The following is a 144,179-nucleotide window of genomic DNA, read 5'->3' as shown; positions in this document are numbered from 1 at the left end:
TTAATAGGATTTGCTTTTAACCGAGCATACTCTAGAAGAGTATATTTCTTAGTGGGTCCGAAATCCCACAGTGGTTTTTCCCTATTTGGGTTTCCACGTTAAATCTGGTGTTATATATTTTGTGATCTTATCTGTTTATGAGTTTGCATGCTTTACTGTTTTTCTGATAAGGTTACTGAGGTTGAATCTATTGTTTTTATGCAAGATTAAGTTTGGATGATTCACCCCCCCCCTCTCATCTTGTTAGCTTGGAATCTGTACTAAACATTTAGTATCATAACTATCAATTGGTATCAGAGCTTTGGACTCTGGAAAGAAAAGTTTAAAGGCACTTGAGGCAAAGATCCAAAGATGTATAAGAGGGATGTACCGAAGCTGAACAAGTCAAGTTTCTCTACATGGCAGAAAAGGATGAAGCTGCACTTATCAGGAGTTCGAGAATATGTTGTATATTATCTGGAGAATGACTTCATTACACCGAGCACCTATCCATTGACAATGGAAGAGATAAAGGCAAAGCAAGAACATATTCAAGCAATGATTGAAATAACATCTGCATTGACCGACTCAGAGTTTAATGATCTAGAAGGCTGCAATGATGCCAAGGCAATGTGGGACAAGCTCATAGCTATGTATGGTGGTGATGAACATGTTCAAAGAGCAAAAGTGGATAGTCTAAGAGGACAACTTGAATCTATGAGGATGAATGAAGGTGAGAACATAACCCAGTACAGTACAAGACTAAAGATTGTCAATCAAATCAAAGGAGCAGGTGGAACTATTGAAGAAAAGGATATAACAAGTAAGTTGTTAAGAACCCTTCTACTATCTTATGCAATCCGAGTCTCTGCAATCAATGAATTAAGATCTGTACCCAATATGCCAGTTTCTTTAGATGCTACTATTGGTAAGCTACATGCATTTGAGTTAAGTAATTTTGATAACAGTGGGTCTTCGGTAAATAAAGTTGAATTTGCATTCAGTTCTTTTCATATTGATGAATCTGATGATTACAATATAGAATGAGTAAATACACTGAAGGGGATCACAATGGAGCAAGTGAAAGATTTCGTAAGAACATGGAAAAAGTGCACAAACTATATGAGGAAATCATAAAGCAAGAAGAGTTTGAAGCATTATTAGCCAGAAGGCTACCGAGAGGAAAAGGTAAGTATAAAGGAAAACTACCTTTGAAATAATTGTGATAGAATTGGACATATGGCTTCTAACTGTCCTGACAAAGAATCTAGTGAAAAGAGAGATTACCGAGATGACAGACAGAAAGATAATCATTACAGAGGACACCGAGGCTTCAGGAGAAGAGATAAAAAGACAAGCCTAATAGATGATGAGGAATCTAATGGTGATAAATCAGATGAAACTGATACAAAAGAAGTTGTTTATGTGGCTATCAAAGATGGATCAGATGAAGAAAGGTATGAAGAAAAAGCCCTACTATCTCATATAAGTAAAAATGATTCTTGGATCATAGATAGTGGATGCTCACATCACATGACAGGTGATAAACACAAGTTTGTTATATTAGAAGATTATGATGGAGGTTATGTAAGATTTGGTAATGATGCACCATGTCCAGTAAGAGGTAAAGGATCCATAACACTTCTTGACAATGCAAAATGCAATGATGTTTATTGGGTTGAAGGTTTGAAATATAATTTGTTGAGTGTAGCACAGCTAAACAACACAGGTTACCGAATAGAGTTTCAAAATGGAATTGTCAAAGTTCATGACAAGCATGGAAAGTTAGCTGCTACCGGGACACAAACAAAAGGTAACACATTTCATCTTGACTCAACTCAGAATAATTGTCTTTATGCAAAGATAGATGATACCTGGTTATGTCATAAAAGGTTTTGTCATGTAAATTTTGATAATCTGATCAAAATAAGTAAGAAGCACCAAGTAAGAGGTCTACCGAGTCTTGAGAAACCTGAGAATGCTATATGTCGAGGATGCCAGATGGGTAAGATGACAAGATCAAGCTTTACAAGTAAGTCCTACACTTCTAAGGGAATTTTAGATCTTGTGCATACTGATTTTTGTGGTCCTCTGAAAGTTCAAAGTTATTATGGTGACAAGTATATCATATTATTTGTGGATGATTATTCAAGTTTGATGTCAGTTATGTTTTTAAAAGAAAAATCAGAAGCCTTTCAAATGTTTAAATGGTACAAGGCAAGAGTTGAAAATGAAATAGGAAGACAACTGAAATGTCTTAGATCAAATAGAGGAGGTGAGTTCACATCTAATGAGTTTAATTTATACTGCAATGATCATGGTATTAAGAGACAAGTCTCTGCACCGAGAACTCCACAACAAAATGGAATAGTTGAGAGAAGAAACAGATCTATTGTGGATTGTGCCAGAACCCTGATGATTGAAAAGAAAGTGCCACAAACATTTTGGAGAGAAGCAATAAGCACAGCAGTTTACACCCTGAACCGAGTACAACTGAAGAAAGGAACTTTGAAGACACCTTATGAAATCTGGTATTGTAAGAAACCTAATGTAAGTTATTTTAAAATCTTTGGAAGTAGATGCTATGTACACAAAGATGACAGAAATGGTAAGTTTGATCAGAAAAGTGAAGAAGGAACATTTCTAGGTTATTCTTCTAGAAGCAAAGCATTTAAATGTCTGATCAAATCATCTAACAAAATAGTAGAAAGTGCAAATGTGAAAATTGATGAATTTGCAGAAAGAAATGATGAAGGAAATTCCAAGGAACCAGAAGATTATGAAGGATTTGTATATATTCAACCGAGAAGTTCTACCGAGAAGACTACTGAAGGAAATGAAGAGAATATCCAGTTACCGAGTGATGAAGAAGATCATACAGAGCCTATCAAGCCTGTTTTAGCCAAGTATGTAAGAAGGAATCATGCATCAAGTCAAATTATAGGAGATAAGGATGATCCAGTGATGACAAGGAACAAACCGAGACTGAACACATGTCTGATATCTGAATTTGAACTGAGAATAGTGAAAGAAGCATTTAACAGTGAAGATTGGATAAATGCTATGACAGAAGAAATTGATCAAATCAAGAAGAATGACACATGGATACTGGTCCCGATACCGAAGGACAAAAATGTAATCGATACAAAGTGGATTTTTAGAAACAAGCTGAATGAAAAAGGTGAGGTCATTCCAAATAAAGCAAGACTAGTTTGCAAAGGTTATGCCCAAGAAGAAGGAATTGATTATGGTGAGACTTTTACACCTGTGGCAAGACTTGAAGGAGTAAGAACATTGTTGGCATATGCTGCTTACAAGAAATTCAAGGTATATCAAATGGATGTCAAATCCACATTTCTGAATGGTATATTAGAAGAAGACGTTTTTATTGAACAACTGAAGGATTTGTTGAAGACAAGAATAAAGATCAGGTATGTAAATTGAACAAAGCATTATATGGTTTGAAATAAGCACCTAGAGCATGGTATGAAAGATTGCATTCTTATTTGATCAAGATTGGTTTTATAAGAACAAGTGAAAACAGTGATATGTACATGAAGAATGATGACAATGGAATACTGATCTCAACCATATTTGTTGATGACATTATATTTTGTGGAAATGATTCTCTATGCAAGAACTTTGGAAATGAAATGAGCAAAGAATTTGAGATGTCACTAATCAGTGAGATAAAGTATTTTATAGGTCTACAGATACTGCAAATGAAAGATGAGATTTTTATTACCCAATCCAAGTACATAAAGGAAATCTTGAAGAAATTTGGAATGGAGGACTCAAAACCTGTAAGCACTCTTATGACTACCAACTGTAAATTATCAAAGAATGATGAAACTGCATTTGTTGATGAAACACTTTACCGATCTATGACTGGAAAGTTGCAATATGTTGTTCACAGTAGGCCGGATATAACACATGCAGTAGGTATAGTTGCAAGATTTTCTGCAGATCCCAAGGAAACACACATGACAGCAATCAAAAGAATTTTCAGATACCTGAGAGGCACTGAAGATTATGGCTTAGTATATCACAAGAGAAATGATTTTGATTTAAAAGTTTATACTGATGCTGATTGGGCAAGCAACATTGATGACAGGAAACGCACAAGTGGAGGAGCTTTCTTTTTAGGAGAAAGACTAGTGAGTTGGCTTAGCAAGAAACAAGGATGTGTTTCACAGTCAACAGTAGAAGCTGAATATGTTGCTACAACATTGAATTGTACTAATATAGCATGGATCAAACAACTGTTGGAAGGTATAAATGAGAAAGTTACCGAGCCAGTAACTATATTCTGTGACAATAATAGTGCCATTAACATTTCAAAGAATCATGTTATGCACTCTAAGACAAAGCACATCTCTATCAAATATCACTATCTTAGAGAAGAAGTTCAAGAGAAGAAAGTGGTGTTGGAGTATGTTAGCACAAAGGAACAAATAGCAGACATCTTCACCAAGCCACTACTAAGGGACACTTTTTAGTATCTCAGAAGCAAGTTAGGGGTCCTACCCCTATCTTCCACTCACTGACCGAGTTCGGTGAAAGCATCAATTCGATGACTCTACAGAATATCTTTTGGGAGTTGATGCTGATTTACACACTTTAGGAGGTTTTTCTAAAGGTGTGCAGGAAAAAATAACAGGGAACATGAATTGAAGACAAAATGCTTTGACCGAGACTGAATAGAAACATAACAGCAAGAAATTCACTTCTCAATGGAAGAAATCATGTTTTAGTTCTTTGCTTTTTGGCATTGTTGTCAAAGGGGGAGAAGACTGATGAAAGGAGGAGAAGATTAATGTATGGGGGAGAGCATTTCAGCATTTCACAACAATCTAAATCCGAATCATGTAAGTCAAATCAATTGGTTTTGCCATCAATGCCAAAGGGGGAGATTGTTGGCATTTTAACAGACAAAGGAAGATTGTTGGCATTCCAATTACAATAAGAGATTGTTGGCATTTCAATAAGGATATTGAGAAGGTAGTTGATGATTATGGATATAACTGATTAAGGATATTTGTTGTCTTAATATTATTATTTTGTCATTGATGTCAAGAAATTGATTTTCTAATTTAGTATGATGTTGCCATATCTTAAGAAGTATGTTTTTAAGAGAATTAAGATGTCGGTAAAAGACACAGAAAGAATATGATGAATAAGGGGAGGAATAAGTTATTCAATGGGCAACTATTACCGAGTCAGACAATGGTGAGATCATGATATTTAGATTGTTTTGATATTCTACATATGTTGTTAATTGTAAGGTTAATACTATTCTATGTTACCGAGCAAAGAACCTAGTCGGTAAACCCTAAGGAACCTAGTCGGTAAACCCTAAGGTTATCGCTATCGATTAATGAAGGTAGAATGTCTATTGAGTGAAGTTTAGTATTCACCGAGTTGCAACCGAGTAATAACAGAATGCATTGAATGGATACATGCGTTATTTAATGATGGAAGTTGATGAGCTGGTTATGATTAAATGATTGATACAACGTGTATGAAGTTTGTTAAAGAATCTATGGCAATGAAAGATCGACAGGAAGATCTACAACTCAGATTGAACCGTAATACCTTAGCACAAGTTCCAAGAAATATATGCAAGTTCCAAGGCGAGGTAAAATGTTTTCAGATCAAAGGATACATTGAACCTAGTCAAGTTTGAAGATCTGATGGCTATGATTGATCATGGGAAATGTGATCAAGGAGATTAAGCGGTTAGCAAATTGTTTATAAATAATGAACCATTGATAAACAATGTATGTGGGCAAATGTAAGCACATGGATGCTACATAGTGATTACCGAGCACAGAAGCTTGAAGACCTGTTTGATTAACAGAGTATAGAGCCTAGCAGAAGGACAAGATAAGTCCTATGACTAGATTGTATTGAGAAAATAAGAATCTGCTTTAGCATTTTTAGATGTGAAGTTGTAGATATATTTTTATTACTGTTATTTTGTGAAGTAACAGAAAATCTCTTAACCGAGTGGACTTAACAGACTTATTTGTAAAACCCTCTAGCAAGGTGACATTCTGATTGAGTGTTTGAAATCCTTTAACAAGGTCACTTCTAACAAAGTGAAGATCCTAACAGATCTGAGGGAAATCCCTTAACCGGGTCACATCTAGCAATGTGTTTGTAATCTTTAACAGGATTTGCTTTTAACCGAGCATACTCTAGAAGAGTATATTTCTTAGTGGGTCCAAAATCCCACAGTGGTTTTTCCCTATTTGGGTTTCCACGTTAAATCTGGTGTTATATGTTTTGTGATCTTATCTGTTTATGAGTTTGCATGCTTTACTATTTTTCTGATAAGGTTACCGAGGTTGAATCTGTTGTTTTTATGCAAGATTAAGTTTGGATGATTCACCCCCCCCTCTCATCTTGTTAGCTTGGCATCTGTACTAAACATTTAGTATCAGAACTATCAGAGATGTTAGATCACGATCTTATAATATGTTCATATTTCAATAGTTGAAACTTTGACAACTTTCTTATTTTTTCTCTTTGATTTTGAATATTAGTCATTGTCTTGGAGCTTCATGATTTTTCAAGGTTGCATTTTAAGGTGGTGGATGATCATGGATACTATGAAGGCTTGGGTGAGGCTAAGAGATGTTTTTTTTTTTTCAGCGGGGGGTGGGGGGGATCGTGTGTTAAGATGATTATTCTTTGATGATATTTCAACAAAAATACCAAGGAGCCTACACTTGATTATGGACCCAAAGAGAACATTTTTATTTATTATAAAATGTTATTGCTTGGTGTTTTGTGCACATGAAAATCTTGTATTCCCCTCTTGGTCTACTTTATAATGAATGAAGTGAGAGGTATTTCCTACCTCAATAAGATGCATTCTTTATTTTGTATTTTGTCTTCTCATATGAGTTAGTCTTGAATATAATAGTTACAGGGACTTGTTAAGAATAAGATGCATGGTTATATGGATTTTTGTTTTTCTTCTTGCTTTCGATCTTGAGCTATGCATCTAGTTTTGAGGACTTATTTGGATAAGTACAAGAAAAGGTATCTAGATTTGGGAATATTCTTTTTATCGTGGGAATGATTGTTTTGTTTGATCTACCTTCAATATGAGAGGTTTACATCTATTTTTGTCATGTTTTATTCATTTTTTTAATATTAGATGTCGCTATGCTTCCAAAATGGTAATGGTGAAAGATATCTTACTTTACACATCTTGGTACATGTTAGTGTGGAACAATATGATTTGATTTGCAAGATCTCTCTTTTGTCATATTTTTTTCTTGGTTGTTTGTATTTATATGACATTGAATTTAAGGTTTATGTGGAGCTATGATGATCACTTTATTTTTCATCATGTGTCTTTGGTGACAACATGGAGGTTTTGTAATCTCTTTATTTTGTTGAGTGTGAAGAACTTGGGAGAGCTATGGAGACTAGTGGTGAGAGAGGAGCATATTTGCTTACAAAATTTGCATATCCTTGTATCTTTTTTTAACACTATGTAATAGAGGAGTTATCGACATCCTCTATTTAAAGTACTATAGGTATGCTTGGTATACCTCAAACTATTTGTGAATTTTACATTACTTGTGTAGTTATAGTATCTTGATATATGTCATTCTCTTTTATATCTTGATTTGCTAATTACTGATGTGATGATGAGTTTATACATTTCATTAGATTTGGATCTATGATTAATGCAAGTTGTGTAATAGCTACCAATTTTCCTACAATGGGATGAATTGGATGTAGACTATCTATATCTATGAGATTGTTTTGTTGTTAAAACAAACTTTTTTAGTTGACCTTGTTTGTGGTTATTTGTACATTGGTATGTTGCATTTGAGATAGGAGGATGGATATACAAAAAAGTGATTATAGATTTTGAGTTAGTATGTTGATGGTGTGAAGTTCTATATATGATTCTAAGTATACCCTAGTTTGAGGTACATTATGGTTAGCTTGGATGAGTTGCAATTTGTTGTGGTTTCTCTTATAGCTGGTTTGAGTAAGATAGCTACTCAGAGCCCTTTTTATCATTTTAATTTGATGCTTGCATTCATGGAAAGATTGGTGCAAGTTTTAGTAAGAGTTTATATGTTACAACTTGGCGTGTTCCTTGACTAATCATGGGTGACATGATGAGAGGAGTCTCTTGCTTGATGGTGATTGTCATGGTTGTTTTTGTAAGTACCTTTTTGGAGCATGAGATCTTCATGGAGATTTAGGTGGCACATGATTGGCTAAGGGATGTTTTCCCTTTGTTTTTTATTCTTATGGATATATTTACAATGTATTATGTCAAAGGGGGAATGTTAGAATTAAGCTTCCATCAACCTTGATATTGCATGACTCCAAAATCCTTGGAAATTGTTCTGAGGCACTTAGGGGGTATTGGGAAAATAATTAATAATATTTACTCTCTATTATTTGTAATACATTCATAAGAAGTGATGGGTTCAACTAGCAATGGTAAAGGTGACTTACAAACATGTTAAATATTTAATTAATGTTTCCCCACATGTGGATGCCTAGAATGGGAGGTAAAAGACAAGTTCAAAGAGAGGAAAAATGAGTGATTGTTGGGATTCTCCAAGAGGGATATTGGAAGGATCCAACAAGTTTCTCTTGGTATATTATCATTTATTGCGTTTAATGAAATATTCCATTTCCAAGTTTAGGTGCCCAAGTTGGAGGGAAAGTATTAGAGTCAAAACTAGCATCGTTTTACATTATGAGGAGGCAATCCAAGGGTTGAGATTTTTTGAATAAATATTCATCTTTGGGTGCCATGTTTGATTCTTATAACCTCCTTGTAACTATATAAAATTAGCTTGTTGGATGTAAAAATCAATAAAAAATAGTTGAATGTGGACTTAATCTATTAGAGAAAGGAAAAGTTGAGGCATAATGAGGTTGTTCATGAGTACACATGTGCACTACGTTGTTGGAGGAAAAGAGGAGAATGAAAGTGAATATATTGTAATTTCATTTCTTTGAAGATAAGGCATACTTGGCCTCTCATTTTTGTAGGGTTTGTTCCTATGAGGATTATTCTCCACTTAAATCTTGTATTATGTGATGTCTTTTATGTTGTTGATTTGAGCCTCATTGTTGTTATTTTTGGTGGCGTTATACTTTATTTATTGATGTTTAGTTCTCATGAGGTTATATTATTAAGCATGTATGTTGGCTTATTTTTAACATCATAAATAAAATGGATCTAATCATGGTAATTACATATTAAGGTCACTTGATTTTAGATTTACATATAAGCATATAAGTTTCATATTTTCATAGTATACTAGTCCAAGCCTTATATCTCATCCATTGATTTCATAACTTGATTATTTGGATACAAATTGAAATTTTTCAACATTTTAAAAAGTGTTTGGCAAGTTCAAGTGAATTTATATAAATTAAGGAAAACTACACGAACTATTTCATATGTATTATTTTGTTTGAAAGAGATCCTTAAATATATTTCTTGCTTCCTTAAACATTGAGAGTTGAATTTGAGGACATAAGCACATATACTCAATATACAAAGGTGGAGTCGATTTTATCAAGTTTTTTATAAGAGACCAAAAATGACTCCTTGTGAAATTATTATAAAGGTCCATCAATGCAAAAAATAAAGCATTTATATAACCTCCTTCCCTAACCTTTGATCTTAACTTGTTTATTTTATCATTGAGGTCATTGAGGGAATTGTGTGTGTGTGTGTGTGTGTGTGTGAGAGAGAGAGAGAGAGAGAGAGAGAGAGAGAGAGAGAGAGAGAGAGAGAGAGAGAGAGAGAGAGAGAGAGAGAGAGAGAGAGAGAGAGAGAGAGAGAGAGAGAGAGAGAGAGAGAGCAATATCATTAGTCATGTCTAAATGAATATAAGAATTCATATAATCATGACATGCAATTATAGAAACTTATTATAAAAATACCACATCTAATGTCGTATGGTTATTGCCTTATGTTTATAAGTAAATTATTAGTAGGCAAAACAATAAATATAATCTTATTTCGTGTGGTATATGTATAACTTATAGTGAGAAAATAATTGTTACATGATTAAATCAGCCACAATTTTGAAATTCATTTTAGATAGCCAAATTTCAACCTTCTCCAATTTTACTGGTATATTAAGAAGAACATGTAATCAGTTTATTATCTCTTTTCATCTATATTTTCTTTTGTGGTTCTTAATAGTGTGAGGTAATGTACTTTTAGTGCAAAGGAAAAACCCTTTTTCTCTTTTTTCATTTTTATTTGTGATTGTTGTCTTAAGTCCCTTACATTTTTAAACTAATCGTTACTAGCATGCTCTCTTGCTACATTTTTCTAGAAAATCTATTGGAGACTACTTGAACTAGAAAATAAGTAAAGGTTTCCCTTTTAAGTCACAACCAATCTAGATATCAACATGGTTTGTAAATCTTCTTGGTCAAATTCTAAAAGAGGATTTATTTTTTATTTAATGCATGTAGTGTTTAATTTTTTAAAATTTCATTGATCAATCTTATCAATCTAATCTAATATTAAAATATTTAATGATGAAATAACTTACATTAGATTTTTTAATTTATACAAATAATTTAAATAAATACTTTTTTTAAAATTAGAAAAATAATTTTTCAATCAATTAATGAAGAAGATGGATCAAATCATATAATAAAAAAAGATTGATCTACAAGTATCACATAATCTTTGACTCTACTATAATATATTTTTATGTGATTATCAAATATCATTGAACCAAAAAATTAGATCTTAATATTTTGTGTTTTCTTTTTCTTGGGTTTTCATTTTCAGCATAATTTGAAGTTAAAAGGTAATGCAAGTCAACATAGCATTAAATAATGATTTATAGTTAATGATATGCAAATAAAATAGACTTTTTTTAATATTTATTCATAGTTCAAAGATAATTTCAAAACTAATTGACCAAATTTAAATCTATTTAATTTTTAATTTAAAAAAATAAAAATTAATCATATAAAATATACTAATATTATAGTAAGTTTTAAAAAAAATGCATTTAAAAAGAATTGTTGCAAATCAAAGTTAATGTACCTTCAAATAACAAGACTCTAGCATGTTGAGTTACTACATGGAGGAAGAGCATCATTTAAGTGTTTGACCTCCAATAGTAGACCAACACTATCACACACACCTTCCTACTAGAACTAGTCCTACCCTTCACGAGGGGTAGCAGATAAGAAGATGCACAATCATACCATTTCATCTAAGAATTGAATGTGAAGAAATGAATATATTTTTTGTACCCTATCACACAACCTTAGATAACTTCTAGCTAAGTATGGAAATTGGTAAATTATAACCTATCAAATATCATGGATTGACAATACGCACAACTTATGCATCACTTTGGCCAAAGCATTTTATAGCATAATCACATCCTAAAAAGGAAGTATAGGTCATTTGTTTGCTACTCCTATCCCAACTTAACTCGATATAATTAAGAAAATACCAAACAAATATAGCTCAAATAATTTAATCCTTATTCAACATGTTTATTGAAAATAGACACATATTAATTACAAATTTGTACTTCCTTGAGTCTAAACAAAATAAATAGATATAGATAAATATAAATCTATATGGGTATATACTTGAAGATTATTTGATACATACTTATATATACTTATTTTTATATATCAAACTATATTTGAGTTGTCTTCAAAGAATGATAATAAAATAGTAATGTTTTTTCATAAAGACTTACTAAAATATCCTTAACAACATATGATGCTTTTGCCCTGTATTTGCTTCTGAAGTTCAAACATAAGATTTTTCATGAAGCGGTGTAAGTTAGTCTTGGTCATTCTTTTAGTTTCCCATTTTTGGCTTACAACATAGAGTTAGTTGGATTCACATCGTGCCTACAAGAGAGACACACATCCCTAATTGAAGCCAATCATGAATTAATCTTGTAGTGTGATGCAAGAGCATCCCCAATCTATGAGAAATCTTGCTTCAACCAAAAATATTTCCTTTCAGTTTTGTTCTTGTTCAGTTCAGTATTGCAATTTTTGTGTTCTTTCAGTGTGTTCTGGTAGCTGGTTCTTTTTCATTGCGGATCAAATTTTTGGTTTCCAGGCTTTCTTTTGTTCATCATTCCAGTTTTTCAGTTCATTTGGATTATTTTCCGGTGAGTTATTGCTTCTGGATTGGTTGTTCCTGGTTCCCAGAGCAGTTTTTGAGCTTAATGGCTAGTTGGTGATTTCTTCTCGTGCGGAGTGATTTCTTGGCTTGCGAATCTATTTGGTGTCTTGCTCAATGTTCTTGAGTCCTTGGTTGACCTTCCGTTCGATCCGCGCTTCTTGGTTGTTCTTTTCCAGAGGATTTTCCTTTCATTCTTGGGGCCGACCTATTTGCACATTTTATTTTCCTTTCTTGGTAAATGTTATCTATTATGGCCGACCTGGATGTGTTCCAGAGGGTATATATATTGTTATATGTGATCCTTAGGAGGTAGTTCAGAGGTTATGAGTATCTAGCTTCTAGAGTTGTAATTGAATGCATCTTGGAGGTCTAGATGGATTGTAATCTAGCATATAGTTTAAAACAAGGCAAGTTAACCTGCCTATAACCAGATGATTACCGGATGTTCTATGATGATAATATGATGATGTAGATATCTGATTTTACATTTTATCTATGCTTTATTATTGCTTCCATTGTGTTACTCTTGCTGCATGATCTAGTCGGTTTTCTTTGAGGACCCACCAGATTATGGCTGCACTAAGTGGTATCAAAGTTGGTTGTGAACCTTGAGGCATTCCTTTGGGTGAACAAATCGCTGAGTTGAGGCAGGCTGCGAGTGTGTTTGATAGATCGCCAAGTGTGTTCGATAGATCCTCGAGTGTGAGGCAATCAAAATCAGTAGTCAGATCACTGGGTCGAGGCAGTTGCATCAGAGCAAAGGAGGAGATGCCGCCAAGAAGGATGAACCCCCAGAGGGTAGAGCAGATGATGGATGATTTCAAGAATGAGATGAGGAATGAGATACAAAATGCATTAGCTAGTTTACGAAGGAATCTAAAATCTGAGGATGAGTATGAAGAGGCTAGAGAAGAGCTTGAGGTCGAGGAAGTTGAAGGACTAGAAGGTGAAAGAGAGGAAATATTTCTGAGAGCAGTGGTACAAGTGAGTAAAGTTCATAAAGTGGAGGTTTCAAACTTTTTCGGGATATTGAATCTGGAAGATCTAATTGATTGGATCAGAGAGGTGGAGGACTACTTCAAGTTTGAGGATATTAAGGACCCACAAAGAGTTTGGTTGGCACAGACTAAGTTGAAAGGGAATGTTGCTTTATGGTGGAAGGAGTTGCAGAGAGATAGAGTTGAGAATGGTGAGATGAAGATCACCTGGTGGAGATAGATGGTAGCGAGATTGAAGGCTAAGTTCATTTCGAGAGACTGTGAGTTGGAGTTGTTCAAGAAGATGTAGAACTTGAAGTAGAGAAACATGAGTGTGAAATAATACATCGAGGAATTCTACAAGGTAATGATCAGATATGGATAAAGAAAAGGTGGATAGGTGCATAAATGGACTTGCATTTAACATTTAGGATGAGATGAGTATGTTGAACATTTCCATAGTTGAAGATGCTTACCAATATGCATTGAATATTGAGGAAAAAGTGAAAAGAAGACAACTAAATAACCCTAGAGGAAAGGAGATATATAAAGGACAAATGAGTGGAAGTATAGATAAGAAGAATGTTGAAGAAGAATCAAAACCTAAGTGGAGTAAAGAACCAGATCAAAAGACACAAAGAAAAGGAAGTAGTAGTAACAACAAAGAATTTTTAGGCAGATGTTTTAAGTGTGGAGAAACTAGACATAGATATTTTGAGTGCAAGCAAGGGATGGAAAGAAATTGTGTGGCAAATGAGGATCAAGAAGTTAGAGTTACCGATGAGAATGTGTTGGAACCGAAGCAGGGAGAATCCTTTATGTTCAGAAGAGTCTTTATGGAGTAGAGTAGTGAAGATACTCGACCTACTCAAAGGAAGAATCTTTTCTAGACTGTGTGTAAATTGGGTGGTAAGTGTTGTAAAGTTATTGTGGATAGTGGAAGTATTGATAATTTGGTATCTGAGGAGATGGTAGAGAAGATTGGATTGAAGAGGCTTAAGCACCCTTGTCCTGACAAGGTAAGTTGGTTACAAAATGATCAAAAGTTAGAAGTAAAGGAGAAGTGTTTAGTGAATTTTAATATTAGATCTTTTAGGGATGACGTCTTATGTTATGTTTTATCTATGAGTGCTTGTCATGTTTTGTTAGGGAGACCTTGGTAGTTTGATAGACGAGCTATCTATGATTGTAGAAGAAACCTAATCACTATTGAGAAGGATGGGTAGAAGTTCACATTAGCTTCTTTGAGGGAGAAAGAGAAGGAAGTGAGGAATTTGAGTCTTGAAAAGAGTTGCAGTGTTGAGAAGCAAGTTATAGAGGTTGCACTGGATGGTGGCACAGATTTGCAGAAGGGTCTGATAGATAAGCCTAATAGTAAGAAGGAACTGTATGGCAGTAAGGTTATGGTGGTGAACTGGATGAAATCTTGTGGCAGAAATAAATTAGAGTTGCAGTAGAAAGAAAGCATTGGTTAGAGACAGTGTGCAGGTCTGAAGCAAGGAAAGAGAAATAAAGAGAATCAGGAGCTAGAGAATCCGGTTGAGGTTCTGGAGGAGGTAATGAAGAGGTTTGCAGACAAGGAAGATGGTTGGATCAGAAATGAGCATGTGATCTATATCCCAAATCCTTTTCGATGTTCATGAGTTGCCTCTCATGGAACATCTCTTTCTACCCAGGGTGTCTGATGTAGGAGCATCTCGGGTCTATGAGCAATCTTGCATCAACCAAAAACATTTCCTTTCAGTTTTTTTCTTGTTCAGTTCAATATTCTAGTTTATGTGTTCTTTCATTGTGTTCCGATAGTTGGTTATTTTTTTTTATCGCAGATCAGATTTTCGGTTTCTAGGCTTGCTTTTGTTCATCATTCTAGATTTTCAGTTCTTTTGGATTCTTTTCCGGTTAGTTATTTCTTCTGGATTGGTTGTTCCTGGTTTCCGAAGTAGTTTTTGAGCTTAACGGCTAGTTGGTGATTTATTCTCGTGCAAAGCGATTTCTTGGCTTGCAGATCTATTTGGTGCCTTGCTCAATATTCTTGAGTCCTTGGCTGACCTTTTGTTTGATCCGTGCTTCTTGGTTGTTCTTTTCTGGAGGATTTTCCTTTCATTCTTGGGGCTGACCTATTTGCACGTTTCATTTTCCTTTCTTGGTAAATGTGATCTATTGTGGCCGACCCAACTGTGTTTCAGAGGGTATATATATTGTTATATGTGATCCTTAGGAGGTAGTTCAGATGTTATGAGTATCATGTTTCTGGAGTTGTAATTCAGATGCCTTCTAGAGGTCCGGATGGATTGTAATCTATCATATAGTTTAAAACAGGGCATGTTAGCCTACATGTAATTGGATGATTATTGGATGTTGTATGATGATAATATGATGATGCGGATATCTGATTTTGCATTTTATCTATGTTTTGTTGTTGCTTCCGTTGTGTTACTCTTGTTGCATGATCTAGTCAGTTCTCTTTGAGGACCCACTGGATTATGGCTGCACTATAGTGTCAAAATATTTATTGGATCCCTATTTGTTTTCCACCTAGGTTACTTTCTCCCTTAGTTTATAATAGATCTAAGAATTCTATGTAAGGATGTTTATTCCTATGTATTTCCTAAGTGTTGTCTCTTGTATGCATTTTTTGTGTCAAAATTCTAAATATGGGAAAATTTTGTGTGTCTTCCCCATGTTTTATTAGAGTTTTAGCTTATTGGCTTTTCCCTTACCTCCATTCCAATTGCTCTAGTGTCTCCATTCTAACCAAGTTTCTTAGAATTTTTTTATCATTAGAGTATCAAACTTATTTCTACCCTAATACGCTTTTCATTAACATCCTCAAACTCCAATCCCAAATTTTTCACTAAAAACAATTAATTCTTCCCATTCATTAAGATGACGAGCTTCATTTTCCAAGGGTACATATTCCATCTTTTCCCCACCATCTTGACCTGTTTTACCCAAAGTCTGACAACACTTTTTGAGTTGGATTTGTCTTTCCTTAGCCTAGGTACCCACTTCATTCCATCCTCAATAGTGCAAAATTTTATTGATTCCTTCATACAACCTATTAGAGTCAAACATATGGCCATTCCCTCATCTTAGTACAAATAATAAGGTGTGTTTGACCCCTTGATGTTAGCATCTCAAAGCCCTTTAGCTTGTTAGGTTTCCCTTTTAGGATTTTCCCTTTTCATGTCCTTTTTCGCATAAGTTCCCCACCACCCTTGATCCTTGATACCTCAATAAATGATGTGAAGTATGAATTATTTTTATTGGAGTTGATTTTTCCTCAACTCCAATATGGTATCAGAGCTCCAGATCTACATGCCCTTGTTCTCTTCATGAGAGTTTTTGGGCCTTCTTCTTCAGATCTGTGTATTCGGGGGTGTGCAGTTGTTTTTTTCCATTTCTGGGGGTAGTTAAATTTTTGGTACATTTTGGTGCCAAAAGGACCTCACAGTTGGATTCAAGAAGTCGATTCCATGAATTTTTATATATAATTCGACCTATTTCGTTGATAAGGGCATCTGGGCCATGATTTTTTATTGGCATGCTTTATGAGACACAAAAATCCATACGGTTGTACTTGCAAATGCGTCAGAAAAATTTTCGTCAAAAAAAAAAATTAACCCTCTTTATGCCCTACAAGAGGGGTTTTTTTATTTTGGTCATAACTTGGTCATACGGAGGTGCTTTTTCAAAAACTTTATATCATCGGAAAGCTCTTTTCAAGCTCTCTTTAGATCTGTAGGTTTAAAATTTTGATTTTTCTTTTTTGATGGCGGTTTTTTCTATAAAAGCTAGAGGTTCCTTTTTGCACTCCGGGAGACATAACTTGAGCATCCGAACTCCGTTTTTCAAAAACTTTATATCGTTGGAAAGCTTGTTCTGTCTCTTTTGATCATTGTAGCATTTTATTTATGTAAACACACTGAGATAAAGTGCCATCATACATTATATACTTGGGATCTTGCACATCTTGTGCCTTACTGTACATGTACTGCTTATAAAGTGCCATGGGGGGTTGATGTTTGCCTTTTGTTTGCCATCTACCTTTGTCAAGTGAGTGTTCCTTCCACGAAATTAGCCTCATGATGTGCGTCAAGTGAGTGTTCCTTCCATGACACTATGTACTTTCTCTGCACCTTAGATGTTCATGGTTCTTCATCATGCAACTCTTGTTGGCTGTTCTTTTCAGTGTACCTGTCCCTCTCCCTTTTCAGCATTATGGGGAGGTTTATCCTGTTGGTTCTAATTCTTCCTTGGTTTGATTGATCAACTCTTCAGGCTTTGGTGTTTCATTCCATCTATATCTTCGAGTTTAGTTGTTTGCCTTTATTTTCCATCTGATTCGAGTAATGTCATTTGAGGGCACTCATGTAGATTACATTCTTCTCTATCTGGTCATGTTCTATTTCAGTGGAGGTTCTTCATATCAACAATTACTTTTCAACAGTGTTTGCAGCTATTTCATGATTTAGTGGTGTTCTTCATTCTCTTCTTTTTGTTCCTATTTTCTGGAACACTCTTGTTTGGAGGCTTCTTAGTCTTTCACTTGAGCTTTCATCTCTTCTTGGAGAGGAGTTTTGTTCCCATAGGGTTTTCTCCTTTTTCTCCACTTTACAAAGATTTTATTGTACTTGGGTACCTCATTAGGCCTAGTTGTCGGGACCCATTGTTATTTTCATGCTTTTTTAGTCCTTAGTTGTTTTTTAGCTACTCCCTAAGTTCATCTTAAGGGGGGGTGTTGAAGTTATCTTTTATTAGCTAATTAAAGATAACTCCAACAATTTTCAACCCTTAATAGTTCAAAATTCTCTCACCCACTCCTTTGCATGACCCAAAAGGTGATTTTATGACTACTTTCATTACCCTAATTACTAGAATAGTAGTTTTACTACCTTGAATGCATTAGTGAACTAATGAAGGTATATTTGCACATTGTTTCAACTAGTAATTCTAAAAATGTCTCAAATATTATGTTTAATGCACATTAGCGACATCTATAACCATCGAATGCAACTCGATCAAGCTCAGGATAAATTTTTATTTACAAGTGCAAATTCAAGCAAGAATCAAAAGTGGCATGCCTAAGTTAATGTAGTTGCTAGAGTTTTCAAAACCCAAAGCATTCATGTCATGTACATTTCACTTCTCAACAAATTTAATTGACTTATTGTAGTTTTGCACTACTCAAAAGGATGGTGCACACAATGATGAATTTTTTAATTATGTATTTGCATGTTTCTATGGATCTAAATGGAGTTGTCAATATGTGTAGGACTGAATGAAAATAATGATAATGGTTTGAGAGACCTTGAAATGTAATGTCACCATGTTTCCCTTGTTAAACATGATTTCTCATGTTGGAAATCTCTATGTATGAGTTTTTTGTTGTTTGTAGTGGTTGAGTTTTTTGGGGTTTTTTTTTATGAAGGTGTAGAGCTATCTAGGGTTTCAATTTTTGATAATGTATTTATCATTAAAACTACTTCTAAGACTTATTTTGAGGTATCTATTAAAGAATTTTTAACTATGTATCTCCTTGGTCAATTGTAAGGAATTTGGAGGGGTTTAAATTGTGGGGTATGAAAATTTTCCTATTATTTTTTTCCTTCACCATATTTATTGGTCTGATTGTAATAAATATAAGATGAATGTTGTAACACTATTAAATCAATACAAGTTTTTATTTATATTTTTATCTTTATTTTTTCATGTGAATGCTTATGAGTTTGGAGATTGATTATGAAGTAGATGTGGCTAACATTTATCGTACATCTACTATAACTTCTTATTTGTTATTTTAATGGTTGGATATAACTCTATGACCCAAAAAGAAACTAGTTTTGAAAACTTAAACCTTTCACACACACTTTGAAACAAAATTGTTCATAAGTAGTTGTAAGAAGTAGACTAGAATCGATATATGCTACTTGTAGTTCATTGGCATGAACTAGGGGAGATCTTAAGAAAAAATATTAATTGTTATACTCTTAGAGGTCCATGTTTACGATATCCATATGTTGTCAATGTATATGAAACTATCTTGTGATATTGCGACAAATTCATTATTTATGGACACATGCAAAGTATTGAATCAAATTTAAGAGAGGTCTTTGTAGCTAGTAGACCTTGACCTAATGATATAAATGTGGGTCAAGTATGTAATTTTATTATAGCTAGTATTCGTTGTTTTGGTTGTCCATTTTATTTAATATTAATGCCTACTAAAGCATAACTCTAGGAACATGCTCTTGGGTTTAAGTTGAGCATGAAAAGTAGGAGAGTTTACCCACTCTCATATTTAACTTGAACAACTTTCAAAATTTGTACATGAGCCATATTTACTTTCATGATGACAAATTTATGGCCTTGTAGGTGAAGAAAAGTTGTATTTTGGGTTGATTGTTTTAGCGCCTAACATGTAGGATCGAGTCCTTAGAGAAAAGTGATAAGTCTTGTATTGATAAGTTGAATACAAAATTTGGTGGTAATGATGATTGATCTCTTAGTACTAGTCTTTTAGAATTATTTTCTATTAATGAAACACTTCTTTTGATCCTTTGTATAAGTTGCTATTAGACTTTTCTAATGAACCCTAGTAGGTTGTTTTTATGGTGATTTTTTTTTTTGGTTTTTTTGTATTAGCTGAAGTAAATATTTGAGGTGAAGTCATCATTGACCATGACGATCTCAATAATACTACTGCTAAAAGTGATGAAATCATTATATTGATAACAAACATAAAATATTAATAGGTTTATTGTTCCAACTTGCTTTTTTGAGTTGGGAGGTTATATTGGAAAGATATAAGTTCATTATAAACATGGTTAGAGGGTAGAGACCTCACTCTATCCTTCATTTTAATGCTCATTTTCAAAGTGAAAGCAACAAAATAAGGGTTTCTAAGTTTTAGGGAAATGTTGTATATGTAAGGAGGGTTTTAGATAGTGTTAAGGCTACACACTTTCCTAGGAGTATTATAATAAATTTTAATTAGAATATGATAGTAAAATGAAGAGCTAAAATCTCACTCTTGTTGGATTTTCTCCTTTCCAAGGTTTCTCTAGTGTAAATGTATTGTTTTAGTTATTATATGTGCTCTCTTTACATGATATTCCTCAAATTGGATTGGGAGGTTGCTCCCTCAAAGTGGCATATTATTATCAAATATTAGCAACATATTCAATATCATATTTTTCTAAATTTGGAATTTATTTCATTACAAATGATATTAGAGCATGATCTTGGCACTTTAAAGACATAGTTACATTTTATATTTATTTTGGAGATAGTTTTTGGAAAAGAACATATCTATTATTTTGGGAAAAAAAAATTGTTGATTCCAAAGGTTCTTTCAAGGCCACTTTGAAGCATATATAGTGTAAATTTTAAGGATATTGAAGTAGACTTCAAGGATTTATTGCTAAATTGAGGTTACATTAGGGTTTCACTTAATTGCTTCCACAACTAAAATAAAAGATATATTTTACATCTAAAGGGTCCATTAAGAACATAATTAGTCTACTATAAAATATAGATTTGAGGTCATTTGGAGCTCATAATCTATGAGATTTTGAAATTATTTTTTCCATCAAATTTACTCTCAAGGCTACGAATCAAGAGATATTTTTAGGAAGTGTTGTTTGAGACTTTTTAAGCTATAGTAAATACATTATTGAATGGATTGATTTTGTATGATTTATTATAAACTTAGGGTTTCCACCAAATTCACCCCGAGACTACAAATCAATGAAATTCCTAGATATTTAAAAAAAAGTGATATCTTAACAATAAGTAGATCATAAGAACAAAGTTAGAGGAACAAGAGTGAAAACAAGAAGTAGAAGGATGAGGAAAAAATATGAGTAAGAAAAGGAACAAGAATAAGAAGTAGAAGAACAAGAAAAAAAAACAAGAACAAGAGTAAAAACAAAAGCAAGAGCAAGAACAAGACTAAGAGTAGGAGCAAGCACAAAAATAAAAACAAGGAAAAGTGTGACAAAAAAAAGAAGAACAAGAACAAGAGAAAGAGAAAAAACAAGAACATCAATTGGGAAAAGAAGAAGACGAAAAAATAACAAAAATGAGATAAAGAAGAAGCAAAATAAAAATAAAAAGAATATGAATATGAAGATTTGTTTTTGAGTTTCATATTGATTACAAATATCTTTCTCATTCATACATCAACTTGAGACCAATACAAACTCAATTTGAGAAGACACACTAGAAACTACCTATGGAAGATTGATGAGCTGAGATACTAGCTCCTTTTATTCCTAGAACTCATAAGTTTTTGTCATGTTTTAATTTGTATAATGGGATGACAATGATGCATGAAAGTTTGACTATATGCATTTCAAATGTTAAGTAAACCCATTAAATCATGTTTTGTCTTTGCCAGTTATTCCTGTAGCCATGTGATTTGTTCTTGTTGCCATACGGATTGTCATAGGCGATATTATGTGTGAAATGAATAAGTGCTATGATTAATTAAAATAGATATGTATATGCTTGTATGTTCTCTCTTTTCAATTGTAGGAATAAATGAGATGTTGCAGAGAAGGTTGTCCTGTCATGTTGAGAAGGCAGTTTGAGATATTCAAGGGGTGACTAAAAGTTCAAATCAGCGAATAGGATAATGGGTGTGAGGAACGACAAAGGAGTAGCAAGGCGTGCAAGATTCATTTATGTCTGACTTTAGTGAGCATCAATCTTGTAATACCGCCACACTATATTCTTGGTTGTGGTTTGGTTTAGATCCACATTTTTAGTGGCTTAACTCTGACTGTTCTCCGTCATGAATGTTATCCGCCTCTTCTCATCGACGTGATCTTAATTGTAAGAAGTTGTTGTAATTTTCTTTTAAATAAGTGTCTTTGCCTCTTCTCTGAGGTTAGAAAGAGAGGGAGGGAAAAAGAGCAGAAGATTTAGAAATAAAGTTGCAGAGTGTTTTAGTCTTCTTTCATTCTGAATGATGTATCAACTTTTGAAAAACAATGAATAAAGTTATGTTATTCTGGGCACTTAGAGTTATTTTGGAAGCCTGGATACACTCATCCAAGGGGGCCCACTTGGTGAGTGTTCCTGTGTCGTTGTTAAATTTAGTTTTCCTTTTTCTGCCACAGTAGGTGTCCTGACATTGATTATTCCTACAACCATTGGAAACAGATCCATTGACTGTTCCTGTAGCCAAAGCGAACAAAGTAATTCTTGTTTGACAGCTTTGGGCTTAGTTAACATTTCTTTGAGTAAGTTTTATGTAATGCAGAGTTTTCTTGTAGCCATTCAATTATTTTAATTCTTTCTTTCTTATCCCAAATAGATTTTAGTTGCTGCAGTAATGCAAGATAGCTATCACAGGAACTTAGTGCATATATAATCCAGACCCATTTCAAGTAATGTGTCCCTGGGTTGATAATCAAATGAACTTCAATTATGGAGATAGTAACTTCATAGAGTGAATATCCAAACTTCGGGTTGAGACTTTAACTATAGTTATTATTCCTATTGGTGAAGCAAACAAAGACCATAAGTCACTACTTAGAAATCCATTTTTATTTAGAGACCACTTCCATATTAGAAGCCAACTATGGAAGACCAAGAGTCGCAACTTAGAATTCTACTTTAGATGACCCTTTAGGGAATTGAACTTGGGACTCCATAATGAAAACCCAATGTTTTAACCAATTAAGCTAAATCCATTGGACAATATGAAAATTTTATGAGAAACATCCATTATTAATTAGCATTAAGGATTAAAGAAGAGGAAAATGCTACGCCCTTAACCCCACAATGTGTGTTGGGTTATGAGTAGGTAACTTGTGACAACCTTAACTCTTTTTTTTTTGGAAAAGGGGTAAAAAAATTATTGAAATTCAGAAAGAAACATTACATATGAACAACAGAAACAAGCACAAAAAATAAGAAAAATAAGCAAAAATCATCCAGTACCACAACCATCCCTATCACCAGAAAGAACACCCTCCAACTCATTTCGAAGTTCCAAAGGAACCAACTCCCGATCCTCCAAATGTCCACCGTCTAAATGTTTAAAAGCCCATTTTGCGAAGCAATCAATAGTCCTATTCCACTCCCTCAGAATATGATAAAAGGTCACCATATCCATCATAGAGCTTATCTACAAAATCTGTTACAACACCAAATCCAGCTGCCAACTGACCTCCTCCACCTTCTGACTAATAAGTAAATCAATCAGAACCTAGGAATCTGACTAAAAAATAATCCTACTCCATTCCATCACATGTGCCTTCTCAAAAGCACGAAGAATAGTCAATCCTTCCATGAGGTTAATAGTCTGCACCCCTTCATGGAAGGAAAAAAAGAACATCACTGACCTTGAAGATTCCCTACCAATCCCTCCTGTACCAGCAGGGCCAGGATTACCCTGAGAGGAGCCATTTGTATTAATCTTTAGCACACCTTCAGGAGGAGACTGTCACCTCCCACCCCTTTGAATTTTCTGCTTCACCCACCGCCCTCTCCTGACGCACACATAAGCCATAGACAACCCCTGAATCCCTAATCTCTCAACCACCCCCGTATCCCTTCTCTCCAAAGGAAAAAAACACCTCACACTTAGCTTCCACCATCTCTTGGACCATGCCCAAAACTCTCTGCCAAACTTGTTGTAAAAGCATCTTCTCTCCTCAGAAAAATCTTTGATTACGCTCCAACCAAATCTGCCGCAATAAGAAAGTAGGCCCCACATACCACACATCCTGCATAAAAGAAGTCAAAGAGGGAGGCTTACCCAAACGACTCCAAAATTCAATCAAGGAGGAAGCATGAACACAGGGACTCTGCCAAACATTCCACCAAAAATGACAAACCTGGAAAGTGAAAGCACAACTAAATAAAAAATGAGTAGAGTTCTCCTCATCCATCCCACATAAAACACAAACAGAAGGGCCCAAAAAGCCACTCTTCTGAATATTATCCCAGGTCAAGTACTTATTCCTGGCCAACAACCAAGCAAAGAAGTTACATTTTGGCCAAGAGAACTTGTTCCAAACCTTCTTCCACCATTGAACTTCCTCCCTGACCAACCTTTGGGACAATAACACCTAGTAGCCAGCAACAACTATATAGACACCCTTTGAATTAGGGAACCAAGCAAGCACATCATCATCTCGAAGAGATATACACCGCCTACTAGAGAGGATATTTTGCAATGTAGCCCAATCCTCTTGCAACCCAACATCCAGCCAAGCATCCAAAGCCTTCCACCTTGCAATCTCTAACTGCCCACAAGAAGTGAAGGTTTTGAAATCACTAACCTGAGACCAACCCGTCTCTATAAGCCTCTAGAAATGATTCCACATGTTAGGTAACTGAGAGATGATGGGGGGGAACCCATCCCAAAAAGCCAGCCAAAAGTGAGCCTCATTCCCCCTTTTATAAATCCAAAATAAACCTTCCTTAATAAGTACAACCCCTTTTTTTAGAGTGCACCAAATTGTCGAGCCTTTCCCCTCTAGGGAATAATAGGGAGTATCATGCAAGAAGGTTCTTGAGAGATACTTTTGAGATAGCAACCTGACCCAAACCCTCTCCTACTCAACAGACCATAGCCAATACAACTTTGCAGCCAAAGCCACTCCAACCAAAGTCATTTGTCAAAGCCCAAGACCACCGAGTTGCTTCAGACTACAAACCACCTCCCATCTAACAAAGCTCCATTTGGAGGACTCCAAGGATCCAACCCATAAGAACTATCTAGTAACAACATCTAAATCCTTAACAAAACCTAGCGGGACAACTTGGACCATACACCTGTGGATGGGCAGCGCCTGCACCATAGACTTAATTAACTGAACTCTCCTTGCAAAGGATAACCACCTATGAGTCCAGTGATTAACTTTTGCTCATAATTTGTCCAAAATATTATGTCACGCCTCCCTAGGCATCCTGCTAACCGCAATAGGAACACCAAGATAAGTCAAAGGGAGAGCACCTATCTAAAACCTCAATATCTGAGCCAACCTCTACTGAATGACAATTGAGGTGTTGAAGAAGTAAATGGAAGACTTATCCTCATTAATCAATTGACTTGAGGCAACCAAATGAATATCCATCACCCTTCGAATATTTGAAGCTTCTCTGATAGCAATCATACCCATCAAGACGATATCATCTACAAATTGCAGATGCGTCTGCAAAGGCAAGTCACCCCCCCACTACCATCCTTGGATGAAAATTGACTCAACATTCCTTCGAGTCAGCCTCCCTAACCCTTCAACAAGGAGAATGAACAAGTAAGGAGAGAGGGGGTCCCCTTGTTGGAGTCCCCGAGATGCACCAAAAAGCTTAGAATGTTCCCCATTTATTATCATCGAAAAGGAAACTGAAGTAACACAACTCATAACCCACTGAATCCATTCTTCCCCAAAACTATACACACTAACCACCTTCTTCAGGAAGGACCATCATACTTTGTCATAAGCCTTAGCCATATCCAAATTAATAAACATTGCCTTCTCCCTGGAATAGGCCATAGAATGAATAGTCTCCGTTGCGATAACAATCCCATCTAGAATTTGCCTTCCAACCACAAAACCACTCTATTCCTTAAAAATCAGCTCTTTAAGCCCCTTCTTCAATCTATCTGCTATAAGCTTAGAGATTATTTTATAGATCACATTACACAGAGATATGGGGTGAAATTGACTTAATCTATCAGCCCCCTCACACTTAGGAATAATAAGAGCAATAAAAGTAGAATTTAAGGCCCTTAGCATCTGTTTATTCTTCTGAGACTCCGGCGCAACTGCCAAAAGATCCAAATTGATAATATCCCAGAATTATTGAAAAAATTCAATCAGGAAGCCATCAGGACCAGGGGCTTTCCCTTTCTTCATCTAAAAAATAGTCACTTTAAGATCTTCAAGTGCGATGTCCCTCATAATATTATCATTCATTTATCTAGAAACCAGAGAGGGAATACAAGAGAGAACTTGTACTTCCTTGGGCGACCCCCTTGTGAGTCCTCCCTAAAGAGAGAGGTAAAGTACTATACTACCTCACCTGAGATTTCAGGAAGAGAGGAAAGCTACTCACCCCTATCGTTCACCAGAGCTAGGATGGAATTTCCATGTCGTTTAGCTTTCACTGAATTGAAAAAGAACACTATATTTTTATCCCCTTCCTGAAGCCACTCTATCTGCGCCTTCTTCTTCCAATACACTTCCTTCCCCATCTCACACTCTTCCAAGGCTTTCACCACTCGTGCCTCCTCCTGAAGCAACTCCCTTAGTCACCCCATTCTCCCTTATCAATCTTGTAATACTATCCAACTCCGCATGAGTCGCTGCTTTCACATGAAAAAAAAATTCCAAAACATTGTTTATTCCATCGATTGAGTTGAGATTTCACAAATTGAAGAAGCTTAGGAAAGATGTACATAGCTGTACCAAAAGATGGTCTACCCCTCCTCCACTAGTCAGCCACACAGTCATATAGAGAGGAATCATGTAGCCACATAAGTTGGAACCTAATGAGGGTCTGTGAGGCACTCAAGTAGAATGAATAACAAGTTTGATAGGTCAATGATTTGATCCTCTCCAATCCAATATTTTCAAACAAGAAGACCAATTACCACCCACCGGGTAACATGAAACCAAAAACTAGTCCAATCTCTTAGCAATACAATACTCCCCAATCCTGTTGATATTCCAAGTGAAATGACCATTACTGGGCTTGATATCTACTAAATTTAAAGTATCAATATTATCCTAAAGAAGCATCGCCGAGGGCTCCAACCTCGCATTACCCACCCACCCCAGCCCGCCCCCTCGCCTCCCTTCCCCACTTCTCAGTTAGCTCAGATATAGCAAAAATCCATAGGTGAAAGGGTGTCATGCTCCAAATAAACCTGATATGGGACCATAACAACAACTTACCCTGAAAGTCAATAGGTGCATAGATATTAGAAAAGAGGATAACCTCCCACGTCTCAAAACTAGAGGCAATCATAGACATAGAAGATTTAGATGCCATCCAAACCATAGGACGTGTCCTCCTTGGGTTCCATAGGCAAGCAACACCCCCAGAAGATCAAAGTGCATCGATGCACTGACCCTCCCCATTCCTCCACAACTTAGGTGTTAAACCAAACATAGACTCCACTAGAAGCTTTGTCTCATGAAGAAAAAGAACATTAGGACCTTGGCCTCTGATCAAATCATGAACAACTTTCTATCTAGGGTCGTTGTTCATGCCCATTACATTCCATGATAAAACTATCATTTCAGGGGATTTAAAAAATGCAAATCCAAAGTCTTTACTGACCCTGACTCCACTAAAGTTTCACCCATTAACTTTATTTTCTCCAAATCCTTCTTCCTACTAGTTTTAGCTACTTTCTCTACACCGCCTTTCTTGAGGTCCTTTTGCATAAGGCCCAGTTGAGAAGAAGGTTTGCTGATTTTTGTCGCTTCCAAACCTACGGTACGCCCAGGATGTGAAGAATCCCCACCTCCTTTTGGAGCCTCAGCAAAAGGAGCTGGCACATCCAGAGCCCCCACCTGTTGATCAGTATCCATGTGCAAAGTTCCATCTCCCTTTGGATCTAAAGAATTACTAGAAATGAAGCCCTCCTGAATTAAGCCCACCATCACCCCTTGGTCCAGGATCATCAAGCCTGGGTTCACTTCTTGCTAGCTGAGATAATCCAAAATTTCAAACCTGTTGTGGGTATCCTCCTCCCACCTTTCCCTAAGTGTCCTCTTTTGACCCCAATTATTGGTGCGAGCTTTTGCAGGAACAAAATCGTCCACATCCGTAGCCTAACCTTGTGCAATATCCTTCCTCTTGTCAATCCCAGGAGGGTTTCAAGGAGGCTATGACAGCTGAGACTTCGTAGGCTTAGCTCTTGGACATCTATGTTGCAGGTGACCATATTCATGACAAAGCCGACAACAGAAAGGAATAGTTTCATAGTCTAATTGCTGCACCCAAGAGTAAGAACCCGCACACATATCTACAACATATGGCAAGGGCTTGTTTAAATCAATTTCAACACAGATACGAGCAAAAGTCTTTCCCTTTCTCCCTAGGGTTTGCGTTGAAGATCCAATAGGTTTCCCCAACAATGAAGCTAACATGCGTAGAGCCTCCTCTCGACAACATTCCACTGGAAGTCAAGGCAACTAAACCCACACTGGGACCCGATTCAGAAGCTCCTTCAAAGGGTTAAATCCCACATGCCAAGGTTTTACGAACAACCCCACCTGGTTGTAAAAATACGGGCCTCCCTCAAAGACCTTATTGCGATCAACCAAGCAGTTAAAAGTGACCATGAAGTAATTGTTCTCCTGCAACATAATCTCCATTTCTCCCTCCGGTGCCGAAGTCCTCTGATCCCAAGTCTCCAAAAATTGTAGCAAAATCCTCATCCCCCAAAATTTGCAATACAATGAATGCTTTGAAAAGTATTCAACATCCTCGATAATCATCTTCGACGGGCAATAACCAATTTGGGCCTCTCTTTGCATCACTCAAGGCAACCGTTAATCTTTACAATCCGTGACCCATTGGGCATATTTGCACTAGAAATCCCTGAATCCAGAGCAAATAGATCATTATCAAAAGGCTTAATACCTTGGTTCGAAGATTTTGATCCCAATGCTACACAAAAATCCATGACAAGAGATACCCCCACGGTCTCTCCTCGAGCAGTTGACATCTCGCCCTACTACGAAAATCACACCCCAAATAGTGGTGGGCACGAAGACCCCCTCCCCAAATACCCACCGGCCACACACTCCTCCTAAACACCGCCAAAGAGAAAACACGGGCCCAAACCACCTCACACTGCTAGCTCCTCCCATCGTTGCCACTAACCCTTGACTCCCTGCACGCCCCGCTCAAACACAACCACCAATCGCCGGTCGCTCAAGCAAAATCCGCCCCTCCCTGCAAAACTCCTCACTATCCACCCTCTGCGCACCGTCTGTCACAGACCACCCACGAGCTAGGGCGCGAATGCCCTAGCTCGACCCTGCATCTCTCGCATGCGTTCCATTCCCCTGATTGTCTATTCTTCATCGACTCAGCAACCTTAACTCTTAAATAAGCTAAATAATCATATTTATTTATTTATGTTTTCCTAGGGGTTATATTTAAGTATCCAAGTCATCTTGGGGCAAAATTAAGTATGTGGATTATTAAGTTCTTATTAAAGATTATTGGAGGTATACCACTTGAAGTGAATTGGGAGGTTACCCCTCAAATTGACATATTATTATCAAGTATTCTCATCATATTTCTATTAGATTATTTTATTGTGCAATTTATTTCATTACATTGCATCCTTGTTTTATGTTTTCTTTTATGCTTGAATACACATATGAACATGTTTGCCAATATTGACCATTTTTACTGTGTTAGTAGAGCTAACAAAGATAATATTTGTAGTTTATGAATTTTAGGAGAGTAGCTCTACAATTTTATGACTCTTTCTTGGAGGAGTTTTCAAAGGAAGAACTTCCTTGCTAGTACTCAAGTCCCATAAAGCTTTCAAGAATGATAGAGGTCAGATACCTTAGGAGATGTCTAGAGGGTTGAAGCTAGATATGTGTGCAACTAAGTACAATACTGGAGTCTCTATATAGTGAAATATATTATGTTTCTTAGTTGCTTCTAAGTGTTGGGATTTTTCTCATTGACATTATGTGTTATTGTTGTGAGAAAATTCTTTTAATTTGTTAAATTTATTAAACAATATTTATGACCATTACTGATTCTTTAGGCACATGTTGATTGAAATGAAGTGAACAAGTAAGAGTTAAAACGAAAAAAAACTTTAAGTTATTGTGTATGCTACCTCACATAAACATGTCTGGAGGTACTATTATGAGGCAATGAGTCCAATGTAGTGAAAGATATTAATCGTCACACAAGGTGTAGGTTTATGGACAATTAGTGCACCAAATATTATCATGCTTATTAAACAAAGATGCTATAAATGAATGTCAAGTGATAAAGAACATGCAAAGTAGACATTTTTTATCTCTACAATTAAATATCAACTTTTGATACAATACAAAGATAAAAACCAATAAAAAAATACTAATATTTTATCTTTTATGTGATGATAATTTTAATAATATTACAATACTATATTGTAAATATATTAGATTTAATTATCTATTGAATATAAGATGAGTAAGTAATCTTTCAAATAACTTTTTTTGTAATATATAATAAATTACAATGATAGCATTAAAATTCATGTTCATGAGAAAAAAGTTGAAATTGATAATGAAAAGTAGAAATAAAAACAAGTACCACACAATGACTAGTACTTGCATTTTTTTTGTAGTCTAATTTAATTATTTAATAGATTCTACCATAATTATTACCTAATCTTAATTATAATCTTAGTCTTATTAAAATATTTTTTAATTATAATAATTAATAATAGTTAGAAATTATAATTTAATTATTATACAAAATTAGGATTATAATTAATTATTTTGATTATAATAACATTAGTTTAAATATTAAAATAATTATAAATTAAAAAAAAAGTTATTAATTTAAAAATAAGATTATAATATAACTGATTAAAATATTTATAGTTATATTATTATTTAAATTATAAAATAGTAGTCAATAAATTAAAGTTATATTTTATATATGTTCTAACTCAAAAATTAAATAATTATAAACCTTAATCATAATTATAATATTTTTAGATTTATAATGATTAATAATTGGGATTATAATTTTTTTTGATAATTAATTGACAACATAGGGTTGACACTCGTTTGTATTAATAAAAAGGTTTTTTACAACTACAAATATCAATTGACTTTCCCTCTTTGGGATCAATATGAAAACACCATCCAAACTAAAACCCACCCACACTTTGATCTATTCTTGTTTGCATCCACTACATCTAATCGAGTCATACCATATTGTAATTACACACAAAATTTCTCCACCAACAACATGCAGCAGATAGGAGAGTTGGTTTGGGAAGTGGGTTTGCTCCCCATTCATCTTGAGTTTGACTCTTTGAACCTAGTGTTTATATGATGTGTGTAATGTACGAGCCCTTACCCACACCCCAAGGGATTAGTCTCGCTTCAAAATGGGCACCGAGTTGGGTCACAGGGATACCATAGGATATAAAAAATTAAAAAAAATCTCTCAACCAACAAAATGGAGGACATGAGATTATTATATTTCATCTAAATATAAGCTAACAATAAAAACCTTTGAGAAAATAGCCAGAGACTATGACCCATATCAAATACCTAACCAACAAGCCTTCTACGCCTCCATCTAAGCCTTCACCAAGCATATTGAGTTGCATTGTGAATGGTCCTCCACATTCCTATTGATCTTCAATGGCTCCTTCCTAGTCTCTGCCACTTCTTCTTTAATCTCTACCCCAAATTCCTCTTCTTCTTCCTCACTCTCGTAACCCATCAAGCCTTCTTCTTTCAAATACTTTTGGAGCCACCCAACTTCACCTTCTAGCCCAAGCTCTAGCATTTGTTTTAGAAAAAGAATACTCCTCTCCATAGTGACCTTCCTTCGAGGAAGAAGGGAAGGCTCTGAGGAGCGATTAAGCAAATACTTACCAACTTCCTTTCCAAAATGATGAGCCACATAATAATCCTTTGGCAAGGAGCTCCATTCTTAGAACCCACATTCTTAAGGACATCTTATAATTCCCATAGAAAACAACACCAAATGAGCCTTGTATTCATCGCCCTAGCTATATCCTTTGTTTCACTAGCATCTATTAATGTGGCAAAAAAATTAGTTGCCACATAGTATTTACTTTGTATCATTGGTCCAACATCAAAAACTCTTCTCCTAGCACCACTTTAACAATGTGTATGATCAGACCATGGTCCACTCTAAAGACACATTTCAATATTTTATCACTCACTTCATCTAGAAACACTATTTATCTCTTCTTGCTCACCAAACTTTAAGGTGTGTCCATTGCACTTACTTAGAGCTCACCAAGTTTTAGACTTTAAAAAATGACATGTCTTCTCATTGCAACCATCATCTATTTTTTATGCCACAATTGATTTGTCAGACACCTCACATGAATGCTTCTTGAGGCTCCATGAGAAAGCATTAAAAAATTTAATCATTGCATCACATCCAATCTACTGCCACCTTTGAGAAAAATAACAATCTTGGATTCAACATTACGAGCAATTATTCAATTGTCCTTCACACCTCATCATCATGGACGACTTAACAAAGTGTTGAGTTGGCCAAAGAATCGACCAACTCATTCCCCTCTCGATAAACATGGGTAAATTTAAATTCACTAGACTAACCAATCACCTCTCAAATCGAGTCCAACCATTTATGTAGCTTCCATTTAGGCACTATATTTTGTCTTATTGCATTGATTATGATGATAAAATTTCTTTTGAGGCATAGTATGTTTTCTTTCAATTCTAACCCATGATTCAAACCTACCCAAAATTGAGCATCATTCCTAGTCACGCCTAGATATCCTAACTTCTCACACAACACCTTTCCATTACGATCTCACGCTACACATCAAACCCCACTCTTCCTAGGGTTGCCCTTCAAGGCTCCATCGAAGTTCACTTTCACGCCTCCTATTTTCAAAGCTTCCTAGTTTACTCAAATTCTTGGGTTGCTAGGAGAATCAACCCTCCCAACCCCATTAATGAGGGAATAATTAGAATTAGAATTATATTTTAATTATTATATAAAATCAAGATTAAAATTAATTATTTTGATTATAATATCCTTACATGATAATTATTTGCTTAAAATATAAAATAATTATAGATTAGAAAAAAATTAATTAAGACTAGAGTTATAATACAATTGATTACTTGTAACATTAACTTTCACCCTAACCCTAATTCTATCCCAAATACTTGTAGTTGTTTTATTATTAATTTAGCTTTTAAAATAATAATTAATAAGTTAGAATGAATTTTATGTATGTTGTAACCTTAAAATAAGATAATTATAAAATTAACATAATCTATATAATTCTAGGTCTAATTCCAATTTAGAATGTGTAAAAATATTTTACTTAAATGAATTAAATATAAAGTTATTAACATTATTAGTAATATAATAATTAAATATAATGATGTAATTTGTAATCAAATATTATAATATATTTTAATAATTAAAAAATAAATAAAAATTACAAGATCCTAAACAATTGTCTACATAATTGTTTTATAATAGATAGTGAAATTAATTTTAAAACAAAGTTTATATATCTTAAAAAATTGAAATTGTGAAATGATTGCAATAGTACCAACAAGTACTAATAAAAAATTTAAGCATCTCAAAAATATATGAGTACAATTCAATCAACCAAAGTACCCATACCTATAGTGCTGGACCAAAGTACTATTAAAAAGTTTATTTATTGGGAAAAATATAAGTACAATTCAGCCAACCTAACTACCAATACTTATATTTGGATAAAAGATATGATTGCATATGATTATAACGATAAATATTAATAAAAAATTAAATATTTAGAAAAAAATATAAATACAATTCAGCCAAGTAGATTAACATTAGAAAAATTTATATAAAAGACATGACAAATACCTATCCTGATAGCTTGCGTGCTAGAAAAAAATACTTAATTTTCCTGATAAATAGGTAATCATGTAATAGATGTTTTCTCTGTTTGGCTGGCCAGATTAGCAGCAATACATCCAAACAATGGGAGGTGAGCTTATCATTTTTATCTTCTATATCTTCAATTCTGTCTTTCTCTGCATATGCATGCCACTGTTTGCATCTCTTGGTGCCCTTATTTTCGCGGGGATTCGAAACTGGATCACATTGTTATATCACATACAATAAAAATCCCTTGGCTGCAAAATATTTTATTTAGGATCACTCGGAACTTATTCTATTCTTATGCTATTCTCTGTTTGGACTTTATTGAAAATCATTGTAGTCGTAGTTCAAACCTTTTGTTTCTCCGTCGTGGTCGATTTTGACAGATTAGTGCTCTGAATCATATGAAATAGATAACTTTTGACTAATCAACTTCTATCAGACGCCAGTTACATAACAGCAAGCTTTCTGTTGACTTTACTTTGTCACACAGTTTTGATTTGGTTAAGAACATCCTATAATATATTTAATTACCTCTTATAAAAGATTTTGCTTTTGCATTTCAAAAAATATATGTAATTATGGCAAAGATCAGGGTAGAGTTTCCATTCGCATATATCATATGTTTTTTTAAACGATCAGATATGGTATTTTTAAGAGTAGTTTGAACAATAAGCTATTCAACCAGGCATACGGTTGAACTTTTGTATCTTTGTTTATTTGCAAGTTGGTCCGCTTTTTACAGAGTGGTTGGAGCAAGAAACGATTCAATACCTGTGTATCCCAGTTTGTTTGCTATGTCAAACTGTTACTTGAACACTTTACTCAGGATTACTAAGAAAGAGGATTCAAGATAAATAAAATATCTTGTTTAAAAATTGGCAACACATTAGTTCTATGGTCAATTATCTGTTGCTACTGCCATTAATCTTAAGATGATAATAACACAGTGCTTGGAAAAGCACATGAAGTTAATCCTCCTGTTTTAGTTTCCATTATCACCTGCATTATGCTCCTTCATTTGTCTTTTTCTTCTCAGTTAGTGAATCTATAAGAGATAAGACCCCTCAAATTAATACCCATAGTGGAACAAGGAGTTACGAATAATGTACTTTTTAGTGCATTTGCTTCAGTATCACATTACTTTAATGTTATCTAGTATAAAATGCAGTATTTGGTTTTGTTCTGTTGTTACAATTGGCATGAAGTGGCCCTATATGGCTAGCAGGCTTGTATCTGGCCCAACCTTTGATTGGCCTTGCTATATACCAAATACACGTTTTGCTGTATTGAAAATAATTTGCATTTACAAGCTTACGTAATTTCCTCTAAACTCTAAACAGGACACCAAACTCATTGCGCTTTCCTGTTGCAAGTTGTAACTGTGATCAAATTCTCCATCGAAAGTATATACAAAACAAAATGTTGAATTTTGGTCAACATCAGAAGTCTTCTCTTCACTACAGTTGTTAACCTTCCCGGCACATCAACAACTTTAACAAACTTTAGGTTTACCTTCTAGTTTTTTGTGGGGCTATACTTGTTCCCCTGAATCAGTAGGTTTCACGGGCTTTTTAGTGATATCCATATTTTTTTGATGATCTTTACAAATTCTTCACTTGATTTCTTTTTTAATGGCTTATAAACTTACCAGGATCAGTTTTTGATTTGATACCAAAAATTAGTTTCTCATGTATGTTCTTAAAACTTTGGACCTTTGAAGTACACATTTTTTCTCCTGACAGGTACTTCTTGTAGATTGAATTAGCATTCTCTGTTTTGAGTTCAACCTACATATATTTGGTTTTTTAGCAAAAGGAATTTTTTTTATTAATGGAGCTGAATCAGATTACAACAATAATGTCTGCCAGTCTTAAGCAGACTCATAGCACAACAGATTCAAAAGGTCTGGGATAATTGAGTAGGATGTGAAAATGACATCCTTACCATTCCATACAAACCAGGAGAAAGGCAAGGAAGCAAGGTCCCAAACAGTCCCAGAGAAAAAAACCACGGACACACATGAAATTCCTTGCTGATTTTTCAGGGACAGAAGCTGCTCCATGTTTCCATGGTCATGCTGAAAAGGTAGCGAGGATAGACCAACATATTACTATGGTTAGAAACAATCTCCATTAGAGAACAACTGATGTCACCAGGCACAACCGACCAAACAAGCACATCAAGACCTATGCCACCCACTGCCCGTGCCTAAGATGAGGGGCATAGCAATGCAATAGGTCTGAGAGCTTTGATGTCTTTATGAAGAAGGAGATGGAAATTGTGATTCAAATCCAAGCAAGGAAGCACCTGTTCATCCTGTTTTTCGATCTTGATTTCGTCCTGATTTGAAGCAGATTCATCTAGGAAATCAGCCACTTGATTTCCTTCCTTCCTTATATGGCTCCAGTTCACCACACTAAAGCCATTAAGGAGGAGATTGATGTCTTATAAACATTTCCCAGTTGTCACTTCTGAAGACAGGAAGAGGATTGTCTTTTAAACTGATCAACTAAAATTTCTGGAATCAGAAGCCAGAACAGTACAAGTGAGTTGCCATTTTTTCACTTTCAAAATTGCTTGTTGAATTACCGTTGCTTCAGCAAAATTATTCATAACTTTCCTTAAACTGCCACTAAACTAGAAGATGACCTGGCCATTATGATCTTGGCATACACCTGCTGTATCAGCATTACCAGGGTTCCCCTGAGAGGCACCATCCACATATAACTTAACTGACTCCACAGGAGGTCCTTCCCATTGAACTATGTGGTCATTTTGATAACCAGCACTCACAATGGAATGCTTATTTATATTCCTGTAAGAGGGATGTCATGCCCATGATCTGACATATCCTTTTACCAGCAATGAAATTGTCTCACAAAATTAGACTTCACAATTTCATCGGACCCTTGCCTTAATCGCATATCCTTGGTGGACGGGTTTAATAATTAGGAACAACATCAAATGATAAGGATTGGTTCCTCCTCCCCAAGAGGTGCCACAATTTTATTTGTAAACTATTAATTAGTTAAAGATTAAGAGAAGTGATTGGTCAAAATGGAACATGAAGGGGCAGCTGTCAGTTAGAGGGAGGCATCTCTCCACAACCAACACAGCCAGCCGATGAAAGAACATGACTCCTCCAAAAGGAAGGAGATATAAAGGGGATCGTCCCAGCAGTCAAAGGATCATCGAAGGAATCAGACTTGACATTTTATGAGATATTGGATACACAGGCAATCCGACTGATTAATATAGTTTGGTACGAGTTCCCTGTACATAACATAGTAAAGGCTGTATAAATATATACATATATCTCTGCATACTAATGATCAACAATGCACTGCTGTTTATAACTGCCTATATATCATAGTGAATACTAATTGTATCTGACTAATGATTTGCTGCAGTTTATTTATTTTATGTAGAATGTATGCATAATACTGAAATCCTTCGTATGTTCTGAATGTTTATTAAAGTCAGCCATGGTAGAGGAAACGAGGGATTGCAAGAGAGGTACGGTGATGGGGTACTCTTCTAGGTAAGCCACCTCATGGTGGTGACCAGATGGTCCCATGAGGCCAAGGGGATACTGCCTTTGGACTTAGAAGAGATGAGCTTCCAGGGCACCCTGTTGTAGCCTTATCCCTCTATCATGGTGAATCAACACAAGAAGTCCAATCATAGGGAGTGGGAAATGATGGCAAGATGAGGGGGAACGGGATGTGGACACCTCAATGGGTAAACCACCTCATATGGATGGCATGGGCCACGTGAGGCCAAGAGGGATGGTATATCCGCTCTTTGTTAGCCGCATTATTGTATACAGGAATAAGAATAGTTAATTAAGTCGTAATTGGGTTTGTTAGTTGGCAACCGAGGGGTGGCAGTTGCGGTGCGACGGTTGGCGCTCGCACCCCCTCGGTATCTTTATATACTTCCGAATGTAACTTGTGAAGGACACGAATTATGAATGTAATAGAACATCTATTATACTTTGTCTGATATTTACGGCATTATTCTGCATTATGTTCTTTATGTTTTAAGTTATTCACCCGAGAGGGCAAAACATTTGGTGCTGTTGCCTAGACGTAGTCGGGAACGGAAGACATGGATGGTGCATGGACACAATGGGCCTACCCGTTGGTGAAATAAACCCAGAGGCCGACGACGCGTGAACAGAACTTTACACAGGAGAAGACACGACAACGAGAGAATTTTCAATTCTGCTCCAGGTAGCCATCCAGACCTACGTCCGACGAGAGGCGGCAGAGGTGGAAATCCCACCAAGTGCCGTGTGGACAGCTCTGGAGGTTAGCCCGGTAGTAAACTGATTGATGAACCACCTCCCCCGGTTGCTTGCACAGGCATCGCTAGCACAACAGGCTCACCTGGAGGAGATTGCCCAGGAAGAGCAACGCCAGCAGATCCTTCGACACTACAAAGAAAACAATCGACGGGAAACGGAACAGGATGGCGCCAGGCCAGGAGGGAATTGAACCTTGAACTTTTTATATTCAAATAAAAGTGTCATTGACACGAGTTGTATTTGAGCAGATGAATTAATAAAGACGTGTTTTGATTTATGTATTGTGAGTTATGGAAATGTGCGACAATTAATGCCAAACCTATTGAATAAAGATAGAAATAAAAAAGCAGAAATGGACGAGTGGGAGGCCGCGCAGAGGGCCTTGATTCTGGAACAGCAAGTAGAACATAGACGGAGGCTGAGGCAACTTGCCGAAGGACGACCTGCCGAAGGGTGGCCCGAGGGGAACCAAGGAGGTGTCACGGAGGGTGCAGAAGCCGACGGAAATTTCTACACGTCGCCAGATCATCGTGGGACGCAGAGCCACGAAGAGTTTCTGGAAGAAACAAGGTTACGGCAAAATCTAGTTGAGGAGACTCGGGATCAGTTTAGAAACTTATCCCTTACACCACGGAGTGAAGATCACCAACGGGAACCAGGAGTGGGCACGTGTGAAAGCGAAGGGGAGGGCAATTGTACGGGTGTAGGTGCCACACACGACAGGCAAAACACCATACCTCCAGTCGCCCACGCAGAACACACCACCGACACCACTGGAGGAAGCAGCGCAGGGTCACAGACACAGACACAAGCGCCCCCAGGAAGATGACCCGGGATGGCGAGTAAACAAAAATTGCCAAAGTTCACAGGGGACGACAAGGAAGACCCCTTACAACACTACTGTACATGTGAAACCATTTGGTCTGCCAACGGAGTGACAGACTAGGATGACTGGGTACAACAGTTCCCAGCCACGTTACGTGGAGTTGCCATAGATTGGTACTCCGATGTAGATAAGCAAAAAGTGGCCACGTGGGCCAACCTACAGAAGTAATTCACGGAGGAGTTTCGGTTGCTCCGTGATGACAACGAAATTGTAACGGAGATATACAGTACCAAACAAGGTACCAAGGAGACAGTACGGGCATACAGCAGGAGACTGAAGGAATTGTTGGGTAAAATGGAAAGCCAATCGGCAGAGGGCTTGAAAAAATGATGGTTCGTTGAAGGATTGAAATCCTCCCTACGAAAAAAGATGAAAATTGTACCCCCGACGTCATATGATGATGCCTATAATAGGGCGATGGACCTAGAGAGCGAATACAAACATCAAGGAAGAAGAAAAGTAATAAATATTCATCTGACGATGATGAAGACTCTGACGGGGAAAGTAGCAGCGGTGGCGAATCGAGTAAAAAGGTGCATGCTCTCCAAAAGGACATGGAACGAATGCTGAAAGAATTCAAAGCCATGAAAGGGAGTACAAGTAAGATTGAAGAAAATGACGTGTGGTGTACCGACTGTAGGAGCAATGGACACACCAAGGGGTCCTACCCCAAGAAGGCTTTCTGTGACATTTGTTAGATTGCAGGACATTTGACAAAGGAATGTCCCTACAATATGAAAACTAGGAACCAACAAGTTCTCTTCACGCAGGAGCAGCCGGCCATCGGAACTTCGCAAACCGCCAACAATAATGCATCATCTGGTGGATATCGGAACAACCGGCGAGGGGGGAGGACCAATAATAATAATAGGAGCCGAATCCAATATGATGCAAAGGGATGGCCAATGATCTAATGCCGAGCCTACAATCAATGGGGCCACTTTGCCAGGGAATGCACCTCAGAAGAAACTCCACAAAAACTATGCAAATGGTGTGGGCCTGGAGACCACGATGATGGAACTTGCCCAAAGTCGGGAGTGAACCTGCTCAACATCGACAGGACGGAGGAACGGGTATTGGCAATCACATGGTCATAGGCAAAGAAGGCCACATACCCAGACCCTCGCACGAAGAAGCAGCGGGTGCTGGAGGCCAAGGCTGAAGTGGCGAAGGAAATGTTGGCACAAGGGAGCACCCAAGAAGTAGTAAGTACTTCCCGCTCTGAGGCAGAGGAAAATATCCTGAAGCAAATGCTGCAGATTGAAGTGCCAATGAAGATGAAGGACCTCCTGGAAACGATGCCGCAATTACGTACGACACTCCTACGTACGGTCCAAGTAACCCCGCACAGTCAGGCGACCCGGAATACGGATGGTTCCGATAGAACACCTACAGACCCATTGGTCCTGACACTATATAGTGGCTGGCACCCGGCGGTGGTAGAAATGGGAATACTGGGCACCATTCTGACTGACACTATTGTCGACAGTGGGTCCGGAGTGAATGTGCTTCTGGAAGAAACCTGGAAGCAGCTTGGCAAGTCGACACTATGGCCGTCAACCTTCAACTTACTGGGAGCAGATCAACATGGTATCAAACCCCTTGGAACACTCATGGCACAACAAGTGACCATCGGGACACAACCATTTGTCCTCGACTTCGTGGTGATTCCGCTCACCAAGAAAGGATATGACGCCATTCTGGACAGAGGGTGGTTGGTGGCAGCCAGAGTGAATCACAACTAGAAGCGTAACACGTTGTCAATGGAGAAAGTCGGGAGAAAATTTATTATCGACCTGAAAACACAACTTGTGAGTGAAGAACTCGCGTCAGAGTCAGAATCAGACGGCGAAGGCGGAGTTGACGGAGGAAAGTACAGAAGGGAACCGAACGAGGAAGGCGTCCTCGGAATCCAAGGATGTTCTGAGGAAGAGACCAATTCCCTTAATGGGCTCTTCCACTGGCAAATGGAGGACTACGAGCTGCTGTATGGGTGTAACATGTTGCAGGTTGACGAGGATCGGGATGAGAAGGAATTTCCGCCAGCGTACGGGGAATACACCGAAGGGGATGCCCCGGTCAACGAAGTATTGGCACACAGGTTTGACATGACAAAACCAATCCGGTACGAAGAGTCCGTAAAACCTACAAACCTCGGCACGGAAGCAGAGCCAAGGAACATCCTAGTTGGCGACGACCGGAATCCAGTCCTGAAAGCCGCCGTGTTTAAAATATTCATGGAATACAAGGATGTATTCGCTTGGACGTATAAGGACCTCAAAGGGGTGCCGCCAAAACTATGCGTACACCAAATTTCACTCGCACCTGGGGTCGTACCTGTACGGAAGAGGCCGTACAGAATGAATAAAAACTATGCGGCAAGAGTGAATGATGAAATTGAACGTATGCTCGAAGCCGGGATTATTTTTAAAGTTCAGACTAGCGAGTGGGTGTCGCCCATAGTGATATCCCTTAAAAAGGAGGCAAACCAGATCCAAATCTACGTAGATTTCAGATGCCTTAACGCGGTCACCATAAAAGACCCGTTTCCAATACCATTTACGGATAGCATCTTGGAAGAAGTGGCCGGTCATGAAATTTATTCATTCATGGATGGATTTTTTGGGTATAACCAGATATCCATCGCCGAAGAAGACAAATTAAAAACCACCTTCATAGTGGAGGATGGCATGTACGCGTATAATCGAATGCCATTCGGATTATGCAACGCACCAGCGACCTTTCAACGGATAATCCTTCACATATTTGAAAAGATGTCAGTAGGGAACTTCAGGGCGTTCCTTGACGACTGGTCCATCTACAGTAACCAAGATACACATTTGGCCACACTTGGCGAATGCATGGAGAGATGCAAGCGAGCTCGCCTAGCACTCAATCCCAAAAAATGCAGGTTCATGGTGCCTCAAGGGAAGCTGTTAGGACACATAGTGTGTAAGGCTGGACTCAAGACTGAACCAGACAAGATTCGGGTGATAGTGGAAATGGAGGCACCGACAGATGTCACGGGAGTCAAATCCTTCCTAGGACACATAGGGTATTACAGGAGATTTATCAAAAATTTTGCTCGAGTATCCTGCCCTCTGGACAAGCTGACAAGGAAAGGTGAACGATACACATGGGGGACGGCTCAGGAAGAGGCCTTCCAAGAACTGAAGTCACGGTTGGTGGGTGCGCCAATCCTAACATATCTTGACTGGGACAAAGAGTTCCACGTACACGTTGACGCATCCAATTTTGCCATAGGGGCCACACTGGTGCAGGTTGGTGATCACGGGCTCAATCACCCAGTCTACTTTGCAAGCAGACGCCTGTCGAAGGCAGAGAAAAATTATAGCACCACAGAGAGGGAAGCCCTCGAGATGGTGTACTCCATCCAGAAATTTCGACATTACTTACTGGCCACCCCGTTCACATTTTATGTGGACCACCAAGCGTTGATGTACGTGGTAAACAAGCCAATTATCCAAGGACGAATCAACCGATGGCTGCTATTGCTTCAGGAGTTTACATTTAAAATTATTGTAAGACCCGGGAAGAGCCATGTGATAGCCGACCAGCTATCGAGAATCCAGTCGGGAGAACCGGCCGAAGGAGTGAATGAAGATTTTCCAGACGCTCACTTATTTCGCATCGCGGTTCTCCCCGCCTGGTACGCAAGCGTGGGGGAATACTTGTCGACATCACAGTTTCCGAAGGAGATGCCACCAGGAGAAAGAAGAAAACTGGTACTAAGGAGCAGAACATTCCAACTCATTAATGGCCTCTTGTACAAAATGGGACCTGACCAGATCCTACGGTGATGTGTCTTAGAAGAGGAAATTCAAGGCGTCCTAAGGGAAGCACATGAAGGGCCCGCAGGTGGGCACATGGGGCCCGACACCACGGCCAGGAAAGTTCTGTTGGCAGGACTGTGGTGGCCGACACTACATAATGACTCTAGTGAGTGGGTGACGAGCTGTGATACATGCCAACGGGCCGGACGGCCATTAAAGAGGGATTTTATGCCCCTCAACCCATCGAATGCCCAGGAATTGTTTGAGAGATGGGGATTGGATTTCATTGGACCATTAAAACCAAGTAGAGCCCAACGATGCAGATACATTGTAGTGGCAACAGAATACTTGACCAAGTGGGTGGAGGCACGGGCCTTACCGGACAACTCGGCGGTCAATACAGCAAAATCCATCTATGAATACATCATTACGCGGTATGGGATCCCAATCCAACTGACGAGTGACAGAGGACATTTTGTAAATCACATAATCCGATTGCTAACAACTGAGTTCAAAATCTTCCACTCCTTATCAAGACCCTACTATCCGCGGGCGAACAGGCAGGCCGAGGCGACCAATAAAATAATCGTGTCGGTGATTTATAAGTCTTGTGGAGTGGAGAAGGAAGACTGGGAGGAGTGCCTACCATCGGTACTTTGGGCATACCGAACAACTTACAAGGTAACTACTGGACAGACTCCCTTCCAGCTAATGTATGGACAAGAAGCTGTGGTGCCAGTTGAATTCATGGTGCCGAGTCTTCAAATCGCCATTGATAATCGGCTTGGCAACATGGAAAGCCTGAGAGAGAGACTGTATACTTTGAACAAATTGGATGAACGAAGGATGATGGCTCAGTGGGCGACAGAGACAGTCCAGCAAAGACGAAAGGTTTGGCACGACAAGCGTCTCCGGCGAATGAAGTTTACTCCTGGGCAGTTAGTGTTGAAATTCAACGGAAGGAATGAAATCAAACCTGGGAAATTCAAAGTGCGATGGCTAGGGCCTTTCAAGGTACGTGAGGTCAATGCCAACGGGGCAATCAAGTTGTGGACGCTCGACGGGAGGGAGGTACCAGATGCCATCAATGGGTCAAAATTAAAGGTTTACCATGAACGGAGGGAGCCTGGACCCTCCAGTCAAGATGTTTGATAGAAAACGATTAAAAAAAAAAAAAAGTACAGCCACAAGCCGACCGTACGAAGAAAAAACCGTACGGAGAGAGAAAAACCGTACGGCCACACGCCGACTGTATGAGAGGAAAAACAAAAAAAGGGGGGGTGGGGCCACCGTACGGTGGGACCATCGGCGGTGGGACCATCGGGCGGTGGACCACCGATGGTGGCACCACCGTGCGGTGGACCATCGGCGGTGGACACCGCCATGGGTTAAAAGCCCACACAGCCGAGGGAGAAATAAAAAAACGACAGCCATGGGGGGAAGAAAGAGAAACGATGCGCAGCCGCACAGCCCGCACGACACAGCCCGCACACGCGCAGCCGCACAACCCACACATGCGTAGCCGCACAGCCCGCAGCCGCATAGCCCGCACACCCACAGCCCGCACACGCGCAGCCGGCACAAGCCTGCACAGATACACGCACCAAGCTGCACAAGTCTGTGCCGCTACGGCAGACGGGTTTTAGTTTTGAAAAAAAGAAAAGGTTATAAAAGCATAATTGAAGAAGTAATTTGGTACTAATGGACATAAACAGGAACAAGGCAGATTGGCGGAAACGGTTGCAGCCATTAGAAGACAAGTTGCAGGGAGGGCAAAAAGAAACCAGTACAGACACAGGGAAACGGATTCTGCCATCTGGGGTGCGTATTGCAGGTAGTCTCGGTATGAGCACCAGTCAAAAAAGCAAGAAGCATCGTCCCAAACCCTTGGCGACAAAGGACAAAGATGAAATAACGACAAAGAATATTATGTTCGAAGGTCTGAATGGAATCGACTGTCGGAACTGGTGGGCAAAGACACCTCAAGATGATCCGATAAAGAAAAGCCTTCGCCAGGCATAGGTACACTGGGCCGTCCAGATGCCGCTTTTTTCTATCAAGGACTTCGAGGTGGTTTTGCGTGCCATGATTGGCAGCTATGACAGACATCATCACCAGTCGGTATTTGATTATCAACACCAGATGATAACAGTGTTATTCACAGCAGGCGAGTTCACTAGGGTATTTGGCATACCCGGGGTGAAAGGGAAGAAAATAGACACTTCACAGAAAATATCTCCCGAAAATCGTGCCACATTGTTGCACTTGATGTTGTGCGATAACCTTACCCAGGTAGAAAAAGATAGCCTCAAGAGTGCAGGCAAGAGTCGGGGGGTGAAGAAACAGTTTTTCACCAAGGGGGTATGGCGATGCCTCTTGTCAGTGGTGAAGAGTCACCTCACAGGTGCCAGCCGCGTGTCGGACATCGCCATTGCACAGATAGTGTTGATGAACAGGCTGCACAACGGAGTGGTATACAACTGGGCGTCACTATTGGCGGATAGGATGGACGAGTTCATGACGCTGCAATACAAAAAGTTCTACATGCCGCATCACGCCATTGGATTATTCCTCGACACAGTCTGCACATAGATCACCCCAAGCTCACATCCATTGGAGCCGCAAGGGCGTGTTGCACCAGACCAGCCGCCCATATTCTATTGGTCCCACTTGGACATCTTGGCACATGGCACGGAGGCACGTTTGGGCACAAAAAGAAAGAAGGCCGCCATGTTCGATACGGAGTCTGACACGGAAGAGTCCGAGGCTAAGGATGCAGAAAGTGGTAGGGAGGAATCCGCAGACACCTCCCAGGTAAGCGGAGGGAGTTTCCGACTGGCAGGGAGAAGAGGCGACCAGTGGCCGGAAGAAGGGGTGGTGGAGTCGGCAGGTACAACAGGGTCTACTTTAGCATTGTAGGTGCACGTCCACTTTACACCAGCCCGCTTATAGGAAACTCGTCAGTTGGTGGTGCTGCGATCTTTCGGCACAGTGAGTGTAGTCACCATGGTACCTGTTCCTAGCTTTGGGCAACCTCGGGTGACGATAGCCATGACACCACCACGGGTGGAGACCTTGGCGAGTGCATAAACGTCCATGGCCCACGATGTGCCAGAGGCTTCCATGGTGCACGATGTGCTGGATGTGACAGGGCAGGATGTGCCAGGGTTGCCCGGATATATGCAGGAGGCAATAGTGGAAGCAGGCACTCTACATGATGACCTTACTGCCCGGTTGAGCCGTTACTAGATGGCACCCGTGGCACCTGCGAGAGAGGCCACTCTATCTCCAGGGCGGACCATGTATTCCTTGGATGTCATTGATCTCAAGGAAGGGAGTTCCCTGAGCAGCAGGGCAGTTTAGAGGGTTGCCTCACCCCCTGCGGTGGTCGCCGCAGAGGGGGTTCCTGTGGGGGTGACTGTAGGAAGTCAGCAGGGTGCAGAGTTGGAGCAGTTTATTACTGAGATGACTCTGGGAGCACAGCGGCTTGTGTCTTCTGCCACGCTCCAAGCCAATGCGACCATGGTTGAGCGGATGGAAGGGTTGTTGACCTTTGCCCGCACCGGATGCCGAGCTGAGTTTGAGAGGTGTTTTGAGTGTGCCGGGTGGCCGGACATGGAGAGCCTGGCGACGCTGGAGGCTTGGCGCCTCACTGAGGGGATCAGCGAGACCTGGATGCAGTCGTTGGCGAGAGAGGTAGAGCAGGCCTTCCGTAAAGGTTATCTGGAGCTTCAGAGGTCACAACAAATGGCAACTATAGTTGAGGCTTTGAGGGTGGCAGTAGTGACAGCTCGGGAGGAGCTGGCTACCAGGGTTCGCGAGCTAGAGGCTACCATGGCACAGAACTAGGCAGCGGTGGACACTTTAGTAGCAGAGAAGTCTGCCTTGCTGATACAGTTGGAAGAGGAGAGGGCCTCGAGGGAGCTGTTGGAGACTCGGTTGATCAGTGCCCTGGAAAGTGTGGACAAGAAGGATAAGGAGGTGCTCGAGGCAGCCTATATGGTAAAGACTGCTATGGAGCGGCAGATGGTTGCGGAACAGGATCTCAAGAGGAGGACGGAGCAGGTGTATGAGCTCCATGGGCGCTTGGCGTCCACTGCTACACCACCACCGGCACCTTCTTCATCAGGGACGCCTTTTGCACTTCCTTAGTTTTTTTTCTTCTTCTGGATTTTTGCGAGCTCCATGTATTCTCCATTTTGTTGTAAGTCGCCTGGAGACGACTTTTCTTTTGGGGGGGATGATGTTAGCCGCATTATTGTATACGGGAATAAGAATAGTTAACTAACTAGTAATTGGGTTTGTTTGTTGGCAACCGAGGGGTGGCAGTTGTGGTGCGACGGTTGGCGCTCGCACCCCCTCGGTATCTTTATATACTTCCGAATGTAACTTGTGAAGGACACGAATTATGAATGGAATAGAACATCTCTTATATTTTGTCTGATATTTATGGCATTATTCTGCATTATGTTCTTTATGTTTTAAGTTATTCACCCGAGAGGGCAAAACACTCTTGGGCCTAGGGTAGAGGATCCAAGACACCCTATCGATGCCACCTTATCCTATGCTGTCCTATGGTTGAGCTTTCCAAACATATTTAAAATACCTTATTTATTCAATATTCCTGCTATGAACTTAATGATGCTTTATTAAGATAGTCTTCTTATTGAATTATTGTTGTAAATGGTTTCTAACCTGTTTTACGGGACTTCAATCAGGTGAAAGGTATTTCTAACCGAGCTTGTTTATTTTGAAATTGAGATTTAGGCTAAATCAGGGCATTCCTAATTAGGGGACATTACAAGGGAAGGTGAATCAGCAAGGATACCAAGTCTTTTAATGACTCTAAGTTCCTGCCAAGACCTAGCCCGAATCTAATGGAGCCAAACTTGATAGGTTTCTTTCATATTGGTGACAGTTCTACCCAACTCTTCACTTATATCAATATGCCTGCCAGTTCCATTGAAGATGTACGATTTACTCTGAGTAGACATTCCACCAGATCATGCTTGGGCTAATCTCTTTCAATGGTTTAAGGCCCTTCATCTTTGAAGATGGTTACTTCTAATTGTTAAAGAAATATTTAACACATAAATGGGCTTGCCAGGGGATGTCCATGATATCATACCATAACCTATAAAGGCAAGTAGTAAAGAGGAAGGTCATAAGGAGGTGTTTTCCATCTTCCTCTTCAGCAAACCAAAGTTCACAACTGCTAGGACCTTCAGAACTGTGCTTACTTAAGTTAACTCAATGGAGAAATTTATCTAGAGTGGCTAGCCACATGAAAGCATTAGCCTTTGGCCAGCACTTAGGGTGCCATACCCTGCCCCAGAGTTTTTTATTTTCTCTAAAGGTTTCCCCCCATAAGAGTCTTGTATCCTGCCTGCATAGATTATATTCCAAATCCTTTTAAATCATGCTCAAATAAATTAGGATGTCTGTATAAAGAAATTTTTTGAGAGGACAAAATTGATCCATCTAATCAATTTGAGATGTAAGTTGGCACCCAAGCCACTACTTGTTAGATCCAAATCCAAATCTGAAAATCTTCACAGCATAAATTGCATTGATAATCAGAAATATGAACCCAACCAGCCTCAATACATTTATTCTTTAAATCATAAAGATCAGGAAACTTCACACTTGAGGGCTATTTGGTCCTAGGCGTCATCCCAAGATAAAGCATTGTTGCCCATCCTAGCAATTCAAACAGGCAAACTTTAGTAAGATTACTATTTAACTCAATGCTTTCTCAAAGTTGAGGACCTTTGTCGTCTAAATCTATCCTAGGAATGAGATAATGTTCTTCAAGATTCAGATATTTTAGTTTAAAAATTTTACCCATATAGAGTTGTCCTCTATCCAGCACCATCCCCAAAACATTTTAGCAACTAAAGCCACATTAAGGAGAGAAGTTCTCACACCTAAGCCACCTCCATCCTTGGGCTAAATTTTTTTTCCTTAGTTAACCGGATGCCATCCTCATTTTGTGGTCCATTTCTTGAAGGACTACCTTAGGAGCCACCGGAGCCATACATCTATATGCTAGGAGATTTTGTAAAGCAGCATTAGTAAGAACCATTTTCCTAGAAAGAAATGGGTACCTATCTGTCCAGCAGTTAATATGGCATATGAGAATTCATAAAATCAAGCAATTCTTCATTTTTTTCCTAAGAAATTTAGGAGAGAGGGATGCCCAAATATTTGAAAGGAGGTCCAGAAATAGGAAATCAAAGAATCTCAGCAATCCTCTTTTGAATGTGCTGATTTGTATGGAAGAAAAAAACTTGTGGTTTTGTTCATTAAAGATTTTCTTGAAAGCACTAACATACATATCTAGGGCACTCCTAAAAGATTGGACCTTAGCTATAGTGGCCTTCCCCAAAAGACACACGTCTCCACAAATTGAAGATGTGGTAGAGAGTCCAAACCCCTATGGAAAGAATCCTTGAGGTGATTCAAAAAATGAACCAAACATTCAACCACAATGAGAAAGAGGTAAGGAGAGAGGGGATACCCCCATCACAAACCCCTCTCAACATGGAATAGAGTAGAAGGAGAACCATTTATAAGAACAAAAAAGGAGGTAAAACAAGCCGTAATGCATTGTATCCAACTATCATCAAAACCAAAGGTGTGAAAGATATCTTTCAAAAAGTTCCAACAAATCTTGTCAGAAACTTAAGATAGATCAAGTTTCATAAACTTAGATTTTTATTTTTAAGCATGCATTGAATGGATGGCTGCTTGCATAATTTTGATGCTATCAAGGATTTGATGTCCTTGAACAAATCCACTTTGCTTGTAGGAGATAGTGGAGGGCAAATATCTTTTGAGTTTTCTCAACTATAATTTTTCAAAAGATCTTGTGAATATTATTACAAAGAGCAATGTGCTTGACATCATAAAGTGCTCTACCCAAACTTTGTAGAACACAGGTTTACTACTGAGAGGGTTGGGTGGGGGGCAGGGGTGAATTAGTAGTAAATAAAACTTCAATCCTTATCAAATAAACTCTTAAACAACTTAAACTTTTAAAGAGCTTCAATCTGAAAACTGAAGGTAAGCAAAGAGATGCACAATAAAGACAATGCACAAGATTTACGTGGAAACCCAGGATGGGAAAACCACGGTGAGAATGCTGCTAGGATCTACTGTCCTAATCCAGCCTCACGATCGAAACTTCAATTACAAAGTTTAAGGGCACCAACCCTAAGGAGTCACCAAACCCCTATCTATATGAGCACCGACTCAATTAAAATTCTTATGAGAGCACCATCTCTTCTAAATCAACAACCTGAGCACCAACTCAGCTAAGAATGTTTCTGACAAATGAATTTCAGACTTCAGATACAATGCTGAAAGCATACATTGAGATTGTTACAGAATGAGCAATATAAGATTTCTTACATATGAAGCCGTTCTATATTCAATCTGAAAGTAAATATGAATATTCTGTCTACAGTCTTCTTGAAAGGCCCTGTTCACACCCACTTCATACACAACTTCAACAAAAATGTCATACACACATATATATAGATATCTCTACATTGCTAGACTTTGTCTATCATCTAAATAACTATATACCCACAACACAATATTTGTCTGTGAAATCGAAGAAAATGAACAAAACATTGTATACCTCAACCCTGTTAGTTTTAGTGATCAGATTTAAGTAAACTCAGAAATTAACTTAAATGTAAACACACAAGAGACACAAAACACAATATACCTTGGGAAAACCTCCCTCTTGGAGGAAAAACCCAGCATCAAAAATCCAAATCAAAACCCTTTAGTATGAGCAAATTACAATTACAATAAGGATCAGATCACTTATCTGATAAGACTCCCAATCTAGGGCAGTGCTTTGTCAATATGAATTCCTTTATGTGCAAACCCTAATCTGAAGATGCACAGGCAGGGTTTCGGCTGTAAGGTAGATGATTGTCACAGCTTGATATCACCCAACAAATCTGCCAATAAGTTTGCTACCTAAAGATGCACAAATCCGAACTGGAATGGAGCTTGGCATGCACAATATTTAGCACATATGTGAAGGAGATCTACAGCCTGGTCTGGCATAAAAATTCGCCCAGCTGTTATGAAGCAATTCGTTGATTTTGTGAAGACCGATTTGCTGAAGAAGAGCAGAGAGGATATTCGCTAGGGCAGAATATTATATTGCTAGGAATGATTGATTGAATGTATATATCTGATTGCCATGTACAAGACTCAATCCTCTTACATAGGTCGGCCTAGCCTCATTAGGCCAACTTCTTCATATTATTTTCCTTTTGACAAGTTTGGCGCCCAAATCAAGTTACATTTTCCAATTGGGCCCAACCCAATAATTTGATTACAAGTTATATAAATAATTGCATATCACACGTTTCATTTGGGGCTGGACTCAATTACAAGTTACATTATGAGTCTCCCTTACATTTAACTTAATCACAAGTTACATGGTGTGATTTTGGGCCCAGCCCAATAGTAATTTAATCGCACAAGTTATACACCAAATTTGAATTGCATTTACACAACATTTAAATTTGAAACGTAATCCGAGCTAGCTATAATTTCAACAAACCCTGATATATCATCATCACACTTTACAGCAGTAATTCCCAAGACAGTTCACCTTCGTCTTAATCCTTATCAAGAGTGTGCATTCACATAAGGCTTATCTGATATCTCTATAATTCTTTTCTCAGCGATAACATCACACACATGTTGCATATAAAACAAAATATATAATGTTCGATAGGTAATAGGAAGTGCAAATAACTTCTTTCAACCGTTCTTATTGCCAGAACCACTCTTATTGCCAGATCATCGATCACTTAAAAAGAACGATTATCATAAACAATCGATAGCAATGTAAATAAGATCAATCAGTTTCTACAGGTGGCAATGATTCAAGAGTTTGAACATGTTATAAGGAACATATGCACCACGTGTATTCTATTCTTTGTATTATGTAACATACGGCAATCACATTACTGAAATAAATCTTCAATAAACACAAGCACATCAATAATCTCCCCTGACGTGTACTTATACATTTCTGAACCAATACTTTTGCATTATAATTTCTACCATTTCAAAGCAACATTCTTACATTGTCCGCCTCCTGTGAAATGCACAAAACTCTTTGATAGATGTATATCTCCGTTCAAGCAATGCACGGCTTCATGTCTGAATTCTGTTTCTAAACTTCATTGTTGATCACTATCAGGAATATCTACTCCGCTTCACACATTTGTGCCGATAATTAGAAATATCTCTTCCGCTTCACACATTGGTGCTGAGAATTAAAAATTCCAAGACTAATGTCGAAGCCGACTTTAGACTCCCGTGCTGAGACAATGCTTCTCAAAACGCAACAACATTCTTCCAATCACAAACAAGGCAGATATGTTATTTCAAAGCTTAATGCTCCACAATATACAATCATTTATTATTATGTCTTCTTCAATATACGAAAGCATTCAAACAACATTCTTTGATATCGTATCTTAGTTCAACATTAATATTTTACACCACTGCCGATGAGATATGTATATCGAAACTTATCATTAACCCAATATATTGCAGTTATATGTATTCACAGAAACTTAAGATTCAAAATCGGGAAGCAATGAGACCTGTCATTCAATTGGCTGTACTTGATATACTGAATCTGGTTGCACAAAACTGAAGCAATGAGACCTGTCATCCAATTGGCTGCTCTTGATATACTGAATCTGGTTGCACAATACTTCTGCAACTTCTTTTGACATCAATGACAACTATGGCTAACAATCTAACAAACTTTCCTAGGGATCAAATCCAAAAAAGAATTGTTCAGAGCCTTCAACATCTACTTGGAGGTACACAAGTCTTAAAAACCTCTAAGATATCCGTTTTTCCAATATTCCAAAAGACTGAAAAAACTCAATAGGAAAGTCATCAAGACTAGGAATTTTATCGTTTTTCATATGATTGACAACCTATTCTTGCTCCTCCATTGAAATAAGCTTATGAAAGAAAATCATGCATACTAACTAATATTATAACCATAATGCAAAATCAAAGACATACCACAAGATTATATAAGATATACCTAAGGGAAACTCTCTAGAGAGAAAACTCCAGCCACCAAAAGTATCCACACTTAAATGTATTATTTAGCAATTGAACATTACAATACACTTATATAGTCTCCATGAAAACTTTTGAAACATCAAATTCTTCCAATGCATCCTCCATGTGTTTAAGCATGTAACCACACATATCATTCCATGGTCCACATATGCACTCAACAAGAGAGCTCAATACAAATGACCACCAAACCAAACAAACAATTAGCCAACCCCAACCACTAAACATGTGCTTTCTTTTATAGCATTAGGTAATGTCCCCTTCTCACACCTAGTCAGTTTTGCTTTCCATTAGCCTATTCCCGGGTTCTCATAAGCAATTTGGAGTTGGTTAGGGGACTTAGTGTTCTGGTGAGAGCTCAGGCTTTTGGTTTCAGTGGCTTTCAATAGCAATTCTATTTTTAGTAAATGTTATTTTTAGTAAGTGCTATTTTGGGCACTTGGCATCTACTTCAGTTTTGATTTGGCTAGCCAAGGACTTTGAGGAGTTTAATGTTAGTTGTGGATGGCTTCGCCATTCCTTGCACCAAGAGGATTTAGTGGTTTGATGTCTCATTGGGGAAGCACAAGGTGAGATGATTTCTTTATGATTGGATTAGGAGAGATTCATATGGTTTGAGGCATACAATGGTTGCATTATCTTGAAGAGTTCACTCAAAACTATCAAATTGTATAGCTAAAACTTAAGGTTGATGGTAAGGAGGTATCATGACAAGGCATTTTAGATGGAGGTCCTAGAGTTGTTTCTGCCAAGAGGATGGAGATATTCTTTTGTAGAGGCCAAGTGACTTGGGCAACACATTGCTTTATCGCTAAATTCTCCAAGAGTGCCACTAGATAGGGGATTTCAGCATGTTAGTGAGCTTGAGGATAGATCCAAGCTGGTTATTACTACTCCTTATCACCATTCTAGGAAGCAAAGGGAAGAGATTGAGAAGGCAATTAAGGAGTTATTGAACATAGGACACATAAGGTCGAGTTCTTGCCCATTTGCATCTTCCATGGTGTTGGTCAAGAAGGATGGCACTTGTTAATGTGTTTTTATGCACTTTATACACACAATAAAATAACAAGGTATCCTACCCTCTCTTGAACAAAATCTCCTCAAATGTTGAACTAAGTGATCACTTGAGGTGACTTTAAGGTTCTAAATGTCATGTCTTGACATGTGGATAAGCTCAATGGTTGATGTGATATTGTTGGAATCACAAGGGGACTTACGCTTATACTTGAAGTCCTGCTTGAATGCAGTTGGAACGTGGAAATTCACTTGATTTGAAAAAGATAAAATGGATTGAGGGTTTAGAGAAATCTAATCTACTTCTAAGATCAATGATAGCACTGGATCATGCTAGGATGGACACATTCCTTAAACTGAGCTTTGAGAAGTGACTTCTCTTTGCTTAGGGATGTGACAATATTTAGGAGATGGATTAGGCTAAATTAGAATTGATTAGAAGAATCTAGAAGGGGGTTAAGGAGGCAAGTGGGAGATGTAGGAGAATGCAAGTGGAGGGAAAAGTAATTTAATTAAAATAAAATTACTTTATTTCAATCAAATAGATGCAACTTGCATAAATACAAGTGGGGGATTTAAATAAATAAATTAGATTTATTTATTTGCAAAGATCAATTTAATTAAATGTCAATTTAATTAAAATGGAAGGGGAATTAATTAAATAAAGTGATTTATTTAATTAAAGGTTAGAAAAGGTTTAGATGAACTTAATTAAATAAATTGAGTAATTCATTTAATTAAATAGATGAATGTGAAGGATTTAATTAAAAAGAATTTAATTAAATAGAGGAAAGGGATTAAAATGAATATTAAATATTCATTTAGGAAAGTGGTCAGATTTATACGTCTACATTTTGCCCCTCTTTGAAGTGATGTGTGTGCACATATTGATTCAAAGAAAAATTTGTCGATATGATGTTGTGTGTCGAAATGTTGATATGATGCCCCAGATTTGATGAACGATATTGATGATGCCCCAGATATGAAAAATTGATTTGATATGAAAATTTGATATGAAACTGATATGAAATTGATGTCGAGATTTGATATGATAATGCCCCCTCGGGAGATCATTCGTGCACAAAAGGCATGAATGATCTCTCGAAAGAAGAAGAATGTTATTTGAAAGATAGAAGAGTGGATAGTGACGACATGCATGGGTTTGGTAAGATTGATTAGATTGATTGGATTTAGATTAAGATTGATTAGATTGAGATCAAGTTTGATTTCAGGTATGACACCTCCTGTATAAAGACAAATATGATCGAAACGTCTTGTTTCAGGAATGACACCGCCTGTATAAGACAAAGATGATCGAAGCGTCTGGTTTCAGGAATGATACCGCCTGTATAAGATAAAGATGATCGAAGCATCTGTTTGACGAGTTAACTCCTTCCTTAAAGAACTTCAATGTTCCTTTCTTGATGCAGGCTTCCTCCACTTGGATTCCGTTTTCTATCAACTTGGCGAAAGATGGTATGCATTGGAGTTTGAGTTGATAACTCATCTCACTATTTAGATTATCAATAAAGATCTCCATCTTTTCCTTTTCAGGCACGTCTCGAGGATATCTCGAAACCATGTGTCTCCACCGTTGAAGAAACACCATGAATGTTTCATTGTTCTTTTGTTTGGTGTTTGTTGACGTGCCTGAAATCACATTGCTGCAAACTCCATACGGCCAACGCAGAAGAGAATAAACTCACTGACTATCCTACTCTCTCTTGAGATAAGGAAGTCTCTAATGCTGTTTTTTGAGTTTGATCAAAGGAGACAACCTCAAGGTTTCTTTTGTCAGGTCTTGACTGCGGGATCTTTCAGTGGCTTGATGTGTTTTTGCTGGAAACACAAGGGGGACTTTCGTTTAACTGGCAATTTATAGATAAGTTCCCTGGAACTTTTACGATCTTTCTATCGGATGATATCGGTTAATTTGATATTGTTTTGATAGGACTGCAGATTTTCTGAATAAAAAGGGAAAAAAGGGAGGGAAGGATAGAGAGGGAGAGAAAGACATGAACTGTAAATTCTAACTAAGATAGCAAATTCAGTCAAGCAGACAGACACCTCTAGGAAACTAGATTTAACATCATCAGCTATTTAGACACAATGTTTGCATAAATCCAGTGCAATCTTCAAAGGGGAAACTAGTTTTTCATATTATCAAGTACGATATTAGAATTTCTACATTCATAGTATGTATTTGATAACCGAACTGAGCATGAAATGGTCCAGATTAACCATGCGGAAAGAAAAGCAATCAGCTGTTCTCTAATGGTATGGACTGTAAAGATTCTATCAGATGCTTGATTGAAAAAAATGCTATGTAAAATAAATTGGCATAACTGAAAGCTTTCTAAATTAAGTGAAGAAGGAGACCATGCACTCACAAGGAAACTTGAAAACAGTCTTAATTCATTGCATTAATTCCTGTAAATTTCTCCAGAGCTTTCGCAACAATCCAAGAACTTCTTACAAAAAAGAGGGAAAACCAGTCCCTTAAATAGGCCTCAAAAAGGATGAATGGCCTAGATTTAATCTAAACAAGTGGCCCAGATTCATCCATAAAGCATGGCTGCCCATACCCATAAATGGGAGGCAAATATCAACAACTACCCCAAAATGGGCAATAACTACCCAAAAAGGGATAATTACAACAATTTGGAACAATCCAAAAAGGTGCACAACAAAAGTTTTACATTTGTTGACCAAAAGTCAACTGTCACCTTTTTGGGCAAAAATGTATTTTTAAGATTTGGAGGGAAAAAAGCACTTTTGAGAAACTACTTTCTCTATTTCGGCCTCACACTCTTTCTCTAGAAACTGATCCTCGCCATGCAGGTATTCCCGCCATAAATCACGACCTGCTGCTCGTTCCTCGCGAATGTATTCCTGGAATTTGATACACAACTGGAAGAGCAGACTGAATGGAGGCATGGGAGGGTGGCGAATTTTGTACTGCATGCCCTCGAGATATTGGTCCACGTTCTTTAAACCGTCCTTCCAGCTGGAGCGATTACGCTCAAAGCATAATATATCCGAATGGAACTGACCAGCAAAACTCAAGTCCTTAGTGGAATAGGAAATCTTATCCGTCCCCACCCTTTCTTCCCAGTCCGACTGGATTGCATTGTCGGACAGGTCATTTATCCATCCTGAAACCATTGATCGGAGGATGGTCTTACCTAGTTCTTGCATGTTCCCCAGAATTACCTCACATGCGTCACTTTCTTTGTCAATAATTTCTTTGGTGTCGTTCTTCATGGTGATGGTCCAGTACCACTCCTTGAGAACACTGATGCTATGAGGATCTAGGATGGTAGACAATGTGGGAATTTGCGCATGTGTCCAGAAAAGAGCTCTCATGAGGGGAAGGGTAGAGGCTGCCACTTCGTGCATGTGAAGGGATTCCTTCTTTACCTCTAACAACTTGACTAGAGTGAGCTCTCGATGAAGGGCCATTTCTTTCACCTCCTTAAGGATCCGTTCTCCCCTTTTCTTGATGTCTTGCATCCACTCCTTGACAGCCTTTGCGGTGTCCCGAATTCATTCAAATTCAATTGTGGTCGTTTGCGCCAACGCTGTCGGGGGAATATGGGATACGGAGGGGTTGTGTAATGGCCTTAAGAGTTGATCGATGTATTCCTCGGCTTGCTCGGCACGAGCCCGATACATATCCTTTTCCGCTATGATCTCTTCGAGCTGTCTAAGTATGTTCTGCATTGAATCCTTAAATTCTTCTTTTTCTTGCTCTTTGGTAGCTTGTTTGATGGGGACAGTTGTGATGCCATAATCTGCCAGTGTTATCTAATCTGTTGGCTTGTCTACGAGCGGGGTGGCAATATGAAGAGTGCGGTTCCTTTGCTCGTCCTTGGTTACTCTAGAATATGCCCTTGGTTTCTTCTTCCTTTTGGCTTTTGCTTGATCCATACGCGAGAAGATATCCTTTAGGTCGATGGGTGTTTTGGTGGCGGCCCTGCGTTGAGCTCTGGCAATCAGCCACTCTTGAGGCACTGTCTAGGTTGATGATAGGGTCAAGTCAGCATTCTGTTCTCCTACGTTCTCAACCGACTGACCACAAATTCGCAGCTGCCCTACCACCGAAGGAGTGAAAGAGGTGTGGAGCTCTTTGCTTGCAGCTGAATTCTCCCCTATTTTGCTAAACAATTGCCCGACATCTTCATGTGAAGGTTGCTCTTCAGTTCTCTCGAGCTCATGAGTTTCGTCTATCCTTTGTTCTCCCTCGACGGTGGAGTCGTCTTTGGCTGCATTGAGGAGCAGCAACTCGTGATGGCTTTGTTGGGTAGGTTCATGCACTTTGACCCCTTGGGTGGATGGGATTTCTCCTCCTTCTATTTGGTTACCCAGTTCGGTCAACTCAAGGGCTCTTAGCTCAGTGTCCAATACATCAGGCGTAGGAGGATCATTGGCCTCAAATGCATCGATGTCACTCTGGGAGGGCGGAGCAGGTACGCAATCCAATTCTATGGCATTGTCGGACGAACTGGGATCTTTTGAAGATGAAGTGACCTCCGGCCCCTTTATAGGAATCTTCTCCCTTCTTGTTCTTTTGGACGTCCGAGTCCCTCTGCAAGCCTTAGCCTTCTTTCTGTTCTCTGGTTTCTCAGTTCTTTCCCGGGGTGCACTAGATGTTCCCTCATCTTTTGAAGATTGAGAATCGAGGCTGCCCATTAAATGGTAAGTGAATTGGACTCCCTCATGGACTAGCCTCTTGATCTGCTGATGTAACCACTGATCTGTGTATCTTGCTGGGGCTGCCATAACTGCCTCGAAATCTGTGATTGGGTCCTGGGACCAATCAACGCTTGGCAGGAGATGCCTTACTGCTTCAAATTCTCGGGCCTGGAGGCAATTTCCTGAGTTTGTGAGCTGGTCTGGGACCTGACAATATTCAAAGAGTCGCATCTGCTGCACACTCAACCTAGAATATTCCCGTCGCCTGACCTCATAGTCATCGGAGCAATTCTTCCAATAGTCTTCAACTAACTCCTTTGCTCTGTACCTTCGACCATAGGCTCTTTTAGCCAAATTATCGTGATCAAAGTATTTTCTTGGGAAATGGTCCTGTAGGCCATAAGAGGCCAACTCCGCAAGGGACTCCTCTGCTAGGGTAGGGGTCTTCAAGTGGACATCATGGCTGCCTATGACCATAGGAAATGTGAATCCAGCCTGCTTGCTCTCTCAGAGTAAGATGCCGGTCGGGCGTGACTGCCTTGCAACCTCCATAAGAATTACTTTGTCGGTTGGATACCGTGGAAGTCGGAGGGGGGCACCATTGAAACCAGCTATTTGGATGTAGGAAAACCTGGGGAACTGAATGAACCAGGCTCCATACCTCTGCACTAAAGTAGTAGCTTGCTCCGAGAGCCTTATGTGTAACCCTCCCTGCATTAGCCTAACCAGGCGCATTGTGAAGGCGTCATTGACGCATTCATACTGACCAAGCGTGTAAGCCGAGCTGTTCTTTTCCCTCTGAGCTATGTCCCGGTAGTGCAGCTGTGGGTAACAATCATAGACTTTCACCTGACCGGGCCCATTCCCGATTTCACCTTTCATTATCAATCCTGGCAGTGGTTGGTTCTTGGCGAACATATAGACCAAATAAGAGGTCATGGTGAAGTACTTCTTCGTTTCAAGCTCAATCAGCTGAGTGTGGATGTTATCGCTTATGATCTGGGTCCAGTCAAACTTAGACTTTCCGGTGAAGACCTGCTCTGTAAAATAGAACATCCATTCTTCAAAGTAGCTAGACTTAGGAAGTCCCATGACTCGGCTAAGTAAGGTGACCATATCCCCATGTTCATTATGAAAATCACTCCTGGGGGTCTTTTTCACAATCCTGGTGCTCGAAGGCCTTTTCTCCTTGAACCATTCTTAGATGCAATTTCTGGCGAAGCCTTAAGAGTGGATTTCTAAATTTTGATCGCCTTGAACAATGTTTATAAGCGAAAGAGATGCAAATTTCAAGAATTCAAGCAGTGCGATCAAATTTTACATATTCGCCCATTCGATTTAAGCATTTTTCAAATGATCATACGCAACAAAGTGTACTTACCTGACGGGAGTGGATGGCGAGAGATTACCCAACCTCGTCGCGTGAAATGAACAGACGATCCTGCAAAGTTTGAATTCCAACGGTTATCTCTTTGTTTTAAATTTTCGCGGTTGTGGGACGAAAGAGAATTTATCAGTTTTAAATGGTTTTCTTCTTACCCTGGGTAATTGGCAATCTGAGTTTAAATGATCAAGAGGAGTTAATGCAACACTTTACCTTCTTATTTTCGGACCTTGGATTGTTTTCAAATTCTGAACTGTGCTTTCCTCCTTGCAAGTTTTGCAAATTTCGCGTTTATATTTCGCGATTCGCACACCTCTGGCGAATTTCGGAGGTCTGACCCACTCTTGGTGAATTTCGGACCTCGCACATCCTCTTTTGCAAACTTGGAAAGTTTGCGATCTCCACCTGCTGGGGCTTTAGGCGTTTGGAGGTCTTCGGAGCACCGACACTGTTTGCAAGTAAAACCTCGGACTTAAAAGACGATCTTGCAAATTTCAGAACTTTGAATGCCTTTGAACTCCCTTTCGCGATTTATAGATAAACTTTGGGATTCAACGCGCTTCTAACATTTCGAAGCTATTGGGCCTGAGGTATACTTTGCAATTTTAACTTTCTGCAGCTTCTGGCGCTTTGGAGTGTATTTCGCGATGACTTCGGGGCTCGACGTCTATGGAGAACTTCAGATCCCAAGCACTATGTTGCCTTGGGCATTCGAAGTGTATTTTGCAAATAAACTTCAGAGCACTCGACCTTTGTATTCATCGCAATTTCGGAGCTAAGGAACGATTTTGCCTATTTCGGAGCTATTGGGCACATTTTGCAAAGTCGAGGCTCTTTGGAATTTCGGAGCAAAGGTCCGAATTTGGGGCTTTCTAGCGAACTAAAGTTTTCGGACTTTTACGCCCTTCTTGCAACTTATAACACTTTCTTTCTAATTTTCGCGCCCAGGTCCGAAAATGAGGACTTTATGATTTCAAACGATTTTCGGACCTAAAAGCATTTTCGCGATTTTGATATTATCTCACATTTCAGAGCTAGGGTCCAAAAATGGGCTCCAAGCATTTTTCGGAGTTTTTACGCCTTTGGAAACATTTCGCGTTTTATCATTTTGGTCCAAAGGGTCCGAAAATATAATCGCTTAGTGATTTTCGGAGCTGGGGGGACTTTCGCGATTTTCGGACCAAGTGCGTCCCTTTTCGAAAATTAAACGCCTTTACTCTCTCCATGCTCGTTCCCTGGGTCCGAAAATATAAGTCGAAGGCGAATTTTGGAGCTGGGAGTACTTTGGAGATGTTGCGATTTCACCTTTCTTTCATTTTCGCGCTAAGGTCCGAAGATAGGAACTTAAGTGATTTTTGGGGCTTCAAGAGTCCTTGGAAACATTTCGCATTTTATCTCTATTTTTAAAATTCACTCCAAGGTCCGAAAATGGGCGCATTAAGGGTTTTCGGACTTTATGACATGTTTGGCGAGCTCTAAAAGAAACTTCGGACCTAGGGGATGATTTTGCAAACTCGATAAATTTTCCATTTACCCCCCAGGGTCCGAAAATGGGCACTCAAGGCGAATTTCGGATCTAAACGTGCTTCTTACAAACTCCAGTTTTCGCCCCAAGGTCCGAATTTGAGCGTTTTAAATGATTTTCAGACCTAGAGCTACCTTTTGCAACGTTTAAAAGCACTTTGCATTATTTTCGGACCAAGTAGGAAACATCAGACTTCGAAATTCTCGCCCCAGGGTCGGAAATTAGGCCCCCTGGGCGATTTTGGCAAATTTAACTTAGTGAAGTTTTAACCCTTTTGGCCTCTGGGTCCAAAATTCGCCCCTTAGGCAATTTTGAAAACTTGCACGAAACGTCAGACCTCCTACTAGCCTTTTGCTAGGTTCCACAAATTTGGATTTAGGAGGCTTCAGAATTCTAAGGCATTTTGGGCCAGGCAATTCGATCGTTTATTAGCAGGCGAAAATCATCTCTCGTTCAAATCTTATAAACATCGCAGCGACAAACCTTATGCATTCTGCTTTATAACTGTTGTGCGACAAATGGCGACTTGGGTCTTCGTGCGAACTTTAGGCGCATTGCCCTTGCTTGGCGGGCTTCGCCGATTCCTACTACCTTACGCCTACCCAAGGCAATTTTCAAAACTTCGAACAAAACTCTTGGCGCTCATGCTCGAGAGCTGGACCAGCCGGGAAGATTCATCGGCTCATTACCCTTACATCAACCACTTTACGGATCAATCGCGGACTCGCTCGAAGAGACGTGAGAAACTCTGCGCGAAACTCAGCAAGCAACGACTGAAAGCTCAAAACAGGAAGGGGGACCCTGTCGGCGACAGGGAGCGTGTGCAACGTACAACAGTGTTACACACATCCAACATGGTGATGGCATTTTGAATATTATAGGAGTATTGCGTGATAAATTTGTTTACCAACTCATCAAATGATCTGATGGGAGGTGTGAGTTTAGACAACCACTCCATTGTTTGCCCCCCCAAACTTCTTGGGAATAGTCTCATCAAGTAAGTGTCATCATGAGCAAACTCTAGGCTTATGGTACAAAATTCCTGAACGTGATCACGGGGATCACTTTTACCATCATACTTGTCATACTTTGGTATATCTGAATTTGGGGGAAAAGGTACCATGTTCAATCTCATGTCAAAAGGATAAGGACAGATTTCATCCAAGGAGTATCGCACTATAGTTCCTTGTTGCATGTCTTGCATTTGCCTTTGCAACATTTGGATTTGTTGTGTAAGAGCGATCATGGGCGCATTTGTACTTCGAGGGAGAGCTTCCTCCCTTTCATTAAGATTGTCCCGATTGCGGGCATGGTTGTGTTCAGTGGTGTTGTTTTGCTCATGTATGATTTCCGGATCATGTGTTTCTTCTTCTCTTTGTTGGTCGTGATAGGCATAATTTCTAGACCTTGTTCTAAAAATTCTTTCGTCTACATTCCTTAAATTTTTGGTATCGAAACCTTCAAGAAGTCTAACTCCTTTGCTAGTTAGCATGAGTAGATATTTTTCTTTGTCTGCTTCAATAAGTCTTTCCATGAGCCTTTGGAATGATGGGTTTTCTTGACACTCCTGGAGAAGTTCCTCGGTGATTTCTGTATCACCCATATTAGCATACTCATCAAAAGGGTTGGATAATCTACGACCCATACTTGATTTTGGTTGTGATTCCCTTTGTTTGTTTCTCTGAGATCGAGTGACATCGGGCATCTAGTAAATTTCTATCGAAACGAACACTACTTCGTCTATGGGAGTTCCTGATGGTGTTGGTGGTTCAGGTCGAGCTTCGTTATAAGTGATACAGAATTGTGGGAACAAAGCAGGGTTGATCCTTCCTCCATGATTTAAGCATTGGTTGAATGCCGCTTTTTGAATATAAGCTCTACTTCTCAAAGGTTCCTTGTCAAACTCGTTTGTTTTGCCTTGGATATACAATCACATGTGACGCAAGAATGCGCAATGTGATTTAAAGAGTTGGCGATTGATACAGAGAAACTTATTCCTTTTTGCAAGTGCCTTAGAACTAGGTTGTCTCTTCTTCAACTTAGTTTTGTGATGAAGACTTGTTCTTCTCAAAATATGAGGAGTGGTCATACACGAATGATCAATGTTGATGTTGATGTTGGATTTGGATACTTTGTTTGAAAAACTCAAGCTTACTTTATCAAGTAGAGGTTTAGTTAGATTCGCCTCCACGACAAAGTGTGTCAAATGATATGGATAAAAGTCTCCCAATATGGAAACTTGATTTGACAACTTAAGGATTAAACTAGGTATGTTGTTTTGATAGAATCTGTTAGATGATGGAACCTTGATCACTGTTATGATACTGCTTGATTTTGTTGGATGAAGTCTTATCTCGAGTTAGTTTAAGATTCAAAAAATTTGCTCTAAGGACGCCTTGTTGATTTTGGAATTGTTTATCTTTGATAATTCGGATTTGGATTTTTACTGTTGAGTTTGACAAAAGACCTAAAAGGGTGTTCAAGACTATCGATGAAATTTTCCTGAAAGGCCTGATTTGCTCTCTTTTTTTCTTGGTTTTTAATATGTGCTAAGACAGAGACTGGATGCGCTAACAAATGTTCTAGATGCGCCACAGAAGGTTCTCTATGCGCTAAGCTACCTTTCTTACACGCTGTTTTAAAATGTTTGAAACTGACTTGGTTCGATGCATTACATGCTAATATGTCCTTGATATGCACTACTGTTTAAGCTGAAAGCGCTAAGATATGTCTCTGATGCGCTGAGCTGATGTTTAAATGCGCTAGGCTGGTGCCGAAAAGCGCCACTGAAAGTTTTACCAGTGTGATACTGGTTATGCGCTAATATGATTGCTGAGAGTGCTATGCTCTGATTGAAATGCGCTACGGAATGGTTGACATGCGCTACGAAGTTGCTCTTACATGCTAACTTGCCCTGATTTCTTTGCTTCTACCATTTTTGGATTTTCAACACTTGTGTTTTGAATGGATGATTTTCTAAAAAATAAATTGCAAACAGGGCATGAAAAAGATAACAAATTTTGCCTATGCTAGACAAGTAGTGTATGTTCTATGAGGATGTGTTCAAATCCCCGATGTTTTCACTGGTTTAGATAACAAGTAATACAAATCAACTCAAAGTGAATTGCTTCACAATTGAGTAGTTATCTTGGGAGATATATGGTGAGTGATCTTGGGGGCGGATTCTTCCCCACCCTTGCACTATGATGTTGAAAATGTTTGGATAGTGACTCAGCTCAAAGTTTCTAGTGCTAAGGTTTTTAATCAGGCTTCCATTCGGTCTTCAGTGATAAACTCCCTCGGGAGGCTTCCCAACCTTTAGAACAAAGGCTTTACGTATCTTAAAGATACTGGGGGAAGGCTAATCACTGAGCAAAACCGTTGAAGGGGACTTTCATCAACCTCCACATTTGATTATAGTGGGTTGGAACACTTGGTGATAAAGCCGTTTCCCACTTAGGTCGTTCCCCTCTCACCGACCATTAATGGCGCTCTAAGAGCAACTTGGGAGGGCAAGCCTGCTAAAAGATTTACATGCTTGAAACAAAGAAAGCATAAGAGTGGTTTGGCTTTTTGATCACCCAGTTAAGGGGAGAGCATATACCTTCCACTTTCGAGACCAAGCAAACAAGTTCTTTTTATCCTTTAAAGCAATGATTTGCTAACTTCTACTTGGAGATTTTCCTCCAAAAAACATGGTGTTCGTTTTAACTCTTCATAGCAATGTTTTTCTATCCAAGAAAGTGAAAAAATCCTGGTCAACAAAAGAAATTGCGATATTGGTCAACAAAAGTAAAGTCGATAAGTGAAAATTTCCCTTTTGCCTTGCACAAAAATAAAGATGAGGTTTTTTTTATCCTTTGCAAAAAAACGAAAATGAATCCTTTTATGCACCAAAGGAAGGTGAAGTTCTTTTTACCTTTGCAAATTGAAAAGCAAATGTGCTTGTTCTTTTTATTAAACCCAATTTTGAAGTGTTTTGTCTAATTTGCCAAAATGAAAAGGTTTGCTTTGTTGTTCTTTTTATCTAACAATGAAGTTGTTTTTAAAACCCAAAGGAAGATGTGGTGAATTTTTAAGCCCAAAAGACAAGTGAGATTCTTTTAAATTTTAAAGAAAAAAATGAATTCCTTTTATCTAACTAAAAAGTTAGAAAGAATTAAAATTTCCATTTGTACTTCTTCTAAACCTGCAAGAAAATGGTTAGTTACTTGCAAGAAGAAAGTTAGTGAAAACCAAAAACTAAGGTGGGCTTACACAAGCCTAAATTTTCTCTCGGTTACAGTTTTTGCTTTTTCTCCGTCAGAGTCATGCGCTAGATTGCTGCACACATGCGCTACAACGAGTTACTGATGCGCTAATTAAAGGTTCCTACGCACTACACTGGTTACCAAATGCACTATGTTGTTCCAATATGCAGGATAAAAACCAAAACATTATGCGCTAACAAAAAGTCTAGATGTGCTAGGGAATGGGTCTGATGCGCCAAACAGTATACCAAGGGCGCTATTGTTTGCTCTGAATGCGCTAATGAAAGGTCCCTATGCGCTAATACAACATACTCGCGTGCTTGCAATCTTGCTCCTGTATAAAAAATGATATGATTAATGGGGTTGAGCCCCACAGTGGGTGCCAAAAATGTGTGCGGGAAACGTGGGCGACATAAACGTAAAAGTCTAGTTTCAAAGTGTCCACACACCAATGAGACTCTTGGTGCAAGTTATAAGAGCTATATTGAATAGCTCAACTTCCCAAGGGGTGTCCCATTGTTCTCTATCTCACAGTATACCAAGGGCGCTATTGTTTGCTCTGAATGCGCTAATGAAAGGTCCCTATGCGCTAATACAACATTCTCGCGTGCTTCCAATCTTGCTCCTGTATAAAAAATGATATGATTAATGGGGTTGAGCCCCACAGTGGGTGCCAAAAATGTGTGCGGGAAATGTGGGCGACATAAACGTAAAAGTCTAGTTTCAAAGTGTCCACACACCAATGAGACTCTTGGTGCAAGTTATAAGAGCTATATTGAATAGCTCAACTTCCCAAGGGGTGTCTCATTGTTCTCTATCTCACAGGATCCTTGAAGTCAATGCCTTTGCTCTCAGATCACTGAGCAAAGTGACTTATGAATGACAACTCCAAGAACGAGTGATGTTTGATTATAAACATGAATGCACTCCTAACATGTATGATATTGAAGCTATGCTGATTAATCTAGCATAAAGATGATGATAAGATTAGCTAATTATCCTAGCAATGATATACTAATCTAACATGGATATGTTATGATATTGAAAATGCTTCTAAATGCTATTAAGATGATTTATCAAAGAGAGGCTAGATGCTTAGTAAAATGACTATAGGTTTGATGCACAAAGACTTGGATCTCTAAAATGAGAGAATGAGAGCTCTATTTATAGGAAAAATAGGGCAATGAATGGTCAAGATTGAATAATCTCAACAAGGGTCAGGAATAAAAGTTAATCAATCCATGTTTACAATTCTCACCAATGGAATGGTGACAATTGTCAACAAGAGGTTGCTTGAGAGGAGATGAAAGAAGCATTAGATGCTTGAGAAGACATGATGGTTACCTTAGGAGGTAAGGGTTAAGGTTAGACTAGGGTTATCCATTGGATAAAGCTTTTACCCAAGGGGTAAACTCTTGTGCAAGGGTTAAAGGGATAACCAAGGTTAAAGCCATGAATGCTTGATGAGACCCTTGGGTTAGATGAGGGTTGAGTTAGGGAGAAAGTCGATTGAGTTAACCATTAATGGTTATGTAAGAGCCTTTAATGGTTTGGAAGACTTTGAGGGTTAACTTGTTGAGAACACAAAGCCTTTAATGATTTTCATAGACTTTGAAGGCTTTGAGAAGTGACTTCTCTTTGCTTAGGGATGTGACAATATTTAGGAGATGGATTAGGCTAAATTAGAATTGATTAGAAGAATCTAGAAGGGGGTTAAGGAGGCAAGTGGGAGATGTAGGAGAATGCAAGTGGAGGGAAAAGTAATTTAATTAAAATAAAATTATTTTATTTCAATCAAATAGATGCAACTTGCATAAATACAAGTGGGAGATTTAAATAAATAAATTAGATTTATTTATTTGCAAGGATCAATTTAATTAAAAAGGGAGGAAGGGGAATTAATTAAATAAAGTGATTTATTTAATTAAAGGTTAGAAAAGGTTTAGGTGAACTTAATTAAATAAATTGAGTAATTTATTTAATTAAATAGATGAATGTGAAGAATTTAATTAAATAGAGGAATGGGGTTAAAATGAATATTAAATATTCATTTAGGAAAGTGGTCAGATTTATATGTCTACAGGTACATCGAACTTTGTGCCTCTTTATCATCCTTGTTGGATGAGTCAAGTGCATTGAATCTGGACACCCTGACTTGGAATGATGTGATTGGATAGGTGATGACTTCAATGCCACCTCAACTTACACCTTGTAACTCATCACAAGTGTTTGTGATTCAGGCAATATCTCTTGATACTCAACATTTCCAAGCCCATGAGGTGATGATAGTGGGAGATATTCCCAAATTGCATTATCTTAAAGTGAACAAGTTGTTAGGCTTGATTAACTCTTTTGAAACTATCTTCTGCCTTGATCACATTTGCATTCTCTTTCTCTTGTGTGGAAACTCCTTCTTTATGATGTCTAGAACTTGTTCTTGCATTGCTCTCCATCTCAAATCTCCTATCTTAGATTACCTCCTTATCCTAACAAGTATTCGTGGATTTCCAAAGGAAATTTAAGATAGTCATATGTTACTTCCTTGATGTTGATCTCTACACTTGCCTTGTAGTGCCTTTCATCCTTAATGCTGATTCTTCTCTTTCCATGCTGATGAATCTTGGGAGTGTTCTCAATTATAGAGTAATCAGCTTCCTTGCTTAGCTTGATATCTTCCCTTGTGAAGTCCTCTCTCTTGCATTCTGGCCGCCTTTGATGTTGCTAGTGTGATCTCTCCATGTGATCGAATCTCCTCGACTTCTTCATTGCTGTAGCATCCTCAATTGCTTCCTTTCATATGCTTTACTTCTTTCTTCAACCTGAAAAGGGCATGAATATAAATCAAGAACTCTGAAATAAAGTGCTCCATGCTGTCTTAAATTTTGCCTTCAAACCTTCACTTAGATCTAGAAATGATTGATTTTTACTTGGGAAATGATGCTCTCAGTTCTGATCTCATGTCTGATTTTACTGATTTCAGGTTTGATTGGGGCTTCTACCAAGTGATAAACCTGCCCTTCACCAAGACTGTTGTGGATTTGGAGGTGCCAGGGAAGACTCCTTAGGACTGCCATGGAATTGGAGGGGTGAGGAAGTTCCAAGATGGCCGTGGACTTTGGCCAGCAAAGGATAAAATCTTCCTTATTACTCAAGCTTGCTGACTTCAAGCACTTAGCTGATCAATTCACTTCACTTTCAATATGATGTTAGTCATCCTTCAATTCGCTCTAAACAAGTTTAGCATGTCAAGGAAAATTCCCACCTAGGCCGTGGAATTGGGGGAGGGAAGGAAGTTTACTTCCTTGGCCGTGGATTTGGGGGGGTAAAGGAATTGTCACAAGGAAGGCAGTGGATTTGGAGGGGTGAAGGAAGAACTGCCTTTAACTTCTCTAAGTTGTTGATCACCTTAATCGCCTTCATTCCTCATCACACTTAGCCATTTGCTTGATTAAATATCATGATGATGCACTTCATTTTCAAAGTTAAAGATGGGAATGAGCAATGTTTCTTCTTTTCGTTCTTCATCAACCTTGCTCCCTTCATGCTTAAGGTGTGGATTTAGGGGAGTGAAGGAAGAATTCCCTACTTCCACTTCCGAGTTGATCACTTCATTGCATTCACCAAGTGTTGGGTAACTTGTTTGTGGGGTTGACTTGGTGTATTTGTTCTCTTCCATCATCACTTAGTCCTTGATTGATCTACATCAATTGCCTCATCTCAATCATCTCCTCTTTGTTTGTTCCTCGCCTCCATGCTCTATCCTAAGGAAATATACCTATTCACTTGACTGCGTATCACACCGAAGACTCATCCCTTGACCCGACCTAGGGGTTGCATTGTGAAGCACCACCAAAGACTACCTTGACTCTATTTCTTACTTGACTCCCACCTATCACCTGAGCACCTAGAGCTGAGAAGACCTCAAACTAGTCTGGAGGAAGACTTGACTACTGCTAGACTACCTGACTTGATCACTTCCTGACAATCAAAGGCACTACATCTCTCACAAGCAAAAGGTTAAAGGTTCGAAATTATTGCCAAGCTAGACGACTAAGCAAAGACAACTACACTACCAAGCAAAAAAAGTGGGGGTCCCAATTTGCAATGGGGCGATGTGTGAAAACGTCAACAATATTATGAGAATGTATATTGACTATAGGGAACTAAACAAGAAGACAATCGAGACCTACTACCCAATTCTTAGGATTGATAAGATACATCAAGCGGTGTTCTTCAAGATTGATCTTTGATTGGAGTATCATCAAATAAGGGTTAGAAAGGAGAATGTGCATACAAAAACCTTTAGGTGTCACTATGGGCATGAGTAGTTCTTGGTCATACCTTTTAGGTTGATGAATGTGCCTGATGCTTTCTAGTCTTGCATGAATCAGGTATTCATTAATTGGTTGAGGAAGTTTGTGTTGGTTTTCTTAGCTAACTACAACAAGACTTGGGAGGATCATTTAAGACAAATAGATGAGGTGCTTGGAATTCTAGAGAAAGAGTCGCTCTTCGCAAAGGCACTAAGTGTGAGTTTGGGATGATGAAGATTCTGTATTTGGGGCATAATATTAGTGCCCAAGGTGTTCACGTAGATGAAGAGAAGATAAGAGATATCCTAGATTGGTCTCCTCTCAAAACTCTATCATAGTTAAGAGGCTTCTTTGGTCTTTGCAACTATTATAGGAGATTTGTTAAGGGATTTTTTTAGTTTTCAACTCAATCGACATGTTTGATGAAGAAGGGAGCCTTCCATTGATTTGTCTCCATACAACAAGCTTTTGATAAGCTCAAGGAGGTAATGAGCTTATGTCTTGTATTGGCTTTTCTAGATTTTTCACTTCCTTTTGTGTTAGAATTTGATGATTCAAGAGAGGGGATTGGGACAGTTTTGATGCAAAATATGCACCCCATAATATTTGTGAATAGGAATCTCAAAGAGTCATAAAGGGCTTTTCCACTTATGAGAAGATGTTGGCTATCATGCATGCTCTGGATAAATTCATATAGTATCTGGTTTGTGGGAGATTTTTGGTGAAGATGGATCATAATAGCTTGAAGTTCTTCCCACAAAAGGATTTGATTGATAGAGAACGGAGATGGGTAAGTAAGCTACAAAAAGATATGATTTTGACATTGAGTATATTAAGGGGAAAAATAATGTTGTGATTGATGCATAATCTAAAAAACCATATTTGTGCTTTATGTCCAAGATTTTTGTTGATTGGAGAGTTGCTATTATACTGGAGTATACTGAGAATGCATTTGCAAATTATATTTTGGAGGGAAAATATGAGGATGAAAAGTATAGGGAGGTGAATGATCTCATATTTTACAAAGATAGGGTGTATCTTGTTGAGAAATTTTTGTGGAAAGGACTCAAGGAAGATGTCTTTAAGCACATTAGGGAGTGTATTACATTTTAGCAAAATAAGATAGGGACTAATCAAATTCTGCTTTTGGTTAAGAAATCTATGGTACCACCACCCATTTTCTATGCCTTCTAGATGAAAGGTTGCAAATTTTATAGCTTCTACCTTATACATAGGGTTAAACGAAAATTATTTATCTAACTTTTGAACCAAGCACAAGTTGTGCATTTGTTTGATCCATAATAAGAAGGAATGGTCAACTTACCCCATTTGAGTTATGTACGTAAGTCTCTATGAGGTTGGTTTGCCTTTTTTCTTCTTTCATTCTTTTGTCCATGCTTCATCTTCAGATTGTAGAAATTAGTGAGACATTTTTGCATGAAATGCTAGTCCAAGAGCTTTGTATTCATCAAATCAAATGACAAAGCTAGCTCTCTCTTAGTTTGTTGTTCCTCTTATTTAGGTTCTACTTCTCTTTGTAAGAACTTAGGCTAGAAAGGCCTATATGCTGAACCTAGAGTGGTTTTGTTATTTGTAGCAGCAGTAACACTTCCTTCACTCGTAGGGGTTTGAGTGGACCTTGGAACATTTAAATTTTACATTGTTTGCAACAATTGTGCCATAAGATTTGTCATTTGTTAGTGGACTTGACTCATATTGATAATGGCATTATATTGGATGTTTGTCTTCTCTTCATCTGTTGGAACCTTCTTGCTTTTTTCCCTCATTTCTATTTCTTCAATTTCTTCACCTTGATTCTGAAATTTGCTCTGCTCTCTTTAATAAAATGTTACTTCTCTACCTCTAGGCTATATTATCCCTGTGATGTCCCCTTCCTATACATGAAAACCCATCTAGCATCAAAAACATGTGTGGTCCAGGTGTGGCAAGCCTTGGACACTTTCAAGTAGTTAACAAGTAGATATAAGAATTGTACATTGTAATTAGTAGCTCAAGCAGCTAGATTTTCATATCAATAAAGACTCTAGCATCAAGATCCTATTGAGGGAAAATTGTCTTATTCATAAGGCTTCACTATTTTCCTATCAAGCATCAAGATAAAGATGCAAAAGTAAAGCACAAGAGGTTTGACATGCTATCCACCCATTCTCATGATCAAGGAATGAAGACTTTAAGTGTATTTGGTTTCATCAATATATCAGGCATACAATTTATTGAGCCTGCATAATGTCAAGTATGACAACCTTGCTGATAACCCACCTTACACATATGGATCATGAAATTATCATCAATGCCGTGAACCAATGACAATAAATCCATAATCTGATATGCCCATAAGATGGTATCCTGTCATCATCAAGACAACATGAAGGGAGCACGATAGCATGGATGTAATGATACTCATGGATCATAATACAGATGCCACACAGAAGTATACATATCATAGAAACAATTCCAGAGGAACTCTTATATGCATTGATCATAAATGAAGACAACTCCTTATCGGTATCATCACTATAACATTCATTCATTATAATCATTGTGCAATGACCACAATCATATAAACAGAAGACCATCATAATCGGCCATCAATCATTATTTTGGGAAGGAGCCTGATCGTATCTGAAGACAATTCATATTGATTTCATCGTATTGATAATGCAGAAATAACATATTGTCCTCACAGTGGAAGAAGGATTAGCGGGTTAATGAATATGTCCTTCATTAAACAATCTGATCAGCAAATGATTAGAAAGTTGATCACTCAAGGATTAATTAATCCTTATCAAAGGGTGCAATTACACTTGCAAAATGCAGCAATTAAACATACAAACACAATTTGTACAAATAACAAATACGATTAGTGGAAAGATCCGATTAAGACAATAATCATTTTTCATGAAGAAGTGCGATAAGGAAAGAATAAGGATGTGTTCCGTTTCAAGAAGACACAACCATTCAATCCAAAGGATATAAAAGAAATCTCAAACCGCAAGTCAGAGGAATCATCGGAATTTGTTGTTTACTTGTATTCATATCCTTTATTGGATTGCCTTGATTGAGTACCAGCCTCTTGGCATTAATCAGGTCGCACACATTCAAGGAGAAAACAGGAACAGCACCAATATATAATTGCATACTCATAAAGATGAATCAGCAACAGCAAGATACATAATTGCTATAAGCGATATAAGCAGATTGATGCATATTTCTTAGTGCCATATCAGAGATAGCTATCAGCAACATTGATTACACAATTAATATTGCACAATTCCTATTGTTATAGTAGAAGTGCAGATCAGATATAGAACAAGATATCATCCTTGCATAAATCTAATAGATATATCAGAGATAGCAGTGATACTCTATCCTATTGATTAGTAATATATCATATAACATCACATTATAAGTGGTATCATAATCTATCATTCTTGCAATTAAGTAGCATCAATTGTCATCATTTTCAGTGTTATTAGAGTCCTTTTGGAAAGAAGTCTCTTGCAATTGATTTATTAGTTAACTGTTCCCTTATTTCCTAAGAATATACGTAAGAGGACATTATAATCCCTAACCTTACAGGCTAGCAAGATCAAGCTCTAATGTGAATGTAATGGCATTTTCATAAACTTTAAATTTTTTTCGGTAATTTTCTTATAGGTATGCAATATTCAAACATTTATGACAAAAAGTAAACTCTCACAACAAACAACCAAACATTAACACTTGCTGTGACATTCCTATTTTAAATCCATCAAAAAACTGATAATATTGATATCAGGAATAGTTTTTTTTTTCCAGGATACAAGGAATAGTTGGATATTCTCATAATTTTTTTTTTATAAAATCCCAAGAAAATCGTTGTTGCAATAATATAAAATTTGAGTAATAAAAATGACAGCATGTAGTTTTGAAAATCACTCATTAAAAGGCCTTATATTTGCAACTTGCTAATGCTAATATGAGAAACCATTGACTACCCAGAATAACATAAGGTGGTAGGTTTGTAGGGTCAACAGTATGCAGGTATCATGGCTCCAAGGCTAGAATTTGGTGCTAGGTAAATTAGTAAATACTAAATATTACCATGAATTTGTATGACGGCCACAAAACAATTGTTATAGCACAAAAATGTGTACCACAGCTTAAACCCATCAATGCTCGGCATTGGTATAAGCTGTACATGGAAGCCATTAGAAACATTTAGGTAAGCTAGACAATTGGAATTTTTTTATTTTATTTTGTGTAAATGGCCATCCATAACATTCAATTGAAATACAAATTTATTTTCTAATCTAGCTTGGCATGTTCACTGTTACATGGTCAATAACCTGAACCAAGATTGAATTTTACAATGGTTAGTTATATTGCGAGAAGTAAAAACATAATTCAAACATGGAAAACAGAACAAAAAAACAATAATAGTCACATGAAGACTAATGGAGCCATTGAAGCTGTCTAGACTCCATTAATGTTAGTCAAAAGACCAAGAATCCCTTAGGATGGTGTAGTGCAACACTTATAAGGCTACAACCGGGATAACCAATATAATTTGACTTGAGACTTGGTTTAGTACAGTAATGAAGATGTAGATTTCAAGTTAATGATGAATTAAAGGCTCCATCATGGGAAGGTATCTTCAAACTTCTCTGGAAGATAGCCTTTGGTTGTGTACTTATACTAAGACCTCTATATGGTTTAATTTCCATTCATAGAATAGCTGTTATAACTGCACTATATTGTCTGTTTTATTCTGATTTTATTTGCTGTTGTATTAACATATCTGTGGGTTGAATTATTGATACATATATCAATGAATACTGCAGTTCAATTTGATTTCCTAGCCCTTGGCTACATCTCATTCCAAAATATGAGTAATTGGCACATATCACTTTATAAAACTATGGTAAATGTGGTAGAGTATAATGGACTAATAGAGCTTGACTTTTAATCGGTCAAATGTCTTGAAGGTTTGATCTGATAGAGTAAACATGTACTAGACCAAACCTGATTTTCTTTTTGTTAATATGTCAACATCAATCTTGCAAAACCGATCTTCTTTTTGCAAAGAGAGATTTAACAAATACCGTGAAAATAACGAGGAAATTGTCACTCTAGTAAGCATTTCTTCCTTTTAAATATTTTAGAAGATAAATGCTGGATGACAAATCTGCTATGCTGTTGCTGAAAGAACTATCCAATTGCTTATATCCATTCAAAAAGAAATGCATCATGGGAGTGAGTCATGAATTGAGGGAGTAAAGTGGTTATCATCAAAGCAGTTGTCTCAAATGAGGAACACATCGAACCGCTTATGGATATTAAGGATATCATCCTTGTTGAATAGAACGCTAATGGGGAATTGGATTTTCATGTGGACTGTTTTTTATTATCAAGTTCTTGCTCAGTATATGAAGCATATTTGAAAAGATATAAAAACAATTTTAAATGGGTTTTAAATATATTAGTCAATATATCTCTCTCCCAACATGCTTTGATTTTGTTTGTGGTCTTGAAGTACAGTTTTTTCATTCTATTATGATAAAATGGTCTGCCCCTAGCCGTACACAACACAAAATCTGATTTCTAATTATGGCATATTCAATAAAAATGTAATGTCTTGGATAGGTATTTTTGAAACCCTTAATTACATGGATACACAATCAATTAGATCAGTTTAATTTCTGTAATTTCCCTCTAGCATCATGTGTGTTGATGACTAATAAGGTTAATTTTGGGTTGTTGTAGGATTGGCTATTATCATTATGGGTGTCACTGGTTCTGGAAAATCGTAAGAGATGAACCTTATTTGAACACATCTAAAAAAATGGAGGAAATTAACAGCATATCTAAACAAGCCTTTACTTTTACAATTACTGTCATTTTATTTTACTTCAAAAAGAGTTTATCTTGTGGAAACCATAATAAGTAGATTTCTTGAGCACCTTTAAATCTCTCTTCCTTTTTGTGCTTCACTTGTGATGTCATTCAAATTTGAAAATGTATCCAGATTGACATTTTCAACTTTTAGTTAAGCTATAAATCACACAGAAATCACACCAATAACACATTGTTTATGCAATATAATATGTTATAATATCAATATTCTGCCTGGTAGATTGTAATTGATTTACTAAATCTCAATAGTACTCCTCACATACTAGAGGTTTACTCTTTATTAAGTTTACAATCACACATCAGTGATGTATATTTTCATAGAAGAGGAAACAGTCTAGTGTATCTTTTGAAAGCATGCATCTTATATTGTATTATGGATTTATGAAGCAACATGTTTATGCAAATGAGTTCAACAAATCAAATATAAGAAATCGTCATGAAACTTTGCAATCTAGCCAAGGGGGTCTAACACAACAGATTTGGCTCCAAGGTTCATTGAGTTTAGATCTTTCCTAAATACACATATTTCTTTAGTTTCCTTTCTTTGGGTATGAAAGTGCACTACCTTTAAATGATGGAATGAGTTACAATTAGGCAGCATCTCTCAGTTAAGCATTCTCAAATGTAATATACTGCTATGCAATTTAATATGCAGGGTCCTATGCAATTAAGGACAAGAGGTTTAAAATGTATTGTAGGATACCTTAGAGTTGTTCATGGTAGTTGGTATAGAATGGATGGGCAGAGTAGAGAATGTTGCAGCATATGCTTTGACTGTTGAGGAATCAAAGTTTGACTTGCAATCTGTCTCCTCACATTGCTCTTATAGTGTGGTAGTCATCACAAGGCCCACCATACTGAATAACATCTATAGCTGGAAAATGTTTGATGACAATCAGTAGATCTATAAATTCTTGAACTGCATGGATGAGTTTGGCAGCTTGTTTATAGATTGGTAGCCCATGGTTGAGATGGAGGATGGAAGGGAAATGCTTTTGGGGAATGAATTAATACAACTAAAAACTAAACCATTCCAAGAGGTCTTGTAGAATTGGAAATAATGTTTGATGGTGCATACTGCATACTATTAGAAGACAAGGAGTAAACCTGTAAATGAAGATGATGTGGAAGGCATCAACCTCAATGTTGGTGATATGAGTTGTAGGCCCCAAATACCTAAGGTCAAATAGTCTCCAGTACCAAGGGTGTCAAACTTGGGAAGAATGCCACAAAACCATGTTCAGGTTGAGCAATTGAGAACCAATTACTAAGGTGGTAAGTGTTGTGCGAATCGCACACCCATCCCCGTCTTGGACAGGGACCCCCCGGTTTGTGCCTTTCTGTCTTTGCGGAAGAGGAAGGGGATATGAAGGGTCAAGTGCTGCTAAAACGTCCAAATTCGGCCTCTAGGGGTTGTTGTGACGTATTCACATCACCCCATAAATGGGACCCCTGCTTTTTGCTTTCTGGGGTTTGTTTTTCTAGTTTTTTTAAAGGTTTTGTCTGTTAGCCTTTGCATGATGAGTGCTGTCAGGGGAGTCGCTGGGATGGCAAGCTCTGCTTGAGCCAGGGTGAGTCAATAGGGCCCTAGAATTAGGGTTTCTTTGAGAGTCTTCCTTAGGGCCTGGTTTTGCTCTTGTTGCTCATCGTGTCTTGCTTGGTGAGTGAATATCATCCTTGAAGGTCTGAGTTAGGTCAAGTTGGTGAGTGATGGAGTCTGGAATGTCATCTTGATCTTCAAATGCCCTAAAATTTGGTTAAGTCTGGAATGTCCTGACCCTGAAATTTGGCTAAGTCTGGAATGTCCTGATCCTGAAATTTGACTAAGTCTGGAAAACTGAGGAATCCTCCAAAAACTAGAATTTGCAATATAACTCCTGGAGGTCCGAAACCACTCTCAAACATCCTGACAGTATATATGGAATATAACTTAAAGTATAAGATACTTAAATGTTATATTCCATAAAATGATCCTTCGGCGAGATCTTGACAAACTCGCCTAAGTGCCCAAGCTCGCACTTCTTGAGGAAAAAGTTTAAAATGCCCAATTTCGGACCCTGGGGCAAAAATTTAAAAATGTGAAATGTTGCAAAAAGACCCTTTAGGTCCGAATTTCACTTAAAATGCCCAATTTCGGACCCTAGCTCCGAAATCTGAAAAATGTGAAATGTTGCAAAAAGACCCTTTAGGCCCGAATTTCACTTAAAATGCCTAATTTCGGACCCTAGCTCCGAAATCTGAAAAATGTGAAATGTTGCAAAAAGACCCTTTAGGTCCGAATTTCACTTAAAACATCCAAATTCGGACCCTGGGGCCGAAATTCAAAGTTTGTTATAAATTTTCAAAAAGTATTGAAAGGTCCGAAATTTACCTTGAGTTTGCAAATCGGGCAAAAGGTCCGAAATTCCTGGAATTTGCACAAAGTGTTTCAAGGTCTGAAATTTCGGATAAAAGGTTAAAAATCGCGAAAACTCCGAAATTTGTAAAAACGCCTTTAAACTCCGAATTTGCAGAAGTGTTTAATGGTCCGAAATTTCTCCGATTTTCCAAAAGAGGGCTTAGGGTCCGAAGTCTTCTTAAGTTGCAGAGCATAGGGTCCGAAAACTTTTCTAATTTGCAAAGAAAACGCTAAAACTCCGAATTTACAAACATGTTTAATACTCTGAAAAAACTCCGAAATTTGCAAAATATGCTAAATGGTCCGAAATTTACCTTAAAGTTGCAAAAGACCCCAAATGATCCGATTTTCTTCGATTTTGCAAAAGGGCGTGAATGCTCCGAAGTTCTTTCAAAATCGCAAAAATATGCCAAGGCATCCGAATTTCGCGCTTAGGGTTTAAAAGCATAGTTTAAGTTTGCAAAACCCCCCCGCTCATTCTCCGAAATTCACCAGAAAAGGCATGAGTGTTAGGATTTTAAAATTTGCAGAAGCTCTTCAAACCTCCAGAATCATGCTATAAGAAGTTTTCAAAATATCGTAAACCCATTCAAAACACCCAAGACTCCAAAGGTAAAATCACGCAGAAGTAAATCGCCCAAACACCATCAAGACCAAGGATCAGATTTCACATTCGAAGAGAAAGGAGAAGCATTTTCAAGATACATCTCACAAAGAGCTTCTCAAGCCAGACGTCATAATTAAATTTAATGTTATTAGATTAAATTATTTAATTTTTCAAATTGATGAAATTGGTCGATTGATCGCAGGACGTCATCGAAGAACCAGGAGAAGGCCTCAAACGCAAATCAACGAAGGATCGCAATCCAAGGCCAAGCGCTGGAAGTTGGAGGAGAAAGATGCAATGCAGGATCAAAGCGATGAAGCATTGGGAAGCGCGCCACAACCTGAACCACAGAGTTGAAGTCCACCAGCAAGATTAAAGACAAAAAGCAAAAGAACACTCAAAATATGCATTCTCAAGAAAGTGCACAGCTGGATTTAAGTCCAGAAATTCAGTTTTAAAACTGAAACTGCTTTATTGTAAACTACTTGTGGGTCCCGTGCAAGATATTTTTGTGGACAACTATTCCCAACCACTAAGAAGATCGGAGACTCAAATTAATGCCAAAACAGTTGTAGGTGGTTGAAATTGTGGTTGGTTGGATAACTGAGAATTGATTAGGCATGGGTTAAAGCTGCCAGCTTCTAGAAGGCAAATCAGGACCCTTGGATGCAGTCCATCCTAGCCTTCGATTCAAAATTGTAATATCTATAAAAGGCAGAGGCCTTTCTTTTGTAAAGAGTTAGATGGTTAGATGGTTAGATGGTTAGAGATTGTTAGATAGTTAGATTTAAGAGTTAGAATAGGTTAGATCTTAGCAGTAGCATAGAGATGCTGCAGAAATTGTTGTAATAGGCAGCTGAAATCAATATATAAGCATTGATTTGGTGTTTATTGTCTTGTTTTCATCCTGTTTGCATGGTTTCTCTCAGCATTTTAGATAGATCTTTCTATTTTGGGTGTGCAGGTATTTGATAGATTCAGGGTCATACCACTGAGGATATACTGATTTTGTGTCCTTTTGTGTGGTTAACCTGAGCCTTCGATTGTGCGTAGTTCAATTGCAGGTGTCTGTCTGAGCTGCGCCAGAATTGGGTGCTTAGCCGTGGGTCTCCAGTCTGAAAATCTTCCAAGTCCCTTTGAAGATTGCACCGTTCCTGCAAGGTTCTGAGCTATTCTGGCCAAGCAGGAATTGGTTATGTTGAATCCGTCTACCCACATACCTGTGTTGTTAGTTTCAGATCTCCTAACCCTTTCCTTTTGCTCTTTATTGCCTAATTCGAGAATCACAACAGACTAGCTTATTGCCTATTTCACCGTAAGTCCCCCTTGTGTTTCCAGCAAAACACATCAAACCACTGAGTAATCCCGCAGTCAAGACCTGACAAAAGAAACCTTGAGGTTGTCCCCTTTGATCAAATATAAAAAATAGCATTAGGGACTTCCTTATCTCAAGAGAGGATAGGATACTCAGCAGATTATTCTATTCTGCATTGGCCGTATGGAGTCTACAGCAATGCGATTTCAGACACATCAACAGAATTGTTGCTAGAAGGAGGGTCGTATGATGAATGTCTAAACAACTAAATCCGCATCATATTAGTCCACAGTTGTAAAGAGTGACCCTATAACTTTTTTACCCTCCTCCGTGCGCAACAAAATTGGGGAGGGCACCTTAACAGTTCCTTGCAGCAAGTTGAGTTTATTGAGACCTTTAAATGCTATACTTGGGATATGCAAGATCCTTGTTAAACTAGAAAAGCCAAAAAATCAGAAAACCTGAAAATACCAAAAATATTTCTGAGTCAGTATGTTGAGTTAGTCGTTTCATGAAGGTTGCTCGCAATCCGAAATTTTTCAGATCCATCAGAGGTTGAGTTTGCAGATCTATCCAAGGCAGCTGTCCGAATTTGCATCTTCAGCTCACTGCAGAATTCATGACACCACAGCGCACGATGAACTGAATTGCTTGACATTTTTGTCAAGGGTCGAGCTCGCATTACAGGGGTAGACATTCTTTTGGGATGTCCCCAAACCAGAGGTGACTGTACAGCCGGATATCCCTAGTCCTCCGTCCAGCATCGAAGAATTTACAAGATTCAAGAATTTGATTGAGAATCAGTTTGGTCTCGAAGAGGAGTTATGCTTGGAGAACGTGTTGTCACCTTGGTGGTGCAGAATTCACCGCACCCCACATTCAAAGTTCACCTGCTCGCTATGCATAGAAGCAATCAGTCAAGTCAAAGCCCAATTTGGACTGCCGGAAGAACCAGAGGAGAGCATCACCAGCAAAGCTGCAGACGAGTATAGAAGATCGCAAAATCAATACAGCACCACACCTTTTGACGATGTTAAGTTGGGGCTATCAAGTGCTAAGCAAGATGAACCAGTAAATCAAACCAAGGCAGTAGATGAATTTATTATCCCTACAACTGATGAAGACAGTGTTCAGAAGGACGATCAAGTGAGCTTTGTGGATCAGCCACAGGTTGAAGGACAATTTGCAGCAGCCTTACCAATGGACGATGCAGCCCAAGAGTCCGTCGAGGATGTTTTTGAGGGCCAATTAATTGAACGATCCCTGCTGTTTGAAGACGTGCTGGCAGAGGTGCCTAAGGCTGCATTGTTCACAAAATATGAAGATGCACCAGTAGATGATGCACCCCTCTTTCCTGAGTTCGAGTTCGGTTTTGAGATCAACTGTCAGCCTAGGCCAGCCGATGAAAAATGTGATGCTGATTTGCATACACCAGACGCTATCAAGATGCTGCACCACCAATGGCGACCTCCTGATACAACTGTCGAAGCCTTCCCGCCGTACAACCCACCGTGCAAAACTCTGCATGACTCAGAAACCTGCCAGGTTGTTTCTTTCCCTCCTACTGTTAATTCTGAAAATTTTCCGTTTAATTTTGAATATTCTGGAAAAACAACCTGTAAATGGATTAACCATGGACCTAATGAACTCCCTCAATTAATAATTCCACCTGACGTCCTGGTTAAACCTGAGAGTGGCCAACTGAAAATTTTCTTTTCAGAATATAAAGACAAACAAGCCAAACCGAGAACTGTTCCCACTACCCTGTTACTGCTGCATATACTGAGAAATCATCATGCATCAGGAACGCATGCATATAGTCCACCTTTTGTACAATCGGTCTCTTCTTGTACATAGTTAGTTTAGGTTTTTGTTCGTTTTCTGTTCTTTTAGCTTAGATTTCCTGTTTTCTGCTTTAGTTTAGTTTCCTTTCCGTAGTGTAGGTGTCCTTTCAGAAGGGGTTGTCTCCCTGTCAGTTTTTGAAGGGGTTTGTTTGCTTTTCCCAGCTCTGGTGTACGAAGTCGGAAATTTTTTTCCGACTCATTTCTTGGATGCCGACTTTGGTAGAGCGCCTAATTGACGGTTGCCCCCGTAGTCAATCCATTTTGGTTTAAGGCTTAGTCAGTCTAAAATTTGAGTTGCTTACTGCGTCTTGTCGCCAACGTTGTGATCACTGCACTTTTAAACGCTTAAAAACGCTTAAGTCTATCGTTTTATCAAAGGGAGGTCACTGCAAGTGAAAAAATTCTGAAGCTCTGCTTCAGCGACCACTGTAACGCTCAATCCCACGTAGGCTTCACTGCTTACCAGCCAAGATGAAAAAGTGAAAATAAAAGAGAAAAATCAAAAGAAAAAGAATTGAAAAGCAAAGAAATATCAAGTTGCTTGGCTTTGAGAATGCAGACACCTCTGCCAATTTTCAACAAGAAAATTTATCAGAAACAGAGCAATCTCTGTGAGCTTACAGGCGATAACTCTGTCGGGGCTATAGACGCTTGCTGGCAGCGGGGCTCTATCCAGGTTGCTTTTGGAGTTAGAGTCGCTCTACGTAACTTGCATTAACTAAACAATGATATCTCAACCTTCTTTAGGCTTGAATGAACTTCACTCCACACAATCGATTTCTCAAGGTTGGTGACTTGATTCAGTTTGCGACCTCAATTTTACTTTGAATCTGTCTTCTGTCATTTGGGTTGTTTTGTGGGGTATATACCAAAGATTCTCGGGTTCGATCCGGATAGTCATCCTTGAAATGTTCAGGAACATTTCCCAGCCGAGTCGCCATTTGTTGTGCGAATCGCACACCCATCCTTGTCTTGGACAGGGACCCCCCGGTTTGTGCCTTTCTGTCTTTGCGGAAGAGGAAGGGGATATGAAGGGTCAAGTGCTGCTAAAACGTCCAAATTCGGCCTCTAGGGGTTGTTGTGACGTATTCACATCGCCCCATAAATGGGACCCCTGCTTTTTGCTTTCTGGGGTTTGTTTTTCTAGTTTTTTTAAAGGTTTTGTTTGTTAGCCTTTGCATGATGAGTGCTGTCAGGGGAGTCGCTGGGATGGCAAGCTCTGCTTGAGCCAGGGTGAGTCAATAGGGCCCTAGAATTAGGGTTTCTTTGAGAGTCTTCCTTAGGGCCTGGTTTTGCTCTTGTTGCTCATCGTGTCTTGCTTGGTGAGTGAATATCATCCTTGAAGGTCTGAGTTAGGTCAAGTTGGTGAGTGATGGAGTCTGGAATGTCATCTTGATCTTCAAATGCCCTAAAATTTGGCTAAGTCTGGAATGTCCTGACCCTGAAATTTGGCTAAGTCTGGAATGTCCTGATCCTGAAATTTGACTAAGTCTGGAAAACTGAGGAATCCTCCAAAAACTAGAATTTGCAATATAACTCTTGGAGGTCCGAAACCACTCTCAAACATCCTGACAGTATATATAGAATATAACTTAAAGTATAAGATACTTAAATGTTATATTCCATAAAATGATCCTTTGGCGAGATCTTGACAAACTCGCCCAAGTGCCCAAGCTCGCACTTCTTGAGGAAAAAGTTTAAAATGCCCAATTTCGGACCCTGGGGCAAAAATTTAAAAATGTGAAATGTTGCAAAAAGACCCTTTAGGTCCGAATTTCACTTAAAATGCCCAATTTCGGACCCTAGCTCCGAAATCTGAAAAATGTGAAATGTTGCAAAAAGACCCTTTAGGCCCGAATTTCACTTAAAATTCCTAATTTCGGACCCTAGCTCCAAAATCTGAAAAATGTGAAATGTTGCAAAAAGACCCTTTAGGTCCGAATTTCACTTAAAACATCCAAATTCGGACCCTGGGGCCGAAATTCAAAGTTTGTTATAAATTTTCAAAAAGTATTGAAAGGTCCGAAATTTACCTTGAGTTTGCAAAATCGGGCAAAAGGTCCGAAATTCCTGGAATTTGCACGAAGTGTTTCAAGGTTTGAAATTTCGGATAAAAGGTTAAAAATCGCGAAAACTCCGAAATTTGTAAAAACGCCTTGAAACTCCGAATTTGCAGAAGTGTTTAATGGTCCGAAATTTCTCCGATTTTCCAAAAGAGGGCTTAGGGTCCGAAGTCTTCTTAAGTTGCAAAGCATAGGGTCCGAAAACTTTTCTAATTTGCAAAGAAAACGCTAAAACTCCGAATTTACAAACATGTTTAATACTCTGAAAAAACTCTGAAATTTGCAAAATATGCTAAATGGTCCGAAATTTACCTTAAAGTTGCAAAAGACCCCAAATGATCCGATTTTCTTCGATTTTGCAAAAGGGCGTGAATGCTCCGAAGTTCTTTCAAAATCGCAAAAATATGCCAAGGCATCCGAATTTCACGCTTAGGGTTTAAAAGCATAGTTTAAGTTTGCAAAACCCCCCCCCTCATTCTCCGAAATTCACCAGAAAAGGCATGAGTGTTAGGATTTTAAAATTTGCAGAAGCTCTTCAAACCTCCAGAATCGTGCTATAAGAAGGTTTCAAAATATCGTAAACCCATTCAAAACACCCAAGACTCCAAAGGTAAAATCACGCAGAAGTAAATCGCCCAAACACCATCAAGACCAAGGATCAGATTTCACATTCGAAGAGAAAGGAGAAGCATTTTCAAGATACATCTCACAAAGAGCTTCTCAAGCCAGACGTCATAATTAAATTTAATGTTATTAGATTAAATTATTTAATTTTTCAAATTGATGAAATTGGTCGATTGATCGCAAGACGTCATCGGAGAACCAGGAGAAGGCCTCAAACGCAAATCAAGGAAGGATCGCAATCCAAGGCCAAGCGTTGGAAGTTGGAGGAGAAAGATGCAATGCAGGATCAAAGCGATGAAGCATTGGGAAGCGCACCACAACCTGAACCACAGAGTTGAAGTCCACCAGCAAGATTAAAGACAAAAAGCAAAAGAACACTCAAAATATGCATTCTCAAGAAAGTGCACAGCTGGATTTAAGTCCAGAAATTCAGTTTTAAAACTGAAACTGCTTTATTGTAAACTACCTGTGGGTCCCGTGCAAGATATTTTTGTGGACAACTATTCCCAACCACTAAGAAGATCGGAGACTCAAATTAATGCCAAAACAGTTGTAGGTGGTTGAAATTGTGGTTGGTTGGATAACTGAGAATTGATTAGGCATGGGTTAAAGCTGCCAGCTTCTAGAAGGCAGATCAGGACCCTTGGATGCAATCCATCCTAGCCTTCGATTCAAAATTGTAATATCTATAAAAGGCAGAGGCCTTTCTTTTGTAAAGAGTTAGATGGTTAGATGGTTAGATGGTTAGAGATTGTTAGATAGTTAGATTTAAGAGTTAGAATAGGTTAGATCTTAGCAGTAGCATAGAGATGCTGCAGAAATTGTTGTAAAAGGCAGCTGAAATCAATATATAAGCATTGATTTGGTGTTTATTGTCTTGTTTTCATCCTGTTTGCATGGTTTCTCTCAGCATTTTAGATAGATCTTTCTATTTTGGGTGTGCAGGTATTTGATAGATTCAGGGTCATACCACTAAGGATATACTGATTTTGTGTCCTTTTGTGTGGTTAACCTGAGCCTTCGATTGTGCTTAGTTCAATTGTAGGTGTCTGTCTGAGCTGCGCCAGAATTGGGTGCTTAGCCGTGCGTCTCCAGTCTGAAAATCTTCCAAGTCCCTTTGAAGATTGCACCGTTCCTGCAAGGTTCTGAGCTATTCTGGCCAAGCACGAATTGGTTATGTTGAATCCGTCTACCCACATACCCGTGTTGTTAGTTTCAGATCTCCTAACCCTTTCCTTTTGCTCTTTATTGCCTAATTCGAGAATCACAGCAGACTAGCTTATTGCCTATTTCACCGTAAGTCCCCCTTGTGTTTCCAGCAAAACACATCAAACCACTGAGTAATCCCGCAGTCAAGACCTAACAAAAGAAACCTTGAGGTTGTCCCCTTTGATCAAATATAAAAAATAGCATTAGGGACTTCCTTATCTCAAGAGAGGATAGGATACTCAGCTGATTATTCTATTCTGCGTTGGCCGTATGGAGTCTACAGCAATGCGATTTCAGACATGTGAACAGTAAGGACCTGTAATGTCCCCACTCTAGCAGATTGACCAAGGATATGTGCGTTAGCCTAGCTCTACATGGTCCCGAGGGCTAACGAAGGGTTTAAAGGGATCCTGGAGTGTTTTGGCCTAGTCATTTCCAGTTTGGGCCAAAACAAAGTTGATTTACTTAGTTTCAGGCATACTATTTTTAGTAAGTCAGCAGGACACAACGGGGGCTAGTTTTGGTGATTGGATTTGATACTCCTTGGCGAGAGCTTTCCGACGAGCTATCACTCACGCTATTCGGAGTCCGATTGCTAATATATTTTAATGCCTGAAGTTTTATTAAAGTAACATTTAATTTAATTGTAAAATATTAAAGTGTTACTTTAATATTTATTTTATGGAGATATGTGTAAATCAAAGGGGCAACCAAGGGAGACATAAGTAAATATTTTAATATGTTTTATATTGAACATGTTTTATCCCACATTGTTTGAGTGAGTTGGGTCGCCCCTTGGAGAAAGAATAAAAGGGAGCTTTTGTGGCTTCATTGGGCAAGGAAGGAATATGAGAAGAATTTGGTGTGTGAGTTGCAGATCCGTTCTTGGCATTAGAGGACGTCTATCCTCTCTTGTGACATTCTAGACGTCATTCCCTTGGGGTTTGGCCTTTGGAATCCTTTGCTATCAGCTTCATTTACAGGCAGATTGGGTGCTTTTCTAGCTACAAGCAGCAGCATTATTTGGTTGCATTTCCAGCTACAGGCCGCGACACTATTCACGCGGGTACTATTCCCGCGACACTATTCCCGCGACACTATTCCCGCGGGTACTATTCACCTGGCACTATTCACGCGGCACTATTCACCTGGCACTATTCATGTTACTGTAGCAGCAGAATTAGAAACTTTGGTTGGAACATTATGTCAAAATGCTGGAGTATTTAGTGAGTTGAAAATAACCTGCTATGTATTTGATTTTTGTTAATTCTGGAAATAATATTATAACAGCAGTAGTTCAATTTCCAGCTTGCCTATTATTGTAAATTCTTTTTAGTTCATGTTATGTGGTTTCATACCTGTGCAAAGACTTAAAAACAAAAAAAACATTGAAACATTAAACGGAGGAATAAGGAGTTGGCTGCAAACTGTTTGACTAAATTCCTATCAGCAGTGGGGTTAGTTTTTGGGCATTCTAGGGTGTCCACTACAGGACCTCCTTCACTTTTGGCTCTACTAAACCAAGGGAGGTTTTCGTAAGTTGTGCAATAGATATCACCATAGAAGCAAAACAGTTACCCTAACACAATCCATACCCATTGCATAATTCACCTCTATTTCGGTTGTCACTTCGTGCCTATGTGTTGATTTGCAATACTCAAGGTCAAGCACCTTATTAGAGCAAATGATATGTCATATGAGTGTCTAAGAATGTGCTTTATAATAAACCCTTATGTTATACATTCATACATGGCTATGAAAACATAGTAGAAAGGATAAAATAAAAAGGATGTTTATATTAAGTTGTTTTAAGTGTGTTAGGATGATGGGGAAATAGAGCTAGTAGCAGATTGTTGCCTTTATATAGTTGAGCAATAGATTCTCTAAATTCATACAGAAAATGTAATAACTGAAACCAATGGTGATACCTCAATCAAAATACCACAAAAGACTATGCCTTTCAAAATGCACAAGCAAGCTAGGCTTTGCACACACATTTAGAAAAACACTGAAATGAGTTTACTCAGTAATCCATGAGCATACCTATATGAGCATACCTATATATTTCCTTTATTATTTTGGAAAGATACCTTACTAAGGCTTTTCAAGGATTTTGTAGTTGTTTGGTTGGCCAACAAATAAAAAAATGTTAGAAATTAGGATCTTAGGATACTAATCATTATAAACAAGATATAAAATAAATGCATTAAGAATCTTACAACCATAAATTAACACATTACACAAGATATACATGGGGAAAGTCCTTTTGGGTAAAAAAACCCCATGATGCATCTTTTAATAAAACACTTACAAATGTTGTCTATCATAAAATAGACTTGAACCTGGGGTTAATCCTCCAAATACTTCCATACTTCCACATGGCCAATAATACCTCGTGCATAGTGATTTAACTCAGTATAAATCTTCAAATTCCCACACCTCTCAAATGAGAGAGAACCTCCTTAAATATAGGAGGAAGGGTGACTTCACTAGTCATACCTATTCAATAACCTCTATTCACAAATAATTAATAATCTAATAGTTAGTAGATTCTAATTATTTCAAATGGGATATGCTTAGAAAGCATATAATATATAAGGTTTTCTAACCTTATGTTAGAACATTATATATAAATTTTATAAGGATGTGACCCCTAACAACATTATGTTCTAACACTCCCCCTTAATGTTAATAGGGGATCACATGCCAATTTCCATAAAAGAAAAAAATGAAGTACCCCAATAACATAGGTCTTCTTTGACAGTGATAAACAGGGACACAAATATATGCCAACATGAAGATAATGCATTATGGACTACATGAAAGTCATCTTGTCATAATCTTATATTCCTAGTGTTTTAGAAATGATGCTATGAGGTCTTAAAGAATTATATTAGACCACGTTTACCTCAAATTAGTCTCTCCTTAGGTTCATGACATAGTGCCCATAAAACTTAATACAATGCTTTTACAAGTGGAAGATTTACAATATGCCCATATGACTTAAAACTAGGATTTAGCCACTAGGCGATGTCATTGACATGCACACTCCCCCTCAATGGCATCACCTAAGGCCAAGCATTGATTTGAATTTGGAGCATATAAGCCTAAAGGTCTTATTCCTATTAGGTCCTATATCTAGGATTTAGCCACTACGTGGTGTCATGTACACTCCTCTTGAATGGCATCACCTAAAAGCTAATCATTGCATAGAGGATTTCAAAGTGATGGCTAAAATTTTAATATATAGCATGTGCCCATGATCTTCAAAGTGCCTTTATTATGGAATACTTTCACTTGAGTGAGGTGCCCATGGTCTTCAAAGTGCCTTTATTATGGAATACTTTCACTTGAGTGAGGTGCCCATGATGTTCAATGGTCATTTTGATTTTTAGAAATGATATTCTTTGGAAAGAGTAAAATAACTTCAAGTAAGATGGTACTTTACATGTATACAACTAAAACTCTTCCATAAATCTTCAAGGCCATATCGATTCTTCAAGAGCTACTTTCATATTTCGTCCATTTGATTCAAGGACACATAGGAGACAACCTTTTTATTAAAGAATTGCACCATCCATGTAATAGCACCTGCGCCATATGTTTTGAGGGCATAGTCTCACCAAAGAAGCACCGATATAGTTAGTAACATAGTAATCAATGAAACTTGAATCTTGGTGCAAACAAAAAAAACATAATATTATGAATTTGTCATTCCCGGAGTTCATATAATATTCCTCATAAATTTAGAATATAATCCAATGATTAGTAGCAAGGAGATCAGCATATATTTTAATAAGAATAAACATGAATAATTAGCTGTCTTGTTTAAAATAAAAATAGACATGCTACTATATATAGTAATGATCCATAAAAATTTAGGCAATGAGTGAGCTATCCTTTCTACGTTTGCTCCCCAGACAGTTTATAAGGGCGATAACCATCCATTATAAATATTATGATTGAAAAATGGATCAAATATAAAATAGAATAACAAATCTCTTTGATCTCCAAAAAGGATGCTAGTGAGCAATATATCAATTTTGAATTTACTTATGCATATTTACTAGTATCCAAAAAGGATGCTAGTGAGCAATATATCAAATTTGAATCTACTTATGCATATTTACTAGTATGTTCATTCCATAAATAATTATTTTATTCTCTATTTATGAATAGGTCGATGATTTTTTGTTTATCATTGTGATAGTGTGATGTTCCTTCCCTTTATTCCAACTACTGCACTTATGTATCTTAGGATACCAATGTAGATTATACCAGTTAATTTGGAAGGACAACTTGAAAAATAGGTATTGGAACTATATGGGAAATTTCATGGTTAGAAAAATTTCATGATTACATCAAAGAAGATAAAAAAATACCCCATCAAATTATAGTTTAGGAGAATCCCATAATTTTAAAATCAAATAATAATATGTCAATTCAAATTGACCAAATTACTTCACATATAAGCCTTAAGAATTATTATAACATTCACATATTCACTTCATGTATCATAACTTATATTGGCAAGCCTCAACAATTTTCAGTAGAGGCTGAACTTAAGATTTAAAATTGTCAATTTTCAATTGAAAACAGTCTTAGAGTCCAATGATATGAATTAGTCCCCCTTTTGCAAAGCTTGCAGATTCATTGGAAACTTTTTGTGAAGTTGATATAAATATGTCTTAAGATTGCCATGAGATTTACAAATATGAAGGATATAAGTGTTAAAGGTTTTAGAAAAGATTGAAAATAATAATATTCACTTCATTGCAAAATTAGGAAAGTCGTAACAAGGCTGTGATATTACAAAAAAATCACAATTTAATAGAGTTCGTAAAATATTTGACTTTGTGATGTAGAAGGTTGATAAGTTTACTAAGTTCACGAAAAAGAAAACTTGTGAAAGTAATGTTGTCGAGCCTCCTACAGGTTCATGAAATTTCCTTTACGCGATACTTGACTAAGTGCAAATGAAGCACATCTGCATTCACTTCATCTAAGGATCATGGCCACCAAATGTCAAGAACTGCATCTGTTCTCCAATATTTACCTTATAGAAATCATCTTTGACTTCATAATTACAACTACCATGTAATGGTAAAATCATCAACTACTATAACTTTGAAATGTCAACATCTTCAGTTTTGAGTCCTCTACAAGAAAACACTCTTTCATCAATAAAATTATGTGGAGCTCTAATATCAATAAGGGCAACTACTCACTGCCCACATCAGACTTCTTGAACTTTGAAAGACTCACTCTCTAAAAAATTTTGAGTTGTGCAAGAGTACCTTTACTTTCTTTCTTTTCTTTTGACTCTTCAAATGACTCTTCTTCCTCTTTTTCCTCCAAATTAGATTGTTGTTTTAATTTTCCTGATGCTGATTCATTAGCTGAATAGACTTCTAAATGATGAGCTTCACACTTTTTGAAGCACTTATGACCTGGGGCCCATGGCTCCTTGCAAGTGAAACATAGTTTCTTCCTCAGCTCATTTTAGAGGTCTTCATCCATTTTTGATGGAAACTTTTTTCACTGATTTGAATCTCTATGAAAATGCTCCTTGTCCTTGTTGTGCTGAAAGGTCCTTGGTTGAAATTTTTTCCTTGGAGCAGCAAGCTCCACACCCGTTGCCTCATGGATTCTTGGAGAATTGATGGATCAACGAGTTTATGCCATCATCTAATTGGCTCCATTAGCCCTTTACTAAAAAGAATTACAAGTCTTCTCTCTGTGATGTTAGGAACCGTGACAGGGAGTCTTTGAAACTCTACGATGTAGGCATCAATAGTACCTTCTTGTCTCAATTGTGCAAGCTCTCTAAACTGCATTTCAGGATCCTTCCTATCAAATCTTTCAATGAGTTTATTTCTGAACTCATCAAAGGTTGTAATGACAGTATGATCTAGTGTTACCAAGCCATGGTACCACCATTCATGTGCTACTCCACCCAAATGCAATGTAGCAAATTTGATCGCATCCTCCTTTGGCATTGCTCTTAAGGACAAATAATATTCCAACTTCTAGACCCAAGCTCGAGCAGTGCACTTATCACTCCCATCAAAGTGAGCTGTGTCACCTTTCCCAAGGCTTGCTAGTAGGCCCTTTGCACAATAGGACCTTTGATCTCAACTCTTCCACCACCCCTCTTCTTCTTCTGATTCATGGACTGCTTGAGTCAAAATGTCCCATATCTCCAATGGGAGAGTGACATATTCTACAAAACTAGCCCTCACTTCTTCCACCATAGGAACTTGAGTTTCTAGAACAACTTGAGCATCCTCTCTACATGGAAATATAGTTTGGAAAGGTCTAGCAATAAACCTAGAAGCTGCTACAATAGTGTGTCCATTAGTGTTTTGTTGATTATTGGTGTGAGAGGAACTAGTTTCACCATTCTGAATTGGAGAAGCATGTGGTATATTCTGATTCATTTTGACTAGCATTTGTGATTCAACATAACATCAAACTTTCTCTGCTTTGGAATTTGGACTGTTTGGTGGGGTTGTTCTCGTCTCTTTCTACCATGTTTTCTAATGAACATCCTGACTGTTAGAAAACATTCCTAAAAGTGTTGTGACTATCCACAATGCCAACTGAGTTCATTGCTATAAATAGAAATCTTGAAATACTGAACGTATGCCCTCCAAGAACTTTGGAGTCCCCTTTTTCCTTACCAATTAGCCTATGGGAACTCAGAAAATAGGCTAATTGTCACGAAACTGACTAGGTTGTAATAACGACCCTAGATTTTTAATTTTTCTAAAATTGTGTAATGTCCCCTAATGAGAGTCTCTTATATACAGTCCTAAAATCACAATTTTAGTACATAGAAAGAACAATAGAAGGACACTAATGTACACTAAAGCTTGATCTGGAACCTATTGCAGTCTATATTAATATTACTATTAAATTCTGCATATGAGCATTGTCGGGTGTTATATATTAAGCATACATATTAAGCACGTCCCCATGCATACTACCCAAAACAAGGATGTTACTGCCTGTAACTTAATAACCGTTCTGATCTGATCTCATCGTTTGTATTAATTTCTTTATATTATAATATTAACATTTGTATTAGGCTGAGAACCGTCAGAACATATGAATCTAGTATTATACATATACTCTACATATAATGACAGACATAAACAACAGTATGCCAAGAATCAGTATTAAGCAGATACAATCAATATTTATTATGCTATACCTCAGACCACAGTATTTTCGGATCTGCTGTGTATTCTTATGAATTATTAATGCCCGATCTCCCCTGATTTCTTTTTTAATTTTTTCTCCGTTCCCCCCCATTCTTCTCCACGATTCTCCTCCTTTTTATATCTTCTCAAATGGAGGCATCCTTTATGTATGGACGTGTCTTTTGCCAAGATAGCACCTCTTTGTTATCTCATAACAACTTTCATTATTCAAACTGTGTCTCTTTATATGCTGATCGCACCCTTTCATAACCCTTCATTTAACCAAACAAATCACATTGTGTAATACATACCAATTTCTCATTCGAGAATACAATATGAATTCGTCCAGCCAAAGGTTATCAAATGTCTCTGCACCAAGATCATTATTTCAATATGGTCATGCCCAGAATTATTAAAACCTTCGGTTTGAATAGTCCATGCTTATTCATAATATGTTCAGACCGTCATCATAATGTTTGTCAGCCAATATTTCCTCACAATTTGTCCATAGTGCACGTCAACATGAAATGGCAACCAATCCTTTGGCCAATGATTATATAGTGCTATCTTCTTACGAGGCTCCTGACTTATATATTAACCTTCAGAATTTTATCTTAATCACTCAAGATAGGAGACCAATAATTAATATAAACTTCCCCTCATATTTAGCCAACCATTTGAATGTTAAAAACACCTCTATTTAACCATCTTTAGAACAATATAAAATAATTGCCCAGCTTGGAATAATAGTGTTGATTTGTTAAGGGCCCGTCTTAATGCTCCTTTAATACAGTAAACTCCAGCTATAATTATTGTCCAAACATAATCCTTGTAAAATGTATTAACCACTTCTTTATCGTTGTGTAATATATTAATCCTTTATTAGTATAATCACTGCTCTCAAACATTTCTTTCATAATAATATAATTTAATGTTTACAATATAATATTAATTTATCTTTATTTGAATATCTCTATTGACTTTAGGTAATCAGATGTTAATCTAGTTACCTAAGTTATAAACAGATTGAGAAAAAACAGAAATAACAATAAGAACACACAACTCAAGACACGAGTACCCTGGGAAAACCTCCCTCTTGGAGGAAAAACCCAGCATGAAAGATTCAGATCAGATTCTTAATTATGAGTAGATTACATGAATCAGATTACTTATCTGATTTGGTTGCCATTTTAGGGCAGACTGAACCTAGCATATGCAGCTGTAGTGTGTCTTCAGGGAGAGCAGAATATCGACATCAATTGAAGAGGGAGATCGCTGAAGTATAGCGCATCACCTTGCCCAGCAAGTTGTCCAATGAATTCGCTCTCTAAGATGCCTGATTCGCTGACTGTTCTTGCATAAGACTGATCGCACTTGATGAAGATGTGTGTTGTGTAGAATGAATCTTGTTTATATACAAGATTCATATTCAAGTCTTCTAAGTCGGCCTTAACTAATTTCTTTATTTTACATATTCACTTTGCACTTTGGTGCCCAATTTGGGTCCTACATAACTTGCAACTTGTGACACATTTCCTGTTTGAGGCCCAGCCCTATGAAATGCTTAACCACACGTTTCATTTAGGAATACATAATGTGTTGCGTGGGAACATTTATGGGTCCACACGTTTAGGAAATGGTCCTGTCATAATACAAGATATGGTTATTGGGCCCAGCCCATTACATGACTAATTCACACGCCACATAGAAGAATGGGTCCAGCCCTATTACTTTAAGTTGAATTCTAATGTTGCCTTCGGCAATCAAAATTCAACTTTTATTTTTCTACCTAGTTACAAAAACTAACAATCTCAAGAATATTATTAGAAATAAATATTAATTAAATAATAATATCTAATAAATAAATTTCCAATAATCATTTGTCGGTAATTATTATATTAATTAATATTAATAATTACTTCATTTAGGATATATATTACGATCAAGGAGGGGACATGACAAATTGTGTTTGCAATAAATTAATAATACTAATTCTAGCTGGTAGACCTTCCATCAAACACTTGGCATACACTTATCATTAAGTTATTTTGGGTGCAATGATTTAGAACAGCTACTCGCATAATTTAAATCATGAAATTTCCTCATAAAGCATCTAAACAATCATTGACAACATAAGGGCAATTTATCAAACAATTGGCAAATACTCTAAAGAGCTAGAAATAATGGGAAAGATATCAAATAGCGTGATGTTCCAGAAATCAGAATATAACCATGCAAAGTTGATTTCTCTAATCTCCAAGAGATGCCCAATATAAGTGCAAGGATGAATGCTACAAACGTTATACTGAGTCTAGTAAATCAGAACATCAACTGGGCAATAAAGATTTTCTAATCTCTTGTAAATTGAAGCTGATTTATTGGAGGAACAAGTACTTATGGGCTGATGCAACAATGACGATAACTGTTGTTACCAAACAGCAACTTTCACAGGAAGATATTTCAGCTAGAATCATAAGTAACAATGCCCATATGTCTCTGGCAACTGCACCTTCATCAGTGGCTGCAACACTTGGATGATCGCTGTGCATGGTATGATGACCAACTCTACAACAGGGTCTGCTCCAGAAACTTCTGCACTTGTAATTTGTGGCTACAAGCATGCAATCCACAACTTGCTATAGTTGGGCAATATGGAAGCTAATAAGCTCAATAATTCAACATGAGATACAGGGAGTTGTTGCACTTAAATAATGTACTGAAACCCCAAATATGACAGCACTTCACCTTCAAATGGTTTGATAACTCTTTGTAATTCTGCAGCTTCTCCTTTTTTAACACCAAACTTCCCAAAACAGCCAGCTATAAGGATCTTGGAGTCCAAAATCCTCACCAAACACTAGTGCTATACCTTCAACAAAAACGCCTTGCTCTAGGATGTTGCATTCAAAATTTGGGTAAGAAATAATAAGGTGCCTAGAAATTTGGAATAAACCTTTATAAACCCTAATGCATCCACCAATATGACAGTGATTTCCGCTAAACTCCACAATCAAGCTGGAAAGGATCTCCCAAGTGAGTGGCTAGGTTAGGCTAGGCATCTTCAACTCTATAGCCAAAACAAGCATAACACTTCCCATGTGCAAGGAAAAAGGGGACTGGTACGACCCAACAAAAAGGCTCTGAAAAAAATCTCCAAAAACTCTCTAAAAAATATCAACACATTAATCAAACCCAACTCAAAGTTTCTGCAAGAAACAACAAACTCCATTGAAGCTTCAATGTGATTTGAAGTGAAACTACTATAAACCTGCTAGGGAGGATCTTTCACCACCGAAACCAAACTCAAAAAGGTTTTTGTCCTCAGGGGTTTTCAAAGAACACAAATTCTCTTCAAAATGTAGAAGCAAAATCAAATTCATCAATAAGCTCAACAATGAGCCCTCAATCTCCTTCTATAAATTTTTGAAGCAATAAAATATTACTTTTTTCCTTATTTGCTCTAAAACTCCTTTTATAAAATAAATAATTAACTTTATGTAGGACTTTTCACCTTTTGAGGAATAATAACGTTTTCTCATGAATAAAGTCTTTTTTTTTGGCATTGATTAGAAATAAATTTTCAACACCTTCTAAATGAACTAGTAAAGTTAGTCGTCCCTTATTATTTCCAACATTAGACAACTTAAGTGAAATATTAATTAAATGACTTTATGATATCTCCAAGTTGCAGAAAGCACCCAAATGATATAAATTTCAAATTTGATCATTCCAAAGTGATATTGAAGACTACAGATTATTATCAGAGGCAACCAAGTGACTTTCTAAAAATAGTCTACACCTCCTAAAGGATTCGAGAGCACCCAAAAGGTCAGAAATTGATTTTGAAAGCATCTAAGGGCTCCATCTAACCAACGGAGCTCAATCTCAAGAACAATTGCTCTGAACATTGGAGTTCTCCCTAACTAACTAGTTAGCCTCCAAAAGACTTGGAAATTGGCTAAGTGTGCACGAATTGGCTAAGCACCAAAAGGGGACATGACATAGGCTTGACAAGGGGACGTTATAGAGAACCTCCTTCCATCAATCAAAACCACAACCAACCCAACATTACTTGCCACACCACCAATTTAACTTTGATCAATTCAATAAAATCTATAGCCTCCAAACCAAGATTGACTCAATATCACATGTAGTTGATTCCTTAAAAATGATATTCCATAATGATGGATTGTGGAAACAGAAAATGCATAATAATGAAAGAGGTACACAGCTTCACAATGAATGGCTCACAATGCACAATACTTGTTGAGTTTAATGAATGGTGTAGGAAGCTAATGGGGCCTAATTGTGGGGAAAATCTAGGGTTGTGTGCTTGAGCTAGAACAATACTAAGGTGATCTTCTTGAGAGTTTTGTTGCTTCACCTTTGTGAGCATTACTTAGATTCAAGTTTTAACTTTGTTGACGAAATGACTTTTAAGTGTAACCATTCAAGCTCATTAGAGATGTGTTCTTGTGAACCATTGCTGATGAATGACAGATCATGAATAATTGACTCAATATTAACATGCAAATTGCAATTGATTCCTAAGAAGTGATTGTATATAATGATGCATGGCAAAGACATCAAATCTGTAAAAATCTATTGACATGCTTAAGAGATCTAAAGGAACTTTCATGTGGCTTTGATGAGATTGAATTATTGGTAAATTTTCGCTTCATCATATGATTTGACCTATATTTATACTATTTGTTTTCAATTGTGTGTTCAAACAGTACAATAGGGACACTTCTTGCAAAAGCTTTGGATTGCAACTTCATTGATGCAGATGACTTTCACTCTGCTGAAAATAAAGGTAATTACTACTAGATTGTATTCTTGCTATATTAATTTTTTTTATGCTATGGATGCTAGATGAAGACTATCTTACCACCTTTCTAAAATTCAAAACTGATAAAGAATTAATTAATCAAAATTTTCAAGTAAAAGTTTACACCAGCAACTGCGTACTTGGATTTCTAAATTTCAGTATTTCTAGCAGTGAATACTTTTCTGCTATTATCATACTTTATCAAACTCTTAATCAAATGTCTCTTCAAATTTTTTGACTTTTGTAATAAGGTTCATACCACCAATTGTACAATGTTACCAATCTTAACTCAACCTATAATTAAATTTAGTGAATTTTTAGTTGTAAACAGTCATTTTTTTAAATTGTTTATCATTAAGGATATTTATGGTTTGTCAATTAGTGCACTTGTTTCATTTACTTGTGAGTATGTACAACTTAGTTTGATGTTGACAAACAAATATGAACAGTGTCAAAACAAGATTTGCACTTCAGTTGTTCAATATAAAAGTAAAACATGAAACTACGACATAGATAAGCACATGTCATTGGTAAGCTAGCGTGCAATACATTTCTAGTGCTAATTAAGGTATTCAAACATCAAATGGCATGTTTCTGAATCACCCCAATAAGGAAGGAGCCATGATGATCTCAGACCTTACAAAAGAGTTCCATTTGTAAGGTCAAAACAGCTTATGTTCCTTGCTTCTCAATATCCCATAGAGGCACCCATGTGGCTTTGGCTCACATGTCAGAACTAAGCATGCATGCAAGATTTTCCCTTATTGCCTTCACGCCTCCTTCTTTACCTTAAGACAAAATGAAAAATTACCCTCCGAGTCTCTAGGACATGACAGAACTGTTCTCCTGGTCTTCCACCTCTTGTTGGATTTCTCCTATCCATAGAAACAAGACCCCTTATGATTTGCAACATTGATATGCAAGTGGTAATAACAATAATTTAGAGTTAGTATTATCTAGTAGTATTTAGCCTGATTATGCTAACAATTTGGGTTGATCGCTAGATATTTGTTGTATGTAAGAACTAAGCATGCATGCAAAATTTTACCTTATTGCCTTCATACCTCCTTCCTTACCTTCAGCCAAAATGAAAAAATACTCTCCAGGACATGACAGGACTGTTTTCCTGATCTCTCACCTCTTATTGTGTTTCCCCTATCCATAAAAACAAGACCCCTTATGATTCACAACATTGATATGCATGTTGTAATAACAATAATTAAAATTAGTGTTTAGCCTTATTATGCTAACAATTTGGGTTGATCGCTACAATCCAATGATCAGCTTTTGGGGCTGTCATGAAGCGAGAGATGTAGCTGACAGCAAAACAGATGTCAGGTCTAGTGGCAGTGGGGTAGATGAGGCTGCCTACTAGTTGCCTGAATTTGGTTTCGTCTACTATAGGTGAATCAGACTTGGCTGATAACTTCAGCCCTTTCTCCATAGGTGTGGAAGCAAGTTTACAATCCTGCATTCGAAACTTGTCAAGCAAACTGCAGGCATACTTGGACTGTGAAATAAAGATATTGTCATCAGTCTGCCACACTTCAACACCTAAGCAATAATGAAGAAGCCCCAAATCTGTCATGTCAAAAGCTTGGCACAAGTCATATTTGATGGTTGTAATCAAATGTCCTGAATTGCGAGTAATGATCAAGTCATCCACGTATACAACAAGAAAAAGGATATCATCACCTTAGAGTTTGACATACAGATTAGTGTCAGAGGGACTACGCTGAAAACCATGTTCAACCAAATATTGATCAATTTTGAAGTACCAAGCCCGAGGGGCTTGCTTCAGGCCATATAGAGCTTTTACCAATCTACAAACCTGATATTCCTTACCAGGAACCTTGAAGCTAGAAGGTTGAGTCATATAAACTTCTTCTTGCAACTCACCGTTGAGGAATGCACTCTTAACATCCATCTAGTGAAGTTTCCATCCAAATTGAGCTGCAGTGGTGAGAAGAAGACGAATAGTCCTCATCTTGGCAGTAGGAGCAAAAGTCTCCTCTTAGTCAATGCCCTCCCGCTGCGTAAAACCTCGAGCAACCAATCTGACCTTGTACTTATCCAAAGTACCATTTGCATGATACTTGACTTTGTAAACCCATTTACAGCTGATAGGTTTCTTCCCAGGGGGCAGATCAGAAAGAACCCAAGTGTTATTCTTCAGAAGACTATGGTATTTTGTCTCCATAGCCTTTTCCCACTCAAGAATGCCTTTAGCCTCAAAATATGTCTGGGGCTCATGGATGTTGTGGATGTTGGCCATAAGTGCAAAGTTGACTGTATTCTGTTGCTTTCTCTTGCAACGAACTAATCTATCCTCAAGAAGCTCATCATCACGAAGATCTCCTATTGTCTTGGCCCACCATTTAGGCCTGAGGGTAGAAGTACCAACATTTGGCATTGGAGGAACAACATCCCCTGGAGTTTTTGGAACAAAGTCATCTAAATGTGAATCTTGTGAAAAATTAGGTGGTGCTAGATCAGTAGATTCCTTATCTTCAGAGTCAAGATGCTCTGAAGCCCTCCCATCATGGGAACCAAGAGGAAGACGAACACCAACATTAGAAGTCTTCATAGACGGAGTCGCAGGACTAGGAGTAGTAGAGGGCATGAATGGACCAGTAGTCTCATCAACCACAACATCACGACTGAAAATGAGACGATCTGTCTCCACATCAATCTACCTGTAGGCCTTGTAGTTGTTGCTGTAACCAATAAACATAAATGTTTGGCTCTTTGAATCCATCTTAGCACGTTTGGCATTTGGAATCCATACATGAGCAGTAGAATCGAAGACTTTCAAATGGCCCACTTTAGGCTTGCGTCCTAACCAGGCTTCTTTAAGAGTCATCTTTTTAACGGCATGTGTAGGTGACCGATTTAGGAAATAGACTGCAGTGTAAACTGCTTCAGCCCAGTATTTCTTAGGAACATTTCTATGCTCTATCATAGAATGAGCCATTTCAGTAATGGTGCAATTTCTACGTTCAACGACACCATTCTGCTGAGGGGTGTATGGTGTGGTGAGTTGGCGTTTAATGCCATGTGTAGCACAAAATGTAGAGAAGTCATTGGAACAAACCTCCCCCCCATTATCTAACCTTAGAGTGACAATCTAAGAACCGAATTCTTTCTCAATTAAGGCCTTAAACTGCTGAAATGTACTGAAAAAATCTGATTTATTCTTCAGAAAATACACCCACATTTTCTGACTGAATTCATCAACAAATAATAAGTGCCTGGACCCAATAACAGATGGAGTGGTCATTGGCCCACATACATCAGCGTGAACCAATTGAAGGACCTTGGAGGCTCGCCAAGAATCGCCATCCGAGAATGGTGTCCGATGCTGTTTCCTGGCTTGACAGGCTGCACAAACACCATGATTTTGAGGTTGGATCTCATGTAGACCAGCAACCAAACCCTCCCGTGAAAGATCCCTGATAGATCTTTGCTGTTAACCTGCTGTAATTTTTTTATTTTTAATTTTGTTTTCCTGTTTATTTAAGTTTTTCTTACAGAACTAGACAGAAGTGCAGAAAGGGTTGTTTACTTTTGTGTTTTTGATTGTTTTATAGCATAGGAAGGAATAGATAACAGCAAATATGAAGCCATACTGAAATAAATGAGTTATACAGCAAAAGTCAGAATTATTGCAAATCGTACCAGGCAGATTTGTCTGAATTACAAAGCCAAACAATGAATCCAATGTATTTCCCAAGCTCTCATACAAATTCGAAGTCAAACTGGAAGATGAAGAATGTTCTCCAAACCCACATACACTGGAAGTGAATACAAGCAATACCCTATACACCACGTGGTGTATTTGCTGCAAATGGCATTCCTCCAGCTGCAATGAACCACGTCTCCACTGGAAAGATGGTAGGCTACGCTGAAACCCTACTGAGAATTGATGCCTCTGTCCTTAATCACCACGCACAATGCCTTATAAGTCCGGTGCCAAAGATTGCTGAGGGCTACGTCCCAGCCAATCCTAATCCTGGGGTTTGCGTCCCAGTCTAGAAATCGCTCTCCAGAGCAAATTCATACAAGTTGTCAAATATGCAAAAGATGATCATAGAATGAAGCTCCTATCCCCTTATAACCCCTCTCAATTGCAAATCGAACCCTAATTATCTCCAAGTGGCATGGTCTAGTGGAAATGTTATAATTTCTTATTTTAAAGTGGTCATGTTACTAGAAAATGACCTTTTTCCCCATAGACAGAAATCCGCTCACTGAATTGCCCTGAGACCAAAGAGAAAGATTTAAAGAATTTCAAGATCTTTCCAACGAGCTATCACACAATAGGGTGCGCATCCAGATGAGGCCAAAAATCCCCTTATTACTCCAAAATGGCTAACAACTTAGCCTTATTTAATTATTAAACGCTAACTTAGGAAATATTAAAAATATAACCCAAATAGCCATAAAATGCCCAACTGACATTACAAACCCTAAAATCATCCTGTCACCTGTCTGTGACTGAAGTCGGAAATCAAGGATTCACTGGTAGTCTCATCCCTAAAATCTAGGGATGCTCCTAAAATTTAGGAAACAAGCCCAATCTCTCTGAAACTGAACCCAAAGAGGCATCTCATGGAGACCCAACCTTGGGCATGATCAAACCTCCTAAAAAGTAGGAACTGCCTCCTAAAAACAAGGAATGTCTCCCAATTGATCAATAACTGCTAGAACACCAAGTCTCCAACACTGAATAACCATACCGGGTCTCTGTCCAACCCTGTCAACCTACACGACCCCATAATAAGCTGACTCACATGTCTCTGCTAGACAGAGCTAAAGAGGGGACATGACATCCCGATATAATTGAGAGAGAGAGTGCACGTTTAAGTCCCCATAATGATGATGCCAAAGTGTTCTGATGGATGTACTTCTAGCAACCAAAGCGTGCTCTTGAGAATCATTGGAATCAGCAAGTCTATACAAACCATGATCATCAAGTCCCATAGCGATTGTAGTACAAGTCTCCCTATCAACAATGTTGTAGATGGATGAATTGAAGACAACATCTAATTGAGGAGAATGCCTCATGATCTGGCTGACGGAGAGGAGATTATGTTCCATGCCTGGAACATAGTAGACATCAAGAAAAATTAAATTTCTACCTCTTGAGTGAATCTAGATAGTGCCCTTACCAACAACTGTGTACTCTTCTCCTCCTCCGAAGATTACTGAATCCGAGAATGGTTCAAATTTCTTGAACCAATCCCAACGATGAGTAAAGTGTCGCGAAGCTCCTGAATGTAATGTCCCTACTAGTTAGAGATCATTATCCTGCAAAACAGATTGTTAGAATACAACATATAAATATATAAATAAACCATTTTTAAATTTGCAATCTATTTTTAATAGTTAATTAACATAATCATAATTTTTATCTAATAAAAAGGATACAGATGCCATATGGCGATATATTCTTAGGCTGCCCTGAAGCTCGCCTTCTTGGAACCCATCTTGGTTCCAAGCCCTCCAGGAAGGCGAAGGTGAACTTCGACTCCTGTCTTGGATGTAATTTCTTACATCCAAGCCATCCAGGAACCAAGGTTTTAATTTGATTCCTGTCTTGAGTGTAATTTCTTACACCCAAGCCATCCAAGAAATCGAAGGTTAATTCGATTCCTGTCTTGGATGTAATTTCTTACATCCAAGCCATCCAGGAACCAAGGTTTTAATTTGATTCCTGTCTTGAGTGTAATTTCTTACACCCAAGCCATCCAAGACAGACCATAAGTCAATTCCTTGCCTTGGGTGATGTTCCTCATCACCCAAGTCCATTAGAGGGGACCGGCTAGATCCAACTCTTCTTGGATGAACATGTCAACCAAGCCATTCATATATGCATATAGATCATCAATATATATGCCAACCAGGGATTCGCGTATCCCTCCATTAGGCATCAGGGAGTTCCCCCCCCCCCTATGGCCTTCATTATTTAATCCTATTTATATTGTATTTGCCAATTCTTTTATTATTTCCATTTCGTATTTCACATTATTAATATATATTCTTAACAATGTATTTGTTAACATATATTTTAAATATACCTAACTATCAACATATTGTTATTAATCTCCTTAATTAAATCTATATTAACATGTTCATTCCCTAACGTGTTAATCTGTATCTTGTATTCATTAAATAAGTAAATAACATTACATGCTAATTACCTACATTCCTTGTTATTAACACATTACTTATATTCATTAATTAAATACTGCAAGTTGTCATAGCTTACTAACCCTATATCCTATTTACATATATTAACATATTAATAACCTTACGTGAAAAGCAAACCACACATACATATTCGTACGCAGCCACTCTCTCTTCTTCCTTTCCCACCCGCTTGCTACTCCTTCCTTTTCCTTTCCCCCATATTTATTAGTCTCCCGTGAGGGGTTATACCCCTTCACGGTGCCCTTCTGTATGGAGGGGTGCGGCTGTGATCACCGTCGCACCTCTTGTGCGGAGGTGATCGGGTGTGGGGGGAATTAAATATATAATTGTTTATTATTTGTTTTGTTTATTATGTATTATTTTATTATTATTTTCATTTTATTATTATTTTTATTTTATTTTAATTATTATTTTTTTATTATTTTTTTTTTAATTTTTATTTATTACAAAGATCTATTTAAATAATTCTCTTTTGTCCTATTAAATATCTTATTGATATTTACTATATGTTTAAATATATTTTATTAGTTTAATCATTAATTTATTTATTTAATTAATCTATAAATATATTTATGCAAATACTTTTACATTATGTGATACCTTTAGGGGTTATCACACTGAATCAATATACCAGGCAAAAGAGTGTACTTGATTTGTTGTTCTCTTGGCCATAAAAGCATAGAATGTAGATTCTTTCTGTTCAGAGTGCTTTGCGACATTTGCCTTTTATTGAGACCCTCCCTGCTTCTTTTGTTCAGAAGCCAATTGAATTCTACACTCGGCCTTTATGTGACCAAACTTATGACAATAATTGCATTGAACGTTCTTTTTCTTCTTCTTCTTGTCTTGAGAAGAACCAGAGCCTTTTGGTTGAGAAGATTGAACCTTCCCTTTGTTCTTAGCAGAAGATTTGGCAGAGAACGCTTGCTCAGTTGAGGTGGAACCGGTACTGCTCCCAAATTGTTGTCACCAACGATCTTGTTGTAAAAGCTTGTTACAAAGATCGGAAAACTTCAAATCAACGTCACTGGAAGTGATATTGAGCGTTTCGATGAAATGCTCATAAGATTTGGGCAAACTCTTCAAAGTGATGACGACCATGTCCTCTTCCTCCATTGTGCGACCAATCGCCTCAAGTTGGTCACGGATGTCCTTGATCTTGGTCAAGTGATTCTGCAGAGGTGTCCTCTCATCCATCATAATCAAAAAGAGCATGTTCTTCAGAAAGAATGCTCTGCTCTTGTCAAAGGTTTCATGGAGACTCTTCAAATGATCCCATATCTCCTTCGCAGTTTTTTCGGACGGTACTTGAGGTAGCTGCTCATCGGTGACGGAGAGTTTGATGAGCATGATAGCTTCCCAGTTGCGCTCATCCCATTTGTCCTAATCTTTTTCGGTAGTGGTTGGACATTGAGACGTGCCTAGAACAACTGCATCAAGACATCGGTACTCAAAAATTGTCAACATACACTTCTTCCAGGTGTTGTAGTTGCGACTGTTGAATTTCTGGCTGCTTTCTAGCATTATATTTGTCAGAGATGCTATCACGTACCTCGAGGTCAAACTGGTGAAGGCACAAATTCCAAGGTACGAAAAATATTAGATGAAAACAAGTTTTGCAAGTCGGATTCTGAGGCAGAAACTGAAACCCTAGCACGGTTTTCAAAGCAAAAAAATTTCTGGAAGACCCAAAAAAATTGGATGACGATCCAAAAAAGCTCTTGAAAAACCCACCAAGAATCTGCAATCAGAGTAAAATTTTGCCTTGAAACAGAGGGTCAAAACCCTAGGCGAATGTGCAGAAACCCTAGGCGACCATTAAAGCTCAAAAAAATTGCAAAAAAATCTGAGGAATTTCTTTTGTTAAAAAAAACTTTAGGCGGCTACAAACATGGAAGATTTTGCAGAAAAACCGTTGTCACAAAAAAATTACAGGTCGCGAAAAAACGGCACAAAAATCACAAAAATGGAAATCGCAGCAAACTTAGAAAAAACCTACTGTTGCCCAGAAAACCCTTGCAGACCCAGAATTTTTTTTCTCTATTATTTTGGCCGCCGAAAATGGTTGTAGATCACGCAAGATCGCAAAATAAATCGTAGAGGTCGCGAAATCACGTCGCCAAAAAACAAAATCGTGGGCAAAAAAATCCGCGAAAAATCACAAGAAGAAAAAACGTGGGTTTTTTAAAATCGTTGCGTGGTTTTTTTTCTTTGAGCCAAAAAACAGGCGTCAAAACCCAGAAATACAGACGCGAAAAACCCTACGAGAAATCGCACGACACTGAAAATTGCTACCAGAAAAAAAGAAAAAGAAAAAAAATGGAGACACAGGTAGGGCAAAAAATGCCCTCGAATAGACCCACGAAAATGGAGAGCCGTCTTGGAAACCCTAGGTGGGGTTTTGAAAAAAATCTCTTTAAATTTTTTCAATAATAACCTGCAACTCTGATACCATGTTCAAGAAGTGAACTAGTAAAAATCTTAGTTATCTATTAACTGAAGGAAAGATTACATTTATAGAAATGTAAAATACTGTAGATATTAATGAAACCAACTACTGCTACTGTAGACATCTAATATGCCAACTATGCCAACTAACTAATTACGTATATGATTGACCATTAACTATTAAATATTATCCTAACAATCTAGCCATGCTTAACTCACAAACATTTGTTTCTAAGAACTCAAAAAACCAATAATGCTTTGCAACATTAGGAAGATTGTTGCAAGCCTTGTGACACCCGATTACACCAACTCTTTCCCTTCGGTGTAATCTCTCATCAAACTAGAACCCAAGGGTGGTTATAAATAAATTTTCTTATGCTTCTTGCATCTTCTACAACTGGTCTCACCCAAACAATTTTGCCTATGTCCTCCAAAAGAAGGTCAAGCCATTGTGATGTTCAACGGGTCCAAAAGAGTGGCTGATGCCTCTCTTGGAGAAATCTCCCAACATATACGCTACTACATTGTTAGTTATCATTTGCACTACATTCTCTTTGCCCATCTTTAGGAAACTTCTTCCAACATTGGACTCAAAATTTTTGCATTTTTTACTTTTTCAAAGGCATTAATTGACTTTAAAAAAATTACTTCACCAATTGAAACTACCACAAATTGGATAATGGTGCACTTCTTTCCATCTGTCCACCTATCTAAAAGAATAGTGTAGCCATACTCTTTCCATTGCTTCTTTTGTTCTTCCACAACTAACTTTTCCTCTTCAATTGCATCCGTGAGCAACTTCCCACTTAATTCTTTTCAAAAAAATGCCTTGTAGCCTTTCCCTACAACTGTCAATTCAGTTACCAGATTCTCCCAGTAAGGGTTGTTCAACATATTCAAGGGAAAGTTGTTGAAGTACCAAATATTGGCACATGTCTTATCTGCTCCTCGATGCAATTGTTTGTTCCACCTTGTACCTTCAAATAATGGTTGTGCTCCAGGTATGTTTTGAGCACAAAAAAGCTATGTGGTGTTTGTGTAGGCACTTTACTTGAAGTAGATGAAGTGAATGCAGATGTGCTTCATATGTGTGGACCACGAATGAAGCCCACTATTCCTTCATATTTCATATCTTCATCTATTCCTACTTGCAATTGAGGACCATGAGCACTAGCTATGAATGCTACGATGGTTGCTCTTGTCTTCTCCCTTTGTATTTTTTTCTCTTCCATTAGTGCAAGGTGTGCATTCATCTCTAGTTTTATCTCTTTTGTGGTCTTGTCATAGGGCTTGGCATCATAATGAGTAATGCCTACAAGATGGTATTTGAGGTGATTGATGCCTCCATGATATAGGTTCTATCACCTTATGCAAATGACTATCCTAGGTGTCTATACCTATATGACATATTTCCGATTAGGCTTCCTAGCTTAGACCTATAACTAAAATTGACATGGTTAAGCTTGAGCCTAATGTAGAGTGAGAGCCTAATCTAGAGGTCAAGGGTTCTCAATTTTCCATTTTATCTAACTTATTAGTTCAAAGTACAACAATTTAAGTTTTGAACACAAAAAAATAGCATAATTTGCTACAAATCAGCATAAATTCAATATAATCTAGTGATTTTATTCCCAAAATAAAGTATAAATCAAAAAAATAATTCATGCATACAAAAAACAGTGATTTCATTTAAAATCAGTATAAATGAAAATGTTCATAAATCCATTTTTTTGGATTGTAAACACCACTAAATACTATTAAATGATGTGTTGCTTACAATCCACATGCTAGATTTTAGCAGCTAAAATAAATTTAAATGCTTTAAAAAAACAAAAAGAAAAAAAAGTAACTAACCTGCCCTTTAAATTCGCCTAAAATCCTTGCAATTAGCTCAAATGTATGCAAGAGTATTGTGTGAGGAATGAGAGGGGCATGTAGGATTTTATAAGCCAAAAAACCATAGATTGTTGTCCTAGATGCATCCCACATCCTTGTCATATACAACAAATCTTTTGTAGGGACTCGGTGAGTTTTTACAAAATACTCGCCAAAAACTTGGCACAAGAACTCTTAATTTTTTTGGTGAGTTACTTGATAGGCAAAAAAAGTGGCAAGCACTTGCCAGTTTTCCAACTATGTTTTGGATCATAGAAATTCACCATACAACCCACGAACTAAATTATATACAACTTGAATGCACAAAAAATCCAATTTTGGAAGATTGCCATCAAACCCAAAGCAAGTAAAGATGGTTTCTAAAGAATATGTATTCCACCCAATGTGCCTTCTACCACCACTACAAATCCTTGTCAATTCATTCCAAAAGATTTTTAAGCTTGTAAAAGCTATCCAGTAAAATCTTGTTTGACCAGCCTTTTGTTGTTAGGGAATTTAATCTCCCTAACATTCCATGCTATCCATTCACCACTCTAGTGGAGAGCACTTCCCCCTCTGCTCTTTATTATTGCCATTAAGGAAGTCATTAAAAGTCTTTGTGCCTCTTCTTCGACATCAACATCTTCTTTGACTTGCATTACTACTGATTCTAATTTTATCCCTCCTTTTTTCATTTCAACTTTTGACCTCACATCCACCCCTTTTTGGGAACCTTGAAACCTTCCTAGAGTTTCAATAGAGGCAAATCTCTTTGGATTGCCTAAGAAGCAATCTAAATTGTGAGCCTCTTCTTGTTTGATGAAGGTAGAAGAACAAGGATTCCAATTTTTTGTGTATCCTTTGCACATTTTACTTAAAGAAAGGACAAAACCTTGTGCATTGAGCCCTTGCATTATGTATATGCACTATATTTAAATTTTTGAACTATAAATTTTGTTTCTTGCAATGTCCATATGAGTTCACAACATGAGCAACAATGAGTGGGTTGTGAATCCAAACATTGTAGTTGAATCTAAGAATTAGAGTACAAATGTGGGGGAAGGGAGTGTGATGCAACTAGTTCTATTGGGAGTGCTCATTTTTTTTGCCCTTCCATGCTGTTGGAAAATTTTGTTAGGGGTCCCGTTGACATGTTTTTTATGATAGTGTCAAACACAAAATAAAGTTGCCTAACAGTCACTTCACACTCTCTCTTGATCAAAGTGCGATTGTGTGCTAAGATTGCAGGAATATTAGACAATCGACCCAAGGTTCCTATATGCAATGGACGTGACTCAGTTGGTTGATATGATATACTGATAAACCAAGGGGCCTTACGTACACTTGAAGAAGATTAGACATTTTTGCAACTTAAAGGAATTTAATTCATGAATGATTTATCTATGGGAGCTCTCTTTTTGGATTTTTGGGTTTAAGATATGCAAAAAGTAAATGGGAAGGGTTTAGAGACGCTCTCCTAATCTAATCTAAATCTAAGAACCGGGAGACAAGGATTGCTCAAGTGAAACTAAACCACGCTTTGCTTCGCCACTAGAAGACAACTACACAAAGGCGGTGCAATCTTCAAAGGTTGTGAAGTAATTTTTTCTATAGCTCCAATGGACACCATCATAGAACAATATCCACCCGATGATTGAAGTTAGGTTCACACATATAAAAGGCTTAGACTAACCTTGCAAAGTTAGTAACAATCAGCTACTAAACAAAGGTATGAGCAAGAGTTTGCACTATAAACAATCTCATCAAATCCCATTCATCTAACAACTTGAAAGCAAATCTATTCTAAGTGAAGAAAGTGAGACCATGCAAGTCATAAAACAAAACAAGAATACACCATCAAATTGAACAATGTATTAAGTTTGCTACTTCACAACTTATCGCAACAATCTCAGAATCAATCTCTCCTTTACAAATGAGGGGGGTCACCCCTTTATATAGGCTTCACGCCATGGCTACATGCAAACCCTAATTAGGGTTTTCCCAAAATGATTCCCCACACATGATGCAACAAGGTGGGAATCTACAATAAATGCCCATATACAATTAATTCCAGCTTATTACAATTTGAATTCAAAATGCATTAAATGCACCATTATCTACTAAGTTTGCCTAACATGCAATGAATATTCCCTCATGCAAAATCGCCCATAATGCTTTAAATGCTCCACCATCTTCACCCGCGACGGCTACATGCAAAAGGAATCTATCATAATATCATAAATGCGGCGGCTACATGCAAAAGATGTCCCACCAATTCTTCATGCGTTGACCCGGTTGCCACATGGTCAAAATATTCCAACAATAAGTATGCTACTATGTCACTTGGTCAAAAGACCTTCGTTCAGAAATGGACGACCATTATCTCATTCATTTATGGCATATGCAATGAATTTGGCGATGACAGCCTCTAATTACCCTACAAAGACACTTGGCACACACTCTATTCGAAACTCCATCAAAGCAATTTCTTCTTCACTCTTGGATAGAAAACCTTCCCATTCTGCTACCATTTTGGATGTCCTCATCGTGCTAGAAAAGGAAGAAACATTTTCAAAGTGGGCCTTGGAAAACGATCCCAAGAAGAACTCATGTAATTGAGTCCTTAGGAAATTCACAGTTACTCCACCCTCATCTAGCCTTTTTGCAAACAAGGCCTCAACTACATTGATGAATTCCTCTTGTACCCTCCTGATTGAGCCTTTCAAAGCTAAAGACTCCATGCTAAATCTCTCAAATGCTTCCCTTCCAATATAGACAACACAAAACCATCGCAGGAACTCATAAACTTCATTCTCCTGGATCACCTTCTCGTCAATTAGTGCCTTCTTCGGGACTTTCATCAAGGCTCTGCGTCGTGGGATGGTCAGGTCTTGATAAATGTGAACATCCTCCCATGCACCATGCGCAACTTCTAGCCGGTTCAAGAGGGTAGTGGGTCTAGAATGAAGGCCAGCCAGGGCTTCAATGAATTTCTCGGCTTCAGTGAAAACATCCTCAATCCACTCCTTAGAATACTGGGCAATTTTCCTAACCTCTTCAACATCATTAATGCGCTCCTTAGGAAGAGAAGAGGGAGGAATAAAAGATGGATTTTCTTCCCTGAGTGGGTGTTTGAAACTCTTAATATACTCACCCAAGGCCTTGTTTTCACCTTTCAACCTTTTGCACTTTGCCTTCATCTTTTGCATCTTTTTTGTCATGGCCAAGGATGACCCTTCAAAGTCTTCCATCACCTACACCATGGAAGCACACCCTAAATCAACTTCTCTGATTACATAATCATCTGGCATGGTTTCATTTTTGTCCTTATTTGTTGCAGGCTCGGCTATATGCAAAATTCTAGATCCAAATTCATCTCTTGTGACCTTAGAGAATTTTCGGGCAGCTTTCTACTCTGCTGGTTTATCCATTCTCTTCAGAACTTCCTCCAACTCTTGTGCTGGATCTACTTCCCTCTTTGGTTCTTTCCTTAATTTGTCAATCAACCAATCTGGAGCGGTTGTTGATTGATCCTGAATTTCCATATGTTCTTGCTATTGTGAAGCTTCCTCCATCTCTCCAAGGATTGTTTCTATGAAACTATCCTGGCGTGGTTCCTTTGAATGAGGAAGAAGTTCTTGCCTCTGCTCTCCTAGCTGAGTAGGCCTATGTGCAACGCTAATGCTAAGAACATCTTCCACAAGTGCATTATCTTGAGGCCGATTTCCCGAAGTCCCTTGTGCAAACATTTCCACTTCTCCTACACTGGAAGAACTGGCTGGGGATTGGGCTTCTTCCGCCCTTGCTTTTTTCTGCTGTGGTTTCTCCTGGTGGACTTCCTGCTGAACAACTGGCTGAATTTCTGGTTGATTATCGGGCTAAGTCTCTTTCCTTTTCTTTGTCCTAGGCCTCTTTGGAGTGCTCTTTTCTTCACTAGGTTCAACTTTTCCTTGCTGAATTTCTCCTTCTTCAGCTTGAACCTGTGACGATCCTTCTATAGCCTCATTGTGGGAATCCAAATTTCCCATTAACGAGTAGCTCAAGCTAACATTCTTTTCCTTCAACACCCGCACATGCTGATCAACCCATTGCCTGGTGAACTTTAGAACTGGCCTGGCTAAAATGTCTAAATCATCAACCTTAGGTTCTGACCAATTCGGCAATTGGATGGGTTGGTCCTTGATCTTTCCAAATTTTAGCTACACCATGTTTGTATCTTCTTTCACCTGATCCGAGACTTGTACTATTTCACCGATCCTAATCATGTTGAGGGGCAGTCTGCAAAACATTCTCTTTCTGACCTCGAGGTCGTCTTCAGCACTAGCCCAAAAATCTTCTAGGTGAAACTTGTGCAAAAAGTTCACTCCGGCAACTTTCCAGATTTTACGATATGGATCATAGCAAGACCTGGATGTGTACAATGGTAAATGGTAGAATGCCAATTCCTCTACTACCTTATTAGTTGCTGCCAGGTTGGGACACAATTCTGTATAGTCACCAAGGACGACAGGGAATTCAATGGACAACTTTCTTTTCTTTTTCTGTATTTGATCGTAGCCTATCAATTGTCTCATAAGTTCCAACAACACCAGCTTATCTGATGGATATCTCAACAGCTTATATGGCTGGTAGGAAAATCCAAGTGTCTTGATATAAGCAAACTTTGGAAACCACAAGAACATGGCTCCAAACTTTTGAACCAATGCCTTGGCTTCAGGTGACACTCTTGTATGAAGCTGATTTTGTATCAACCTGGTTAAATACATGGTGAAGGTATCGTTCACCAATTTGAATGAACTAGTATTGTGTAGGTGCATGGTTAAATACATTCATGGGATTTCAGCCGTGTCAGTCCTAATCCCACGGGCTCATTTCCTGGCAAACCATCAAAGCCACCCATCCTTGCAAGTGAATAAATTACATAAGAGCTCATATAAAAGGATTGGGTCTTCTTCTCCTTCAAATCTTTCAGCTGCTCATGCATATAATGGCCGATTAACCTAGCCCAATCCACTAATCCATTGGCATTCATGACTTCGCTAATGAAGAAAAACATCCAGGTCTCAAAATTGATGGTATGTGAACATCCCATAATTCTACTCAACATCATCATCAAGTACACATGCTCTGGTTTGAATTCAAAAATGGTGAGTTGCTTGGGCATCTTGGAGATGTGAGGCCTCAGGTTCTACAACCAGCTCTTGTTGATAATTTCAGCACATCTGTCAGGACCTACATCATACACTGCCTTAGCTCTCTCCATAGTCCTGTAAGTCATGGAATGATGTGATGGGATCCCAAAGGTTTTGCCAATAGCTTCCGGAATCAAGTTGGCCAAAAGCTTGCCATTCTCTGTTGAAAGAGTTCTTCTCTTCAGGTTGTAGTGTTCCGTGCATTCCAGGATCAACTCCAGACATTGAATAGATGGGGGAAACCTGTTGCTGCAACAATTCCTCTTTTAACAATCCTGGCAACGATAGGTGATGGATTGTGTCCAACTGTCCCAAACATCCTAATCCGGAAAGTGGCCAAGTTGAATGTCCCTAGATTTGTGTTGCTGATTTCTTTCCACCTGAACACCATCTTGGATTCCAGAAGGAATCCCTTCATCTCATCCTTGATATGTGCCTGCCTGGAAATAGCCGTTGCTTTGCTTGACTCTGCCATTCTTTCGTGATCAACTTCTGAAAAAGGAGTAAGAAATTCTGACTCTTGCCACTTCTTTCCAACTTTAACTTTTCTCCAAACTCGCACATGAGGAATGAATTGCATTTGCACGTTTATATAGAATTTCGCCAACATGCTGCTAAGTTGACAAAGGTTAATTTTGGCAGTTGTTTTAATGGTGTGTCATACTTTCCTCTCCAAGACGCCATGCAAACGGGTCTCGCCTTCATAGTTGAGTTCGAACATGGAAATTTCCCTTAATGCCTTGAGTTGTGCGTCATAATTTGGAATATTTTTTCTTCTTGTGTTGCCAACTCACCAACTTTCCATTTTTTGAATTTTGGGAGGGATTTTTGAAAGATTGACTTAAGATTCTTATTATCCATCCACTTGGCGGAAAACCCAAGGAGAGAGAAAACTTCAGGAGATAAACTTTTGATTCATGAAGAATGTTTTTGAAACTTCGAATTTTCCCTGCTCTGGAGTAGATTTTTCACTGATTTTACATGTCTATTTTTTAGGAACTTTCCAAAATTAGGGTTCCAAGGTCTAGAAGAGAGAAAAATCTCTCACGAATCCAGATCTGAAATTTTCTGAAATTTGGATGAATTTTGATGCCCAAAAATGGATTTTTCAAAAAAATTCCTAAGGGAAATTTTTTTCTTCCAGTTCATCCTTGACTTCCATTTTCCTCGCCTTGGAATTTTGAGTTTCAACCTTGAGCATGGAAATTTCACCTTGATGGAGGAATTTTCATTTTCTTCATGTTTTCCATGACACCACCATTTTGGCGCCCATCATTTTCCTTGGGCACTAAATCACCTTAGGCAAGGAATTTTATGTCTTGCTTGATTTTCCATGGCCTTGCCATTTTGGCGCCTTGTCCAAGACTTGGGCGATAAAATGCTATTATGAAGGATTCTGCAAACTTCACTTTTTCCTTGGCATACTGACTTTGGCGCCCTTCATCCTAACTTGGCGCTGCCCATGACTTAACTTGGGCGCTATTTTGCCTTGGTGGAGGAATTATTGGTGTGGAGGGAAATTCCTCCACACCCATACTTCAGCACCATCTTGTGCACTTGGGCGCCATTTCTCTATGATGGTGGAATTTCAAGATTTTCCAATTTTCCTTGGCCTCTCCATTTTAGCACCCATCACTGAACTTGGGTGCTTTTTCCATTGCATGAAGGAATTTGACTTGCTTCTCTCCAGACTTAGTTTGTTTTGAACTTTTTCATGATCAAGATGCCATTTTGGGGGATTGAAGTGATTTCCATGTGCCAAACTTAGGAGATTTCCCATGCTTTCCACTTCTGGAATGGATGTCCATACTTCGCCAATTTTTTTACCAAATTGCCTTCTTTTTTGAATTTTCCGGATTTAGAAATGATTACGAATGCTCAGTCTTCAGTGTTTGCCTGTGAAGAGCCTGCCAAAATAGACTTTCCAAAAATACGAAGTGCTTCAAAATGTTAGGATTAGGGCAAAATGGGATGCAGGGACACTTACTAAAATTAGAAACTTACTAAAAATAGTAAGTTTGATTTTTGGCAAAACTAGACCAATCTGTGAGGCAGTAAAATCCTTTAAAAATAGCAACTTTCTAAAAATAGAAAGTTGCTCAGAATTCACTCAAATTTCACATGCAGGTTCCGTAAAGGGCCATTGATTTCAATGCAATAGATTTTCCAAAACCCTAAAGGAAAGGCCTCAAATTCAAGTCTGACGGTCAAAACCCTAAAACTAACAAAACATGCTCCAAACTTAGCCAAATTCGCTCAAATGGGTCGCAGACTTGATCAAACTAACCCCCAAACATTTGCAAATTGAGAGGATTGACGAGACCGCTGTGAAAAGGCCCAAAAACCAAAACCAAAAGACCGAGAGGGCCTAAAAAGTAGGGGGTCCCCATTTGCAATGGGGTGATGTGTGATTAGGTCACAAGTCCCTTCACTAAGAAAGTCCCTTTGAAACAATTTGATACCAAAATACAAGCAATTAGATCTTACACATCACATGCACTAGGCTATGAAATTTCATTTTTATGGCCTTAAATTTCAAGGCAACATTACTAGTGTTAATATGCATCTCCTTCACATCCCAGGCAAAGGAATTAGGTATGTGAATAGTTGTCACTTAAACAAAGGGCAAAGATATTGAGATTATTTGATACTAGTGAAGATTGTGACACACCACTTTCTACTATGCTGATGAGGGCTAATACCTCTTCCCAAAAACCACTAATTCCACTTTTTCCTTCTAGTCCCATTAAGCCTAAGGGGAAACATAGGGTGACAAGTTCTCCCAAATTGGTGGATGAGATGTTTGATGTTTAGATGGGAGATGAAGCAAATGGTGCTATTTTTCTAGTGGCATCCATTCCATGTTGTTTTCTCTTCTTATTATAAGGAGGCTATGGTTAAGATTATAAGAATAGGGCCTACATATTTTCCACTATGAGGGATGAAACTAAGGACCACAATTTTGGATAAGAACTATTTCAAGTTTAACATTTGTTTGGAGAAAATGAAGGCTACATGGTTCACAAGTGGATACAACATTGTCATGGATGGGTTGACAAACATTAGGTATCATCCACTCATCAATATTTTGGTGACATGTATAGAAGACCCTTACTTCCTCAAGGTTGTTGATTGTTTAGGGCACCATATGGATGTCAAATATTCATTTCACATCCTTAGAGGTGTAATTGAGGAGGTTGGCCTTGAGAATGTGGTGTACATCGTGACAAAGCAATTTTATAAAATTTAAAATATTTGGGCAATTTGCCTTTGTATAGCAATTTATGACCCATACTTTCTTTATCTCATTCTTAGCATCATCCTTCAATTCTTTGACTTTGTGAACTCCCATAAAATCACCCATTTGTATTATTCAACATCTATGTAAAGAAGATCAAGCAAAAAAAACATCTATGTAAAGAAGCAACAAATTTATAACAATATATAACAACAATTTTTTTATAGGTGTGCCTTCATCACCAAGTAAAATCACCCATTTGTATTATTCAACATCTATGTAAAGAAGATCAAGCAAAAACAAACATCATGTAAAGAAGCAACAAATTTATAACAACAAATTTTTATAGGTGTGCCTTCATCACCAAGTGCACAACTAATAATTGTGATTTTTTAATATTTGATTTTTTTTATATGGGTTACCAATCTACCCAAGCACACACATAACAATGGGGTTTTCAAACTTTAATGTGAGCTAAAAAAAAATATTTGTTGAGATGCAAACCTACACCCTAGACATGTACATCGCAACCCTTGACACACACTATACATTGGTCTTGAATATTTGCCTTTGACATTTGAGTTTTCCTCTGACTTGTGTCCTTAATCTAAGGGACACACATAATAATTAGATTGTTTTAAACATTGAATTTTTCCTTTATTGAGGTGCATCCTTTCCCCCAAGCATCACCTATACATTGAGCAGTGAATTTTCACAATGAACATGCCTCCTTTACGAGGTGCATCCCTCAATTGAAATGATTTTTTGACAAAATTACTCTTTTTACATAGGTGTGTGCCTGCCTCCAAGAGTGCACCTAACAGTAGAATTTTTGCAAACCAACTTTTCTGCCCTTTATGAAGTGTGACCTCAGTCTTAGGCGCACACCTATACATTAGTTGAATTTCACTCATCCTTCGTATAGACACACCTTTGTCCTGAGGTGTGCGCCTAAATATTGAGATCAAATTCTTTTAAAACTTTATAACCTTTGTATAGAGTTAGACACACCTTTATTCTAAGGCACACACCTGAAAATTGGAAAGTAATCATGCCTTGCCTTAATTTCCTCAAGGTAATTTCACTCATATTCCCAGATGCACCTATGGACTAGCCTCCTTTTAAAGTGTTAATTTGCTTATCTACTCAGGGTGTGCCTCTGCATTTCCTCACGCACTTGTGCACACATTCATCCGTTGTATAGGCACAGCTTTGATCGTTGATGTGTACCTTTGTAATGAAGTCAAAAGATTTTAAGACTTGAAATATTTTATTTATATAGGCACGCTCTTGAATAGTGGCATTCATCTTTGCAAACAAAATTCTCTTTATGGTGTGCATTGTTGAAAACAAAATATCATTTTATTTATACAGGTGCACATTCACACTTCAAGTGCACCCCTAAAACTTAACCATTGAATCTCATTTTGAAAACAAATTAATGAGCCTTATGGGTTGCATGTCAGAGCTCAAGCACACACTACTATCTATGCCTTGATCATTTTGAATTTCCAACTTTCATCACCTTGTGCATGTCTCCACCACAGGGTGCACCTATATGAGCAACATTTCAATTTTCAATTCATTTTATCAAGTTCGGCCTTCACCTGACACATGCACCTCAAACAGCAATTTTCAATGTTGAATTTTCTCATTATGAAGTGCATGCTCATGTGATTTAATCGGCTTGCATCCAAGTGCAATCTTAATCTCAGTCTTAACAAAAACTTCTTGCCCCCTCCATTTAAAATACTATTTCAAGTGCATGATCATTTGATTTTAATATCTAACTGCACTCTTAATTTCAGTCTTTACAAAACTTTGTCCCTCCATTGAGAATTCAGAATACTATTCCAGAATCTTGCAAAGGTTAGCAAAGAACAAAAGATGACAAAATACAACAAATAATACAAGTTCTGAAAGACTTTTGCACTTAAGACCACTCAAGGCAATTACTTCAACTTGAAACTTCATGTAATACAAAGTTTTCGTGTGGGTACAACTTGACTAGTAGAGATAACATTATCGACAATCATTATGATCAAGCAAACCAAACATTTAAGCAATGACATATACATCTGATCTTTAGTTCCCAGTCTTTTTATAGCAATTACATGTCCATCTCTTAGACCAGTGTCACATGGTTAGTCAGGTCAACGTTTGTAAGGCTTTACTAATTTCCCAAAAGAAATTAAAAATAGCAAGATTGTTGAAACTCATTAAGGATTTCCTCTAGTAGCGTAATTGTTATGCGTGGAAATTGAAATTTAAGTTTCATTTGAAGTTTTAATTAGTATTTTATTTTGACCTGTGCCTTGAAATGACTCTATTTAAGCTTCTTAACGCTTAGCAATATAGCATTCAAGAATTTAAAAATTATGCTCAATATGATCAGCCTTGCGTTATAAGAATCATAGATTGACAGGAAACTATTAAAGCATGCTTGTTTGTTTGTGATTTATTGTCTTGAAGAAAAGATGCACAATGGAACCCCATTAACAGACGAAGACCGCATACCGTGGCTAGAGGCAGTCCGTGATGCTATGATAGATTATATTATCAAAGATAAGATTGTTGTTGTTGCGTGTTCTGCACTTCAGCCCAAGTACAGAGAAATTCTTCTTCTGGCGGATCCTGAGTATGCATTGGATTCTTATGATTCAAATAAAAAAACAAAGCCTATCTCATTCTCAAGCAATGGAGGAAGACAGCATGCAAAATCCTTGTTCTCAAGAAAAGTTGTATTTATGTGCCTTCAAGCTTCAGCACAATTAATTGCATCACGGCTAGATATCCGGGAAAAACAAGGAGCACACTTTATGTCTCCAAACCTTCTGCAATCTCAGATAGACTTATTACGAATTGATGATACGGAAGATATATTTCTATTAGATGCAACATTGAGCCCTGAACTTATTACAAAGAATATCCAGAGGAAACTATCAGAGTTCCAATTGTTATCTTGAATGAGACAGTATGAATAATCTTAAAATAATATATTGTTTGTTTCTGCTCCTTAGTATGATACAAAGGAGTTCTTCTGCATTTCTGATAGAAAATGGTTGGCTCATTTGGGTTTCTACATGTGTAAACTATTAATCTATTGACATGTAGAAATCAACTACAAAAGCGTGCAACAAGACCAAAAATTTCAGTACTATCACTTTCATAATTTACATTGCATGTGCAATTACAATCAATTTCAGTTCACCTTTCCAAGGATGTGTAAATGATAATTAAAAGATCAGTTTATGTCAATTACTTAATTGCTTATGATCTAGATATGAGTTCATTTATGAATATTTGTTCATGTTATTTCTAGAGTTCTCCCGTGTGTGTGAAGCTGGTCCAGCTTGATATGCCCTTTCTTCTATCCCTTTTCTAGCCTCCCTTATCTTTAAAGCCACGGGTTTGATTGGTTTGGTCTTCTCTGTCTTGAAACCAAAAATTGATAAATTCCAACGTAAAAGCTTTACAGAAATTCTACGACTTGTTTTCTCAAGTTTATATTTTTCGTTGTATTTGGTAGATCACCGCAGGCACAGATAACTGAGGAATCTCCAAACATCACCTACAAAAAGAATATATGTTATAAATTTAGACTTCCTATAATACTCAGGAACATTCTAATAGTTTATTCAACTTTATTGCATCTTCTGTTGCAATATTTAGCATATTTTGTTTTTGACAAAGTTGACAATATAAAGCCTGTTAGAGCACAAAATTGGGTAAATTTCAGTTAAAGGTTTGAAATTTGTATCTTTGCAATAATGAACACCAAATCTCACTTTGTGAATATAACTGGGATTCAATTTAATAAAATGGGACAGATGATCATCAAGAAAGTAAAATGGGAAGTATCACGCACCTTAGTATATTAATCTAGCTCCTTTTAGCACATCGATGTATTCACGTTCCCGAAGTGGAAAAGTGATCTGTAATGAGAAACCCACTTATGGTGCACCTCCCTCTAAAATTAGGTTGGAATTATTTAGACATAAGTAGACTTGATCTCTAATTTGAAGTGATTATGAGATTGTTTTATTATCTGCTATATCGACTATAACTTGATCTCTAAATTGCTCGTGGACATTAAAAATCTTAATTCTATTCTATTGTATTCAAGAAGACCAAGAGGTTTCCTTCTTTTCACTTTGAGCTCTGTTATATGTGTGAACATTTGTCTCTATATGGCAAAATTCCAGCTGCTTGTGTGTTGATCAGCTTCTCTATTTTAATGTCTGCCTGCTTCTTTGGAAGTTTGAAGTTTGGACCATAGTACCAATAATCTTTCTCAGATTGACTAGCAAATCAAAAGATAAAAGTTTTTCACTTAATGGGAAAAAGTTAAAATAGGAAATAAAGTTGTTTTCTAAATTTCATGCCAAATAAAGGGGAAAATGTTATTTTTCCATTTAGCATAGATTAAAGTAATTTTTATTTTTTACTTTCTAAAACTAAGATAGTAGTTTGGAGGCTACATTTAAGTCAAGAGATAGTGACTTGGGCATGTTCTTGTCATGATATAGGGCCACATGGACCAAATGAAGGCCTTCAAGGCCACGTGGACCTTCATGGCACATGCCATGTGTCATAATTTTTAATAGTACTTTACAAGGACATGTTCCCACTACAAAACATGAATTTTTGGGATAAGGACATCATCAAGATGAAAGGTTTGGGACTAAATGTTTCCCTACCACCACCTATAGGGTGGATGTCTAAAAAAATAAAGGTTATTTTGAGGGTTTTCCCTTTCAAGGGATGTTGTAGGGAGCCACAATTGTTCTCGAGACAACTAGGCCACATTATAAAGTTGCCTCCCTTGCAAGGGACATTTGGAGGGACCCCCAACTATCCTTAGAACAACTATGCAACATTTAAAGGGTGACCCCTATTATGTCTTGAAAAATCATTCCTCCAATTCTTAAAACCAAATTAAATCTCACTCACAAGGCTAGGGGTGTCAACAAGTGAGAAAAAATCAGTTTATCTATATAACCCTGGAGGACTTTGAGCTAACCTAACAAGTGTGGGTTTTATCTTCTACACTTCAAGCTTAGCTTAGAATCGGGAGGGTATTCTCAGGGGTATACCTCAATAAGTATTACAAACACACAAGATGGACAATGTGTAAACATGGACAAACAAACCCTACTCATTGTCTCAATCCCAAAGAATTTCACTGGACCAAGCTCAACTAGTTGAATCAATAACACCTATATAGCTAAAAACTACTCTTACCCCTACACTAGTAGTTTGTGTTTTGATTTGAAGGTGTGAGATTGATTCATATTTTTAGACCAGCGACTATTCATGGGCAACAAAGTCACAACTCAAAAGATAATGAACAAACTAAAAAGAAGAACATGCAATAATGTATTGGCATACACCAACGATAATGAAGATCACAATAGAGCATGCTTATTTATCAATAATAAAACATATATTCATATATACAGAGAGAAATATCATTACAAGATTTGCAATGTTTTCAAAGTGTTGTCACACTTCTCTAACTCAATATTACATTCATGCTAGTAAATGTGGCAAAGGAAAATTTCCGTCTACAAATATGAAGCTTCCTAAGTACACTCAAAATCATGGAGACATTCTATAGTCAAATTCGCGTGCAATATTGGTCTTCTTCTATTTAGAAAGTGTGTACATATCCAAATAAGCTAGACTTACATCAATGGTTTCCTTGCAACTTTTCTAGCATCTAAAAACTAGGACAGCCACCAAGCTCTTACAAAATGGTCAAAAAAAATGTCATATACACCAGTAGCCTGGTTGAAACCCTAATTTTTGCATTGCAATACAAACAAAAAATGCATCTTAGGATTACCCCTACCCAAAATGAGTGCTACAAATCAAATGAACACATCTATAATAAATGTTTGATCATTGGGGGAGGGATGCCATTGTTGTTGGTAGGTGGAGTAGGGGAGAGGAGAAGACATGCTAAACAAACCCGTTTGTGCTTCAAACATTTAAACTCACAGGCACCAAAATCAACCAGAAGGAATGAGCATTAAAAACTCTCAAACCTCGACAAGAGGAGTTGTCATGGATTGGCCAAGACATCTACTTGATTATAATGCATTGATTAATATAATATATCAGGATGTTACTCACCTCATGCCCCTAGAAATGCATGTAGGTCATTTATGATCTTCCCTTGTACCATAGAGCAATCTTGGGTAATAAAAAATACTTGGTTCCTCAACATAGGCCCTGAACATCATGTTTAGACAAAGCATATTGGTGGGCTTACAACCATCCACATAAGTGTAGAAGTTGATGACCAACCACAAGAGCCAAAAATCATCTGCAAGCAAAACAACTGTCACACAAAAGAGATCAAGCAAAGATTGTATGCTCTATAGAAACCAGAGAGTGTTGTATTATTGCACAAATGAATATTGGAGATACAATTACAATAAATGAATGGTTCCTTATAAAAAGGATGAATAAAACCCTAGGTGTAAACCCTAATGCTAAAATTAGGAGAACTAAAGCAATTCAAAGTAGGAGCTAAATTAAGCTCAACTACATGCTAGAACTAATGCTAGAAAAATGAACTCTAGCTAATAAAAAGCACCTAAGTTTAGCTTAAGTGAAAAAGTAACAAAGGACCTAATTAATAAATAATTAGATACTCCAAGAACAACTACTTCAATAAATCTAGGTTTTTCTTGTTCCTAGTAATTTTAAATAAAACCCATTAAATACCCTTAAAAACAAAACAATCAAAACTTCTTCACCATTAAGCCTTCAAAATTAAACCTTCAACTTGGAAAAAACAAAATCCTCTTGCAAATCAAAGGTAAGCCAAATGTTGAAACCCTTCATCTTATCACCCTACTCAAAATCTTAACTTCCATTCTCATTATTCAATCTTAAGCCGCCTCATCCAAAACATAAATCCAAAATTTCATCCTAATCTTTAATCTAATTCCAAATCCTCATCCTAATCGAAAATCCAAGCAATCAAATCCAACTCATGCCAAATCTAAAATTCTAGGTAATCTTAATCAACACATCATTGTCCTAAATCAACCATCCTCTAATATAATCAACCCAAATTAAAACTAAATCAAAGATCAACCATCCAATCCTAATTGATCTTGCCTAAGACCTTACCCAACCTTAAGTTAGCAATCCAAAATCAAAATTGCTTAGGAAATTTGTTTATCCTTCCAAAATCTCAAATCAATTCTCTCTTAGTAACTTTTCCTATCCTAAGTGTAGAAAGTATAGCAATTCAAATCATCTTAAGTCAAACCCAAATCAATCCTATCCACCTCCAATCCAACCCTTCAAATCCCAAAGTCTAAAACTCATCCAAAACAAGTGCATTAGCAAGTCAATCCCAAGATTTATTGATATATCAAAATAAATCTCAAGATCTTAGCCTTCCCATCCAATTCAATCCATTATCCTCTATTCAAACCACCCCATCATGCATCCTAATACAAATTCATAACCTATGACTCCATTTTATTTTGATGATTCCCCTCACCACTCTAAAAATATCTTCATTGAATATGGTGTTGCTAGTTTTGTTGATCAAGAAAAATATTATCCTTTTGAACATAATAATGGTAATGAGAGTCTTGTAGGTTGTGATGAATTCACTCATGAACCCTTAGATGAAATTTCCTTAAGAAATATTTCCATAAACTCTAATTACCCACCTATAAGCACTTTAGATGAAGAATTTGCTAGCACAAGCTATTTCACCACTCCTACACAAATATCCATTGGTCACCCTTATGTAACATATGGCAAGAGAAATACCTACACAAATATATCTCATATCCCCACCTCATGCAAGTGTCTTATATTCTTCATATCCTATGTCAATACGTCATCCTCAAAACCTTCATAATCCAAATACCAATAAACCAATATCATCTTTAGGGATTTCCTCCAAGAACTACTAGCAAAGGATTCTAACCCATTAAGATCAAGTTGCACCGTGGAATTTTGTAACACAGCCCATTCTATCCCATCCATTAAAACCCTTTCATCTGTTAAAACCCATATCCATGAACATCAAGTATACCTCGCCCATTCATGTGCGTAACTCAAACAATCCCTCCATGCATTAATTTCTAGCAACACAAAATATCACTACTCTCTCATCTCATCTAAGAAAATCTAGATATGTCAAGAGATTTCTCAAAAGCATGCTCACATGTTTCCCCATCCAAATCGAGGTCCAAGAACCCTAACTAATCCCTTCCATGATCCCTTACTATATCAAGATCTTGCCATGCATATCAAACCCATCCCCAAACCACAATCTAATGTCGCCTTGGTTATCCCACCTTTATTTGATTCAATTTTACTAATGCCAAGGAGAATACATCCCTTTGAAAATCAAATCTATAAAAACAAGCAATATCAAGGTAGGGGATTAGGCCTTCATAAGCAAGGCATCTAGGAATCCATACAAATCAAAGAAAATCCAAGATCTTGGGGCCTTAGTTGCACATCCCATGACAAACATATTGGTAACACCTTTGCAAATCCTACATAAACTTATTCCAACATCCAAACATGTGCCTCTCATCACTCATCTCACAAGCTTGTTGCCACCAATCCTTCCATCAACCTGAACACTCCCATCACCTCCACCACTAATCCTTTCACTGGCCTTAGTGATCAATACCCTAAAATCCTCTATTAGGACTCAATTTGACATTGCCAAGTTTCCATTGAGCCTTACCTTGTTTGTGTGTATGTTGACTCTCCTTCATCCATAATTAATATCAAACTAGTAAAATATTCAGGTGGATCTCCAATGTTGATTCTTTCCCAAAGATGCTCAATTAATGTGCTTACCAAATTCCATTAGTGAATTTTATGTTGGGGGTGTTCTTGGGGCAAATTTATATCTTTATGTTGGGGTGTTTATATGTGTTTTCCCTTAGCGATATTTTAAGATTTTGTGAGAATTATGCACTTTATACAAGGTTTTGGGGTTTGAATTTCTTCCAAAACCTCAATCCCTACACTTGCATTGTCTCCATTTCTTCCCATTCCTTACTAAGATACCACCCCCACTCTTTATTCCTTCTCACTAAGCTTAAATATTGTAGAGGAACCTTGAACTTTAGTACCTAGTTCTATGTTGCCAAGTCTACTTGATGTTTCTATGTCTACCATACTTTTTTGTGTGTTATTATAGGCCCTACATCCACAAATGTACTCGCTACCAAGGGACTAGTTCCTAAGGTCCCAAAACCCTAAAATCCCTAGTCCCCACCATGATTTGCGTCCAAAAGTTTCTGAACTCCCTAGAACCCTAGGACCCTCATCTTTTCACAGTTTCCCCCTAAAGTCCAAAATCTAGGTGGATCCCAAACCTTTGCATTGAATCTACAATTTTGATTCCACCCCATGGTCCCTTCTTGCCACTCCCTTTTGACCCATTTCATGTCCCATTCCTAGCCCTAGTCCCAACCCCTCTTTTTTTCCTTGTCCCTTTTAACCTCGAACCCTGAAAGAAGCCTCACACATCCAAATTCATTCCCATGTTTGGAGTCCATCCTAGACCGTACTCCCCATAGTTCCTCTTCCCCCATCCCTTTGGTCCACATCTTGCATTCAATTCTCAATCTAGACACAATCCCTAAGCCTAGCTCTCTCCTACTTCCCCAGGTTCCAAGTCCATAGTCCCCTTAGGACTTGACACTTGTACTTTTTTATTCTCACTCCCAATTTTCAAGTTCCCAACCCACTCCTAACTTTCTCCACTCAAGTGTATGTTCTCAAGTCCCTCGTAGATTTAAACTCCCTTTAGGCATCAAAATGTCTCTATTTCATGCTAGGGCCCATCACATCCTAAAAATCCTCAAGATTTGTTCTAATCTACCCCAACAACTACCAAAATTTCATTAATGCATTTAGTTGACCCTATAGGATCCTAAAGATGTTTTTTACTCAATTTTAATGATTGGATGTCATTTTAATGATTGGATGTTATTTTAATGAAGTTCTAATTTGCAAGGGTATGGATGACCATGCTTCATTAGTGGAGTGTGTTGATGTTCCAACTACCAAATTCAACCCATGATTGATCTCAACCACTCATTTGTAAGGTTCCATATGGTTACATGCCCTCCATATGCCATATATGATTTTACAATAGGTTTCTAACAATAATCTTATTTCCCACATGGATTTGGATGAGAAAATAGAGTGTTATATATATATATATATATATAGGTTTTTATAGCATCACAAGGGTTGATTGTGTTATTTTTTTAGTCACTGCAATGCCAAAATAGTTTAGTTTAGTATTTCTTGGGAGCAACATATCTTTGAAATCAAAAGGAGATTAAATTTGTAAGTGTTATTTATAGTAAAATGTATCCATGGCAGTTTGTATCTCTCTAGAAGGATCTTTTAGTCCCATCTAGGGATTCTTCTTTGTCGCATTTTCTAGCACAAGGGTAATATTGGATTTGTTAAATATGATAGTTCTAATGTATTGCAAATCTTCTAATGGTCTTTTCTATAGGACACATGGATTTATGCATTTTTGTGATGTATTTTGAAGTATTCTCTATTGTCAATACCACATATTTGATGTAGGTAAATGCACAACTCATTATTCTTTGTGGATTTTGTTTGATTTTAAGTCAACTAACACCAATTTAGTTTTTTTTGGGAGCAAAATATCTTTGAAATCAAAAGGAGATTAAATTTGTAAGTGTTATTGATGCAGGAGCATCCCCGATTCGTGGCAATCTTGCATCAACCAAAAATATTTCCTTTATGTTTTGCAATTTCAGCATTTCATTCCGCATTTCCTGGCATTGGCTCACTGGATCTCGAGGAGTTGGATTTTTGCTTGAGGACTTGATCATCGACCTTATTCCTAAACCGCGGAGCATTTGGATCATTTCCCGACAAGGTATCGCTACCGGTTTTCGAGACAGTTTTCTGGTATCGGTTGCTTGAACCTATTTGCATTTGTAATCTACCGGAATCTACCAAATCCCTTCCATAGCTTGCGGAGCCCTGAGCATTGATTTTGATGTTCCTTTGCATGTGGTCGACCTTCCCCTTGATCCTCACCTCATCCTTTGGATTTTCCAAAGGAATTTCTTTGGCGGAGGCTGACCTTGTTGTTTTTACACGTTAGGTCTTGTTCTTCAGCATTTGATCTCTTTTTGGGCCGATCGGATCCCCTTGGATCGTATAAATCATTGTAATTGAGCATTAGAATGAAGATCAGTTAAGAGATAGAACATAGAAGATAGATCCTAATATTTGAGGTCACGATTGGGACCTGTTCTTTAATTAAGCATGTTTCTGTAACTCGGTTGTTACGAGTTAATTGTAATCAATTTTCATGATATAATTCTTTCAATTTTGCATTGCCTTCATCATATCCTTGTGTTTCTTTTGTGTTTACTCTTGTTGACTGGTCCCGATTGATCTCTTTGAGGTTCCTCCTAACCGGTGACTACACCAAGTGGTATCAGAGCGAGGTTTCATTCCGGAGATTGCGTTGTCCTGAGAATTTTGTTGGAGGGTGGCAAATTGTGGATCTGGCCTGCAACTGCAAAGGACTGGCGTGAAGATGGCGCGAAGAGGAAATAGGAATGGTGGAGCATGTGGGAATGCAGACCATGTTGTGATGGAAATGTTGCGAGGAATTGAAACCCAGTTGGAAGCCGTTGAGACAGACCAGAGAAGAGGCCGACCTATTGAAGATGTGAGTGAAGATGAAGGAGAAGAAGCCTCGACAGAACAAGTAAACCCACCGGCGATTGATCCAGACGAAGAAAGGTTTTTGAGGTTTTTAAGTAGGGCGAATACTAAACCTCATTTTACCCCACCTGAATATGATGGAAAGTTGGATTCAAATGAATTGATGGATTGGATCTCAAAGATGGAGAAATATTTTGATTTTGAGAACACCGCAGAAGAAAGAAAGGTGAAATATGCCTCACTAATACATTTGGTCTAGAATTCCGACGGAGAAGGTATATTGTGGCCAAATTTGAATTTTTTTTTTTAATGCTCTAATTAGTCGGAATTTCGACGATAATTTCACATTTGGTTTCGACAGAGAAGGCATTAGTAACAAAATTTGTTTTTTTTTGAAAAAAAGTGCCCACGTTCATCGAAATTCCAACGACAACGGGCATTACTAAAAAAAAAAAAAAAGAGGGCAAGTCATTTGCTCAATCAATTCTGCGCAGGCTTCATCGACCTCTAGCAACCCTGCGTGCAAGCTTCGTCGACCTCTGGCAACCCCAACGCGTGCGATCTCCTAAAAGGTTAGGCTCGTTTGCATATTTAATGTCATTTCAAATTAAATCTTCTTATGCCTTACTCCCACTTCCTGAAAAACAAATTCTGGCAAGATCAAACGACATTCACCATAGAGATACTTTCGCATGTTCCAGATCAAACGACACTCACCATTCGAGGTATAATCTTCACCTTCTTTTGCAACCCCTTGTCCTTTGAGCTGTTTGTACTTTTTTCCCAAAATCCGAGTCATCCACATATTCTTCTTCATCTATAGGGCCTCCTAGAATGCTCACATTCACATGTCTCTTTGATGATACACCAAATTATATAAGATGCTCATCAATCCCTCTTCTTGAGGTAGAATTTCATCAATTGGTGTGTGCTTCCTATCATGCATCTTCCCACTACTACCACTAGCAAGAAAGGGGCTAGAAGCTTAGTCATAGATCACATTCTAACAACAAATAGAAGCTCATAGCTTGGAAACCTAACTAGTCCATGAGTAGTAGCTCAAAATGTTATCAAAGCTAGGTTAGGTTAGGAGCCCCAAGAACCTATAATGTCTCTTATAATGGGTGTTGAAAATAATCTACACTCAAGCTAACAATGGAATGGTAAGAAAGGGGGTAGTAGCTCAATGGTAGAGAAATTTATTAACAAATAGAAGGCCTTAAGTTGGATTCCTAGCTATTTTATGAGTATTAGCTTAACATTTTCATGCGTAAATAACATCTACTCCCACCTCTACCATAGATCCAACTTCCACCATTTCTCCTTCCACAACCTCTAGTCACCTTCATGTACCAAAGCCACTAGTGCCACACCTTTAGTACTTACATCCTCCACTTATCATCCACCATATGGCCTATTTATCAAATGTATTTCTTCTACATGTAAAATCCATATGCACAAGATGGAATGACAATTGGTAGATGTAAAAGCCATATTCCACAACCTTTGCTAATATTCTTTATGCCAGTGCCAAAATGTGTGGTTTGTAATAGGATGTGACATCCATCAAAGCATAATAGAGAGGAGATTTATAACAAGATGGCAGATCAAACAATGTAGGAAAGCATTGATTAAAGATAAATGCAAGATTGTAGTTTATAGAGTTTAGTAAAAGGGGAAATGAACAAACATAATACTACTTTGGAAGGCTACAGAGATGGTGTGTGGCACAATATAGAGACAAGCTATGCAAGAAACAAGAATGGAAAAGATGCAAGGTTGAGCCATAAAGCAGGGTATGATATCCATCAAAGCTAAAGGCTTTTGAAACTCTACCATAAATATAATTACCATGTGTTTGATCAAATCAATAACTATCTAAAAAATTGAAATGCTAGGGAGAGACATTAAATGTGAAGAGGATTGATGTGCATGGCGATTGTTAATTGCATATTTGAATAAATATTTTGTTGTAATCTTTATGTCAATTCAATTTGTGTGCAAATAATCTATACATTTGTGCTAACTATTATTTAGTTTCTAAGTTAGGTAGAGGAATATTTATGTGCTTGCATCAAATGGTATAAGAGATTGGGATCTTGAGTGTGTAGATAACATCGAATGCCACAACTTATATTTTCCAAATTTCCTAACAAAGCCCTACAAATAGACCTAGGTGAATCTTTTTCGACGGTCTTAGGATATTTGATCTACACAAAAGTATCGAGAGATATATACATGCACCATTGGAGGAAATCAACCACAATAGCTTTGAGCCACTCTAAGGAGAGCTCTTGAAGAGAAATGAGTATAAACCAGAATATGCAAGGTTTGCAGAGAAGAAGCTCAATGTCTTTAAGTATTTCTTGGACTCCACCCAAGAACATGAGTGAGTCTGCCTGTTTCTAAGCCGCCTACATGATAAATTCCTATACCTAGACAAACCATAGAAGATCACAAAGAAATATAGTCAAGAGATCATTGGGTTGACTGCAAGAATTGTTATTGGCTCTACTCAAACAACATCAAGCAACCCACAAAGGGAGTTTCAACTATTTTTTCTACAATAACATATTAGTACACAAAAACACTCTTCATAATAATAACCATAAAATTACAACACATGATGAAGATCTTTTATCGGCACCTTTGAAGATGAAAAGAAAATATTTTGAGATTCCTCTCGAGATAGTAAATGTGAAGGCATTCCACACTTAAATTCCTCTCGACTTACCTCCAATTTTTTCTTATGTTTTAATTGTGTGGTCATCAAGTATAAATTTCAAGTTTGCAAGTTTGAAGTTTGTTTCCAAGTGTTGTTTCAAGCCTAGTTTGTCCAGAAGTTTCCTATTTTATAGGTGTGAAGTCATGATTGTGTGTCTGATTTGGAAGTTTTGTAAAAAAGAATGATATTGAACAAAAGCAAAACTAGATTGTAAAAAAGTATAGAAAAATAGTGCAAAAGCATCATTCAAGGTTACAAATGCGTAAAAGAATTGGACAAAGGAGCAATTCTAGGTTACATATGTGCTCCTTCCCTTGAGACATTGAGCTTAAAATGCAATTAACAGCCCTCTTAGATGTGCCATCAAATGCCAAAATTAAATTATCCACTAGAGAAGGAATTCACTTGACCCTATTCTCGCTTTTGGACCACTAGTGTCTTATTCACCAAGATCAAGAGATTCAATCAATTGCTGAGAATATCCATATTGCTATGGAGAGGATGTTAGGATTCCCACTGATATTGAGAGGGAGGGGTGAATCAGTATCTAACCGGTAATTAGAGTTTCTTAACTTAAAACATGTAGAGCATATTAAAATTGTGTACCACTAAGCAGAAAATAATGCAATAAACAAAAATAAAAGCAACCACATGAAAGACACACCATAACACAATATTTTAATAAGGAAACTCGGTGTGGGAAAAACCTCGGTGGGATTTGTGACCCACAATATTCACTTACTGGCCAATAAGAGAATATTACTGCTACAAGAGGGGCCTACACATGCAGGAAGGCCAAGTGCCTGGAGCACACTGCTCAAAATAGAAGTCTCACTGACTTACAAAATGGATTTTATAAATCCAATGTCTTGTACTGCTTCATAATAGCATCTATAATGCCAGATCCAGTACCGGTTTCTGCTCTACTTCTTACATAAACCCTTAACCTATAATTCGCATAATAGGTTTGCCTAATTACATTCCATATCTCGCTTCCATCTACCTACTTCTAAATGTTCTATAATGAACTCTTATATATATGAGTCATTTTACATCATGCCAAGTCAGCTTACAATGATTTTACAATATTAAACAAAATATATTATAACAAAAATCTTGTCAGCCTCTGTGTCGGTATGCTTCCTTTCACTGCCAGTGCCGGTAGTCTGAGTGCTGGTGTAGAGTTTGTTTTGCTGCTGCAGGTGGAATGTCTTATCGGTGTCATAGGATTGTAAGGTTGCCATCAATGACAAAACCTTCAATCACCTACAATGTCTCATTGGAGTGTGCATATGCCAACAATCTCCCCCTTTGGCATTGATGGCAACACTCATGAGAAAATCCAAAAAATGTGTTATCCAAAAAAAATGTCCAAAAATATGTGAACTCCCCTTCAGCAGATGAGTCTTTACTTGATTATTTTCTCATACCACTACTCCCCCTTTGGCATCAATGACAAAGTTTGTCAAGGTGTCAGTAGAGTTGTAGTTGTCTGCCTCAACCTTGTAACTGGGTAGTTACAATTTGAAAAATATTCGCCAAAACCAAATTTATGCTTTCCATAAATTTCTTACTATCTTTCAATGCTGCTTCTATTCTTTGAACTGTACCGGTGAGTTGCTGCATATGCTCTGCTGGTGTTTTCTATCCTTGTACTAATGCCTCAGATATTTCTTTCCTCAAAGATGCTAGATAATCCAGTCTAGGACTTAGTCTTAATCTTAGATTCTTAGCCTTGTTTATTATTGTTTCCTTTTCTCTTGCTAGCTTAAGTAATTCATCCTCAAAACCTGTTACTTTTTGCTCAAAAACTGATAATATATCAGGTGAATTAACAAAATTGTCAGCAAGTTTATTGATTTCATCCTGTACCTTGCTCATTTTCTTATCTATGTCAACTATTAGAAAGTTTGTCTTGCACATGTCTATGTATGGAGTTTTAAATTCCTTTAGTGTGCTGCAAAGTTCCGGTAGAAGTGTGTCAAATTCCCTAGTACACTTCTTTATTTGATCATTAAAGAATTTCAGTTTTTCTTTTTCCAACTTCTCTTTGAGTGCATCTTCCTTTATTTGCTCAACCGTTACTATGTTGTCAGTAATGTACTTTGACAATGTGTCAAGTTGACTTAAAGAATCCTTGTTATCTATATTACAGTTAGGAGCTATCATCTTCAAAACTGGGATTGTGTCATCTATAGCTTTATAAGCGTGTGAACTACAATCTGTTATTTTCTTTAAAGAATCCAAAAGAACTTCAGTTACATTGGTTGATTTGTAACCTGCTGAGGAGGAACCAATATTCTGAATTTCGCCGGTGGAGGAAGTAACCATGCTTGTAGTGACCTCTGGTAGGTCAGTCTGTGTTTCCATTTCCTTAAGAAAAGGTTTTTGTTTCTCTCCTGTTGCCGGTGGCACTGTTTCCATATGACCTTGTTCTTGTTCCGGTGCTTGTTGTTCTGTTTGTTGATCTTTCTTTGTCTCTATCTGAGTCTCTGCCTGTTGACCTATGTTGTCATCTATCGGTTTCTCTATGTCATCAGCTCTGTTAGTTACCGGTGGCTCACTAGCCATGTCAGTCTTACCGGTTGTATCTTTATCTACCACAATGTTGATCTTTTGAGTATCAACATTGACTGTGTAAAGGACTTCAGGATTAGGATTTGTATCCTCTTTACCCATACTTTCGTTTGCTAGTTTATCTTCAGTTGTCATTACCGATGGAGTAATCAAAGGTGGTGGGGATAAGTTATCTTTTATTTTTAAACTGGGAGGACCACCAACCTTGCCTTTACCTTTATCTTTGTCCTTTTGATAGACTTTGATAGGCTTGGGGTTCCCGTATTCTTCTTGCTTTTCTTTCTCCACAAGGAATATATCCCATGCATTTTCTCTTTCTTCTATTACCTCATTTACTCTTCCTACCATGAGTGCAATATGTCAGTGTGCAGTAGAGAATACTGACCGGTTGGCTTTTGCAATTAAGTCATCAATCTCCTTCAATGAGTTTACTGGGTAAACAACAAGTAATTTTTCAATTTTAATCTTTTTATCAAGCTCTACAACAGCTTGTCTCCTTGCTTCCAATCTCTTATATAATTCACTTGGTATTTCATCTACAACTTCCAATAAGAACTTCTTATACATATCCAAGTGTAAAATGACATTGTTTTCAATTTGCTCTTTCTCATCAACCGATAGTGAGTCATATAGTCTGTTGATGGTGTTAGCTTTTTCTTTGGGGTTGTCTTCTTTACCAGTGACCTCACTGCCTATTGTTTTTGTCTAGTTCTTCTAGGCGAGGGTGTCGATGCCGATGAAGGATCCCTTTTCCTTACAACTCTTTTGAATGCCATAGGCATATCACTTCCAAAAGAAGTGGCTACCGGTGATAGGTGAGTTTCAGGTTGTAATACCTCCAACTCATCTTCAGTGATACCGGTTTGTTTCAACACATCTTCTTTGATGGCCTTTGCCTGTCTTGAGCCTCTTCTCACAACTGCTTCAACTTTCTTTACTCTTTTCTTAGATTGAATTTGGCTTTCAATCGTTTCAGCACTACCGAATACTTCTTCCTTGGGTTCCTTAGGTGCTTCCAGAAGGGCTTTTGCATAAGTCTCAATGATATGATCATCAATCTCATAACCCATCTCAGTAACCCAAATTGTTCTTGGGATCACTGCTTCCATCCAGATTTCATCCTTTTTAATTGCAAAGCATATATCATCATTATACTTGTCAACAATTTTCTGTGATAGTCTGATTCTCTTGTTCATTCTGGCCTTAAGTGCTTGAAAATACTCACTGATGTTCTTTTCCTTGTTTTCACCCATGTTGTTGAATAGGTCTGATAAATGTTTCCCTACCGATATGTCAAATCCAAGGCTCTTGTTGCCTATACCGAGAACTTGTTTGGTTATGTGTAGCATTAAGCATACAAGTAAATTACCAAATCTAAAAGTTCCTTTCTTATCCTTCTTGATTTTCCCTAAATTATCAATCAACTCATCCTTTAACCATTCACATACATCAATCTTTACATTGTTATTAACCATGTCAAAAGCACTCTTAATGCATAAACTTGAAACTGAATTGAGTCAATTTGCATGAGTTGCTTTGTAACCTAAAATCATGCTTATGAATCTCACATTTGTATCAGTTACATCATTAACCCTCAATGATCACTTGTCAGATGTTGCACCAGTTAGTTTTGTTACTAGGTCATTTGAGACCTTTGTTTTGTCTGGCTTGCTACCGGTGGAAGGTAACCCTGTTATAGCTTTCACAGCTTCCTTTGTGATTTTGTGGACCAAATCTAGCCAAAAGAAGGCACCATGTACCCTGCTTAATACTATCCTAATAACTTCTTTAGGAAAGTCCAAAATACTAAGGATCTCAGTGAATCCTAGGGTTTCAACAATTTTATGTTCAGGCTTCACTTTCCCGGAATCATCACAGATAACAGTTTTATACATGTCCTTGATTTCTTCATCTCTTAGTTCTTCTATGTGATAGTGGATATAAATTCTAGGGTATTCTGCATAAACAACTCCTTTGGGAATTTGAGAGAAGGCACCAACATTGTCATCCTTTTTAGCTATCTCGGGAACTAGCTGAAATATGGGCCTAAGGCATTTGATAACCTCGACTACAATAGGGTTTGCTATGAATTTAGGTGCAGAAGAAGATGCCATGATTATAAATACCTTTTTTTGCCGTAGGAAAGATTGAATGCTGAAATCCTTTGCTTCTTCACTCGAAATGCCTTAGCTCTGGAGATTTCACGCTCTTTGAGTGTTTGAATTTACAGTGAAGTGAAATGGAGCCAAAACCACTAATTTATAATATTATTTTTGCAAACTACCACATTTAATGCATGTCGGTTAAGTAATCACTTAACTTCATTTGTCGGTATAGAAGTAATTTCTTCTCTTTACCATCAACCAAGGGAATAATAGCTTATGCCTCATTTGATTGCCAAATCCTCAAGGAAAGTTTCTTCAATTTGATGAAGAGCTTCCTGTCGGTGGGGTACTACTATGTTCTGCCGGTGGGGTGTTGATTGGTTATACCGATGGAGGAGTATTACCAACATATTTTAGGTCTGACTTTCTAATCCATTGTTTAGAGAATTCTTGCTTAACTTCATCAACCTTTTCTTTTCCTTTCAAGTTGGGACCATTGTTGTTTACCGATGAGGACTTGCTTCTACAAAATTTAGCAATATGCCCAATTTTGTTACATGCATAACAAGTCACATTATTCTTCTGAATAGCTTTCCCATAACCTATGTCTGTTTGTGTTATACATTGGTTAGATAGGTGTCCAAATCTTCCACAAACATAACATCTAACATTCATTCTGCAATTTTCAGAGTTATGACCAATTTTGTTGCATTTTGAACATTGACCGGTGGGTGCATTGTTGTTCTGATAACTTCTAGATCTACATTGATTTGCTCTATGACCATACTTATTACAGTTAAAGCATTTTCCATTAAATTTGTAAGCATTAGGTTGTCTTAACGGTTTGTTGTGATCCTATGTGTTTGCAGTACCGGAGCTTTCTCCTACTTCAAAGCCAATTCCACAAGTGTCACCTTTGGGTTTCTGATTCTTCACCAAGTTACCAAGTTCTTCTGAGCTTTTCTTGAATTTTTCTTTGTGTTGATTTGCAACATCCAGTTCTCTTTCTAAGATCTCTTTCTACCTCATCAGTTCATTTGAGTCATTCTGTGTATGCATCAAATCTGTTTTCAACAAATCATTTTCATAGCTAAGTCTAGTGTTGTCATTTGCTGCATCACTTAGTCTTCTGGTCAAATTTTCTTCATTCTTATTTCTATCTTCAATTTCTTTACAAAATCTCATAGTCATATCCTGCATCTCATTCTTTGTAGTCATGTTCTCTTGTTTTAGCTTGCATATCTACTCATTAAGAGTTTTTTTTCATCATCCTCAATTTGCATCTTTTCACAGAGTTCTCTTCTCTTGTTTCTTGCAATGGTAAGATTTTCTTGAAGTGCTTGAATAAATTCCTGAGCTGTCTTTAGATCATCTTCAAGTTTGATATTCTTCAATTTTTTTGTATCAAAATCTGAGAGAGCTGCTTCCGATTGCTTCATCAAATTTTTCATGTCTACCGGTGTCAAGATCTTCCTCAAGTTGTTAGGCTTCTGAAAATAGAGGACCAAGCTCTGATACCAATTGTTAGGATTCCCACATATACTAAGAGGGGGGGTGAATCAATATCTAACCGGTAATTAGAGTTTCTTAACTTAAAACATGTAGAGCATATTAAAACTATGTACCGGTAAGCAGAAAATAATGCAATAAACAGAAATAAAAGCAACCACGTGAAAGACACACCATAACACAATATTATAACGAGGAAACTCAGTGTGGGAAAATCCTTGGTGGGATTTGTGACCCACAATATTCACTTACTGGCCAATAAGAGAATATTACTGCTACAAGAGGGGCCTGCACACGCAGGAAGGCCAAGTGCCTAGAGCACACTGCTCAAAATAGAAGTCTCACTGACTTACAAAATGGATTTTATAAATCCAATGTCTTGTACTACTTCATAATAGCATCTATAATGCCAGATCCAGTACCGGTTTCTGCTTTGCTTCTTACATAAACCCTTAACCTATAATTCGCATAATAGGTCTGCCTAATTACATTCCATATCTCGCTTCCATCTACCTACTTCTAAATGTTCTATAATGAACTCTTATATATATGAGTCATTTTACATCATGCCAAGTCGGCTTACAATGATTTTACAATATTAAACAAATATATTATAACAAAAATCATGTCGGCCTCTGTGTCGGTATGCTTCCTTTCATTGCCAGTGTCGGTGTAGAGTCTGTTTTGCTGCTGTCGGTGAAATGTCTTGCCGGTGTCATAGGATTGTAAGGTTGCCATCAATGACAAAACCTTCAATCACCTACAATGTCTCATTGGAGTGTGCATATGCCAAAAGAGGATCCCTACTTATCGTAGGATTCACCAAGGCATTTGTCTCAGTCAAAGATCTATTGATCATTCTATAGAAATTATCTATTGGTTTCATGCTAATTTGGATTTTCTTTTAATTCTTTCTAGCCAAAATGATCCACAATCTTTAGTAGAACTATTATAGAGATAGCTTAAAGTGGAAGTGGTGTTGCAATGTAGAAAACATCTCAAGTCATCTCAATGGCAGTTATAGACAAGAGTTATGGCCTTGACAAATGGGGGTGCCAAATAAATAATTTTCCAACAAATATTTTTCAGTTTTCCATTAGGTTTGTCCTTATTTGAATGTTCATTTCAACTTCCAAGGACACTAGTTAGTACTAGGTGTGATGATTCTTTGGTTCCACCAAGATCCCTAATATACTACTTTTAGTAAGTTTTCCTTTTTTTGAAAGCTATATAGTGGTTGAATCTGAATCATGTAACAAGAATAGAAGGCATTCATATCTACTACAAATTTTACTCATTTTGTAAACACACTCGATTAAAATAAACATCATTTTGTTCAGCTATATTGTAATTATCAATTTTTACTTTTGGTACAATAAATTTCTCAACTAGTGTATTGTTCCCCAAATTACTAGACTAATTTAGATAAGTGCTATCACAACCTAGTTGCTCTTGCATGTACCATCAAATGCAGTCAGATATTGGGTATTTGAATTAAAGACGAGATTTAATGATATTGAAGAATTAGCTACTAACTCCTTGAATTCCTTCAAGTTGTTGATCTAGGTGGCTTGAGGAAAACAAAGATCAAGGATGATGAACCGATTTGTGTTGATGCTCCGAAGTAACCAAAATAAGTAGTGGGCCCCATTGGAAAGTTCATTTGGCAATTGGAATCCCTTTAGAGCCTAGGTAAGTTGTGACATCCCAAAGTTTGACGGGAAAATTGATGTAGATGTTGTTGATGATTATATTTCTAAATTGGAAATGTATTTCTTTGTAATTTCTTAGATTAGAGAAAATTATGTATGCCCTACTTAAATTAGAATTCCAGTTCAACAATGTTGGATTGCTAGCTTTCTAGCCAAGGAGGAGTTGAAGGAACTCCACTTGATTTAGTGATGGAGGTGAATTTCAGTTTGGGTGGTTTCATGGAGGTCATCAAGGAAGATTTTTCCTAAAGATACAAATGAAGAAAAGTAAATTTTGTGGCAACTATGAGAGAAAAATTGTATTTGACTACATCAACACTTAGCAACAACTTGAGAAGTTGATTCAAAAGGGTCATATTGACCAACTAATTTTGCTTTGTGGAAGCCCATTTTGTACTTTCCAAGAATAATATGGGACATGGTGATTCAAATCAACTATTGGGTCATAATCAAGACCACTATCAAGAACAAATTTTTTGATCCCTCAAATTGCTGACCTCTTGAACCAGCTCTGAGGAGATGAATTTTTCAACAAGATTGATTTGAAATCGGGGAACCATCAATTCCTTGTTGAGCTAATTAACATTTGGAAGACTTTCTTTGAGTCCAAGAAGGGCTTGTTTGGTGGTTATTGATGCCCTTTGGCATAATCACTACACCAACAACATTCATTTGGATGATGAATGATGTACCTAGATTCTTCATAGGTTGTTTGTGGTTGTCTACTTGGATGACATTCTTATGTTCAAAAAGATATGGGAATAACACATGACAAGTTCTTTCCAACTTGCATCACCTTAAGCTTTATGCCAATATAGAAAAATGCTCGTTTAGCATGGAGAGGATCTAGTACTTCAAGTACATTGTTGATTAAGATGGTATACATGTTGACCTAGAGAAGATATTGATCTATAAAGAATATATTGTTCCGAGGATTCTCATAAAACTCTTGAGTTTCTTGGGGCTAACCAAATTCCACATTAGGTTTTTGCTCACACTTATTCACATTGCATTGCCTCTAAACATGCAACAAAAGGGGGGCCTAAGAAAAGTTCATATGAATAGGGCCACAACAACAAGCATTCACTCAATTGAAATAGAAGTTTTATTCAGTACCAATCTTTGTTTTGTCTAATTTGTAGCAATCTTTTGAGATCAAAATAGATGCCTTAGAGCATGTGTGGGGAGCAATCTTGGCCAATATTAGCATCTAGTTGCCTACCATAGTGAGACGTTTTCTAACATAGTGTGTAGGCACCTAAAATAAGATAGAGATTTATGCTATTGTTTAGGTCTACATACAATGAAAGGACTACATATTGGAAGGATACAATCATCCATACTTATCACAAGCTTCTGCAGCTCATGTAGACTCAAGGTGAGTTGCAAAATGACTATCAAAGGTGCTCCATATGCCTACAATGGTGAGTCATTTCTAACATAGTGTCACCTAATACTTTTTCTATTTACCATAACAAGTTGTTTTATAACATAGTGGATGAGTACCTAAAATATAACAAAGAGATATATGCTTGACTTATCTTTCATCTGCAGCTTTGATAACAACACTTGGTTCTTGCAAGCATGAAATATTAGAATGACCTTAACTTAACATTAGTGATCTTCAATTCTTTGACATATACAAAAAATTCACAATTAGGTGGTAGGTTCTTGATTTTCACATAGAAAATGAGCTCCTATCCTCGTGGTGTTGGCTCAATTCATATTAGTTTTCCCAAGCCTAGAAGCCAAGTAATGTATCCAAGGGTGTATGATCATTGACTTTGTATGTTGAAACCATTATACATGCCCCTACCTCTGCATCATACACATGAGTCAAGGATGATAGTGCGGTGTGCAAACATCCTGAATGGATAGGACACAAGAATTTGTACCAGATAGTGCTAGATGAAATGTATTTAATATCTTAGACTTGTAGGGACATATGGGGAATTTTGTGTGTGTGATGATGCCATGAAAGGTTTGATATCCCTATGTATCAGACTGAGAAAACCAGTGAAAGACAAAAAAAAATGCATTGAGAAGGCAAAAGGTTGAATTCCGTAATGTTTGGTGTTGAAGTGATGTGTGGGGACCCTACCAAGTCAAATACCTTGTTGTAGTTTCAAAGGGTGGAAAAAGAATAAGCATTTTATTTACTGTCCTAATAGACCATCCATCATAACAATGATTACCAATGATGTGTGTGTTCCAAACAAAGTTCTAGAGGAAGACTCTTTCTATTGTAATACCAAGTGAGTGTTCATAGACCTTGTGTAGGGTCCTCCAAGCCTAGAGTAAGGAGTTTGAAGCCTAGATACATTGATTTGGCCTTGTGGCTATCAATACGTGTTAACCCAATAGGAGAAGTCTTGAGACTGACAATTTTGGAAGTGTGGCATTATTGAGAGAGAACACATAGGTGTGAACCCTGTCTTCACGTATTATGATCAGTTGTCATGATACTTGACCATATCTTCATGGTCTTGGCTCAATTCATATTAGTTTTCCCAAGCTTAGAAACCAAGTAATGTATCCAAGGGTGTCTAGAAGAATGGACTGTATGATCATTGACTTTGTATGTTGAAACCATTATACATGCCCCTCCATTGAGGGTATTGAGGAAGATTGGGATCGGAATAGTGTTCTTTGTTGAAGAAACATGATGTGAGAAGTTTGATGCAGAGGCAAGGGTAGAACTCAGTATTTCATATTAGGACAGCAACCACATTGATTAGGCAAGTCAAATAAGGTCTCTCCCATGTTTAGGATACATGAGGGCAGCATTAGTCATGTAAGTATGCATGAGCATGGGAATGGATAGTTACTTTCCTTTTAGGCTGATTTGGACGGTATTGAGAGGATCCTATAAGGATGACTATCACCATATTCTCAATGACTTCACAACATTGATAATGAATTCACATTAGTCACTCATGGATTACCCCAATGAGACATTAGTCAACTTAAGATAGGATACAAGGATTGCATACCACAAAGTCATTAGCATATCACCTACTCTAAATCGCCACAAAGCCATTAGATATGTTTTGAGATGAAAAAGAAGAGTTAAATGGTTTTGGTTAAATTTGCATTATTTCTATTTTGAAGTAATTTAATTTGGTATATTATACTAAAACGTGATTTCATAACTAACATTTCAACTTCTATATAACTAGTTTTATAGCCCGATTTTTTGGCATGCGAAGAAAGACCATGTCAGACAATATTAGCGAACAACAAAATAAGGAGACAATTGCTACATTGTGGTCTAACTTGAAAAGAAAAGGTGATAGAAAATGTTATTTTTCCTGCAAAATTTGTAAGGGGTTAAAGACTAGAAGACTTCTAATCAAAACATCTAAGAAACATTGTAGGTTGCACGGTCACATTGAAGGGGGACATGATTATCATCCATTGGTAAGTTTTTCATTATATCATTTTAACAATTTATATACATAAGAAATCACTTGATGATGAGATCAGGATCGTGGTTTATTTATGTTTATCATTTTTATATAGGTCGAGCACCCCATAGCACATGATATGGATCAACACAACCCGGAGAATATGGTTTTCAAAGTGGAGTAATATGGAGGTGTGAATATCGAAGCTAAAGATAATGATCCCATGGAAGATGACGATCACGAGTCACAAAACACAATTGAAGATGATGGTACAAAAACATTGATCCATGACACATGTAGTACTAGTGCAGCTGATCATGATGATGAAAATGACCTTGATGTTGTTCATGATTTACCTCTACTTGAGAAGGCATATGAGGCCCTTTACAAAGGCTCCTAGACAACTCTTCTCTCCGTTGTATTGTTGTTGGTGAACTTGAAGGATATGAATGGTTAATCCAATATAACAATCTCACGTATGTTAAGGTATGTCATAAATGTCATTATAATTAATAAATGGTGAATCATGTACCATTAATATTTTTTATATTAACAAATCATATTTTTGTGTTTTAGATTGATAGGTGAGTTTTTGTTACCACCATCAAATATTATACCTCGCTCATACCAAGAATTATCTGCCATTATGAAAGATATTGGAATGGAGTATCAAGCAATAGATGCTTGTCCCAATGATCATATTATATATCACAAACAACATGAATTTCAAACTGAATGCTATGAATGTCATATCAGTAGATATCAAATGGATCAAATAACAAAAAAGGTGCCTCGCAAGGTTCTTCGTTATGTTCTCATTATTCCACGTATGCAAATGATTATTCAAGTGCACTAGCTTGGCACAATTTATGGATTACCATGCACTCAAAAGAAGTCGAGATGACATTATTTGAATGCCTGCGGATGGTTCAACATTTATGGACATAGAGGAAAAGTGGCCACACTTTAAAGAAGAACCTCATAATCTCAGGCTTTCATTGGCAGCGGATGGTGTCAATCCATTTGGAGAGCTGAGATCTGTTTACTCAGTGTGGCCTATTTTTGTTATCAACAATAACATTCCTCCATGGATGTCAATAAAGAGAGAGCACATAATGTTGGCAATGATTGTTCCAAGTATTTTATCATTTAATAGTCATCTATATTTAATTATAAATATTGCAGTAAAATGGTCATAATAATTATGTAATGTTTTTGTTCAATCGATTAGGTAAGTACCAAGTTAAAGATATGAATGTATATATTGAGCCTCTTATCGACAAGTTGTTGGAGTTATGGAATGGTGTCACTATGTATGATGTCTCTAGACCAATAGGACAAAGACA

The 144,179-nt window shown here is 37.7% G+C and overlaps 1 protein-coding gene across 3 annotated transcripts; it reads left to right on the top strand.

Moving 5' to 3' along the window:
- The first annotated feature begins 33,738 nt into the window (after nucleotides 1-33,738).
- On the top strand, nucleotides 33,739-120,323 carry LOC131038051 (gluconokinase). Of its 3 annotated transcripts, none has more exons than XM_057970336.2 (4): nucleotides 33,739-33,874; nucleotides 75,854-75,896; nucleotides 98,005-98,084; nucleotides 119,538-120,323. In XM_057970336.2, the coding sequence occupies exons 1-4, from the start codon at nucleotides 33,868-33,870 to the stop codon at nucleotides 120,029-120,031; spliced, it is 624 nt and encodes a 207-aa protein (XP_057826319.1). In that variant the 5' UTR covers nucleotides 33,739-33,867; the 3' UTR covers nucleotides 120,032-120,323. The 3 variants fall into 3 exon arrangements, with proteins under 3 accessions (XP_057826319.1, XP_057826321.1, XP_057826320.1); XM_057970337.2 differs by having other exon boundaries at nucleotides 33,859-33,874; nucleotides 119,543-120,323; XM_057970338.2 differs by lacking the exon at nucleotides 75,854-75,896 and having other exon boundaries at nucleotides 119,543-120,323.
- Nucleotides 120,324-144,179: the final 23,856 nt, after the last annotated feature.

This window comes from Cryptomeria japonica, chromosome 2 (assembly GCF_030272615.1).
Source record: "Cryptomeria japonica chromosome 2, Sugi_1.0, whole genome shotgun sequence".
NCBI lineage: Eukaryota > Viridiplantae > Streptophyta > Pinopsida > Cupressales > Cupressaceae > Cryptomeria > Cryptomeria japonica.
This window is presented reverse-complemented; position numbering and strand designations above follow the sequence as displayed.

Excerpts from the sequence above, each read along its gene's own strand:
- LOC131038051 (XM_057970336.2), top strand. Across the intron at positions 75,897-98,004 it reads GTCACTGGTTCTGGAAAATC|TACAATAGGGACACTTCTTG; the intron begins GTAAGAGATGAA and ends GTGTTCAAACAG. Across the intron at positions 98,085-119,537 it reads TCACTCTGCTGAAAATAAAG|AAAAGATGCACAATGGAACC; the intron begins GTAATTACTACT and ends ATTGTCTTGAAG.